The sequence below is a fragment of the Pipistrellus kuhlii genome, unplaced genomic scaffold, assembly GCF_014108245.1.
Source record: "Pipistrellus kuhlii isolate mPipKuh1 unplaced genomic scaffold, mPipKuh1.p scaffold_m20_p_22, whole genome shotgun sequence".
Taxonomy (NCBI): domain Eukaryota; kingdom Metazoa; phylum Chordata; class Mammalia; order Chiroptera; family Vespertilionidae; genus Pipistrellus; species Pipistrellus kuhlii.
Genome location: NW_023425521.1, coordinates 1,277,861 through 1,419,394, shown reverse-complemented (window position 1 = coordinate 1,419,394; position 141,534 = coordinate 1,277,861). Strand labels below are relative to the sequence as shown.

At 49.5% G+C, this 141,534-nt stretch overlaps 3 protein-coding genes and 2 long non-coding RNA genes across 14 annotated transcripts; 3 read left to right on the top strand and 2 right to left on the bottom strand.

The window, feature by feature from the left end:
• Positions 1 to 26,905: 26,905 nt before the first annotated feature.
• Positions 26,906 to 39,915, bottom strand: LOC118726650. The gene is made up of 3 exons (XR_004990348.1): positions 39,904 to 39,915; positions 39,652 to 39,656; positions 26,906 to 27,016 (listed from the first exon to the last, which is right to left on the bottom strand). It is a non-coding gene; the product is annotated as an uncharacterized LOC118726650 (long non-coding RNA).
• A 3,271-nt stretch (positions 39,916 to 43,186) lies between these two features.
• On the top strand, positions 43,187 to 47,910 carry TAC4 (tachykinin precursor 4). Its single transcript, XM_045586087.1, has 3 exons — positions 43,187 to 43,544; positions 45,941 to 46,034; positions 47,731 to 47,910. Exons 1-2 carry the CDS (start codon positions 43,425 to 43,427, stop codon positions 46,025 to 46,027), a joined length of 207 nt encoding a protein of 68 aa, XP_045442043.1. The 5' UTR covers positions 43,187 to 43,424; the 3' UTR covers positions 46,028 to 46,034; positions 47,731 to 47,910.
• A 5,137-nt stretch (positions 47,911 to 53,047) lies between these two features.
• Positions 53,048 to 79,358, bottom strand: KAT7 (lysine acetyltransferase 7). 7 transcript variants are annotated; one of them, XM_045586081.1, is made up of 17 exons: positions 79,048 to 79,358; positions 76,565 to 76,592; positions 76,338 to 76,485; positions 73,894 to 74,070; positions 73,388 to 73,627; positions 72,123 to 72,205; positions 69,051 to 69,140; positions 67,552 to 67,650; positions 66,402 to 66,470; positions 64,370 to 64,480; positions 62,039 to 62,230; positions 58,931 to 59,020; positions 58,566 to 58,706; positions 57,417 to 57,510; positions 56,293 to 56,439; positions 55,791 to 55,897; positions 53,048 to 54,701 (listed from the first exon to the last, which is right to left on the bottom strand). In XM_045586081.1, exons 1-17 carry the CDS (start codon positions 79,341 to 79,343, stop codon positions 54,600 to 54,602), a joined length of 2,214 nt encoding a protein of 737 aa, XP_045442037.1. In that variant the 5' UTR covers positions 79,344 to 79,358; the 3' UTR covers positions 53,048 to 54,599. The 7 variants fall into 7 exon arrangements, with proteins under 7 accessions (XP_045442037.1, XP_045442038.1, XP_045442039.1 ...); XM_045586082.1 differs by lacking the exon at positions 69,051 to 69,140; XM_045586083.1 differs by lacking the exon at positions 76,565 to 76,592 and having other exon boundaries at positions 79,048 to 79,204.
• On the top strand, positions 79,336 to 100,610 carry LOC123652906. The gene is made up of 3 exons (XR_006742466.1): positions 79,336 to 79,463; positions 95,579 to 95,673; positions 99,991 to 100,610. It is a non-coding gene; the product is annotated as an uncharacterized LOC123652906 (long non-coding RNA).
• A 255-nt stretch (positions 100,611 to 100,865) lies between these two features.
• On the top strand, positions 100,866 to 140,641 carry FAM117A (family with sequence similarity 117 member A). 4 transcript variants are annotated; one of them, XM_036451709.1, is made up of 8 exons: positions 100,866 to 101,126; positions 124,700 to 124,869; positions 133,436 to 133,531; positions 134,983 to 135,093; positions 135,558 to 135,692; positions 136,825 to 137,026; positions 138,061 to 138,211; positions 139,389 to 140,641. In XM_036451709.1, the coding sequence occupies exons 1-8, from the start codon at positions 100,931 to 100,933 to the stop codon at positions 139,687 to 139,689; spliced, it is 1,362 nt and encodes a 453-aa protein (XP_036307602.1). In that variant the 5' UTR covers positions 100,866 to 100,930; the 3' UTR covers positions 139,690 to 140,641. The 4 variants fall into 4 exon arrangements, with proteins under 4 accessions (XP_036307602.1, XP_045442041.1, XP_036307604.2 ...); XM_036451711.2 differs by lacking the exon at positions 100,866 to 101,126 and adding an exon at positions 114,444 to 114,567; XM_045586086.1 differs by lacking the exon at positions 100,866 to 101,126 and adding an exon at positions 124,061 to 124,142.
• Positions 140,642 to 141,534: the final 893 nt, after the last annotated feature.

Sequence of the window (141,534 nt, the reverse complement as noted above, 5' to 3'; positions counted from 1 at the left end):
CCCCTGAGCCCTGGGTGCTGAGGGCCACACTGTGGAGGGCCTCGGGGGAGGGGTTGAAGGAGAGAAGGTGTCTGGGGCATCTGTTTCCTTGGAGATGAATGGCACAGGCAGGGACTGGAAAATTGGGGACATCCTTGGAAAGAGCAGGGAGGGGTCTTGGGAGAGGAGAGGGGATCATTAAGGCAGGGTGATGTCATCTCTTGGAGGCGGCAGTGCATCAGGTCGCATTAGGGCCACAGACTCGGAGCATGCTGGTGAGGAGAGCCCTCACCCCCCTCTCTCCAACGGGGGTGAGCCAGACTGACCCCGAATGCTTATTTTAAAAAACCAACAACCACGCCCTGAAAATGGGGCTGTATGTGTGTGGGGGAGGGTGCTGCCAGGGCCTTTGAGGACTTCCTCACCCACCCTCCCTTCACCTGTGTCTTTCTTTCCCCAAGGCAGAGCAAGAGGTGAGAAAAAGATGGGCATCTGCTGTGAGGGTTCCAGGAGGTAGGGTAGGAGTGCTGATGCGGGGAACAGCCAGGACAGGAGCAAAGACGGAGGCCCTGGCCTCTGGGCTGCTCTCATTCCTGTCCTGTGCAGGGAGTACCCACACACCGGTTTGGATGTCCTAGCCCCGCGGTCGGCAAACTGCGGCTCGTGAGCCACATGCGGCTCTTTGATCCCTTGAGAGTGGCTCTTCCACAAAAGACCACAGCCTGGGCGAGTCTATTTTGAAGAAGTGGCGTTAGAAGAAGTTTAAGTTTAAAAAAAAATTTGGCTCTCAAAAGAAATGTCAGTCGTTGTCCTGTTGATATTTGGCTCTGTGGACTCATGAGTTTGCCGACCACTGGCCTAGCGGCTAGGACTAGCCCATCATCCAAGGTCCATTGTTCCCCGGACGCCCACCTCACCCCCCACCCAAACAGCTGCCCTGGGACCCAGAGGTTCCAGTGCCCTCACCTGGGAGGGGGAAGGGAAAGGGGAAGCCTGTGTAGATCCTGGCCCAGGCTCAGGGCTATTTGGGCAGAACGTTCTGGGATTCTGGGGTCTAGAAAGGGGGTTGTGTCAGATCCCCCCCTAGTTTCACGGAGGACTCATTCTTGGGAAGGGGATCCAGCTGGAAGAGAGCCAGAACGGGCCTATTGACCTTGGGGCCCAAGGTTGGCCCTGACTCCCTGCCTGAGGACTGGGGAGCAGATGAAGGACTTCCAGGTGCCCCGCCCAGCCAGCTCCAGGGATGCCTCTCCTCCTCATGCCCCATTCTCTACTCTCATTTAGGGAACTTGACAGCCTGGAAACAAAACAAAAACAAACTCTTCGTAGCTCATACCAGAGCCTCCTGATGCAGAAGCTGGCACTGGTGTGGACTCGAGCTGTGGATCTAGTGTCAGAGTTGGTGTTGGAGTTGACTCTAGCTCAGAATTTGGTGCTGGCTCTGGGTTTGGAGTTAGTTTTAGAGATGATTCTAGGTCTAAAGCTGCTTTCCCCCCACCCCCGAGCTAAGCCATCCCTGCCCCCAGGGATGGCCCTGAAGAACTTTCCCCGCCACCTTTCACCCCGTTCCAAACCTCTCCCGGCCCAATCCTGCCGTAATCAGTGCTACAACCTTGGGGGGAATTCCACACCCGGAAACCGGGGAGGGTAGGGCCAGCCCTGAGGGGCAGACGGGCCTCCAGGTTCTGGGAAGTCACCTGGTGTGATAACCTGTGGGGCCAGTGTGGCCTCCTCCGGGAGGGAGGAGCAGGTGGGAGCTGGAAGCAGGAAACTCAGCAGTTGGACAAAGAAGACAGGCAGCTGAGCCCTGCAGGTGAGGTCAGAGGGCAGCCTGGGAGAGAGGGAAGCGGGGAGACAGACCGAAGTGCTGAGCAGCCCCATCCTACTCCATCAACAGCTCCATTTGGATTCTCGGTGACTCCTGCCCCTCCCTACCTCACGGGCCTCCCTACTGTTTCCTGGCTAATCAGAGCGCCTCCTCCTGGTGGGGTTATAGACCTGGCTTCCCCAGGGCTGAGCAGAAAGAGAGGAAGGAAGGCAAAACCTTGGCTTCTTATAGAAACACCCTCTTCCTTCTCTTTGCTTGCACGGCTCCCAGTTGGTTTGTGGACTTATCGTCCCTAAGAATAAAAGCTCTTCCTTCGACTCAAAGAGTCGCCCTGACTCGAGTGTGAATTCTAGTTCTGCTGCCTGCTTGCCCTGTGACCACAACCCATTGTTACATAATTCTGAGCGTTAGGGACCTCTCGGAGCCTCAGTTTCCTCTTCAGTAACGTGGGAAACCTACCTCAGGGGGCCCTGGGGGGGAGGGGGCTACAGTAGATCACTAAGCCTTTTGCGTGGTGGCACCCAGCACACAGAGCCAGCTGACTCAGTATATCTGTCGAACGAATGAGTGAATGAATGAGTTTGGAGGGTTCTCTAGTGACATCTTTTGCCTGATTCCCTTACAGATTTCTGGGCACCGTCTGGCTTTCCAGCAGAACAGGGGCCTTACCCCTCCAGGTCTGTGTCCTGGTCTATAACATGGAAAGAGCTCCCTGGCGGGGTGATCGTTAGTCCAGATAGAAACCTCAGGGCCGTGTCTGGCACTTGGAAGAGTCCGGGGAATGTCAGACTAAAGCCACTTTGTCCATCCCCCACTAGGCAGAGCAGGCCACTTCCGCCAGCCCACACCGCCCGGTCTCCACAGGACCAGGAAGGAGATAGCCAGGGGCCCTTCCTCTCGCCCTAATCTCACTGCCTCACAGCCCGTCCTCCACCCGGGAGGTCAGAAAGCCCTTTGCTCAGTCATCTCCTTCTCTCAGAAGTTCTCTCTCCGAGACCGGGAATCTCCAGCGAGTTCCTCAGAGCCCGCCCGGCCCGCCCAGGCCCCAGTAGATGCCCTGGCCCTCCCCTCCACCCCATCTCCAGGATTAATTAATTGGTCCTGCCCTGCTGGAAACCAGCGACCTCCCTCTCAGACCTCCTCCCCACGCCGCCGCTCTGGCTGGCACCCGGGCCAGTCTCTCCCAGGCGGCGGGGCTGCGCAGTGAGTCTGCAGCAGGCCTTGGGAGGAGTGCTGGGTGCCGGGACCAGCCTGGGCCGGTGGCTCAGGCCTCCTCTTGCTGAAACCTGCCACCTCCCAGGCCCTGTGGACACACACTCATCCCCTTCCCTTCCGCTGCCACCAAACACCTTTCCCTAGAAACCAGCACTCCCTCCCTCCCTCCCTCCCTCCTGTCCCGGAAGGGCTGCCAGCTTGTCGCTGGGCGTGGGGCCTATGGGCCTGGTCTGGCCTCTCTCCACAGGCCCTATGGCTGCCCTACGGGGCGGGGGTGGTGGTGGGGGGGAGGGGGACACCACTCACAGCAGCTCGCTCATAAATATGTTTATTTCAAGGTCTGGTTCACCCTTCGTGGACATGGGCATATGCACTCCATATTATCTCCAAGTTCACTTTAAAATAAAAAGGCAAATTCTAGTTAAATTATTTTTAAAAATATTTTATTGATTTTTTTTATAAAAATATATTTTTGATTGATTTCAGAAAGGAAGGGAGAGGGAGAGAGAGATAGAAACACCAATGATGAGAGAGAATCATTGATTGGCTGCCTCTTGCATGCCCCCTACTGGGGATCGAGCCTGCAACCCCAGGCATGTGCCCTTGACAAGAATCAAACCTGGGACCCTTTGGTCCTCAGGCCAATGCTCATTCCACTGGGCCAAACCAGCTAGGGTGATTTTTTTTTTTTTTTTTTTTTTTTTTACAGAAAGGAAGGAAGAGGGAGAGAGAGTTAGAAACTCTCTGATTGATAAAAGAGAATCATCAATCAGCTGCCTCTTGCACCCCTCCCATTGGGAATGTGCCTGCAACCAAGGTACATGCCCTTGACCAGAATCGAACCTGGGACCCTTGAGTCTGCAGGCCAACACTCTAGCCATTGAGCCAAACCGGTTAGGGCTAATTAAATTATTTTTAATATATATTTTTTTAATTTTCGTTTTTAAATATATTTTTATTGATTTCAGAGAGGAAGGGAGAGAGAGGGAGAGAGGGATAGAAACATCAATGATGAGAGACAATCATTGATTGGCTGCCTCCTGCACGTCCCCCACTGGGGATCAAGCCCTCAAGCTGGAATCAAGTCCTAACCAGGAATCGAAACGTGGCCTCTTGGTTCATGGGTCAATGCTCAACCACTGAGCCATGTCAGCTGGGCTAAACTATTTTTTCCCCTCCAAAAATCTTTGGGTCAATCAGACATAGAAATGTGTGCAGTGGCTTTGGGGATCCCCAGCAGGTCACATGCACCCCAGGCACATCAGCGTCTGTTGGGGAAGCCCAGGCTGAGAGGACAGGAGGTGGGAGGTCTGGGCGGAGAGCATGAGCAGGTGGTCAGGGGATGTGGGGGAAACTCTGGTCACTGTTCCTGTTTCTTCTCTTCCCCTGCTGCTCCGACCTGGTCTGAGGCCACGTGCTTCAGCCCCAACTCCCAAACATGCCCCGTTTTTCTCAGATTTTCCCCCAGTGGGGCCCCTTGTTCCAGCCGGGCGCCAACACAGAGCCTCGCACAGCCCACATCTGCCCGCTCTGCAGCATTCTTCATCTCCCGCGCCCGGCGCCTCGGTTTCCTCATGGGGATTGAACTTAGATCTCAAAGAATCTCACCCTGCTTATGGGAACCGTAGGTCTTTCTAGAAAATCAGCTTTCTTACTTCCAGCTAATATTCTTCCACTCATTCCACAAGCACGTAACGAGCAGCTATATGCCCTGCGCTGTGCTTGGTGCTGGGGTGGCAGGTGAAGCGTGGGTTCCTGCCACGAGAATCTCAGGTGTGGGGATTAGAATTCCCTGGGAAGCCGCCTTTCTCCTTTTGTTGCTTATGCTCAGCGAAACTCAAAGCAGCAGGGCCTGCAGAGGCCCGGTGGGGTGAGTGGAGGCCGCAGGTGGACGCAGAGGGCGCTGTGATGAAGCATGCAGGCTGAAATGCTGGAGACCAGGTCCACAGCCAGGCTCTGCACTTGTTGTCTAAGCATGCCTCAGTTTACCCATGTAAAATGGGCTGCTCCCCCCACTCCATCTGGCCTATTGCCACGAAGCTCTCCTGAGCTCTCTCTGCGCCCACACCCTGGCCTCTCGCTGTCCAACCTGCCAGAAGCCAAGAGAATGCCCACGTGAGGGCTGTTAACTTTGCTATTCCTTGTGCCTCAATTGCTAGACCCCCAAAATCCAAGTGCCTGTCTCTGCCCAAATATCTCCACCTCCCGGAGGCCCATGCCGCCACCACTCTCTGCCCCTTTTCGCTGCTCCAGGTTTCTTCTGAGCATTTATCTCTACCTGACCTTACATATCCATTTCCCACGTGTCTGCTTCCTCCCTCCCTCGCCAGACTGTAAGCTCCCAACGCGCAGAGACTTTGTCTGGCTTTTTTTTTTTTTTTTTTTTAATATATTTTATTGATTTTTTACAGACAGGAGGAGAGAGGGATAGAGAGCTAGAAATGTCAATGAGAGAGAAACATCAACCAGCTGCCCCTTGCACACCCCCTACCAGGGATGTGCCCGCAACCAATGTACATGCCCTTGACCGGAATCGAACCCAGGACCTTTCAGTCTGCAGACCGACGCTCTACCACTGAGCCAAACTGGTTTCGGCTGTCTGGCTTTTTAAATGATAATTATTGTATCCCGGGTCTGGCGCAGACTAATGCCTGGCACCTAGTAGGCACTCAAAATTTCTTTCCTTGAATTAATCTAGAATAAATCAGTAATGGAAACTAAATGAGCTACAGCCTGGGGAGGGCTTTGCACCATCCCTGGCACATGGATGAGGCAATAAATGGCGACTTGCACTCCTCAGCACACACCAGCAGCCTGACAGACAAAGACTGGAATTCCGTGAGGAGGAAAGCAGCATTTCAGCCAAAATTACACATATACATTGCTTCATGCAGTAAACATTTCTGTCGCCATGTCTGCCATCCCTCTCGATTAGAAGATGCTTACGCCACTGTATGTGCTCCAAAAACCCCAGCCTGCTCGGCAACCGCCGGCTCCTCGTCTTCCTAAGCCCCTTCTCCCCGCCGCTGAGTGAGCTGTTTGGGAGAAACCCGTGACAGGGCACGTCTACGGCCACCTGGGCCTGCGGGAGACCCAACGCTGCTGATCAGTGATGACGGAAGGGCAACACCTGCTTCAGGCGTCCGGTATGACCTGTGAAGCACAAAGGTCTCTCCTTCCCCTCTCCTCCTCTCTCCTCCTTCCCCCTCCCCTCCTCTCCTCTCCCCTCCTCTCCTCTCCCCTCCTCTCCTCTCCCCTCCTCTCCCCTATCCCAACAGAGCTGTGTGGCACAAGCTGGAAGGCGACAGTCCCTGGCCAGGTTGAAGGGCCTGCCCTCGGCGGCTCCATCATTAGATCAGCACTTACTGGGCCAAGCTCCCTAACACCCTAACAGGCAGGTGGGGTTAACAGCCCCATTGACAGCTGGACAAACAGCCTCCGGAGAGGTCAGGCCGCTGGCCCAGGGCCAGAGCACAAACCCGGCCTCCGCCCTCGGAGCCATCACGGTGGGCAGTCACGTGGGCAGTCACGTGGGCAGTCACGTGGGCTGCCAGGAGGAGAGGTGTGGGCCTCGGGGCGGCCTTCCAGCGGGGAGAGACATTCACAGGGTTGGGAAGGAGAGGGGGGCGACCAGGGAGAAGGCAGGAGGCCATGGTTGGGGTGCTCGCCTGGGATTCAGGGCAGGGAAGACAGGAGGAGCCCAGACCAGGAGGGGAGACTGTCACCCCACCACCAGCCCCACGACTTCGGCCCCACCCAGAGCAGGAAGCCAGCGTGTCCCCCAGCCACCCCCAAAACTGCAGGAGGAGGTGGTGAGGACTCAAACTGGTCAGGGCCTTGTGGGGAGGAGCGAGGCCAGTCCAGGAGGCAGCGGCTTGACCTCTCCTGAGGCTGTTTGTCCAGCTGTCAATTGGGCTGTGGATAAGTAGACATCTGCCTGCAGCAGAAATCAGGCGGCGGGGCCAAAACACAGGGGTCCACATGGGCCCAGCGCCCAGGGGGGAGTTGGGGGAGTTGGGGCAGCACAGGCCCTGAGCCCACATGGGGAGGGTGACTAGAGGCCCACAGGGGCCTGGCTGCCTAATGGTTTTCTGAGGAGGCTCCTGGCGGATTAGAAATCTGCTCAGAGTGAAGCTTGTTAGGGTGATAGGAAGCTGGGGGGGTAGAGGAGGGGCCCGAGCCACTGGGCTGTGCTGGGGAGAAAGAGATGGGTTTGGTGCAGCACAGGCCTGGGGTCTGGCCATAAGTTGGGGGGGCTTTTTATGCTCACCAGCCCCCCAGGGCTGCAGACAGATGCAGGGGCTGCTGGCTCTGGGCTGAGGCTTGCTGAGCAGAGTGAGGATCAGAGTGAGTGCTAAGGGAGGGGCTCTCCAGAGGCTTGTGTGAAAGCTGTAAGCGCCCAACACCTTCCATTAGACAGGAGTGCCAACTGCAGAGCAATGCAAGGGGGGCGGGGGGAGGACCAAGACACCCCAACCTGCTTGGGCTGCAGGACTTTCCATGGGTCGTTGGGGGGATGGCGGCTCACACTGGCAGAATCCCCTCTTCTCCATGCTTCCCCTCCACGTTAGGCCTTCTCCCTTCATTAGCCCCTCCCCCTTCCCCTCTTCCCAGTCGGCTCTGCCTTGGCCTCTGCCAATCTCCGCAGAGACCATACAGGGAGGCCAATGCCCCCTCCAGCCAGACCCAGGCCCGCTGTCCCCCTCCCACACGGGAGCTGGCCCGGCGAGGGGAGCCTATTCCTGAGAGGACCCCGATCGCTCAGGGAGGTGACCCAGAAGAGAGGCTGGGCCTCCAGGGAGGCTGGATGACTTCAAAGGGCGGTGGGTGGGGTTGGCGCCTGGTCACAGGTGCCACTCAGGGTGGGCCAACCTGCCCAACCAGGTCAGGGCTTGTGCCGCACACCCCGCCCTCCGCTCAGAACATCCCGGCACCGGCCTGACAGCAGCCCCACCCGCCCGGGACGGGACTCCTCAGCGCCTCAGGAGCCAGACCTGAGACACAGGATCCAGGATCCGAGGCACCGAGAGCCTGGCAGCTCATCCCAGCCATTCTTCCACCTCGGTGCCTCCACACACCCAGCCACCCACACGCACGCCACGGCGCTCCCCGGCCGGGCAGGGGCAGAGCTGGGTTCCGGGGCCTCAGGAGGCTACACCTAGCTTTGTCCACAAGTTTTTCCAGCTGCCTGTCTTCTCCTCCTCCTGGAATCCTTAGGACACTAGCAGAGGGAAGGCCCGTCCCCAGTCTGGCCCCCGCTCAGCGTGGAGTTCCCGGCCCCTCCCAGGCCGCACGTCGGGTGAGCGTCTGCCTGTCCCTGCACGTAGCACCTGGTGCTGGGGACCGAGCTAGAGCCTGGGGCTTAAAAGGAGGAAGTAGCCTCCGTCTGCTCGTCTGTAAAATGGGAATAACGATGGCACCTACTGCATCCGCTTGTTCCGAGGATTAAATGAAATACCGTGGAAAGTTCTTAGCGCAGAGCCTGGCACATAGTAGGTGTTCAATAAACGCCGGGTGTCATCGGCATTCATATTACTACATAGGGAGGAGCACAGGTGGGTAGGACTGGACCCTTGCAAACCTAGTGGGTCCTGGCCTCGAGTGGTTCGGTGTTTGCTCCTGTACCCCGCCTGCTGCTGCCCCTGCAGCTCACCCCAACGTGATCTCCAGACCGACCACACGTCTACCGGAGCGGACTCCAAGCCCCCAGGCGGAGGCCGGAAGGGTCCAGGAGGCCTTTGGCTGGTGGCCATATCCGGGAAGACACACTGAGGGAGAAAAGTGGAAGGCCTGGGGGGTGGGGGGCGGGGGTGGAGTTCCCAGGAGCAGCGGGAAGTGGCTTCCCCTATTCTGGGCCCGAGACAGGGTGGGACAAAGGAGGGGAGGGGGAGGGGAGCGTCCTGGGCTGATGCTGGGGGAACACAGGAGGAGGTGAGGGGGTGGAGAGCCAGAGGACTGGGGAGGCCTCCCCACTGTGGCTCTTTTCAGGCCCTGGGCGGCATGCATTGAGGAGGGTCTGGCTCCTGGGCCGGCCCATGCCTCTAGCAGACGTATCTATCTGCCAGCGTATCTATCTGCCTGCATCCAGGGCAGCAGTCCCACCAGGCAGGTGGGCGGTATTGACTGAGCACTGGCTGTGCCGGCCCTGAGCAGAGGCAGTGATGGAAACAGGCTGGGCCCTTACCCCTGGGGCACCTACGTCTGAAGGGAGCCATGACCCCTCGATCTGAGAAGTCCTCCTGGGGACACACATCAGGCAGGACGGAAAGGGAGGGTGAGGAGAGGGGTCCTGTTGGAGCAGGGAGTGTGTCAGGGCAGAGCGGGCCCACCGAGGACCTCCCGGGCCCTGGGGAAGGAAAGCCGGGTGGCTGGCCACGTGGGGTGGCCTCGGAAAGGCTCCCCAGCCTCTAGAGCCGGGGAGGCGGATGAGGGTAGAAGGGATGCCCTGGCTCTTTGTGGCAGTGAGAGCCGGATCTGCCACATTCCTTGGAGGCCATGATTGCCATCCTACTGGGCTTGGAAAAGCCCCCGGGGAGCAGGCTGGTCTCAGGGCTGGAAAAACTGGTCCTCCTCCCAGTCCCTGTCTCTCCCCCCCTCCCCCATCAGCCTGGAGTTCCAGGGGAGGGTGTGGGAGGAACTGGAGGTTCCCTACATTCCACTGGGGATGGGAATGGGAGGAGAGGGGGAGGAGAGAGGCAGAAGCAGCACAGGGAGGAGGAACCAGTGAGCCGGGAGCATCTCGGGCCAGTGAGGAACGTGGCCTGGCGGGGCGGTGGGGGCATGTTTAATGGACTTCGGAAGAGGACAGGAAGGGGGTCAGATGTTCCCCTGTCCCGGCCTGAGAGGGCGGATGTCCTGCGAATAAGCATAAAGCTTGAAGTTAGACACCAAGAACCTCCCCAACAGATGGGTGACTGTGAGGGAGGAGGGACGTGTTCTCTGAGGAGAGAGGAGAGAGTGGCTCTCAGGCTGAGATGAGCCCAGGAGGTACAACCTCAGGATGTGACTGACTGCCTGGTCACCGTCCCCTCCCCCTCCCCCTCCCCCTATGAGGGTTCAGGCAGGATGGGGGCACTGTCCCTCTGTCCCCTGGGTCCCTCCTGCTCCCCGGGGGCCTAGGCCGTGTTAGACATAGGACAGGGCACAGCCCTTTGCATGTCCCCCATAAGAGGATCCTTGGCAACAAGAGAGATTTCGTGTAGACCCAACGAGGGACCTTCAGCCAGAGGTAAGCTGAAGTCCCCACCTGGGCCCAGGCTACATGGCAAGCCCAGCTCTGGGCTTAGAACACTCTCACCTGCCACCTGGGTCCTTCTCTGGGCTGTGAGTTGCCCTGTCTATCCCTACCACCACCACCCCCATTCCCTTCCCTTACTCCTCCCCCTCCAGGACCCACTGTGTTACTGGTACAGAGTAGGTCTCAGGAAGTGTGGGGTGGGCTCTAATGGACCAAGCTCAAGCCCCCGAGAGTTCTATGGCTCTGGGATCGTCTTCCCTAGAAACAAACGCAGTCCCTCTTGGGGAGACAAAGATTTCCCAGCATTCAGTGAGACAGGCACTGAGCTTTTATTTATCAACATGCAGGCCTGGGATCAGAACCAGGGGACCACGTGTTCAAATGCAGATCCCCAGTCTCCCTGTTGTAACTCCCTGGACCCAGACACCTGCACCTTATACTGCTTTCCCATCCGGGTCCCCATCCCCAGGCCCATCCGTTATGCTGAGATATTATTTCAGGCATCTCTGCAAGGCACCAGCTCAGTGAGCACTTCCTAGGGGGGCCTCAAGCCTCCCGCAGCTCCAGGGAGCACAGTGTGACTGGAGGGGAAAGTTCAGGGTGGCAAGAGGACTGAGTAATCAACACCCTTCCCAAGGCTCTGTTTCCTCCAGTTAATGTTTGTTGCAAGCCCACCAGGTGCCAGGACAGTGCTGGAGGCCGGTTGATTCAGAAGGGGTCCTGCCTGCCTGCCTGAAGGCAAAGGACAGGGGAGGGCTGGTGTGGATGTGGAGGTGGACACGGTGATCTTTTTTTTTATTTAAATCCTCACCCGAGGATATTTTTCCATTAATTTTTAAAGAGAGTGGAAGAGAGAGGGAAAGACAGAGAGAAATATCGATGTGAGATTGGCTGCCTTCTGCACGAGCCCCAACCAGGGTATGGCCAGTTAGGAGCCTGCGGCCGAGGTACATGCCCATGGCCACAATCGAACCCGGGACCCTTGGTCCACAGGTGGGTGCTCCACCTACTGAGCCGAACTGGCTAGGGCCACAATGATAGTTTAAGCCAGTTGTCGGCAAACTGTGGCTTGCGAACCACATGTGGCTCTTTGGCCCCTTGAATGTGGCTCTTCCACAAAATACCACGTACCCTAATTAAGTTAATAACTATGTACCTACCTATATAGTTTAAGTTTAAAAAATTTGGCTTTCAAAAGAAATTTCAATCGTTGTAGTGTTGATATTTGGCTCTGTTGACTAATAAGTTTGCCGACCACTGCCCAGCCTGTCCACCCCCAGGTCTCTGGAGGAGCTTCTGCAGTCGGAGCACTTATCCCACATTGGGGACTTGGTTTCTCTCTGTCTCCTCAAGGCTGTGCTCAGTCCAGTGGGAATGGAATCTCCTGAAGGAGCTGCAGGGGGAGGGGCCTCCAGCCCAGCAGCCCGGTCTCCTGATGAGATGTCCCTGAGTGGGACACGAGGAAGCTGTACTGAAGCAGGCTTTCTCGGTGGCTCCATCATTCATTCATTTGCCCATTCATGTATTCACCGGGTCCCTCCTCTGTTCCAGACTGGGACCTCCAACGTGGACGAGGCATCCTCTATGCCAGGGGTCTTCAAACTTCTCTCATTATGAGAATCACCTGGTGGAGTTGTTAAAACACAGATTCCCGGATCCCAACTATAAGAAGTGCTATCAGGAATCTGTGTTTTAACACCTCCACCAGGTGATTCTCATAATGAGAGAAGTTTGAAGACCCCTGTTTATGCCAGTGTTTCCCAAACTTCTCTCACGATGAGAATCACCTGGTGGAGCTGTTAAACTGCAGATTCCCGAATCCCAACGAAGAAGTGCTAAACTAGAATTTTTGGGAACATATAGGTAAAATTGTATACTTAAATAGTGCTCTAAGCTTAAGCATACAATTTTACCTGTATGTTCCCAAAAATTCTAGTTTAGCACTTCTTCGTTGGGATTCGGGAATCTGCAGTTTAACAGCTCCACCAGGTGATTCTCTTCGTGAGAGAAGTTTGGGAAACACTGTTCTATGCCATCAGGAGAGTCTCACCGCCTCAGGAAAAACCCCACATGACACAGACACCTGCTACGAGGGGCATTCAGCCATTGGCTCTTGCACTCACGCATCCATGCACCAGACATGTACCGAGCACACTCGGCCGGACCCTCTCCCACTGCCCATGCTGCTATCTGTGGCAGAATGGTGCAAGGAGCCAGGGCTTTGCGGTCAGAGGGTCCCAGTCAGAACCCAGCCTTCTGGCTCCCGGTGGGAACCACTGGTCTTTGCTCCTGGCACCTGGGACCTCCCCGGGTTTGCTTCAAGGGCCAGGAGCCAGGTCAATGAGGGCTAATGAGGTGACAGCAGGTGAGCGAGTGTCTCCTGGATTTCTCCTGCTGCTTCTGCAGTCGGAGCACTTATCCCACATTGGGGACTTGGTTTCTCCTCTGTCCCAGGACACACACACACACACACACACACACACACACACACACACACGTTGGGCCCAGGAAACGGTGGGTCTGGGTACCTGGGGGTGCATGACTGGCCAAAGATCGGAGGAATGAGTTGGGGTGCTGTCCTGAAGGCTCTGCCTTTGGCTGGACCTATTGGCTGTTCTTTGGCAGAGAACCCACAGCCCCTTGGGTCAGGTGAACCCATGAAGGGTTAACGCCGATCCTTTGACCCTCTTCACCCCAAGGACCCGGGCATTCTGAGCTGCCAGGTGAGTGTGGAGACACACGCATACAGAGTGACTCCATGTAGCCTTCCAGCTGGACCAGAAAGGCAGGGGCAGAGCGAACGCCAGAGGCAGCGAAGGAAAGGACACCGAGTCTCCGCCCAGTGCAGTCTCCACTCCCACCGTAGAGATGATCCCAGCTTCCAGAGAGAGGACTCCGTCTGCTTCTGGGAAACGCTCTGAAACGTCAGGACTCCCATGAACTAACTTCTCAGGCGTTAGGACCGTGACCCCAGCTCCCAGTGAGCATGTCAGTCTGATTGCCAGGACCTTGCTTGGTCTTGCTCCCCTTTCCTGCAAGAAGCTCCCAACAAGGAGAGGAGAGAAATGCTCCCCGACCCCTCAGCGCACACACCTCACTCCTCAGGGAGGGAGCTGCCTTCCCCAGACCACCGCCCGCTGAGTGCCACCCAAAGAGGGAGACCCTGCCCCCCTGCCCGGGGGTTGGGGAGGGAACAGCTCCATTTCCACCCAAGAAGATTGGGGTCACACTTGAGGAAGGACTTCCTAAATGGCAGGCTCCGCCCCCAGGGATACATGGGGGTTGGGGGGGGGGGGGGGGGGGAGACAGGATGTCCTCCCCTAGAGGGTGACCGAGGTGCGCACACTGGGGCAGCATCTACCAGGAGGCTTACCGAGCATGCCCACTGGCACGGCTGTTCTGTGGCCGAGGAGTTGGTTGTACAGAGCGTGTGCCCACGAACCCAAATGTACAAGCGTCCTGTTCAAATCACCTGCGAGGGCGTGAGATGGAGACTGCCCAGAGGCCCCCGATAAGAGACGTCCCCCCGCTTAGAGTGACACGTGTATACTCTGCTGCTCCGTTCACACAGGGGGGGGCGATGCAGAAGCAGGTGGAGGGACTGTTCATTCTCTTACTGTTTGTCAGTGAAGCTCCGTTTACGCCGAAAACAACGTGTTCAGTGCTTAGAAGAGTCTGGAAGGAGGCCCTCCACGTTCACCACAGTGACCCGACGGGGGGTGGGCTCCTGGGCACTTTTGGTTCTACACTCGGCATTGCTCACAGAAACTCTATGTTGGGAGCCTGTAGCCCTTCAGTCCTTCCTAAAGCAACAATTTTTAAAAATATATATATTTGTGTTGATTTCAGAGAGAGGAAGGGAGAGGGAGAGGGAGATAGAAACATCAGTGATGAGAGAGAATCATTGACCGGCTGCCTCCTGCAAGCTCCCCACTGGGGATGGAGCCGAAACCTAGGCATGTGCCCTACCAGGGAATGGAACCGTGACCTCCTAGTTCATAGGTTTATGCTCAACCGTTCAGCCACACTGGCCGGGCATAAAATGTAACTTTTTTTTTCTTCTGAATATAATTTACAGGGTAGGGGGGAGGAGGTAGGGCAGGCACCCCAAGGAGAGGGCTGCCTGCCTCTTCCTCCCCCCCACCCCTCGCTGTGCTCCCATCAGTTTCAGCCCCATTGATATCCACAGAGCGCCTGCTCCAGCCCAGGCGGGCATTTAAAGAAGAAAGAGTCTGCTCTTTGCCCCCGGGGCACTGTGCAGTGGGAAAGACCATGCCCAGCTGCCCCTGTGCCATGCAACAGGCCCAACTCAGCTGCCACACACAGGGCCTGCGGAGGGGAGACCGAGGCCAGGGTCTTGGGGAGTGTGCGGAGTGGGGAGGAGCTTCGCGGGGAATTGGGAATCTAGTTCAGAAGGCCTGGAACGGGGCCCAGCTGGGGCAGGGCAGCCACACATATGCTGGTGAAAACCTAAGCCTCTCAACTCCGCAAACTCAGGCTGACACCCTCGGACCACGTGGTGCCCCCCTCAGAGCTGCTGTCACCCCCTGCAAGCCCTGCTCAGACAAGCTGGGTAGGGTTTGAGGGGAGGGAGCCAGAGGCCCGATGTGGAGGGAGGGAAAAGGGAGGAGGAAGATGCAACTCATTGTAGACCAGACCGTCTTTCCTCAGACTCCTCTCCCTTCACTTCCTTCCTGGCCAGTGCGGGCCAGGCCTCCTCCTCCTTCCCTCGCCCCCCCCCCCCCCCCCCCGCACAGCTCCCAGGGGGTCTGCGAGGAAGCCCGAGTGACAGGGAGAGCGCAGTGACCCTGACACTGAGCATAGGAGGGGAGGGGGGACCCTCACCCACCACGGCCTGAGCACATTGTGGACCGGGAGTTGTATTGCTGGCTTTACCCAGTGGCCAGGTAGGTTTCTGTTGAGCGAGAACAAAAAACGTTTTACCTAAATGTTAACGGCACGCTTTAACATTAAATACCCATTGCATTTTGAAGTTATTTATTACATGTTCTTACAGGCTAACATCTTTTAAAAGTAGAGGACACTCCGTAAAACACTGTGGAGTCAGAAGCGAGAATTCTCATGATCCGTCCGCAACTGTTCCAGAGCGTCTCCCAGCGCACCTGTGGGTGGGAAGCTCGCTCATATATGAGCCGAGCCTTGCCCAAGGCCCCCCGTGAGACCGCAGCAGAGGCCGGGCGGGACACCCACTCAGGGCTCCGTCCCCCACGGCAGGCCCTCCCCTCTCCCTCGCCCCTTGGTGGCACCCAGCGAGCAGAACAAGCCAGAGTGTCTGCTCCCCACACCCAGCCCCGCGGGCTCACTCTGGTCTCCCAGAGGCTTTGTCAGGATTCCTCCCGCCCTGTGCAGCCTGCGGCAGGCCCCCTGACCTCTCTGGGCCTCCGTTTTCCCGAGCGTAACATGGGATCCAGCAAGACTAAGGACTGGGAAAGCAAGATGATGTTCTTGGAAATATTTAGTATGAGTGGCTGCTCCCCTTTTATAAACGAAGGCGGCTCCTTTGGGGGAGCAGGAGGAGGGTTAGAGTGAAGGAGAGCACCAGCCGGGGAGGACGGGGTGGGGGGCGGGCCCTTCCCCGGAGCGACCGACCACAGCTGTCGGGCAGCACCCAGAGGCCTGTGTGGGAACTGCACGCCTTCCCCCAGCTGGCTCACTCCCAGGGAGAGGAGGCTGGGGGAGTCACCGGAGAGATCAGCGCCCTGCCCCCCCCTCCCCGCCCCCACTGGGGAACTTTCTAGTACCCAGGACTCTGGGGGCTGGACGGGCAGAGGAGAGGCAGAGAGAGGCAGAGACTGGGTCTACCACGGGCAGGGAGCTTCCCCTCTCGAGGGGCACCTGGGCCCAGGAAGGGTCCCCAGGGAAGGAAGCAGATGGGAAGGTGCTGGGAGGCGTTAGGTCCGAGATGGGAGGCAGGTGAGGGGGAGAAGGTGTCCATGGGGGGCAGGGAGGGCTCGGAAAGCTGGAGTGGGCCTGGCTGCCCGAGGCCAGGCTGAGAGCCAGGGGGGGCTGTTTTGGCCGGTTCCCTGAACCGGAGGCCCCTCCCGCACAGGCTGGGCGATGGCTGCCGGTGGTTTTCCTCTTCTGCCAAAACACACCTGAGCCAGAGCTCCGGCTGCCTCCCTTCCCTCCGCCCTAAGTCAGGCTCCCCCAGGCCCAGCCCTTCTCAGGACGTGTGACCTCAGACGTCCGCCTCCCTCCTGCCCGGGCCGGGGGCAGGGAAACCACGGCTTTAGTCACCCCAGATAATCACCTCTGGTCACTCACTGTCTGGCCTCTTCCTCCGAGTACCTCCAAGTATCTCTGAGACATTATCTCACCGTGCAGGCTCGGTGGGAGGGGGTGCGAGAGGGGGTGCGGGGGGGGGCGGGGGGAAGGAAGCAGGGAGCTAGCATTTAAGAAGAGAGAAACTGAGGCCAGAAAGGATCGGCACGCCCGCCCACCTGCCCCGCTTCCCCACGCGGGCCGGGAAGGCGGCACCATCCTGTTGGAGGCAGGATGGAGGGCCGGCAGCAGAGAGAGACCCCAGGGGCAGAGCGGAGAAGGGAGGATGTGAAAGGGGCCTTTGGAGGGGTCGCCGGAGCCCAAGGAGAGCCAGACCCCGTGTTAAGAGCTTTACGGGGATTATCCCAACCCGTGGCCCCGTGAGAGAGGCGCTGTAATTATCACCCTCGTTTTATAGGTGGGGAAACTGAGGCAGGCGTTGGCCCAAGACCACACAGCAAGCGAGCGGAGATGCTAGGGTTCGAGCCTGGGAATCCGGCTCCAGAGGCAGCCTCCCCAGGGAAGCCGGGGAGCGAGCGGGCCGGTGGCAGGAGCGTGCCAGGGCCCCCCGGACGTTCCCGAGAGGCTGTGGTGCGGCCCCCGGCACAGAGGGCCTGTCTCTCCCCAGCATCTTCCTGTGACCTGGGAACTGGGGAGAGGACAGGCCCGAGAGGACCGGCGGCTTTCCCTCTCCTGCCGTATGACCCTCGGGTCGTGTTCAGTGCTGGCTTTTAAAAATATAGTTTAACATTTTATTAATTTTTCACAGAGAGGAAGGGAAAGGGATGGATAGAGAGTTAGAGACATCAATGAGAAACATCGATCAGCTGCCCCTCTGTGCACCCCCTACTGGGGATGTGCCCGCAACCAAGGTACATGCCCTTGGCCGGAATCGAACCCGGGACCCTTCAGTCTGCAGGCCGATGCTCTATCCACTGAGCCAAACCGGTCAGGGCCAGTGCTGACTCTTGAGCCTCTTTTTTTTCTCTCCTGTCCACTGCCCATCCCTTCCTCCCGCCCATACCCAGGGCCACACCAGCAGGGGGGCCTCCAAAGCCTGGAGCAGGGGAGTCACCCCCTACCGTCCCCCACTCCGAGCCCCAGCCGGCACCTTCATGTCACGTGCCCCTATGACTCGGCGTCGGCCCCAAACCCTTCCCCGAACAGCAGGACAAGGCTCTGCGTGAGGGAGAGGCAGCCATGGAGGCGGGAAGGGTGGTCTAAGACCTCTTTGGACACAGGGCTTGGCGGGACCTGGGGTCGCAGGGCCACCCCACACGGTTCAGCCAGGACGGAAGGCAGGTGCCGCGCTCAGGCGCGCCTGGTTCACCTGTCTCTCAGCTGCGTCCCTCATTAAAGTAGCAAATGGGGCGGCAGCACAAGACTGCCTTATCTGATGGGAGCCCCACACGGCCCCCTCCCCCGGAAGAGGCTCATTACCAGGCCCCAGCCCCTGGCTCTGCCAACCTGTTGACTCTGTCATAAGAACAACAGGACTCAGCAAGACTTCAAAGGGAGTCTCCTGGTGGTGCAAGTATGTGCGGGTGCGGGTGTGTGTGTGTGTGTGTGTGTGTGTACACACACGTGCAAGGAAGGGAGAGTGTGGGCAGACAGAACAGAGAGGGTCAAGGAGTGGGAGTGGAGGTGGCTCAGGGCCTCCGGAACCTGCTGTGAGCAGAGTGAGCACCCTCTGTAGGCAGGAACAGAGCACTGGGGCCCTCAGGGGGCCCCCAGTTTATGCAGGAGACACAGCCCTGCCTTAGGAGCCCCTAGTCTGATAGGGTGGTTTCTCCCTCCTCTCTCCAACATGGACACACACACACATATGGACATGGACACCGACTCCCCTGCACGCCTGGGCGGTGTACATGACTGGCTGCAGGCTGAGAAGGCAGCCCAGCTGTCCCCACTCAGGCTCTGCGAGCCTCATCTGACCCCACAAGACGCGGCAGAGTCCCTGCATGGCTGACCCCCTGGACCCGTGGTCGGCAAACTCATCAGTCAACAGCCAAATATCAACAGTAGAGCGATCGAAATTTCTTTTGAGAGCCAAACTTTTTAAACTTAAACTATATAGGCAGGTACATTGTTGAAAACTTAGAGTACCCCCATTAGCCACACTCAAGGGGCCAAAGAGCCACATGTGGCTCACGAGCCACAGTTTGCAGACCACCGCCCTAGACCAACGGTCACCAACCTCTCGGACCTCACGGGCCACCAGTGGCGTGCGGACCACCGGTTGGTCACCGCTGCCCCAGACTCCCAGGAGGTCTCTCCCACACCCTCCAAGCCCTCCATCAGCCCCTCCACCGCCACCCGGGTCTGGGGGAGTCTTCCCTGCCCCTGAAGCTTCCCGATGCAGTTCCAGCTCGCTGTCCTGAGACCTTGGCTGGACAGACTCCCAGGAGGCAGAGGGAACTGGGTTAGGAGGTCTGCCCCGGCCCCGCCCCATGAGAACCGTGGTGCTCTCCCACGGGCCCTGCCCGGGAGGACAAGATGGTGCGCTGGCTGTCACCATCTCCTCCGCCACCCACACCCCACGCAGGGGCCTCCGAGGGGAGCCATCACACCCCTCGCCCCTTCAGGAGTTTCTCGTCCCACCTGCCTCCTTCCTCCCCAGGCTCATTAAGAAAGGCGGTTAACCTCAAACAGCAGGCAAATTAAAGTCCTGCAGACACTGTACAGGAGGAGGCCGGAGGGGGAGTGGAAGGCAACGTGCCGGGCCTCAGAGTTAGCCTGCGCCCAATTCCCGGGCTCCCCTCGCTCCTGGGTTCAGAAAAGGCCGAAGGCTGGGGCAGAGCGTGGCATCTCCGGGACTCTGGAGCAGACACGCCTGGGAAAGATCCCCCACCCCTGCCTCTTGTCTCAATCCCCCCCACCCCACCCCCCGCCGCCCCCATCACCAGCCCCAGCCCCGTTCCTGCCAAGAAGCTGGGTCCTGGCACTGGGTCATAGCAGAAGCCATAGAATTCACACTCTCAGCTCTGCTTATGAATTCAAATGATTACTAAATCCCTAGTACATGTCAGGCACAGTGCTCAGTGCTACCGTGTTTCCCCGAAAATAAGACATCCTCTGAAAATAAGACCTAGCGCAACTTTGGGAGAAAAAGTTAATATAAGACGCTGTCTTATTTTCGGGGAAACGGGGTAGAAAAAGAATAAGAGGCAGGAGAGAGGAGGAGGAGGGGGAGGAGGGGGAAAGGGGTAGGAGGAAAGGACCAGGCAATTTTCCTATGAATTCCCACCAGGAGGTGCCCCCTTTTTCTGCAGCTGAGGAGGTGGGCCTCCCCCACCCCACTCACCCCCCACCAAGAACAGCCACGTGCTCTCAGGCCCTGGGACAGCCCTCCAGCCCGGCTCACCCAGGAGACCAGCCCCTTGATCTGTGACCTCTGTCTGCCTCTTGCCCGCAGCCCCAGCCCTGGCTCCAGTGGGATGGGTGGGGCATGCTCCTGAGAGGCGGAGGGGCAGGCCAGGGAGCCGTGAGCTCGGAGGAGAGTGCCCCAGCCCCCGGAGGAGCCGTCGGGGATTAGGGGACAGGACAGGTGGCGCGGGAGCGTCTCCAGACACTTTCATCTCCCCACCTGGGCTGGGGCGCTGTCTCTGCCTTTCAGCCTGCCAAGCCTCCTCCGCCTGCAGGCCTGCCCTCAGCCTCCCCCCTGGGCAGGTTTCATCCCTTCCCACCCACCCCCTCATTCCATTGCCTCCCCCATACCCGCCCCCCACCCCTTCTCAGCTGCTCCTCCTGCCCTCCTGCTGGAGGCTGGCCCCAGCTCCCCTCACCCACAGCCTGGCCGAGGAGACATCTCCTTCACGGCTCTTCACGCGGAGGGCCACATGCCTGCCTCAGGGAGCCGGTTTCACAGCACTTCGCCGTTTTCTATGTTGCCTTCCTGCCCCCAGGTCAGTGGTCGGCAAACTCCTATTAGTCAACAGAGCCAAATATCAACAGAACAGGGATTGAAATTTCTTTTGAGAGCCAAAATTGTTTAAACTTAAACTTCTTCTAACGCCACTTCATCATAGACTCGCCCAGGCCGTGGTATTTTGTGGGCCAAAGAGCCGCATGTGGCTCAAGAGCCACAGTTTGCCGACCACAGCCCCAGGTGACTCAAATGCATCTTCTGCCCCCCAGGCACCAACCAGACATGACAAAAGATGGGCAGGGGCTTGGGGCAGCTCGCAGGGCACAGGGGGCCTCTGCCACAGCAGGTGACTGGCTCCATTACTCAAGGCAGCATCTTTCATTCCTCAAAGGGGATGGGGGAGGGAGAAGGGAGAGGGGAGGGGTCTAGTCAGGAGCCACCAGCACGAATGCAAGCAGAAAGTGCTCAGTGTGTGTCCTGTGCTTTGCCCAAAGGGCCTTAGGCCCATGAACTCACCTAATCCTAACAGCAATCCATGAGGTAGACACTCTTACCGCTCCCTTTTTACAGACCAGAATACGAGGCACAGAGAGGTTAAGTAACTTGCCCGAGGTCACACAGCTGGGCGATCAGGGCAGAGTTTGGACCTCGGCAGTCTGGCTCTCTGTTCTCGCTATGGAACTTCCTTGTTTAAAAGCTCTTTGCCGCCCGAGGCGGTCTCAGAGGCTTCCCTTTGCCCTTCCCAGCCATGATGCTCCTACCTCGCAGGCCAGGAGGACAGTGTGAAAGACTTGCCCGCCACTGAGAAGGTCCCTTCAAGATATCCATGCGGGGACCATTGACGTGATCAGAGGCTGGGTCTGTGGACCCAGTGACCCAGGGGGATCCACCATCACCAGAATCCTGCCCATCATCTCCCTCCCAGACAAAGCACTTCCGGTCCCGCTAACAAAGTCAGCTCGGAGTCCGAGTCCACTCGTCCTCAAAATGTCTGAGGATTTCCTTCTCCGGCGCTAGCGACCTGAGTAACGCAGGTCCCTCTAGGAGGCAGGGCCATCGCTCCCTGATACCCTGTCCCTGTGCCTCAGACTCCCCCACCTCCCTGGGCCTCTGCCCCTCAGCCCTGACATGGGGGTGATGGTACCCACGCTCAGCAGATGCAATGAGATCATCTGAGTCAAGTACCCACCAGGCGCCTGGCATCAGGAGGAGCTCACACAGGGCAGGGAGCGGGGAGAGGAGTCCTCAGACGGGGGGAGGGGCGGTGTCTGGGTTGTTGGGTGGGCGTGGAGGGGAATGGTCTCTTGCCAGGGGTCAGTGTGGGGGGGAGGTGTCACCCAGAGGAAATGAGCTCTGGAGTGGCCTGGCCAGCCGCCAGCAGGGGGCCACGCTGGCACTCAGATCCCAGGGTAACTGGCACCGGATCCTACCTGCCATTCCGAGCTCCCATCCACCCATGGAGGGCTGCCTGGGACCAGGCCGGGACCCCAGGCCTCGCCCCTGGAGGCCCCAGGCAAAGTGGGGGAACACTTCCCCAGAGGCAGGGTGCCCCCCCACACACACACAAGATGCTGGCTGGGGCTGCGGGGGCCCGGCCCTGGAGGAGAGGGCAGCTCCCCTGCGGGACCTCCCCAGAAGGGAGTCTGTGTGCTGAGGCTGCTGCATCAGGATGGGGAGAGGCCTGAGCTCAGCCTGGGATGACCCCACTCGCTCCTCCCTGACCCTGTCCCCTAGTCTGAACCAGACACTCAGCTCCCCCCTCCCCCACAAGGATCCCGCAGTATCTCTGGCTCTGAGGACCGAACCGAACTGTTTCCCAATTTGATAAACACCAAGACAAAGTGCGGAAGAAGGTGCCTGGGGCCTGGGACCTCGGACCCGGCATCGGGCTTGGACCGCAGGTGCTCCTTCTGCTTCCCACCCCACCCCCACCCCCGACAGAGCAGGGGAACACCCCCCATGCTCCTGCCTGCGCCCCAGCGTTGTCGGGCAGAGATGGAATCAGGTGTGTGCATGGGTCAGCTGTAAGGTGCTCACAAGCTCAAGCAGCCTATTTGAGACGAGCGGTGTCAACCAGCCGCAAAGGCAGCTGTGGGAGCAATCGCCCTGCGTGCTGATCCGGGTCAGGTGGGGCCTCCACACCCAGCGCAGGGCCAGCCTGCTCCGGCCTTCCAGAGCCTCCATCTTCCTTCCACCCGGGAGGGGCTGAGCCCTCCCACCATCAGGATTTATTCCAGATCGGCTGTCCTTGCTCACACCCACCACCTCCCTCTTCCTTGAAGCTGGAACCTGTCAGATGGAGAGACACATAGGAGAGAACCAGCCTCTGGTTTGGGGACCCACTGATCCCCCAGCCTCCCCCTCCCCTCTTTGACTGCAAGATAAGGCCCAGGGCACAGGGAGGCAGAGCAGGTCTGAGATGCTGGAACCGTAAAGAGGCAGTGGCCTGGAGCCTGCTTCCCACCCACCGCTCACCCTGGGGGTTCTCTGAGCCTGGCTTTTTTTAATTTTATTTATTTATTTATTTATTTATTTTTTTACAGAGAGGAAGAGAGAGGGATAGAGAGTCCGAAACATCAATCAGCTGCCTCCTGCACACCTCCTACTGGGGATGTGCCCACAACCAAAGTACATGTCCTTGACCAGAATCGAACCTGGAACCTTTCAGTCCACAGGCCGACGCTCTATCCACTGAGCCAAACCGGTTAGGGCTCCTCCCTCCACTTTTTAATGTGTGCAGACATTCTCTCGCCATCAGAGACCCCAGTCCATTTGCACACGCACAGTCACACAATCAGTCACTCCAACACACTATCACTCATTCACTTCCAGAAACAATCTGGCAGGCTTGCGTGCACTCACATAAACACCTTCTCACACACTTCTACACAGACATGAGCCCTCACCCACACGCACACTGAGTTGCACACACACACACCCTCAGGCACTCATGCTCATGTACACACACACACACACACACTCATCCTTCGACTGCCAGGCCAAGCCCTTTATGCCCCAGGTCTGGCCAGCTCGGGGGTGCCCCTCCAGCTCATCAAGCACCTGATCCCTTGTGCCTCCCCCAGGCCTGGTCTCCAGAAACATCCAATATTGGGGACCCTGCTTTAGCCCTTCGATTCCTGAGCTCCCATCTACCCAGTCAGCACCCACCTTTGTGTAGAATCTAGAACTGGCCAGAACCACCCAGGCCTGTGGGGCAGGAGGCTCCAACCTGGGACCTGGGTCCTGCCTGCCCCCCACTGTCTTGAGCCTGAGCCCCCAGCCCAGCCCGTCCACCCGCCCCCTGCAGGAGGGGCCTGGAGAGAGCACCTGGGGACACCTGTGCTCGGTGTCCTCATCGGCGAAAAGAATGTGGCCATCCCATCCCACGCCCAGAATGGCGGTCAGGAGCTCCCACATGACGAGGGAAAGGCTCTGTCAGCTGGAAAACATCGTGTCCAGCCTGGGGGTTAGTCATGCCTTCCCTCTGGCCACCCCTCCTCACGGCGTCCTCGGGAAGCAGACCCAGGGCGGCCACGTCAGAGCTGCAGCATCACGGGAGACTCCATCCACACACGACCCACCCACTGTCCAGGAGAGCCTGGGTCCGCGGCTCCAGATACCCTGGGTGTGGCAGGAAGGGAACTGGGAGCCTCTTCTCTTTGGGATGAAACGCCTTCACCTGACTGGCAGGTTCTCTGGAGACACGGGGCCCTGGGAGGGGTCGAGTCCAGCTAGAACCCCTCTGCCTTAGGGTCAGGGTTCGAAGGATTCTCGATCCCCTATTTTTCACATCAAGCCACGAAGGGGCTCCTGCGAGGCCCCCTCTCTCCTGGGAGCGAGGACAGACATGGCTCCACCAGCCAGAGGCCACTCAGGCGGCCCGCTGGGTGGGAGGTCCTTCTGGCCCAAAAAACCAGACTCGGGGAGGGCCTGAGGGCAGTCCATGGAGAAGTGGGAGGCACCGAGGCAGTGCCAGAGCCCAGAGCCTGGAGCCCACCAACCAGGGAGGAGGCACTAGCCAGAAGCTGGCTCAGCTGGTTGCCTGCAGACCGCCCCAGGGGCAACCTCAACTGGGAGGCTGGGGATGGGTGGAGGCCCCACATCCAGGTTCAGGGTGGAAAAGGCACAGATGAGGGCAGCCTTCAGTGCAGGAAGGAGGGCAGATCACAGTCAAAGGAAGAGAGGAAGAAAAGGAGAGAGATGCCGAGGCTGGTTTGGCTCAGTGGATAGAGCGTCCATCTGTGAACTGAAGGGTCCCGGGTTCAATTCCGGTCAAGGACATGTACATTGGTTGTGGGCACATCCCCAGTAGGGGGGTGTGCAGGAGGCAGTTGGTCGATGTTTCTCATCGATGTTTCTAGCTCTATCCCTATCCTTTCCTCTATGTAAAAAATCAATAAAATATATTTTTTAAAATATTTTTTAAAAATAAAAAGGAGAGAGACAGACAGGGCTTGGTAGAGAGATGGAGAGAAAATATGGCGATAAGGACAGGAAAGTCAAGTCCACAGTCAGCCAGAGAGCAGACCAAAGGGGAGAAGGGAAAGTAATGGCAGCCTGGAGGGCTAAGGACCCGTCTGGACAGAGCATCAGAGAGGTGCAGAGCCAGGGGACCAGGAACGGAGGGAAGAGAGGGGAGACAGAGAGAAAGGCTGGGCCAGTGGAGCGATAAAGGCCGGACAGAGAGCCAGCGCTGGATCCAGAGCAGGGAAGGGAGTGAGGGTGAGAGGCAGCGTGAGAGGCTCTAATTATGGGCGGGCGGCGGGTGGAAGCAGAGGGCAGCCTGTTTGAAGTCTGTGGTGAGAGGCATCAAAGGGAGAGGAGGGAGGCCAGCAGGGCGAGGGAGACAAAGGAAGGGCCACCCTCCGCTCAGGCCCACCTGGACCTCCCGTTCCCACCGGTCCCGGCCCCCAGCCCTCCTCCACCAGCTGCTCGGGACTGGCCAGCGGTCTGAGCCACCTCATCATGAGCCTGGGACTCAGGGTCCGTGGGACCTGCTGCCCTCCCAGCATCCTCAGGGGCATGACAGGCTGCTGGCCTCAGGGACTGCCTCTCTTGGGGACCAGCGTGGACTTCCCTCATGGTGCCTACAGCTATAAACTTCCCGTCTCCCCGAAAATGTGTCCTGGCGTCTCCCAGCCCCAGCACCACTCTCGATTCGCCTCGGTTCCAGAAAACTCCATCTGGATTCGCAACTCCCACCCAAGCAAGGGATGGCAGGCTCTTGGCTGCAAGGGGTGTCCCAGGGTGACCTCTAACCACCTCCTCCTCAGGCCAGCAAGTCAGCTGTGCCTGGATCACCACAGGGTGGCTTCTGGCTCCTGCAGAGGACTTCTCTTTGCGCCCTCCCTCTTCTGCCTGCTCCAGCCCACACCCCTCCAGGCCAGAAAGTCCTCTGGTGGTCTCGCCCAGATCCTGCCTGCGGCCTCTTCTTTCAGATAAAGGCCAGCGAGCCTCTACACAACAGCCCCAGAAACGCTCACAGGTCCCTACGAGGGCCCTTCTCCCTGTTCTTGAGCTTTCTCCTTCCAGCTGCTGCTCTTTGGGCTCATTCTCCCCAGCTGGACCTGCCAATTCCGGGGGGAGGGGGGGTGAGGGGAGAGGAGGTGTGGCAATGGGGCAGAGAAGCCAGGCTGACTTGAATAGGAATCCTGATTTTATGGCCTCCTAGATGGATAATGCTGGCATATTCTTTACACTTTCTGAGCCTCAGTTTCCCCATCTGTAAAACGGGTGCATGCTCCCTACCTTGAAAGGATATTGTGGAACTTCAATGTGATCATGGAATGTGAGGTGCTTGGCATTCAGCAGTCACTCAATGCAAGAGAGTCCTAGAATGGTCATGGGAAGCAGTCCCACAGGGGAAGGTTTTCCCCAAGAGAAAGGCACAAGAGGTCCTCTGGGAGCAAAGAATAAACCCAGCACCTGGGAAGGGACAGAGAGATGATTCCACAGCCCACCCCATCCCTCCCCGCATTAAGCACACTCTGTCCCTGGCATCTCACCTCCACGTGTCCCGTTACAGCTTCCCCTTGCCCCTCAAGCTTGGAGGACCAGGCCAGCGTCCCCCCTCTGTGGTCAGGGCAGTGGGGCTGCTGTCAGTGTGTTATATTGTCAGCACCACACCACCTGGAGGAGGCAGGCTAGTCTCTGTGACTTTGGGTCCCTCCAGCATTGACTGAGTCTCAGGGAAGCTGAAGGAACAGCCCCACGACCCCAGGGAAGGGGTGAGCCCCCCAGAGAACCACCGCTCTCCGTCTGTGCTCTGTATCCGACGGGGAGGAGACCCCGCGCCGCCCAGCATGGGGGAAGGTGACGGCAGGCTTGGGAGATCAGAGATGGACACCCAGGATGTCCACATACTCTGACCTCAGACCTCACAGGAGTGAGCCAAACCCACCTTCGAATGTGACATAAACCAGGTTGCAACCAGGCAGAGTCTTGTACATGTTTCCATAACATGGTCTCTCCATCAACCCAGAAAACAGAGCGGACCCAAACCGTTCCTTTCCAAAGGCTCCTCCAGTCTCCCAAATCTCTGCCACAAACCCACCAACACACCTATTCACCACTCTCCCATCCATCTCCACCCTTCCACTCATCCTGCCTTCCACCTGGCCATCTTCCCTGCCTCCAGCCAGCCAGCCAGCATCTACAACCACCTTACAGTGTATCCATTCAACCACTCACGCATATATCCGTTTACCTAAATACCCACCCCGTCCATTCACCCACCCATCCAAGCGCTACCCACTCACCCACCCACATGTCCACCAGCTCACTTACCCATCTACTACCAACCCACACACACATGCATCCTCCACCCTCTCACCCGGGCCTTCTCCCTCTGCTCCGTACGTATGCACCCCCTCAAATCCACATGTCCATGTCCATGTCCATGTCCATGCAGTGACTCCACGGCAGCAGCCAGGCCCCTGCCCACACACCCATGGGAGGGACGGGCTGGTGCTTCCCTGCCTCCACCAAAGGCTGAACCGAAGGAGACAGGCCCCACTACACCTACAGGATAGCGTTTTGCTGGGAAAGATTAGAATGGAGGGATCTGCAAGAACAAAGCAGACGCTAACCCATTTGGCAGGAAGAGAAGGGAGTTCCCACACATAACCCCCAAAGCACAGCATGGACTGCAGGAACTGTCTGCGGAATGGGGCCCTGGTTGCTTAAGGACGGGGTGTGACTCAGGGAGGGGCCAGGTCATCTCACCCAGCTCCCACTGGCCTGTCTCCATTCCAGAGTTTCCCAAGACGGCAGACTCCTCAGGGGTGGCAGGGATGGGTACCGAGTGGGTAGGGGCCCAGCCACGGGAATTATGAGGGGTTCACATACACAGTAGTGTCCAAAGAGACCCCTCGGCAGGAGCAGGCCTTGTTTGCTGTGGCCGGTGGCTGGGTGCCCGGCTGCACATTCACATGCCCTGTCACACCCAGAGTCACACACACACACACACACACACACACACACACACACACGAGTTCCATCCTGGACCCATTACTCGCCAGCTGTGTGACTTTGGGGAACCTCTCAGAGATCCGGTCTGAGCACCTCTGGAACAGGAGAAGGAGCTATGCCCGCCCTCCCTGCTGAGAAAACCCACTGAGCGTAAACATGAGAGAACTGAGAGAACCATGTCTAGTTTTGCACAAGACAAAGAAAGCACGAATCTCAAAGCCTCTGAGTCCTGAGGTGGCGACGCTCACCGTCTGAGTCTCACTCCCTGACGGAAGCAAAGCCCCAGGTGGCTCTGCAGAAACACAACCAACAGCCCAGACCCAAGGCCATCTCCAAGTCCCCTCTGACCCCACGCTGAGACCACAGCCTCCCGCTCCCTGCTGGGCTGAGCCCTCCCCAGAGGGGAGCCGCTCCCTCTCGCCTGCTCTCCGTGCTCGTGGGCCTGACTGGTCCTCCCCCAGGAGGGCAAAGGGAAGGAATGGACGGTCAGGGCTGCTGCCATCGGTGTGGGAGGAGGGCAAGGACCAGGAATGAAATATCCAAAGACAGGGGTGCCCACAAAGATGCCAGCCTGCCAAGCACATGCTGGAGGGCCCGGGGGGAGGGGGAGGGGCTGGCCAGCAGTGGAAGGTGTGTGTCTGAAAGGTGTGGGTCCCAGGACCCACTTTTCAACGGGCTGCATCTCTGCCTCCACCACGATGCACGAGGCAACACACACACACACACACACACACACACACACACACGGAGGGGGGCCTGGACAGGCTTTGATGAGGGCACCAACTCTGAGCTGGGCGGTGGTGGTGCCAGCCGGGTGGGCTGGCAAGAGGTGGGGAGAGGGCGGTGTGGGCCGCTAATCCCCCCAGCGTCTCCCAGACGCCCACAGAGACCGGGGTGAGCTCTTTGTCTGAGCGGAGACGACAGAGGGGCGGCAGGCGGGCGGGCGGGCTCCTCCTCTCCCTGCCGCCAGCCCGGGACAGGTAGAAGCCTGCCGCCTGTGGGGATGGTCGGAGGGAGTGGGGCTGAGAGGATTAGGGGAGAGACAGGCGCTTACAACGGGTAGGGCTCCCTCCCTCAGTCTCAGAGGGCCTGTGGCTTTGGGGTGGGGGGTCCCCGGAAGGGCAATGGGGCACGACCCTCAGCGGGAGCAGGCCTTGTCTGCAGAGGCGGGGGGCGGGGAGCCCAGCTGCGGTCACATGCTCCGTCACACCCAGAATCACACACACACACACACACAGCCAGAGCCCCAGCCATGCAACCACGCGTGTTTCCTCACAGCTGCACACATAGGCCACGTCCAGGCGGACAGTCACGCCGCCTTGCGAGCTCATAGCTGTGCTGTCTGAACCAGCTCTGGGCCCTCAGCTAGCCCCACCCTCACAGGCTGCCCCCAAAACAGTATGCTAGGGCCACTCACTGCCCCAGGCCCCCACCACGGAGCAATGCCACGGTCACCGTGGGCCATCTCACACCTGCATTCCATCAGAATCCCGCCACACAGCCATGCCACAGTAGGTCCGGCACCGGCCCCGTCTCACAGCACCCAGTGGGTGCCCCCTGCCCAGCACCGCAAGGCGCAGGTGCACCCCTCGGCACCACACAGCAGCCTCTCTGAGCCTGTTTCTTTTTCTCTTGTGTGATCTGCCCCCCAACCCTCCCACCTTCTCCAACACCGATGCCCACACATGTCAGTCTCCTTACAGAGAAGAGAAAGTTCACCCCTTGCTTCCTTAGAACCCTGCCCCTCTCCTGCCCCTTGGGATTAAGAGCAGGTCCCCAGACTCCCAGGCCAGGGCCAAGCGCCAGGAACAGCCCCCACGCCACGGGCACGCTGGTCGCCCCCAGCCTGCCCCCCTCCCATACCTGCAGGAGCCCTCAAGCCCCCGAGGCTGTCAGCCCTCGGTTGCCCTGGCTGGCATCACCGCTCCCCGCCCCCGCCCCCGGCCATAGAGACGGGCAGGGTCACCTCTGCCCCTTCTCCTCCCTGACCCCGTTCCCTGCCCCGAAGCCCGTGTCCCCTGCAGCCCGGGAGCCCGGTGTTGGCAAGCCGGGTCCCCCGTGGCCAGCGCCTCCGAGGATGAAAGACCTCTGGCTCCTCCAGAAACCAGGGCTAAATATACCCCTCACCAGCTTTCTTGTGTCTAACGAGAACCAGCTGGGCCCGACCCACCCTTCCGCCTGCAGGACAGGCCGCGGGCCGTCAGCCGATGGACAGACCATCCGTCCGTGGGCAGCTGCCCGGGAGCCCTGCCCGCGGAGCGGAGAAGAGAGCGTGTCGCTCAGCACCCCCTCCCCGACTCCCCTGACAGAGGCTCCCCGAAGCAGACCGGTGAGAGCAAGCCTGGCTCGTGAGGAGCCTCAGTTTTTCCATCTGCAAAATAGGGATGGCACAGCACTGACGTCATAGTGCTACTGTGCATTAGCACAGGTTCAGTGCTGACGGCACCTGGCACACAGTGAGCACCCAATGCATGCCGCTCGTTACTATGAAGCTTCGGGGCACTTCCCAGGGGGCCGCGCTGCCCCCATCTTGGACACACAGAGATACAGGCTCGGGGCTAGCCAGCCACCTCAGATCAGCAGGGCCGGGGGTGCGGGGCAGAGGGACGGGCCAGTGTGAGGCAGATCAGTGAGGGGCGCAGGGAGGGGTCAGAGGAGCCCAGGCCTGGCCCCCATCCGCCGGCCTGAGGCCCGGCCACGTCCCGGCTCCCCTCCCCCGCCAGGACTCCGCCCCAGGCTGTGGTCTGCGCTGTGGCTGCAGCTCCCACGCTGGGCCCAGTTTAGCGGCTCCAGCCCGCGGCCCCAGCACAGCCCACTCTCCGGCCCTGTCCAGAGGCCTGAAATAGGAAGGAAGAGGGGCCTAAAAATAGCCCTAATTACAGAGGGGGCCCAGGGGGTGGGGGGCGGCGGCTCCTCTCTGGCTCCTGGGCACTGCCACAGCCGGCTCAGGATCCTGCTCAGGCCCTGGGGAAGGGACCCCACCCTGGGCCTCCCGTCCCAGCCCGCAGCAGGCCTCCCAGGGGGACAGAGAGTGAGGGGGTGGGGTGGGGGTGGGGGGGGGGTCAGAGCTTAGCCCAAGTGGATCCCCTCCTCTGCCTCCAGGGCTGAAACCGCCCACCCTCTCTGCTCCCCATTCCTGAGGGTCACTGGGCAGCTCCTGGCCTGAGAGCATCCAGAGCGGGCATTGCCCTCGCTCAGCCTGCCTAGCTCCTGCCCTGCCCCCCTCCCCCACTCCCCCAGGAAGCCTGCCTTGACCAGCTCCACCTAGCTCTGGCCCAATACCAGCCAGGACTCCTGGCACCTCTATCTCCCCCATTCATTTGGCTCCTGGGGGACCCCCCTCCCCCTGGGGTTGTGTTTACCCATCAGCCTGGGGGCTCCCAGAGGGCAGAGAGGGGCCGCCTTCTCTACGTTTCAGAGGAGACAGAACATGGAGATGCACAGAGAGACCCAAGGAGGGGAGGGAACCCGGTCCCACCTGGGACAAGTGACTGCTCTCTGGGCTTCCGTCTCCTCCTGGGTGGAGTGGGATGCTAACCAGGAGGAAGTGCTGTCCTGTGTCTGAACGCCCAGGTCGGGATGTTCCCCTCAGGAGAGACGAGAGCATCCGCAGGGAGCTGGGCGCTCCTGGCCCCCTCCCTGGCCCTGCCCATATTTTGCTACTTGTTTTCCTCTATGTTTAAACTCACAGGAAGGCGTTGGACAGGGTGTGGGTGTTGTGAGGGTTAAAGGTGATTAATCATCCAGGGCTTTTGGGGCGGGTAACCGGGCATGGAGGGACACGTGAGGCACTGGTGCCACCTGGTGGCTACAAATAGCAATGCTGGCCACCGTGTTGGGAGGGAGGGAAAGCTGGGAGAGGGGTGTAAAAGGGAAGGAGGGAGAAAGAGAAAGGCATAAGGGAGAGAGGAGAGGAGGAGGGGAGGAGGGAGTGCGGTAGGAGAGAGGGGGTCATGGGCCTCCAGCAAGAGGGGGGATGCTGAAGATGGGGTCCTCTCACGTGTTGCCCAGGACCAGGGAGACTGGCTCACGCCCCAAGACACTGGACGACAGCCTTTCAGAGGCTCCCAGAGGCCACAGAGGCCCCTTAGAACACGGCTCTGAGCTGTGAGGCCTGAAGGCCAGGAGGCCGAGATCCAACAGGTCAAACCCGGTGTTACCCCATAGGGACACCCCGGCCCTCAGGCCCAGCCTTTGACTGTTGGCCCCAGCTCCAGGGATGGGGTGAAGGGGTCCCCACGAACCGTGGCCAGCTTGGCCCCCTACCCTGTTTCCCCAAAAATAAGGCAGTGTCTTATATTAATTTTTGCTCCCAAAGATGCGCTAGGTCTTATTTTCAGGGGATGTCTTATTTTTCCATGAAAAAGAATACGGTACACATTTATTGTTAAAGGAAATTTATTACCCGTATACGGTACGGTAGTACGGTAGTTGTCAACACAAACCAGACAAACTGTGAATCCTACAGTATCAAGAATTTACTCATTTATTCAATGACAATCATGTCATCATCTTCTGGAACATCATCATAACAATCCAATTCCTGAATTTCCTGGTGAATTTCTTGTGACTCCATTTCTTTCAGAATCAGTGGACCAAATCTCTCATGTTTAGCCTGGGGGGGCTTATTTTCAGGGGGGGATGCCTTATATTTCACTCAGAAGGAAACCTGTAAGTAGGTCTTACTTTCGGAGGATGTCTTATTTTCGGGGAAACACAGTAGCTCCCTGAGGACCTGCGGGAAGACAAACACACGTCTGCCTCCATCGCCCACAGCACACACCTGGCAAGCCCCCTCCGTGGTGGCCCCCGTGGTAGGCAGCCACGCGACGCAGATGGTTTGGGCCAGGGAGGTGGCGTGCTGGGGCCCCCCACCTCACCCTCTCCCCTGCTTCCTCGCAGGGGCGGGAGGCAGAGGGTGAGCTTGTTTACCACTTCTGCTCCGGGCAGCGGGGATGAGCTCAGACTGGCCCATCGCCCTCCACGGGCAGGGCCGGGCCTGAGTCATAGGGGTCAAATGACTGCGGAGGCTGAATGGCTCCCATCCTGCAGCCCCGGGAGCTGCTGGACACCCCGCCGCCCTTCCCCCCTCCTGCCCCCCGGGGTGGCTGCCCTTCCGAAGCCGTCAGGCAGACGGGGAGAGGGGAGGGTCCCCAGGTCCAGCCCCCGCTGCTGACCCCCGCCCCCGACCAGAGGACAGCAGGGCAAATGCCCACCCCTCCGTCTCTGCCCAGCCAGACCCGCTTTCCTGACCACCCAGCCAGGCGCATTCCCTGCCCCCTGGGGCATCTTCGTTCAGGCCAACACCCTCCCAGCAGGCCAAGCACTTCGCCAGTCACATGCAAGGCCCCACATGCATCTTAGAAATAAATGAAATGTTAAAAATAAAAATAAAAAATGGCCGAAACCGATTTGGCTCAGTGGATAGAACGTCAGCCTGTGAATTGAAAGGTCCTGGGTTTGATTCCGGTCAAGGGCATGTACCTTGGTTGCAGGCACATCCCCAGTAGGGGGTGTGCAAGAGGCAGCTGATCGATGATTCTCTCTCATCAATGTTTCTAACTCTCTATTCCTCTCTTTTCCTCTCTGTAAAAAAAATCAATAAAATACATATTTTTAAAATTAAAAAAAAAATGGTTGCATTGGAAGATCATGCTACATCCCCCAGAACCTCCGTCTGCTCCTCTGTAAAAAGAGGCAGGGATCCGTGTTCTTCTGGGCACTTCCCAATGACCTCTGCCCTCGGCCCACAGTACCTGTGCCTGGGCTGCAGCTGGTGGAGCTAAGGGAACCCCTGGCTCTGTGCCCCAACAGACCTACGGGCCTCGGGATTCTCTGCCAATCAGGAGACCCACACCCTGACCCCCTAGGGCAACTGGGTAGGACACATGGCAATCATTCCACGTTTGTGGTGTGTTTTCATCTTTTAAGTCTCTGCTAGTACAGTGGGACATTGGATTTGAAAGTCAATTCTTAATGAATTCAAATGCCCCCCCACCCCGTTTCCTAGTATTTGAGCTTAGCCAAAGTGGCAACTCCCATGGGACCCCTGCATCCCCCACAGGCCCCAGCTCACAGGGGCCCCCTCCTCTGCTGCCCCCGAGCCCTTCCAGTGGTGCGTGGGGAGATTTAGCCTTCCACCGCTGGCTGGGTCTGGACTGTTAGCCTTGTCTCTCAACGGGACCCCTGGGTCCCTTGCCAAGACTGGATTCACTCACTCTTTAAAAAAAAAATACATAATATGGTTGGGGTTTTTGTTTGTTTGTTTATTTGTTTATTTTTATTTCAGTGAGGAGTGAGAGGGAGAGAGAGAGAAACATCAATGATGAGAGAGAATCATTGACCGGCTGCCTCCTGCATGCCCCACACTGGGGATTGAGCCCGCCATCCAGGTATGTGCCCTAACTTGGAATCGAACTGTGACCTCCTGGTTCATGGGTTGACGCTCAACCACTGAGCCACACCAGCTGGGCTGGCGCCCTTCATTCTTGACACCCTCTCCCCTCCCAGTTCTCAACTCTACACCGCCAGGTGTGGCACAGGCCTGCACACACAGGCAGGTTTGGTCCAGGTCCGTCCTGACTGGCACTGGAAAGGCCAGTCCCCCAAGTGGGCATCTCTGTCCCCATCTGTAGAAAAAAGGGGTTGGAAAAGATGACCCCCCGAGAGCCCTCTGAACCCGAAACCCGGGTTTTACAACTTAACAACAGATGCATCTGCTTTTATTGCAAAACTGAGTGAGACCTGGGGAAAGAGAAAGGGCGAGAGCTCCCTCCCCTGAACACCACCCTCCCGGCCCCAGGCTGGCACTGGCTCGTTCCCATTGCTCCTTTGGCACTGCCCACTTCCTCCCGGCCACCCCCTGGCTTCACTGATCCCTCCCCCTCCCCCCACCTCCTGCCACCCCCCTCCCTGCCCCCCTGCAGCCTCCTGCTTCAAGCCCTGACAGTGCCCAGCCCTCCCCCATCCGCTCCTCTGATCTCCAGCCCTGGCAGCCCCTCTCCCCAGCTTGGCACCTCATCTTTCAGCCCGCTTTCTGTCTGCCAAGCCTGGGCATCGCCCACTCTCCTTGCCCGGGCACTGGGGTTTGGCTTTTGCCTCCTCTAACCTTCAAGCCTCAACACTGTCCTCGCCCACCTGCCCTCTGGGTGCCAGAGACTCACTGACTCCTGTCAGTCAGCAGGGCCCTCTTCCCGCCTCAGGGCCCCTCGGCACTTCCGGCTGTGCTGATGGCGAGGCCACCGGCCCCCCTTTGGGACCTGACTCCACTTACTCCTGGTGAGACCCCTGATGCTCCCTCATGGGTCCAGGGGCCCTGGGGGTACAGATCACAGTGGGAAGTCCCCAGGAGGACCACCGGCTGATAATGGGGTTCAGGGCCCTCTTGTCAGGACTCTGGGCAGGAAAACTGAAAGCAGATCCTCTGCTGTGGGCCCGAAACACGGTGGTGCCTCCTCCTCCAGGGCAACTGGCTTCTGCCCCGGCCCCTCCTGCACCGCGGGACCAGCTGCCTCGTTTCGTACTGTTGACCCTTCTCTTTCTGAAAACCCCTCTGCGTTGGGGGACATCTGTCATACTATCAAATTTATTTTTGTTCTTATTTTTATTTTTAAGGTTTTGCTAAGATCAGTGCCAAACAAAATAAATAGATAAAAATGAATAATGTTTCTCTTGATCATGAAAAACAAAACAAAACCCTCTGTTGCATGGTTTTTGGGGGGTTTTTGTTGTTGTTTAATATATTTTATTGATTTTTTACAGAGAGGGAGGGAGAGTTAGAGACATCGATGAGAGAGAAACATCGATCAGCTGGCTCCTGCACACCTCCTCCTGGGGATGTGCCCGCAACCAAGGTCCATGCCCTTGACAGGAATCAAACCCGGGACCCGGTTAGGCCATGGTTTGTCCTATTTCTCTTCTAGTCTTTTATTTTTTTTTCAAAATGTATTAATTATCTCAGGTATATAGAAATGCATAGGTAATAGTTCAGCAAACCTGAATCCTTACTTCCCAGCTAAGAAACAGGTTTTCACAGAGAAAACTGAAGTGACCTGCGCCCTCCTCCCACAGGTAAGCTCTCTCCTGAATTTATCACTTATTCCTGTGAGTATTTTACCCGTTCACTACATGTATATGCATCCGTCTGTAATATCGATTTTTTAAATGGTGGTTGTTTTTTTTTCATTCTTCATAGATGGAATCACACAATAGGTGTCCTGCTGCCACTTGTCTTTTTTTTGCTCAACATTTTGTGAGTTTTAATCCTTGATGCATGGACTCTCATTCCTTCCTTTTCACAGCTGTGCAGCATTCCACTGTCACAATTGAGTTAGCCAACCTCTTGTTAATGGTAATGGACCTTTAGATGACTTCTTATCTTGTTTTAAATTGTGAGAGCGTACATGCACATATTCTCATTGAAAATATTCAAATAATATAGGACATCGAATGGATCAGTGGTCGGCACACTGAGGCTCGCAAGCCACATGCGGCTCTTTGGCTCCCTGAGAGTGGCTCTTCCACAAAATACCACGGCCTGGGCGAGTCTATTTTGAAGAAGTGGCGTTAGAAGAAGTTTAAGTTTAAAAAATGTGGCTCTCAAGAGAAATTTCAATCGTTGTACTGTTGACATTTGGCTCTGTGGACTGATGAGTTTGCCGTCCACTGGAATAGATGATGGAACCCTGCCTCTACCTACCGACCATCTCAGAAGTAGCCACTGCCGCCCACTCGTGTGTGTTCTGCCTGTGCTGCTCCCAGTCTCCACAATAGATGTGTTTGTCCGTATATGTGTGTATCGTTACAAGCATCTCCCTCAGGGATGTCTGCACTTGGTCCCCTCTCCTGGGCACCCATACTTCTAACTTCTCTTCAGTCGCTCTCACCCCGCCCCCTTATCCATCACCTGCCTCTTCAATATCCAGGCTGCTCAGATCTGCGGCTTCAACCTTTTTATCCTCAACTTCCCTGGGATAGGTGGTCTCCCCTCACATCATCATCCCAGCCCACTGACCTCCTTAAAGCTCTACAACCTTGACCCTGAGCTTCAAGCACTTCCTGGTCCACCCCTTGGATGGTAAGACCTTCAAACTGTCAGACTGTACACCACATGTGTCAAACACAAGGCCCGCGGGCCAAATCCGTCCCGCCAGGCCTTGCAATGTGGCCCGCACCGCGCTGTCATCACTGCACTCCGCTGCGTTTCCATCACAATGACAGTTTATGACTGTTCAGTAAACCATTCGGCCCGCGATTTAGGCTGGATTTTAGATTTTGGCCCCTTCTCTGATTGAGTTCGACACCCCTACTGTACACATTGGCCCCTTACCAGCTCTTCCTTGCCTTCCCAGAGCCTCCCTCTCTCCATCCCTCCAGCTCACAGGCCTGCTGACACCCTCTTCCCACCAGCCCAGGCCTGCCATGTTACCTCCTGACTACCACTATCACCTCCTAAAAGGCTCCCCTGTCTCCAGCGCCTCCCCACCATCACCTTGTTGAGGGGAAGAGGGTTTGGGAACCGTTGAAGGGGGAAATCTTTGTTCTAAAACCTCCAGGGACGCCCCAGTGTCTATTGGATAAAACCCGCACCCCACAACCTGGCATTCAAGGCCTGGCCTCCTCCCTCCCCAGGTCCCAGCAGCCTGCACAGGGCCTCACTGAACCCAGCCTTCCTCTGGGAGCTCCGTCAGCTCCAGGACCCCAGACAGTGGTCAGGGACAGGGGGACAGGAGTTCATCCTGAGCCTCACGCCCAGCCCAGCCGGCTCAGCGGGCCCAGCGACCCAACCCATGGGAGCTGTCTCTGCCTGGCTGGCTCCGGACTCCTCCCGACTCGAGAGACAAACTGTTCTGCAGACGGTGAGGTCTGGAAGCTCCACTCAGTAGACAGAGGACAGTGCATTCCAATTATGCTTCAATTAGCAGCTCACTCTTCTCCCACACGCCGGCCAGAAAAGGCAGGTTTTCGTCCGGAGCGTCTCCCGCACTAATGGACGGGGTCAGACTCCGGGTGCCTTGATGGCACACAGACCCTGCGAGAAGCAAGCACTCCGGAGCGAAACTTCTTCCCCTCCACATTTCGGAAAGGGGCAGGACCAGGGCCCACATCCCCCAGCAATGGGGCTCCACAGGTCTTCCTTGGCCCTCAGGCCTGAAGCTCCTGAACCCTCCCTCTGAGGTCCCCCACGCTGAGCCCTGTCTAAGAGACTTGGCCGCAGGGAGCTAGCTCCTAGTCTGATGGAAAGACCATTTCATCTCCTTGGGAAACACTGGGCCGATGGCAACGTATCAAGGAAGGCCTAAAATGATTTTCCTTCATCGGGGCTTTCCTATAAAATATGGATGAGTGTTACTGTTTAACTAAACAGCAATAACAATTGCTAGCATCTATTAAGAGCCTACAACGTGCTAGGTGCTGCCCTAGGTCCTTTTATGCATTATCTCGACAGTCCGTAAACGTCTCAGCGCCCTTTTGAAGTGAGGCTATTATAACCCCTGTCTTCTGGATGAGGTAAGTGAAGTTTAGAAAGCCTGAGGTCACACAGATGGCACGGGGTGGCTCAGAACTTGAACCCAGGGTCTTACTTGCAGAGAGCGGCTCCAGGTGGCTGCATGGTACCGGCTGGGGGAGGTGCAGCAAGTAAACAAAGCTTGGTCAGGTGCATGTCATTGAGTAGATTCAAAACCCAGGAGAACATTGTAACCAGGCCCTTAACTTTGCACCATGGAAACTGGCTTATATATAAAATAAAGACTCGGCTTGAAGGCCGTGGCTCTGTCTCTCCGTCAGAGTCCCCCCCTAGACCCAGCCTTATTCTCTTGTCTGTCTTTTCTTAATCCTTCACCGCCCCCTCTCAGGCTCACCGAATCTGGCTGTGCTGGCGAGGCATGAGTACTCTTGGCCGCTGTGCTCTGCTTCATTTCTGTTGACTTAAATCCTTCTTGTGGACAAATACCCCCAACTGTGCAAGCTTAGTCTTTCCCTACAGAGCCTAATTGCAAAAAAAAAAAAAAAAAAAAAAAAAAAAGGGCGGTGCGGGTGGGTCCGGGGCCATATGGAGAAAGGTGATGGAGAAGGGAGACAGGGTGAGGAGCGCCCAGGGCCTTTGATGGTGGGGGAGGTGCCTGATGACAAAGGCAAGGTCAGGGACTGTTTTGAATCATTCTCAGGACAGAGTTTCTTTCTGAAACTGGTTGATTCCTTCAGACCCTCCCAGAGATGGTCCAGGCATAACTGAGGGGCTAGGAATCCCAAAAGCAAGGCCCAGTCATCTGCCCACACAATGTCTGGGCACAGCGGACAACCGCTCCGAGCGCTCTCTCCGCACTCTGGGTGCAGAGACCACTTCCCCAATTCAGGGGTTCTGTCCAGGACAAGTGTCGGCAGTCCCCGCCATGCAAACGTGGGTAAAGGTCGGATTCTTTGTTTCTCCCCAAATGCCCTGCGCGCACTCCCCACCCATTGTTAACACCGTTCCGGTGCTTGTCGGTTTCTTTCATCTCTGTTCTCCCATGATGTCAAGTGCTCAGGAAATCCAGAATCCCTGAATAAATGCATGGATATAACCTCAGAGAGGGGGGAGCAGTCTTAGCCATGGCAGCTGGAAGGGGGCAAAGGCTATTGTGCCACTCACTCACCCCAGGCCACTTTTATCCCTCCCTCCCTCTGGGGGGGACCGCGGCGGCCCACCCCCAAAAGCCTACCCACCTACCAACCCCTTCCACCCGGCGTCCTGATGGCCCAGCCCCTCCCGCCCCTCTATATCCAGGGGACTAGCGCTCAAGTCCACCCCGGGGCTCCGGGTCAGCCAACTCCGAGTTTTAGGAGGGGAGCCAGGCTCAGGAGCGCCCGCGTGGGGGCGCTGGAAGGGCGCGGGAGGAGCGAGGCGGGGCCTGCAGCGCCCTCTGGGTGGTGGAGCCCAGACGGCCGGCCAGACAGCTGCTCCCTCCCCTCGAGGGTCTCCACCCCGCAGCCGCGGCCCCGCACCGGCGCCCGCCCTCCTGCGCCCCCTTCCGGCCCCCCTACTTTCTTCCTCCCGCCCCGCCACGCCCCTCTCGCTCCCCTGGGCGTTTCTCCAGGTGAAAGACCACCCGGCGGGAGGCAGATGGGTTCGCATCCCAACCCGGTCACTGCATCCGAGGCGCGGCCCTCCCCACGCGGCCGGGGGAATGGGCCGCGCATCCCACCTCCTCGGGGCAGAGTGGGCGCTCCGGAAACGCCAGCTTCCTGCCCTCCTCTCTGTTCTCCCCGCTTTTTTTTATTTTTTTATTTTTTTTAAGATCCTTTCCTCCTGCGCCCCTTCTCCTCCCGGCTCCGCAGCCGTAGCCAAACCGCAGCCTGGAGCTACCCAGAGGGCCCACCCCGCGCCCGGGGCGTCCGCCACAGCCCAGCCCAGCCCGCCCCGCCCCGCGGGCAGACCAGCGCCTCCAGGGCGCACCCGCCTCGAAGGACCAGCCCCCCGGGGTCTCCTCACCCCCTCCCGCGCCCGCCAGCACCCAGCTCAGGGCCACCCCCCTCCCTGGCCGCGTGGACAGAGAGAGGCGGGGCGCGCCGGCCAGGCCATGCCCGGGTGGCCGAGGGCACCGGGCGGGGCGGCGGGCTCCCATGCCAAGGCCGCGAACGCCAGCCGACCGCAGCCCCGGACAGCGCCGCAAATAGCTGCGGTTTCCATCCCGGGCCTCGCGTCCCTGCCGGCCTTCCGGATCTTTGGGATTTTCTCTCCCCTCTTCCCGCCTCCCTTTTTCCTCTGCCCAAGGCCCCCGCCACCTCCCCGCCAGGCACCCACCACATCCTGTCCCCACGCAGGATGGCTTCTTCGCTGGCGGGGCCAGGAAGCCGGCTCTGAGGCCCAGGGTTCCAGGGGTCAAATAATCACCAACATGAAGTTAGGATTGATGGAGCGCATGCTCTGTGCCCTGTGCTGAGCGATTTACGGGTGAGAATTCATGAAATCGTGACCACTACCCAAGGAAGGGCGGCCCCAATTTGCAAATGGAGCAACAGGCCCCGAGATATTCCTCGGGTGCAAAGGTCACCCGCTTTGGACATGTAGCCTTCTCCCCCAGCAGAGACGAAGGCTGTTACTCGGCCCCGTGCTGCTTGCTCTTGTGGGCAGAGGCCTCCGTGGGCAGTGGGAAGCTTGCCCAGGACTGGGGCCTCTCATCTGCCAGCGATTCTCAGTGTAACCTGGAGCCAGCCCAACCTGCCTCGTTGCCACATCTGTGAAATAAAGGTGGTGAGAAGTAAAACTGTCAAAGTGGGCTGAAACCGATGTGGCTCAGTGATAAAGCTTCAGCCTGCAGGCTGAAGGGTCCCAGGTTCGATTCCGGTCAAGAGCATGTACTTTGGTTGCAGGCACATCCCTAGTGGGAGGTGTACGGAGGCAGCTGACCTGTGTTTCTCCCTCATTGATGTTTCTAACTATGTATCTCCCTTCCTCTCTGTAAAAAATCAATAAAATATATTTTTAAAAAGATAAAACTGTCTGAGTGGAAGGTGAGGTAGTAAGCACACTGCCTCTGGGGAGTTCTCTGGGAGCCTGAGTGACTGCCACCTGGAATGTGGAAACAGACCCACAGACCAGGGCAGGCTGTGTCAGCAGAGGGCCGGACCGGGGAGTCTGCATTTTAGCGAATGAAGCCATCAGGTTTGGGATCCACCACAGAAGTTCCTGGAAGGGAGGAAGGTGGTGTGTGTGGCTGTCCTCCCTCAAAACTCCTGATTCATCGCTGCCTCCTCTGGCCTGAGCTCAGAAAGGCTGCATGTTTCTGAAGGACCTGCTGTGTGCCAGGCACCCATGTATGACAGCCCACTCTCAGAGACCTCCTGGCATGATCACCTCCCCATCTGGCAGACCCACGGGCCCTCTGGGAGAAACAGCAAAGCACCTGCTTTGGGGCCTGCAGCTCCGTGAGCAGAGCAGGGGCTGGATTCGCCTCCATTCTTGCTCTCAGCACCTGCCTCTGCTCAGGACACAGCCTGGGAGTGAAGGAGAGCTGCGAAGTATATACGAATTGGAGATACTTGGGAAAGCCCAGACAAGGAGCCAGCTAGTTCTTGAAGGAGTTAGGAACAGAGGCAGAAAAACTCCATGGAGGAGGTAGCCATTAAGCTGGCCCTTTAAGGCTGGGTGGGAGTCCACCAGGTGGAAAGGGAGATCCAAGCAGAGGCAACAGCCAAGGCCAAAACATGGGGGTGAAAACTCAGCCTGTCCCGGGGCTGGGAATGGCTATGGGGCAAACCGGGAGGGGACACCCCCTCCCCCATTTCCCGGCGTCCCAGCTCAATGCCGGCACTAATGGAACACAGCTTAGCTGCCAGCCAGCGGGTCCCTCTCCTGGCCTGTGAGATGCTTAGGACAGAGAAGGCGGCGTATTCCTCTTCTGCGGCCGAGTGCCTCACCCAGTGTCAGTGATTACAACAGTAATGATAGTTAACAGGTATTAAATATTTACCATCACACACTGTGCTAAGTGCCTCACATGCATTAGCTCATGTCGTCCTCCAACAACTTGGGAAATAAGTGCTATTATTAATCTCGTTTTACAGAGGAGGACTCTAAGGTCTGGAGGGGGTGAGTAATGTGCCTAAGGTCACACAGCTACTTAGCGGTGGAGCTAAGACTGGGATTCAGGTCTCTCTGATGGCAGGTCTCTTGTTCTACATGGATGGATGGATGGGTGGGTGGATGGATGGATGGATGGGTGGATGGATGGATGGGTGGGTGGGTGGATGGATAGATGGATGGGAGGCGGGGCAGAACTAAGTGAAGGAGGGCCTTGAGTGCCATATTAGGGAACTTGAACTTCATGCCGAGGGCAATGGAAAGACATTGGGCATTTGTAAGCAGGAAGAATCAGGTGGGGGTAGGGCTTTAGAAAGATCAGTTTGGCAACAGTGGGAAGGTAGCTCGGAGCCGATGACTCCAGCAGGAAGCCATTTCTCTGGCAAATCCCAGTTCCCACGTGTGAGGAGCCTCCTTATCCCCCTTGGGGCAAGTCCTGTGTTTCTAGGGGGTCTATGGGCAGAGGGGGAACATTAAGGAAGCAGGGCTCAGTGATGGGAAGGAGAGAGGAGTGGTGGATCCCTGGCTAAGTTCCAGGGAGAGGCCTCTCTCAGGGCGGGGCAGGTCACCTGGGAGGGAGGAGCCAGCCAGTTCCCCTCCCATTTCCAAGAGGACAAGGCCCCTGGGCCTCCGGTCAGGAAGCTGGAAGCGCTGGTCGTACACACTGCCCCATTGTGCACCTGCCGCCACAGGGCAAGCAGCCAACGGCGAGGCGGCTGTTGCATCAGAGCGCTAAGCCCTGGGATCCTGCTGGGGGCGGTGGTGCGAGAGGTCTGGTCCCTCCTCTGATATCGCCGGCCTCTCCAGCTGGGAGGGAGGGCGGGGAGTCTCAGGAAATGTCCCTGGGAGGTCTGATAAGAGGAAGGAAGGCAGAAGCGGGGTAGCTGAGCCTCCCTCACCTACAAAGGAGCCAGAGAGAGGACGGGCCTGCTGGAGGCGGCTCTTCAGGCTGAGAGGGTCCCAGCCCAGAGCCTCACTCACCATGCTGCTCTGCCTCCCTCTGCTTCTCCTGACGGGGTTGCTTGCCTGCACTGTGGCAGGTGACAAGGAACTGGCACTCGGTGGCACCAAAGCAGGGTCTTTGGTAGCCGTGACCCTGGAGGTAACTTTGGGGGAAAGCAGGGGGTGGTCCGTGGTGGAGGGGTGGAGATCCCCTCCGTGGCTGCAGGAGAGCAGGCTGTCCAGAAAGGCAGGCGGTCTGATTTCCCCCTGTAGGTGGGTTCAAGGCCATGGCCCTTCGCCTGACTGAGCTCTAAAGGGACACCTGCCTATGGGAGAGGGGGAGTAGAGGTGGGGGGTAGAGAGAGGACCTATTTAACACCTATTTAACATATATGTCCTAGATGCCTCATGAACATTAATTCTCATATCCACTTGATGGGGAAAGTACCACTTTCTAGATTAGGAAAAGTGGGCACAGAAAGGTCAAGTCTTTTGTCCAAGGTTATGCACCTTCAGAAGCACAACTGCACCCCTTGCCCAAGGTCTGACTGTGTATCTGGGTATCAAGACATTTTTCAGAATTTCAAAGGAAGCAACTTGGGCAGGATCCCTGTTTTGTCTCACAAGTAGGACTCTCCTTCCCTGACAAATGCTGGGGAGAAATCAAGAGGTTTGGGACCCAGCACCTGTGCCCCACCCCATGCGGTAGGAGAGTCAAAGATCCTGACCTTGGGGAGCTTCTGGTCACATGGGGGAGAGGGGCCCCCAGGACTGGTGCTCAGGGAAGGCTTCCAGGAGGATGGACAGTGGGACAAGGCCAAGCCTGGCTCCTCCTAGTCCCAGGACGGTGAGGACACGGGGCCACGGGAACAGCCATCGAATGAACAGTCCTTCACGGCGAGCTTCCTTCCTGGTGTGTCTGAGCGTGACAGTGTGTGCAGTTGAGAAGACAAAAGGACGGGGAGGCCTGGGTTCAGGTCTCAGCTTCTCCACGGACTTCGTGTGAGCTCGGGGAGGTCCCTGCTGCTCTCTGGAGATCCGTTTCCTCACCAGAAAGATGGGGGCAAACACCCTGATCCTCACGGTATTTTTCAAGCTTTAAGGCGTCTGTGCCAAACACCAGGGGACCTAAGCCAGGCATAGGGCAGCCGAGCTGTGGCGGGGGCTCCCCAGGCAACCACATGGAGCATCATAAACTTCACCCCCTGCACGCACCTCACTGAGCAGATGGCCCACTGCTTTTTCTCCTTTCTTCTCAGTAACACCCCTCCCTCTGCCTCCCAGGACACAGGGCTGAGGTGACGGGAGGCGTGGAGGCACTGCCAGGGGCCATCCGATCCCCTCCCTAGCTCCCAGGCTCCCTGCCTGCAGTTGCCCTCAGTGCTTTCAAGGGTGACTGGGTTACGTGGCTAAGGAGAGGGCTTAGAGGGGGGCAGGAGTCCTTCCCGAGTGAAAGAGAAGGATGTCTCCTAAGAACCCCCCTCCCCAAACCCAGTGGGTGAAAGGTGAGTCTTATGTAATTTATAAATAGCCGTTCTCCCCAGCTTGTATTTGATGCCGCCTTTTACTGGGGCGCAGTGGTTTTCATGAGCTTTCCAGAAATGGCTCCAAATCTCCAAAGAGACTTTTCCGGTTCCTGGCCAGGCCAGGCGATTCCAGTCTGAGAAGCTGCCCCAGCCACTGATGTCCCGGGGTGGAGACAGATGGGAAGGGGTCCAAATCTTAGAAAAAAATCTACTTCTGGTCCTAGAAGTTGGGACGAAGAGAACTATGAGGGGAATGGGGGTTTTCTGCACAGGTCCCTGCTGGTACCTGGAGCTCAGGGCAGGGGGTGAGGGTGAATTGGGGATGGAAGAGGAAGCCCCCAATCCTCCTACTCCCCCAGCTCCCATCCTCCTGGCAGGTACTTCATCACTTTGCTCTCTCACCCCTGTCTCCAGCCTTCCTGGAAAAGGTGACCCCATCCTCTTCCCGCTGTCAGAGAAAGACCCTTTCAGCGTTCTTTAACCCACACGGGCTGAGCCTCTGCCAGGCGCTGTGCCAGGCACTGGGGGTGCAGAGACGTGAAGAAGGTCTAATGAATGTCACCCACTGTCACTCTCCCCCGGTCAGGACACATGCCCGGGTTGCGGGCTCCATCCCCAGGATGGGGCATGCAGGAGGCAGCTGATCAAGGATTCGCTCTCATCATTGATGTTTCTCTCCCTCTCTCTCTCTCTCTCTCTCTCTCTCTCTATCTCTATCTCTCTTCCTCTCTGAAATCAATAAAAATATTTTTTAAAAAAATAAATAAAATGGTGACCATAATAGTACTTACATCATGGGGTTTTGGTGAGGATCAAGTAGAATTAATGTTAAAGTGCTTAGAACAGAGCCAGGAATACAGTGGGTGAAATGTTGACTATAAATTATTATTTCTGCATAATATTGTGTAATATATGCACAAGAGCCCAGTGCTAGCACAGAGCAAATGTCACTGAAACGGTTATTGCTTAGGCGGCCCTCCCTCTCTCCCCGCCAGCCCTCCTCTCGCTCTAACAAACTCTGCTTTTTCAGGAAGGTGCTGTCCCCAGCATTCAGCTCCAGCTGCAGGAGGTGAAGAGGGACCAAGCCAGCCAGTTCTTTCCGCTGATGGGGAAGTAGGCGCGAGGTGAGTGACAGAGCAGGAGTGAGGTGAGCAGCCCATGCAGGAGTGATTCTGGGAGGGTGTTTTACCAAGCCCGCGCCTAACTTCCAGGCCAGTAGGGGTCGCTCATGTGGTGGGGTGGGGTAGAGTGTCCACATAAATTATCCAAACCAGGACGCAGGAAGAGTGTTAACTCCACCAGGTAAACTTGGGATATGTCTGGCATATGGGGATATAGTCACCCTAAGGGTAGAGGTCAATGTTTTGCACATTTGGTGTCATTGCCTTCGATACTGTGGATGGATTTGGAGCTACAGATCAGTAACTAGATGTGACCCAAGCAAGCCACAATCCAAGCTTTCTAGTTCTATTTGTTTCCAATAGAATTAAATTTTTTAAAAAAATACTAGTATATTTTAATTGATTTCAGAGAGGAAGGGAGAGAGAAAGAGAGGTAGAAACATCAATGATGAGAGAGAACCATTGATCAGCTGCCTCTTGAACACCCCACGCTGGGGATCCCCTGGCATGTGCCATGACTAGGAATTGAACCGTGGCCTCCTGGTTCATAGGTTGATGCTCAACCACTGAGGCACGCCAGCCGAACACCAATAGAATTATTAAAATGAACCCGCGTTCCCTGAGAGAGCCCTCAACGTGGGAATCATGTTGAGGGGGAGGGGGAGGGACAAGGATATAACAGTCTGGACAGAGAGCAGTTTTTTTTCTTATGGTTAACATTATATATATAATTTTTTTAAAGTGGTGTTGGTGAGGGTATGAAAGACCCAGCACTTTTACAACCTGTCTATTTAGAGGAAATGTTCACAATTGTCCTCAAAGTTGGAATCAGGGAATCTATCAAGTAGAAATATATAATCCTGAGGTTGTACCCGAGCATTCATTGACGTGTCTATAATAGCAAGAATTTAGAAATACATAAAAAGCCTTCAGGAGGGGAATATAGTCACCCTAAGGGTAGAGGCAAATGCTTTGGATCCTCTGGAGCCAGATTTCCTGAGCCAGAACCCTAGCTTCCTGGTCAAAATATATTAGGCACATCCATATACAGCCTGTGTGGCCATTGAAAAGGATGCGGCAGATCTGCGGAAAGTTACAGAAAGTTCTCCAAGATACTGGTTAAGCGGAAAAAGCAAGTTATATAACAACATGTATGACAGGAACCTACTTGTTTTTTAAAAAATGATATACTCACAAACATACATACACATGCATAGAGAAAGTTCTAGGAGGAGGATTATCAAATTGTCAACAGTCATTATATCTAGGACAGGAAGTGGAGATGAGGGAGAGTAGAGAGGGTCTTTAATTTTTACTGTACAAGCCTCTACAGTGCATGTTCTTTTTATAGTGGGGAAGTATTCAAAGACTGCTTTTATAATAAAAAATATAAAAATGAGAAAACCAACTTGTTACCAAACACTTTTGGCCTTGGTTTCCTCCTTGACAAGATGAGTTTTAGACCAGGCCACTTCAGAGTTCTCTTCCAAATCCAACAACCCATGGGAAGCAGAGGGTAGGAGTATAAGAGGAACATCTATTGAGCGCCTACTATGCTCACATGTGATTAAATCTCACCACAGTCCCTTCACCAGGGGTGAGGAAACTAAGGTTCAGATGAGTTCAGTGTGTTTGCAAGGATGCCCCAGCAGAGCCTGGTGCCAATGACTTCCCACTCCTCCACACTGCCTCCCCGCAGGAGCAGCCACGACACTCAGCCACACGAGGACAATGGGGAGTACCCGCAATTCCACTGAGGACCCAGCTCAGGCACTGAGCCCCACAGAGCCCTTCCCACCTCACCCAGCCCCCAGGGGAGCCGTGCAGCCCTTATTCCTTCTCCCCTTTTTTCCAGGAATTCCTCCTACCCAGCCAAAGAGAAAAACGGCTGAGTGCTGGCCAGACCTTTCCCTCTGCATGCTCCCTGGGGAGGGTGGAGTCGTCCTGGCCTCTAACAAGCCAGGGAGGATCTCTGGCCAACGGCACACATGCCAGGCTGGCGTTGCCAAGGGTGGGGCCAGCCGTGGTTTGGCCACATGCTCTGCTTCCTGGTTGTTTCCTCAGGCCTGGTGGTCTGTGCACGCCTAGGGAGTAGGTGCAGGGACAAGGAAGCCGGGATGAATTCGGTTCTGCCAAAGGTTCAAAATTACCTTGGAGAATTTTTACCTAAAGCCTAGAATTGGAAAAATGAATCAATCCATTTCCCACCTTGCACCCTCAAGGATCTTAAAAGAGCAAATCTGAGCAGCCTAGAACTCTTTGGTGAAAAGGGAAAACAAAACCAAAAGAAAATCAACCAGCATTTCCCCACCCTCTCCCTTCCTACCCCTCACCCCCAGTGCTCTCAGGATCAAGACCAATGGCCTAAGGACTTACCACATCCTTCGAGGCTGCTCTCACTTAACTTTTAGCTCCATCTCTCCTTACCTGACCACCTGCCCTACCCAGACGGAGCTGGTTTCCCTGGCCTGGGCATGATGGTATCCTTGGCACACCACACTGTCCTCCTGGGTCCCATGGCTGGGGTCCCTAGAGTGGGAACCCTCCCACCGTCAGGTAGCAGGTCTCTCACTTTCCTAACAGAACGCCTGCTCCTTCCAACACAGGCTCTTGGGGATAAAGATGGGGGAATCTTCTACTTTCCTCCAAGATTTTTTCCTAAGTGTGTGAGCCATTCCATTTGAAGGGCCATGGGAGTCACCCCGATACTAAAATGGAAATGAATGTCCCCATGCAGAATGTGGGCAGGAATGCTAAGTCATCAGTGAGCCGGTAACAGAGCCAGAGCTAAAGATGTGTTTCCTGTTTCCTGTCCAAGGCACTTCCCACGCCCCAGGAGGGCCTTTGGGATTTTAATGCTGGCTTTCCATGTCCCTTCCTTTACAGAGGACACCTGAGGGTTGGCTCTGTCCATGCTCCTGAGGCACGTATGACTGAATAATGGAAGATGTGGCAGATAAGTCTGTAATTGGGTCACCATAGATATCTACAGCCGGAAACATGAATTCGGGAAATGAAGGGCCGTGAATGGAATGACTAGGGAAGGCCTCCAAGGGTGGAAGAGCCAGGCAACACTCCCTTAACCACCGTCCATGTACAAAACTCTTCCCAGGCTGAGCATGAGGACCACGGGTCAGAGGGAGAGCCCCATCACATGCTTCCCAGAAATGAAAACCCTTCTCCATCCCTGGATGCTATAGCGACCAGCCGGCCAGGCCAACTCTCTTCTCTGTGTCTGTCCTGTGCTCAGCACTGCCATGTCCCACCAGGCTCACCGTGGTATCCGTCCCAGGACTCTCGGTCTCAAGAAGCGGCCATGCATACACGGGCACTGTTGTCACAGTCTCGTGCTGGTCTGACTTTGTCCTCCCTCAGTACTCTTATATCATTGCATAAGGATGAGTCTGTCCCGCCCCTTCTCTATCTCCTGTGCCCAGACATAGTAGGGGCTCAATAAAGGAATGAACAGTGATGGCTTCTCCAGGACAGGGCAGAGGGCAGAAGTGGCCTGGGCTCTCCACCGTGCCCAGCAGTTTGTCACATCAGCAGGCCAGGCGGCCTTTCCCAGAATTGCAAAGGGCAATACTAACAGCCTGATCCCCACCCTTGAATGGGAAAACGGGTTTGCAGCACAGGAAGGCCAAGAGCCCAGCCTGAATGCAGACATACTCTCCCTACTCAGTCATGGACTCAAGGACCCAAATCCATGTGGCTTCCGAGTTGGAGAATTGGATCCCAGGTCCTTCATCAATTCTCTTGTAGAGGGTAACTGCTTGACGATGGGGCACAGGCAGTCAGTCATTCCCTGGGCATTCAAGAGATCCAGAGGAATGAAGCACTTGCCACCCTCAGGGAGCCCCAGCCTGATGGGAGACCATTGTCCCTGCCCAGTGGTTTATAGGCGGGTGAGACACAGAGGACCCCGGGATGCTTAGGGCTATTCTGCCACATTTAGTCAGAAGTCCAGCCCACACACGAGAAGGGACATACTGGCCATCTCTGGAGGTGATGGACTGTGCCTCTTTTGTGAGATGAGTGCAGGTTTCTAATAACATCAGAACAGAGTAAATATAAAGTGAGCTCTTCCCAGAAACAAATACCCAGTTAAGACGAATTTCTTGGAATGAACGATTTGTCAAGAACAAAGGTGTTTATATCTGACAGATCTGAGGGCAACGGAGCCAAAGTTGTGCAATGGCACAGGTTATTTTCTCCTCTTGGGCACAAATAAGCAAACCCCAAACCCGAAGCAGTGGTGGTGTCCCCTGCGTCTGTAAGTGTTGCACAAGATGCAACTGGCAGTTCAGCACCAGGGACACTTCATCACTGGACAGTCCTTTCTTCCTCAGTAATGTTTACAGGTATTTGCTGAAGAAGCCACAAAGGAAGCAGGCAATGATACTGCCCCAACGCTAGGAAGCAGTCTGAAAGAGGATGCCACACCAATTTGTGTAAAAAAAATGCTGAGGTAAAACCAGTGGAGATCCAACTATCATTGCATGGTTCCAACACATAGCTAAAATAGTTTTTAAAATCCTAGAACTCCTAGCACACATCACATTTAGTTTATTTTCATTAACAAGCAAAATCCCGGTAGTTTTCTACATACGTGCACCTGCAAGGCTGCAGGAAAATAATGTCCAAAGCCAGGCCTCTCCCAAGTTGTCATTTTCCCTCACTGAATGGGTCATCTGAGCCTGCACACACCAAGAACTACCGTGTTTCCTTGAAAATAAGACTTAGCGTGTGGAAAGATAAGACATCCCCTGAAAGTAAGACCTAGCGCAACATTGGGAGAAAAAATTAATATAGACACTGTCTTATTTTAGGGGAAATAGGGTAGCTATGTCTTTCTGTTTGGGAAGGCAGGCAGATCCCTGCTTTCGCTTAACCCCCGTCCAGGAATGGACTTCGAGGGCTCTATTTTTCAGCTATACACAAATGTGTGGTTTCATTACGTGAATTTTAGACTCAATACCTACATTTTCATAAGCAATGATCACTGCTGAGCTGAGCTGCTTGTCTTAGCACCTCTTATAACCAGTCTCTTTAATGTCATTTGGCAGGCGTGTGTAGGACCACCCTGAAAGTCACTTAGATCCCAAAAGCCACTTCTCAGTAGTTTCCTATTCCAGAAGGAATGTGTACTGTAAGCAAGCTGTGGTCCATTTCCCTATACTGGCTTTTCATATGTAGTTCCAATCTTGACCTTGAACTTCACTTGAGGACATTCCTAACCCCAGCTTGGCCTGTCCAGAACTAAAGGGATAAAGTGAAGCTGACAAGTCAAACCATCGTCTTGCTTTATCAAGGGTACACAATGTTAAAAATTAAATGACTCATTCACTGTTGAGAAATGGGCAGCCAGGGACAGAGGCGACCAGATAGCACTGTCAAGTATGGAATTTGGAATCTGAGAACCAGGGCTCATTCCGTTCCTGCATCTCAGCAACAAGACCTGAGCCGCAAATTTTCTCATGTGGAAAAGGGACAGAATACCCACCTTGCAGTGATGTGTGAGGACTGAAGGAAGCCACTTAAGGGCCAATGCTTACTAAACAGTTTATTCCTAAATCAGCAGCAGAGCCAGAATGTGCATAGCTTTTACTACCTGGTTAGTCTCTGGTCCCCACCTGCTGCTTAAAGAATCAACTAAAATCCTTTATCCAAAAGTTTTCACCAGATCCATTATTATTCCTGCAGTGGAAGCCACTAGAAGCAAGGGAGCCTGTGGTTACAGCAAGGAAATCTAACGAGGAGAGGATGATAAGTCAGGAGCTGGATACAGGAATAAGGCCAGACTTGCTCTTCTCATGAAGGAGCCTAAGCAGCTGGGATTCTTTCGTGCAGATAAAAAAGGAGTCAGAGGGTATGGACCGTTTTACTGAAAGTTTAACACTGTTCCTGTGATTTAAACCAGAGAAATCTTCCTTTTACAGCAGGACCTTGAATGACACCATTTCATTCTATGTTATTGGATATTTTGTTGTAAGTTGACGAGATGAGGCAGAAACTTAACTCTGTTTATATCAATTAGCTATGATACAACTGGTTTTGGTAACATAATTTCACTTAAAGGCACAGAACTTATTGATGTTGAGAAGTTACTGTATCCATATGAAAAGAAAGGGGGTGACAATCAGTAGAGGTTGGGAACCCAGACTGTGTATAAAGCTTCAAGTGTTTGACCTTTCACCATCCCAATCCCATGGTCAATGTTACCGACTTCAACTGTGTCAAAATGTGAAAGCATAATTTCCCTTTGATGCAAATATCTAGAACAGTGAGATTTGGGCACACAGCATATACTAAGAAAAATATTAAGCATCATTTTATTTAAGATTCTCTTCCTGCCACCTCCCACCCCCAAGTGACACACAAAGGAGGACCCTTAGCTGCCCGCAGGGATGGGTTCTCACCACTACTGGCCATGGTGAGCAAAACCACCCCAGCAAATACAATCCCCACCCTCCTCCTTTCCATCATAGAGGTAAGTGCCCAACCTCCCTTCCCCTGTACTGGGTAAACGCTGCAGGAAAATAGGAAAATAGAGCTACTTTCAGGAATCTGGCAACCCGAGAGTCAAGGATGAGAGGTGATACAGCTCACTACTGGCTAATGAGCCTGGAGATGAGAAGGAAACACCTATTCCCACCTTCCCACAAGCATCCATTAATTGTAGACCATCTATCCTAACTCTCTACTGATTCATTTGCCCTTGAAAACAGAGGAAAATGAACTTAATGAAAAAAATGAATAATACTGACTAATCCTTGCTACACATACCTAGTAGTTGGAACCAAAGGCAGGCAGAGAATTTATCCCACCACCTGGACAGGTTCAGAGTAAGCACACCCTCTGCAGATAGGCTGCGTCCCAGAGAAAAGACACCCCACAGCCACAAACCACGTCCCTCGAAAGTTTACCGCTAGAGAAAACAGATCCCAAGTGCATTTCCTATCAGTAGCAGGTGAACTGCACCATCTCCGGAATAAGAGCTCCTGGGAGAGACAGACTTAAGCAGAGAACATGCTTTATTGAGTAGATATAGAACAGCACATTCTACCACAGGTGGGGAAGGGTTAGCTTCACTAAAAGGCCTTTACCCTTTAAGAGAGCCCCCAGTGAAGTTGCTTTTGGATAAAATTTTAACAGTGACACTGAAATTGGCAGGGAGCTGCCACTGAACATGCTTAAAATGAGCTCCCCCAACCCACAGTGAATAGTAAGTAGTGTACAGAGATGACAAGAGAAAGGCACAATGACCAGAGTCGGGATGGTGGCGAGGGCTCCGCACGAAGACAGCAGTGTTATAGGCGATCAGGTTGGGAAGGGTGACATGTCAGACATCAAAAGCTGCCCCCAAATAGCAGGTTATAATGGGCCAGAGAGAAATTAGAGGGAGCATTTCTTCCTTCACTTACATACCACCAAAGAGAGGAGGTCAGAGAAGAGGGGGATGGTGGCAAACCCCAAAAAGGAAATGGAGGAGTTCTTGGATGAGCGTAAGCTTAGCCTAGAGGGAGGTGAGGCACTGTGGAACAGAGAAGCACACCTGGGCGGGGTGGCCATTCCGCCTGGTTGAATCATGGGTGGAGATACTTCTCAATTAGTTTCCACTTCTCGGAGGATGTTCAGACAAAAATCAGTGCAACTTATGTGGAAGTGAAGGTGTGCTATAGCAGACTGGTACTGGTGAAAATGGTTTTGCAGTTAATGAACCAGTTAACATACAGCATAAAAGGGAGAACTGGAAATTATTTTGGCACCTGCAAACATAAAAAGGGGCATGGAGTCAAGAGGGAAGAAAACGTTTACCGCTGGGCACTTTCTGGTGAGGCCAAAAGCATTCTTTCCTTTCCACCAAGACGTGGCCCGCTGCCCACAGGTGAACTCAGCACAGAATCACCACCTCTCCCCTCTCCATCTCACTCAGAGATGACATGCGGTTCTCAAGACTAATCCCTGGGTGAAGCTTCAAAAGCATTTGGCTCTGGTCAGCCTGATACTGATAAAAACAAGTCATTCCATAAAAACGGAGGACAATATTTAAAGTGAGATGAAATCCAAAAGGAATGGACCCCTCCCAGCACACATACTCAAAGTGTCACCTCTTCCCTGCCCATCCAAAAACCACATGTGAGGAATAATTGGAAAGGTCCCGGCAGTGGCAACTGTATTTGGAGGTCTGGCGACCAGGCGGCAAGAAGCACTATGACAAGTTTAGGAGACACGACACCAGCTCATGGGGCTAGAGAACATGAGGACAGACCGGTGACTGGACAGGTACAGTACCAAACAGAGCACCTTGGGTCAGTGCTATGAGGGACCTGCACTCAAGTCTAATATAGATCCCATCCGGGCAACCTCACTGAGGCCGAAACAACAGTTCCTCAGAACCAGCGTCTGCAGTGTACATGAAGGTCGGAGCCAGGACAGTCCTGAGGGGATGGCCTTCCCAAAGGATACTGTACTTGCCAATCACAAGAGCAACAGAAATGACAGACAGATCCCTAGGGTACGGATTCCTACTGCTGGGGTTCGCTGGCTCAAGAGTAACAGGTGACTTTAAGTGCCCTTGGGAGGGGTCCATTTTAAACAGCTGGGATCCATGGTTTTATTGGAATTAGATCTCTTGGCCTCTTTGGCTATCCACTCATCAATCAAGTCCTAGAGGAGAAAAATGGGGAAAATTACACACATTAAACTAAAATGGCATTATATATATTGTAATTCCAACATGACTGTCAGCAAAGGAATCACCGAAGGTTTAATAACATACAAGGTGTAAAAAATTATCTTTAATTTACAAAATGCTTCACTACTACCTAATCCATTTCTTCCTACTATAGCCTTAGTAATAGCTGAAAATCATTATTCATCTTCCCTAATTATATACTTATAAATGAGTCAACTAAAAATATTTAAAATGGCCCAGATTATGTGGCTTAGTGGAAAAGCATCAACCTATGGACCAGGAGGTCACAGTTCCGTTTCCAGGGCACATGCCGAGACAAAGGCTGGATCCTCAATGGGGGACAAGCAGGAGGCAGCCAATCAATGATTTTCTCTCATCATTGATGTTTCTATCTTTCTCTCCCTCTTCCTTCCTCTCTGAAATCAATAAAAAAATATTTTTAAAAAGTTAAACATGGATTTGAGATGGCTTTCTGGAAGGAATTTAAAACCACTTTCACAAGCCCTGGATTTTATTTATTCCCCTCTACAGATGAGTCATTTTCTCCAATCTAAGAAAATTATTGAATAACAGAAGTGTTGTACAACATACAGCTGCTTAACTAGTGCCATCCAAACGAGACAGGAGCTTACCAAAAGCTTCTGATAGGATAAGCCAATGGAAGCATCCCTGCACGCTAAAGAAACGAGTCCATATAAAAAGGTTCACATAGTCAAACTCCTTTAGGAAGGGACAGTTACATTCCCTTAGGGCAGTGGTTGGCAAACCGCGGCTCACCAGCTACATGTGGCTCTTTGGCCCCTTGAATGTGGCTCTTCCACAAAATGCTACATGTGGGCGTGCATGTACAGTGCGACTGAAACTTCGTGGACCATGTGCAGAAGTTGGTTTTTGGCCTGGGCAAGACTATTTTGAAGTGGCGACACTCAAGGGGCCAAAGAGATGCATGTAGCTCTCGAGCCTCGGTTTGCAGACCACTGCCTTGGGTTATTAAGGCCCCACTTTGCTCTTTAGACTTCCAGGAACATTCATTAATGAGCAAGCAGGTGATAAAAACTGACCTGTCTCTTTAAAACTAGGTGTTTTCCTTTCCAATACTTGAGCATCTGAAGGGCTTGCAGAGTGCTGACAATGTCCACAGGATTCACAGCTGTCTCCTGGCTAATTTCTGAAATAGAAGACCACTAAGAACCTTGCCAAATGCAGACTCCCTAAACAATCTCCCTCCAAGACCTGTCCCTTACAGGAGGTGCAAAGGGCCTCCAGATGGTTGGAGCATTTGATACTCAACCCAACCTGCTCAGAAAAAGTTTATGAAGCATTATTTGACCGGTCCAAATAACTCCAAAAGATAGACATTACACCAAGAAACCATTCTTGGCCCCTACAGAAATCAAGTTCTAAGACCCATATTCTGTGGGCCTTCTGTAAGGTCCAGATAAAACACAGGATGGGGCGTTATCTTTGCAGGTTACAAAGCATGAATAGGGCCAAGTGGAAAAGTTAAAATATTCAGTGGAGTGAACATCTTGGGTAACAACCATTCTAGAGTAAAAAACCAACCTTTGATAGAAATCTCTTTGCCTTGGAAATTATGCAGGTAACGAAGCAGCACTTCTTTCCAGTAACTGCGATAGCTTATGAGCCCCAGGTCTGAGAGGGGACGTTCTGGGGAGCCAACCTTTTCTTCCACTTTGGAAAGCAAATAACCTGCCAGGGAACAAACACAGGCTTTTTTAAGCAACTCCATATCCCATCTTCACAGAAAAGAACCATGTGCCAATACGGAGGTTGTATGGAAGTCTCTGCAGTATCCATTAGATTCATTCAATGGAATACTATATAGCTATTGTAGAGTATAGTATGCTGCCTTTGTGTAGCAAAAGGGCAAGAATGTGTATTTGCATTGACTATAAGACACTGAAAAATTCTGAAAGGCTAATAGAAACTTTAATAGCAATTGTTATCTGTGGTTGCATAATTTGATGCACTTTATATTTCTCTATAATGTACATCAAATCCTTTCTAGACAGTATTTCAGCACTAGGTTTGGCGCCATTTAAAATCAGCAACAAAAACATGAAAAAGTGACACTAACAGACCATAGAAAGAACACTTGATTATACTGAGAGCTGAAACAAGGCACCTTGACCTCAGGTGGAAATGCTTGGTGACTTTTTTGGTATTACACACATATCCACAAAGGACAGCAAAAGTATTGCTGCCAATATTCTGCCAAGAATATTGATTTGGGGGGTTCAAATAAAGTTCTAGTTCTAGGAATAGTAGGCAAATTCCCAAATACAGAAGCCACAATTGATGAGGCCCAAAGCCTCTATCAGGTTTACAGGCTGCCTCTAGAAAAGCCCTTACAAAACTGAAACCCCCAACGTTCACGAACAGATTTGATGTCTTATGCATATACTGTCTGTTCATAAATCTCAAGTTGGGATCATCCTAACAACCTTGCTTTATTCTCCTCTATATCTCCTACTATCAGCTACCAAGCTCAGGGTCCTGTATTCAATGTGTACCAGACCAACTGATGACATTCAGATTTTGCCAACTTGCTCATTCACTTAATATCAGCATACATAGGCCACACACCAGGAATTGTAGAGACCGCAGGACAAAAAAGACAATATTCACATGTTCCCTGCCATTCGGAGCTTAGCAGTTTCACTTACTGAAATCAATGAGCATCTTGCCGTAGCCCTGCCTCATGTACTGGGGCATAGTAAGGATACAGGATACATTGTAGTTGAGGAATGAATTCTTCTCCTAGAATCAAGAGCAAACAGATGAGCAGGTCATACGGGTTTAAAACTAAAGGTGTCAGCAGTCCCACAGATACAAAATAAGGCTGCTTGCAAAGTATCTGGCTAACCAGTCCTGGGAGTGGCTGTCCGCTCACAGCTGTTACTCTCTAGGATGGCCAAAGCCATTAATCCCAGGGTTTCCCCAGCTCTGTGACCTCCAGGCTCATCTTAAGGGGGCTGACTCTGGCTCTTTATAGCCACAGAGTGGGGCCAAAAGGATTAGACTGACGAGTCAGGCTAAAGCAGCTCCCTTCAAAAGCAATCTTTCAAAAGGGGGCTGGGGCTGACTGCCTACTGGTGAAGGGAGAGATCCCAAACAGTAAGTCCCCATTCTGGAAGGAGGTCAAAAACAATCCAATCATATACAATAGGATTCCACTTATGCAAAATGTCTACAAGAGACAGAAGGGCTGGGAGGGGTGCAGTGGAAATGGAGTGCTGCTATGGGTACAGGCTTCCTTACTGAGGTTATGAAAATTGCACAACTCCGTGACTACACTAAAAATCAATGTACACTTGAAATAAGTGACTTGTATGGTATGGGAGCTATATTTTTAATAAAAAGTCATAAACACATTCTGGCTTTGAGTCTTGAAAGACACTGTGGCATTATCATGGAAAGAAGCCAATGTTTTTGTGTTCTGTTTCCCCCCCAAAAATATAGCAAAAGAAATATACTCCTGGTTTCGAGCTAGTAACATAGAAGGGAGGAAAGCCAGGAGAGTTGGCTTGACTACACGTTGTGGGCTTGTGGGTTGGTAGGCAGGGCTCTGGCTGGTAATTAATAGGCATTTCCAACCCGTAAGTCCAGAAATGAAAAAACCAGAAGCTTTTAATAAAGAATGGCACATTTTCATTAAATAATCTTGGATATGGATTTTCCTTTTTTTAAAAAGGGAAGGGCTGTCATCATTATCCAGAATATGACCTTTTACTGCCAGTGATTTGCGTTCCCATGTGCCAACATCAATCACCCTGCTCCAACCATTAGCTTCTTAATCTCCAGATCCTGCTGACCTTGGAAAAATATCCAATCAGGTGACAGCCAGTGTTGTCCGCTTCTGTCATAACATAGAACAGGAAGGGCTCCACATCATAATATAATGTTTTGTGGTCCAGAAAAAGCTTGGCTAACAGGCAGAGGTTTTGGCAATAGATCTGGAAGCAGAAAAACAGAGTTTATGTGTGGGCCAGTGACTCCTGAACGTATCAGATAAAGGCCTAAAATCAGACCATTACAGTTAATGAAGCAAGAAGTGTGTGTTTTGGCCAACAGAAGAGCTATATCTTCTTTACAAGGTGAGATGGACACAAAACAAATTCCTTCTGAAACCTGCCAATGTACAACCACCCCACTTTCATAGGTCACCACTTTTTTTTACCTTGTTTTTCTTGCCATCCACTTCAAACACGGATATCGAACCTTTGCGATATATCTCATCACCAGGTGGGTGTTTCCACACACACTTGGCCTGCAAGAGATGGAACTGACATCAGGGGAACAAGCCTTCCCAGCAAGATTGCTGCTCAGAAGCAAAAAGAACTACAATTGTAGTCAGCTGAGATGACAGATAGCTGAACACACTGAGAACATGCAGCAAAACAAGATTTGTTCAGTATAACAACCTATGGCTTCTAAGTCACTGTCATATATTTATGATATTTTCTAGCAGTTTGAAATAAGTTTTCCGGATTATATTCTGGCATCGTTTCAATCCATGAGATTAAAACCATCTACTACATGAAAGCCAGATAAATAAAAATAGCCTTGCTTATTAGAAAATGCCTCGCAACAACAGGAAATCCTTAAGCAGCTTATTTCAAGCAGCTTAGAGTTATTAAGATAGAAGTACTTTACTCTCACCTTTACCCATAACTTCTCTGGTTGCCCCCAAGTATCCCCTTTGTTACATAAGGAAATAGGAGCAAATCCTTCTGTTAAAAAAAAAAAAAAAAAAAAAAAAGTGTGGGGGGAAGCAAGGCAGCCTGGTTGAGCAGCAGGAAGCTGGGTCAGACTGGGGTGGAGGGTGGCCCCCAGCAGCGCCGGAAGGGCACTTGGCCACAAGGGGGCACAAGGTACCCCTTTTCCTTACTCTCAATCCTTAATAGATTTAAAGCAGCGTCAGCCATTGCTGTAAATCAGCGATTTTCAACCTTTTCCATCTCAGGCACACATAAACTAATTACTAAAATTCCTCAGCACACCAAAATATATTTTTTACAAACCTGACCCAAAAAAAGGGTATAATTTTTTAAAAAATATTAATTACCTATTCTTTTTGTTCCAAGGTTACTTTTTAAAAAAAAATCAGGCCTACACTTGTTTAAAAGAATTTCTGGTACCAAGAATTAACCAATCAGCTCTGGCTGGTGTGGCCCAGTTGGTTGGGCGCTATCCAATGCACCAAAAAGGTTGCTCATTCAATTCTGGCCAAGTCACATGCCAAGGTTCTCATGCTCAGGAGGGCTCAGTCCCTCCCTGGGGGTGTTCTGGAGGCAGCTGATCAATGTTACACTCCCACATTTCTCTCTCCCCAGAAGCCCCTCCACCCCCTACCCCCGCTAAGAAAGAATTAACTAATCAGATGCAAACTTATTATGCAACCTGACTAATAAGATGCAGCTCTATTATATGACCTATATATTTATGGTTTAAGACAGGGCATTCACAATGCACAGACGGCTATTGCGTTGCCAATCTAAGGGGAAAGATGTCAGTGCCTCTGACTAAATAGTCAATTATTGTATGTTTTAAAAAGTTCTTGCAGCACACCAGTTGAAAAGCACTGCTGTAAATAGGTGAATTCTTGAAAGGTTTGATGTAAATACATTTAGAAAGCATATGTACCTACATATCCAGAACGTTTTCCATTATATTTTATTATGACTTTTGGTCAACTTAAGAAACATGACCCGCCCTAGCTAGTCTGGCTCAGTGGATAGAGCATCAGCCTGTGGATTGAAAGGTCTGGATTTCAATTCCGGTCAAGGGCACATGCTGAGGTTGCAGGCTTGATTCCCAGTGGGGGCTATGCAGGAGGCAGCCAGTAAATGATTCTCTCTCATCATTAATGTTTCCATCTCTCTCTCTCCCTTCCTCCCTGAAATCAATAAAAAAATATATATTTTTTAAAAGAATCAAGACCTAATTTGTCACATGCAAATCCAAATAGTAACTGGAATTGCTTTGAGAAAGTTCCATCTATAGTTTGTCCCTATTACCACCACCCCTTTACTCATGTGGCTTTTCCCAAAAACAAACACAATTATTTGTTTAGAAACAAAAACCAAACTGGACTCACCCAATTCAATGATTATGCCTGAAGCAATAGGAATCAGAAGTATGGCTTAAAGCAGATTTTTATTTCCTAAAATCTGGTTTTTATAATTCATATAATACAGTAGAGATCCTCAAAAAATCAGAATGCTTACATAACCTTCAGATTTATCCAGACCCTGTTTTCTCCACCTATTACTAATTCTTGCCCCCTTTGGCTGTTTTACTGGTTAGTGTCAGTAAATAACCAGAAGCAAAAAGAAAAAAAATGGCGAAAATGGTAAGTAGTTCACACCAATAAAAGTATCAGTCTTATTTTCACATAGCAACACCATATTTTAGTTTGTCTCCAGGGTCTACAATCATGGAGATGAGTCCTTCTGATACCATCATCCCCTGTGCCCTAGTGCCCCCTCCCCACCAGTCTTTGCCCATCACCGCCCCTCCAGCACTCCAGTCTCATCCCTAGTCGAGCATGCCAGAGTCTGAAGGGCTTCCTTCACAGGAGTGGTGTCGGGCCACAATGCTACAGGTTGTGTGCTTCAGAGTTGGAAACACACACAAAGAAAGTATCACCAAACTGGGGAGAAGAATGTAAGAACAGAAACCATGGGAGCCTGGATTATGGAGGTTCAACATATGGAAACCTTGGGAAATAAAGATGGAAGGGGAAGGAGAGACACCCTAGAGCCAAATTATGTTATGACTATAGAAATAAGATTTAAAAAGAAAGGTGGCTTAAAGCTGCAAAATAGCTAATAAGCATATTTGTCAATAATAAAATCAGATTCAAGTCTTTATTTCCAAAAGAAGCATGTTCAGGAAGGAAAAGAAAAAAAAAAGTACTCAACAACTTCAGAAGGTACCAAGGACAACCCATTCTGTTAATGAAGTCTATTTTGAAAACTAAAGGCAGAGGTTATCCATATGCAAAGGAACAATGTAAAAGAGTGAGCAGCAAGAAAAAAGACAGGGAGATGTGTATGATGGGATGTGGATAAAGACCACTGGCTGCTTTAAGTGACAGCCAGCACCAGCCAAGCCACAGGCTGTGTACCACCACCCTAAATGTGGCTCTTGATTTCCTATGCCTTCATCCCATTACTGTGGACCACTGAGAGATGCTCAGATAATTGTCCATTAAGATGTATGTCAAAATGTAGAGATCCTATTGCTTATTGCCAACGTGATCATGAAACCCCAGGCAACATACCATGTGTCGGCGGAGTATCGTTTGGCTCTTCATGTACTTTAAACAGAATTCACACATGTAGAGCCGTCCAAGTCGTGCATATTCTTCAGGATAGGGAGAATGATACCAAGTATCAAGCTCATAGCGACCGAAAGCTATTGTTTTAATCATGTTGCTCCCCTCTGTGATCTGGCCTTGCAGCCTTAACTTCTCCTGTTACAAAGAAGAAATCAGAAGTCAAAGGAGGTTTACAATTGTAGTTCACCTTTGAGCAATATGGAGGGTTAGGGTCACCAACACCGCGCTCCATGCAGTTGAAAATGGCGTTTAACTTTTGACTCCACCAAAATATAAACACTAATAGTATACAGTGTAGACTGTAAGTCTTATCAATAACATACAGTTGATAAACACGTTTTTAGTATGTTATATACTGTAGTCTTACAATAATTTAAGCTACAGAAAAGAAAATGTTAAGAAAACCATAAGGAAAAGAAAATACATTTGTATTAATAGTATTTATTTATTTATTTATTTATTTTTATATATTTTATTGATTTTGTACAGAGAGGAAGGGAGAGAGATAGAGAGTTAGAAACATCAATGAGAGAGAGTCATCGATCAGCTGCCTCTTGCACACCCCCCACTGGGGACATGCCCGCAACCAAGGTACATGCCCCTGACCAGAATCGAACCCAGGACCCTTCAGTCCCCAAGCCGACGCCCTATCCATTGAGCCAAACCGGTTTCGGCACATTTGTAGTATTTATTGAAAAATATTCATGTTTAAGTGAACCTGCAAAGTTCAAACCCATGCCAACTGTAATCACCTTCGTTTTTGTAAACCTATGTGAACGCCATCATGCTAAGCTATGGGAAAAAAAGACCCATTTGGCTTCTAAACTCATAAGAAGCTAACTGAAGAGGAATGGCTACATGGCCACGGATAGTAAGGAAGGCTTATAGATCCCAGTAAAAAAACAAAACAAAACAGCTTTTCTCTGCTACTTTCCCAGAGGTCTCCTCTCTGGAACATCAGAGCAAGTCTCTGGTAAAATTGTGTTCCTACCAGTCTGAGCCAAACTGAACTCTCAAAGGCAATCTACGACTAATATAAACTCCCCACCTTTTATAAAACATTCTAAAATTAAACAGAAAAAATATCTAGAACGTGCTTTTACATATTTCCAGCCCTATGTACATCTATGTGGCATATACCACCCTCTCAACCTAGGTACTTTAAAAAGTATTTCTGAAACATGGACAGTGCTTTCACTCTGAAATCTTAAATCCAGAAAGCAGAAAATATGCTTGGCTATCTACCTCCACTCAGTGGCTACAGAATTTTTTAAAAAATATACATTTTATTGATTTTTTACAGAGAGGAAGAGAGAGGGATAGAGAGTCAGAAACATCGATGAGAGAGAATCATCGACCAGCTGCCTCTTGCACACCCTCCCCCTGGGGATGTGCCCGCAACCAAGGTACATGCCCCTGACTGGAATGGAACCCGGGACCCTTCAGTCTGCAGGACGACGCCCTATCCACTGAGCCAAACCGGTTCCAGCAGGCTACAGAATTTTAAAGCACAATCGGACAGAGCATTAAGAAAGACTAGTCCTGATGCCGGAGTACTCCTAGAGAAAACCCGCAAAGCCGCCTAGCCAAGGCTAGCAAGCCCTGCCGCCTATAAAACTTTCCACAAGCGTATCAGAGGGTTTTTAAATGAAGTAGTCAATACAATTTAAAGAAACAAAAGAGAGGACATTTAACTTTACAGAGATCCCCTCAACCCATTTTATCAATCACAATTTTCATAAAGCAAACTTACTGAAAATTCTACCAATAGTACCAAAACGAAATGTTAACTGTTAATAAAAACCAGAACAGAAAACCAGCTTAGTATGTAAAACTTGGATTTGTCAAAAGATTAACTCTAAAATGTCTGACAACAGCCTTTTCCATTATCCCTCTTCAATATTCTTTTTATTCCTTTATAGCAGCACTATAGGGCTGAGGCACTCCTGAAAAGGGGGGTTTCCGGTTTAAGAGAACCACAGGGGGTATCTCCCAGTCCACAGGTTCTCAGAATTGCAAATTGCTAGAGGCAAGGGGGAACCTATTGTTCTATCCAGCTAACCACCTCCAGCAAACAGGTCCCGTCAGGAAATGAGGTGAAGGGAGGAGGGGTGATGAATTTTAAATATGAATGGGAAGGGAAAGAGTCTCCAAAAGGATAGCTGGGGGAAGGGGAAAGGGATTCAAGCAGCAAGGTACATTCATTCCCATCAAACCATCGGTCCTTTTTCTTGGGCGAACTGCTCTTCACAAATGGTCCTCAGTGATACTCACCAGGTCCTCTGAAGCCCGGGCTTGTGCCCTTCGGAAGAGATCCAAGTCATACTCGCTCGTCAGGTTTTCCAGGAGAGGTTCCCGAGTGTTCCCGTAGGTCTGCCTGTGTTCCTAGGAAAACAACGAGAGCGTGATAGTCTCTGCTTCTAAGAACACATCTATTTCACTTCAATCGATGCCAAGCTATTCTTCCTAATGCCTACGCTATGCCAGGCACTACACCAGGCACCACGGATGCGGCAGGCATACTATGTATCAGGTAGGCTAATGCCAGAAGAGGCCCATCCTCCCCCTGGCGAATCTGGGAAAGGAGCCGCTCGTACTACCTCTCCAAAAGGGAGTTTCCTTCTTCTCTATCTCTAAACAAGCACCTCACGGATAAAATGCTATGCCTCCCCCTTTGTCCCTCTGAAAATGTGCACCACAGTATAAACAAACATAACAAACCCAAAAGCTCCACAGATTCCTGGAATCCTGAGATCTGGAAGAAACCTTGGTAGGAACTCCCTCATTTAGAAACAATACAAAACAAAAAAAACCAATCTTAAAGCCTTAGAGTCCGAGATTTTAGACTGAAAGGTAAATCTGCAGGTAGGAAGGGACAGTTGTATGAAACAGTGTTCTGTAAATTCTTTCCCTAGAACTTCTTCCCCATCATTACCCGTCCGGCCAAGGCACTGAAGTATGTATGAAAAACAAGCTGGCCCTTAGAAAAATATCTTACTAAATACTAATCAAGAACAAGAGGAAACGGTCAGAAAATTAGAAATATTAAAAGAATCCAGTTTTAAACAAGAATCAAATCTTACCATGGCATTCGCTACAAGTATCCTTTCACTGGAAAGAAAGTCTACAAGAGAAACTACCCTTTTAAACCTTTGATTCTAGCCCTTCCCACTCCATCCTAGACTCCACCTCCCACCCAGAGAATAGAAGATAATGGCAGTTAGGAGGAGTGAATGGCTCGTCCCAAGATCAACATTTACAGATTTTACACATATATTAGCACATGAAGAAACCAGTCAACAGTACCTGTATGCCTAGTCAACTTTCTTAAGGTTAACCTGGGCCCACCTGATGTATATCTTTTTTAATTTGAACACATCTAAGTATTATTCTAGTTTTCATAAACTTTTTTTTTTTTTTAACTTAAAAAAATCCTACCCAGCATTTTCACCAGGAAGGTTGGGTCCAAATAACCTCACCTAAACAACTAGGAAGCAGATGTTTGTAAGATAAATTTCAGGAACTTTTACTGCAGACTCTTTCTACCAGTGTGATTCTTGGCGAATGAGCTCTCTGAACCCGTTTCCCATCTATAAAATAGGTGAAACACCATCCATCTTTGCTACAGATTATGGGAGCAACATAGCCACAGTGCCTGGCACAAACACTTTATAAATGGCATTATGTATTACCATACCATTACACCTCTACCCAATTTGTAGATTAAAAGCATTGAACAACACAAAGAGAAGAATACAACCTTGTAGGGTCCTTCCTCACAAATCCCACCCCCCACCCCTCACAACTCATCTAACATTCGTCATCTCCATTTATTCTTAAGGCCATTTTCAAGACAGTGATGACTACCAAAAAAGTAAATACAGTTTGGCATATTTTTGTCTTAGCGAAGCCATGTTGACTGTCTAAGTCAGTGGTCTGCAAGCCGTGGCTCTTTGGCCCCTTGAGTGTGGCTTCTCCACAAAATACCACTTGTGGACACGCACTGTTAAGTGCGATTGAAACTTCATGGCCCATACACAGAAGTCGGTTTTCGGGTCTCAAAAGAAATTTCAATCATTGTACTGATATTTGGCTCTGTTGACTAATGAGTTTGCCGACCACTGGCCTAAGTAATCACAAACCATACTTTTAATAATCTAAGGACTAAATAAGCAAACATTCCACCTCCATGAAATAATTAAAAAAAAAAAAAAAAGAAACCCAGTCCTAACTGGTTTGGCTCAGTGGATAGAGTTGGCCTGTAGACTCAAGGGTCCCAGATTCGATTCCGGTCAAGGGCGTGTACCTTGGTTGCAGGGGTGTGCAGGAGGGTTCTGATGGATGTTTCTAACTCTCTAGCCCTCTCCCTTCCTCTCTGTAAGAAAACCAATAAAATATATTTTAAAAAATATCAAAGAAAGACTGAGCGATCACATGCCAAGATATTAACAGTGATTTATATTTTGGAGGGTAATTTTTATTGTAATTTTTCTCTTTTTTTTTGTATTTTCAATAGTTAAGCATTTGTTAGTAGGTTTATAATAAAGTAAATCTTCACTTAAAAAATAAAGTTACGCAAAATGTTTTTAAGTTTTTTTTTATTGATTGACTGACTTTGGAGAGAGGAAGAGAGAGAGACAGACACATCAACTTGTTGTTCCACTTATTTATGCATTCATTAATTGATTCTTATATGTGCTCTTACAGGAGATCAAACCTGCAACCTTGATATATTCATCTGGACAACAGACTTCTAACTAAGCTACCCAGCCAAAGTATACAAAAGTTTCTTGATGAATTTTTAATAAAAATGAGGAAAGTAGTTCAAGATATTAAAAAAACAGAATTCAAAGCTGTACTTATGGTAATAACCAAATTTTATAAATAAGGCATTATGTAAAAAGCTAGGCTATATTCCAAAATGCTAATAACTCTGGTTATTTTTTAAGTAGTAGGATTAGTATTTATTTCTGTATACTTTTCTTAATTGTTCTATATTTTCTATTACAAATGTACATTACTTTTAAAACTAGAAAAAAAAGTTAAAATACTACAAAAAGAGTTATAGATGCTATCATTAAATTAATACCTTTTATTATGTAGGAATTCTATTTTTCCATTAAAGTAAGTGGACTGACTATAGCTTGATTATTTTCCCTTAAACAGACATCTCTATTATCATGGCATTTGAGAGGGTAAATTTAACCCTTTAAAGCTAAAGTAAAGTTTACAAACAACTAGAGGACTGAACTTTTTTTTTCATCTAAATTCTAACAGTATTTTGTTTTTGAAAGACCTCCGGTTTCCACTCATAACAGCCAGTTTTGGGGGATTATAGTAAACTCTAGCTGCCAGAGAACAGTCCTTTGCTTAGAGAGAACACCAAGCAATAAATCTGAAAGATAGAAGCTTAGAAACCAAAAGAAGTTCATGCTAATTAGTTAACTTTCTCTCACCAAATATTTCTCCTTCTGTTCTTTGCTCAGCCCAGAATTTCTTTTCTTCCTGAGTTCAGCAACCTTTTCCTTGTATCGCAGCTGCCTGTCAGATGGTGCCTAATAGGAAAAAAGGAGAAGAGTGGCAAGCTAGGTAGAAAGCTCATCGTGTAATTAGTTTCAAAATGAAAGTGACAACAAAATGGGGGTGGCGAAGGAATGTCAGATGTGTTTCAACCACCATGTTAAAGTACTGGCAACTTTAAAACTCCAAATCGAGTGCGCTGTCAGTTAATATGAGTTCAGGGATGGACTTATTTTGATATGAACCCAAACAGAATATAAATGAAGGATGGAGGTCTCCACCAAAGCAAAAGGAATAAAATAAAGATCACTTCAATTCAATAAGCATTTAGTGACAGCTTACTGCTTTCCAAGTACTGACATAAAAATGTAAAACTGAGTGAGAATAGAACCAAAGATGGACCACAAATTTATAGATGCTTATCCCCGAGCACTGAGGATAGGTACGTCAGATGTATGATTTAGCTGACTGCCCTGCCAGGCAGGTATTAGTCACCCCTTTTTATTAACAAGAAAATGAAGTTTAGGGAAGTTAGCTGCCCTGTCCAAGACCACACTGCTAGAGTAAAAGAATCACAGTATTCAGATCCAGATGTGTTTGGCTCCTAAGCCAAATTTCTTCTCCCTCATCGCCATGCCTCCTCTGCTATCCACCTATAGCCTAACCTCAAACACAGATTTCACATGATGAGCTATGTATATACAATATGTGACAAGGCCAAATAATATTCTGAGAACATTACAGTGGGAATGCATGAAGAAGTAACGCATTAATGGTAGAAGTTTAGGGAAGAATTTCTACAATAGCTGAGAATTGTACAAGGCCCTGAAGGGTAAATACCATTTCTTCTTGGTATAGGAATACAGAGTTTGGGCAGAAAACCAGCAAGAGTAAAGTAAAGACCAAAGGCATTCAGGGAGAAACAAGGAACTGAGTGTAATCAGTGGGTATGAATGTTCAGAAAAGCAGAAGGATTAGGGTAAAGCAGCATCTTGGGATTCAAGGGAAGAGAGAATTAGAAGAAAAATGGCATCAACAATCAATGTCAAATGCTGAGGAAAAGTCACTGGTGGTCTTGGAAACATTCCAGCAGAGTAGAAGCGCTTGAAGGTAAATTACAATCGGTTAAAAAGTAGATGCAAAATGAGGAAATAGAGCATCAGGTAGAATCTTTCAAATAACCAGGATTATCTGTTGTTGTTATTATTATTATAAATTGCATGCTTCCTTCATTTATGATGTGGAAGTGTTGGTTTCATGAAAATTTACTATTTGAAAAACAAATATGATTCTGAGTTTGACTGAAGACCAGTTATTTAGACACAATGCCATAGGAAACAAGAGGCATGGAATACCTAAAGACAGTCATGGGCAGAGGATATCCAAAACTTGGCTCTCCAACTGGGAATGGCCAGAGCTTTAACAAGGCCCATACCTGATGCCTGGTTGCATGCCTGTTGTTGTCATCTTGCCTGTGGGACAGCATCCTTTCTTCTATCTGCTTATCCCGGCTCTGTGCTCTCACCTGCAACCATCAACAACGTCAATAAATCCACCTGCTTCTACAACTATGTTCACTTGACGCAAACAATACAAGAACAAATCCCCTGAATTTATGTGGTACTTTTACTTTCAAAGGGTCTTCACATTTATTATCACAAAATCTGTAAGACATAGATAAGGCAAGCTTCCATTCCATTATCTCAGCCAATAACTGAAAATCAGAAGTGAAACAATTACAACTAAATCATGATAAACCTAAGAATTTAAAGTTTAATTGGTGACTCTGAGCCTGAACTCTTTCCAGTGTACAATGAAACAGAAACAGTGCAATAACAGAATGAAGAAACACAGAGAAAAAATGTTAGATACTGGGGTCAAGTCTATAAGGAAAATTAACTATGTGGTTATGTTATCTTAGACAAATCACATCATCTTTCCAACAGTTTCAGTTTCATCTTCTGGTAAGTGAGGACTCACGTACAACTGCCTACTCAACTTCAACAGTCAAACTCAGCATGGTCAAAACTGAAGACTGACATTCTCCCACAGATCTGCTCCACCCAAATCTCCCCTATATCAATAAAGGGGGACACTTTCTAAACAAATGAGTAGGTCAAAAACTTTAATGTCATTCTTGATTCTTTTTCTCTCACACCTCACACTGAATCCATCAGCAAGCCTATTAGGCTGCTCCCCTCCAAAATATATCCAGAAACCAACCAATTTTTACTATCTTCACTAATAGAGCAATACCCCACGCCACCACCTACTGCCTGAACTTCCAAGTAGTCTATCCTGAGTCAACTCTTGTCCCCTCCAGTCCACTCTCCACACACTAGCAAGCTGTGATTCTTGAAAAGGGTTTATGGAATTACAACACACCTTGGATAAAGCCTTCCAGGTGCATCCCACAGCCATCAGAATACAAATACACTCCTTGTGCCAAGGCCTACAGGTCCTTTGGATCTGGATCCGGCTTCCTCATTTCCCATCATGCTCCAGTCACAGTGGCCAACTTTTGGTCCCTCAAAACCCAAGTTTGTTTCCACCTCACAACCTTTGTGCTTGCTCATCCCTCTACCTAAGATCTCTCATCCTAAATCTTGACACAACTGCCTCTTTGTCGTCACCCATCATTCAGATCAGATGCCAACACCTCAAAAAGGGTTTCCTAACCACCCAAGCAAAACCAGTGCCACACCCCTTCGTCACCCCCAAAGCTGTCACTTTCCTTGTCTTTAGTCTTTTTGCTTCTCATATTTATCACTTTATTAAATTCTTATTTACTTAGTAACTTATATGTTGATTTGGCCTCCCACCATGAGAATGTAAACTCCTTGAATGCAGTAGCCTTTTATCTCCTTCACAGAATCCTTAGATACCAACAACAGTGTTTGGCACATGCAGTCACAGAAATCTAGGACTGAATAAAAATGGTCATGTCACTGAGAGCAATCATTTACCAGGAAACTTAAGAGTAATCATGTACATGCAAGTATTTGAAAAATGTTAGAGCTTTTAATAAGTGTAAAGAATTAGTCTAATATTTCCATTTGGGATTCTAAATATAATAAAAATATATGTATCTTTCAGAAATTCTCCCAATCTTCCAAGCACATGTTCCAGTGGTAAAGATGGATTATGCTGAGCCTGATTCCCCTTGAAAGAGGAAAAACTCAAGTAATGCTTTTCTTTCTTCAGAATTTTATTCCACAACTGAAATTTTTATTTTTTAAAAATAAACTGCTAAGGTAACATGCTCATATTGCTACAGGCCAACAACCTTAAGTTATAGCTTAGGAAGACTTTTATGTAAAACCATTGACAGAATCAGATCGTTCTGTTTAGAAACAAGAGGTAGGGACAAGTCTCAAAAAACAGAGATCACAGCTGTTTTCAGAGAAAGAAGCACATAATGCCTTGTCAGCTTTGATACAGAAGTTGGTAGAGCTACTTCTGTTCTGTCTGACCTGGTCTCAGACTAACTGGAAGATAATGGGGAGACCTAGCACTTACTCTTACATAGAGCAGAAGAAACTGCCTTGGCTATACAAGAGAACTGGAATGAAAAAAACAAGTATCCTCAACTTTAAAATCCATGTAAGCCTTGGCAGTATACTATGTTGCTGAAAGAATGAGCATATAAAGAAACTTTCCATCCTGTGGTCAACTTGTAAATGAGAGAAAAAATTCCTGCATCAGGGAGAAGTAATGTTAGCTGGGGAATCTAATCTTCTCAGGATGAAACTGCCTCAGACAGGAATAAACCTGTGATCCTGAACTTATTAACAAAATAACAACCACAAATCAATACTCTGGTTTAACCAGCTTGGATAACCTGTTCAAATAGTATCCAAGCCAACCATTTAATTAACAATATTCTCAACTCTTGCTTCCCATAGTTTCCTGGTTCCAACCTTGGAAGCAACCCTCACAGAAACATATAAAATAGGATCTTAGGTTCTACTCCTAATTCATTATGCTAAAATCCCAAAGGTTATTTACAACTACATTTTTCAAGAATTTAAAACAAGAATTAGCCAAGAGTAGATGTGATTGAGAGTAACAAAAAGGAAGACTATTCCACAGAAATAGAAAAAAATTATGAAAACCTTTTTAGAAGCAAAATGTTTTCATAGATGTACAAGATGAGAGCCTAATGCATAAATATTGAGACCATATATTTATGCAAATCAGTACCTAATGAAAAAGGTCCCTAGAAGTCTTTGTAACTTTCAATGAAAATTAATGTATTAGAGGGTGATATTCCAAATATTCCATAGATAATCTTGTCAATTTCTTTCAAAACATTCATTATATACTAAAATTCTTTTATCTGTCTAATTAACTATTGTTTTTAAAAACAGTTGTTTTATATGATATTTCCTCTACTAGAATTTAAAAGGGAGGACCTTGCCCATGTCCACACTGGATCTTCACTAGTTAGCAAGTGAAAAGGTAAGCACTTGATAAGTACACGTTGAGTAAATGAGAACATAATTACCTTGCACTCGTCAGCTGAGAGGTTGTGATAGAGCGGGCATCCTGAGATGGAGAAATGTCTCTCATGTTTTCCTGTCAGATGTCCTGTTAAAAGAGGGGAAAACTTAATTTCAGGATAGAATATTTAAACTTAGAGAATGCTGTTTTTCTCCATAGCAAACCTGTTTTTTTGCTGTATAATTTTTATCAAATATATGTCTGATCAAACAGATTCAATCAGACAGACTGAATTCAAAAAAGGGAAGCGCTCCTAAGAACCATGAGTTGCACCTGCAACTAAATTCTTTCCTTCCACTGGCTGAATGTGGCAATATTTGAAGATACTTGTGTATGTTCAATATAAATTGTAATTCCTTCTGTTCTGATGAGGTATTTCTCAAATTCCAAAGTGTCATAAAGCCATACACTTTTAATAAAGGCACAAAATCACCTGCGGAAATATTCTCTTTTGGCAGAATTTAATTTTCCTATGCTAGACTGACCAAGTCATAAGGTAACAAGTGTACTTCATATTATGCAATTTTATCCTACCTGATGAACTTCTTTCAATAGTCAACAGAAACATAAAAACGAAGAAGGAAATGGCCTTTTCTATCATATAAGTAAATATATTTGATAGTTTTGAACCAAATTAAATATATTTCTTATTTGGGTGGTGGGGCTGGTTTCATTTAAAGATTTAGGCTTCTTCCATAATCAAACTTTTAAACAGGCAGTTTGCACAAGGCCCTCTTAAGAGGAGAAAATGTTAGGAATAACAATACAAAAAGGCTCATTTTACCTAAAGGGGCTTCTCCTCATTTTTCTATTTGGTGAAAACAAACAGGGAATTGAAAATTATTTCCTTTTTAAACTTAAAGGTTTATAAAACTCCTAAGATTGAGAGGGATGGTGAGATAATTCAAGTGGCATAAAAAGATAAATTGGCTAAGTTAAATCACTAGTCTACAGATATCTTTACCTTTCTTTCATAAAAAAAGAAAAAAAAAAGACATTTAATTTTGAGTAAATGAGACACTGAAATTTAAAAAAATTATACTTCATTAGGACTTAGCCCCCTTAATGAGGTAGACCAGAAGGTAAATATAAATTTGCTGGATCAGAGGGAAGTTTATTTTGACTTGGTTTTATTTTACTGGCAGAGTTTGAAATGTATGAACCTGAGCATCCAAAATTATTCTTGATCCTATTCTACTCTTTATCATAGGCAAAGCAATGGCATTAACTTAAAAAATTTTGGTATGAAACTATTACGGGCACACTTACCTAGAGAGTTACAGCCTGGGGTAGGACACTTCATATTGAAGTTATAGCTTTCATGGAAGCGACGGCGCTTGGGGCGATGAGAGAGGTCGCTGCCTGAGTCTTTCAGGGACATGTCCTTGGCAATGCTCTCATCATGAGACACGTTGGGGCTGGAGATATCTATGTCAGACTCAGAAGAAGGTGCGTTTCCAGTTGGAGTTCGAGGTGGAGACTCATCATGATCAGCTGTATTTTTAGCTTCTAAAATAAAAGCAATTGGTAGAACTTGTGGAAAGGTTCATTTAGTTAGAGGTTTACTATTTACTGACCGCAAGAATATTCTAGTACCAAACTGTATCTTATATCTTATATCTCAAGATATAAGAAAGGAATCAGGCAAACAGCATGGACGTAGCTGAAATTTTGCGAGTATTAGGCATCTATCTGCAGTGGCCCCAAGCCTTCCTTATGAAGAAACTGAGCACACCCTCTCTGGAATGGGTCCAAATTACGCCTTACCCACTCACCTCTATCTGAAAAGTCAACCACTTGCTCAGTTTCTGAGCCAGACGAACGAGTCTGCCGAAGTGGGTATTTTTTCGGAGTCACTGGGGTAGGCTGCTGCTGACTACGGGTCACTCTCCTGGTAGAATAAACGGGCTCCTCAGCGCCAAAAGACTGCAAATTTCGAACAGGGCTGGAATCTGAAAAGATAATGTAATACTTAAAGAAAAAACAAGGAAGTCTATTTCCCATCCATATGATTCATTAGCATGTAGGCCCTTCTCTTCATATTTCACAAATCTAACTAATCTTTAAAATATCTATTTTATTAAATAAAACGTAACCAAAAGAGCCTCAGTCAGACATAGAGATGAAATATTGTGTAGAATTAATAGTTTATGTTCTGTAATCACGGCTAAACACGATTGATTCAGTTCCACTCTACCATACCAACTAGCTGTTAATCTCCAAAGCCTGTTTCCTTATCTTTAAAAAGGACAATACTAGCAGCACCTTCTTCATGTTGGTTGTGAGAAATAAGTGAGATACTTATGTAAAGGACTGAAGTGACACTCGGTACATAGATCTAGTGCTTTATAAATAACAGTTGCATCCTCTTTCCTTACTCTGACCCACTGTAACAGATATTCTATTACTAAAGGTATAACAATATACAAATATTTCCTTTCCCTAGGGTCTCTTTTTTCCTTCCTAATTACCCTTTCTGAAACCCTGAAGAGAAATAATAGATTTATAAAGGGTAATGCGATAATACAGCATTTAAAATTGTTTTGAATGGTAAAACCTATTCTGAAGCACCCAACAGTCCTCCTATGTTCCAAACTGATGACACTTAAAAAAAGAATGAAAGAAATTCAAACCTGAAATTAAAGCATATTTTAAACAAGGAGAAAATTGAAGTTCTCAAACTTTTGTGTAAATTAGCACACAACTAGGTTATCAGTTTGCACACCGCCAGGGGGCTGCATTGACAACGCAGTCTACGTTTTGCTTTAGAGAGGGCCGCCTTCCATAGACCACATTGTGAATGGTGTCCCAGAACTCTGTGGTCATGAAGCATAACCACCAGAAAGAGACCCAGAGCTCATGTGCTTCTTAGTTGTTTTGGATACTTAAAACTTTTAGGTATTGGGAGCATGGCCAAGTAATACTTTCTAAGAACATTATGCCCTTCGCTTTAAATATACTATTTCTTCTGCCTATAATAACACTTTCCCATCTTTCAACTTGTAAATTCCAACTAGATCCTTTAAAATTTCCATCTGGGAGTCCTCCCATCATCTGGCTCCATTTCTTGGCTCCCATTGTAATCTACGCAAACCTCTCAGAGTCCTTACCACAATGCATGACAATGATCACTTTACTATATCTAGATCGTGCACTAAACTGAGCAGTCCTTGAGGGCAGAAACTGATTCTTCCATCATGGCCTTTCAGTTCATAGGACAGTACCTGAATTATAGTAGCCATTTATCAATATTCCCATGTGCTAGAAATAAAACTTAAAAACTGAGAAATCAAGAGACAACAGCTATACTTCAGCTGAAATTTTAAATTAAAAAATAAAGTTAGGAATAGTTGAGAGACTATTCCCACTTTCTTGCTTGAAAAACTGATGTTTTTCTCTCATGCTCACACAGCGGTAACCAAATCAGCACTATTTAAGGGCTCAAAGTATATTGCATTTCCCCCCTTGATACAGTATCACTCACTGATCATCAGCTTTCTGTATCAACTGCAACCTTCTTTCCTCCCCAGAGAATCCCAGAGCAGAGCCAAGAGGGGTCAGGGACACCTTCCAAATCTAAGCAGCCCAGGTGGCTAACTGCACTGAAGAAACTTTTAACAGAGATACTCTATTCTCTATGCCAAAAAGCAATTTGGGGGTATTTACAACTGATTATTGACTCAACTATCTATATCTATTGTGTATCCAGCTATATTATGGAATTAAACATGGTTTTAGAAGTACTGAGCCCTGCCAATTGTCAAGAGACTACTGTAAGTTCCTAGGTCTAAACCATTCTAACAGAAAGTGACATGATAATATCCCCATCTTACTGATAGGAAAACTGTAATCTTAAAAAGATTAAACGATTCAAGACATTCATGTGCTACACATCGATTATACCAGACATAATTCTTTGGATCTAAAAGTTAGACAGCACCCCCAACAGAACCAAACTATTTTGGTATTTTTTTTTGTTGAATGTTCTTTTTATTGTTGACATTATTACGGATGTCTCCCATTTCCCCCTTTGCCCACCTCCACCCAGGCCCCCAACGGAACCATTTTTAAAGACCTGATACTTCTGTTGTCGTTTGCTCTGATTTCCCCAGATGCCGTCACCTACAGCAAGCCACAGGACAGGTTCCACATGAACCAATGTGAGGACCAGTGAGCAGGCTGTGAGACGTGGTCAGGGAGAAGGAAGCCTTTCTTTTACCTTGGGAACTCTGGCTCAGCCGGGCTGAGGAGCGGGTGACTCGGGCAGATCTCCGAGATGTGCCATCGCTCTCTGAACTGTCTGTGTGCTCGAGATCTGTAGAGAAATCGGAATCTTCGGTTCCATCTGAACTACTGCCTGCATTCCTCTGTAACACCATAGATCCAGACATTAGCACAGAAGCATTTATTCTGTGGGTTTGTTTTAACACTGGAAATAAAACGAACCGTGATGCTGAAAACACGAAGTTCAAACCTAAGAAAGAATTCAACAGTCAACCGCCCTTTATTTAGAACATTTAAATGAGCAACCTACAAATAATGTATCCTTATTGAATAAACGAAGAGAATTAATTTTTCCTGTATTAGGATTAATTCTAAAACAAGTCCACTTGGTGGTCAGTATCATAAACTGGAACTAAAAGTATCCAACTCAAAATGGTCTGGCTGACATAATGGCCATGCATTTATATATAAAGTCCAAGGAAGTGAGAAAAATGTTAGTGCTTGACTCCATTTCACTTTAGGGAGTTTTTGTTCAAAGTCTCCATGAACAGCTAACACTTTTTTAAAAGCCATACACTAATTCAAAATATCATGGTCAACTCTAATCCTAAGAGAATTTACGGTAAGCAGAAAAAGAGTAAAAGTCTTCTTTCTTATATTATCTACCTTTGAAGCTTATGAATATCAATATCAAATTGATATGAATATCAAAAGGGCTTAAAAAGGGGGACAGTTTGCACAAGAAGACTTATAGGCATTCAGAAACAGAATTTTTATTCTCTTTTCAATTAATAATTATTTGTCAATTATTAGCCTCCAAAGGCATAATTAACCATAAGGATTACTTTCATCAGTTGGGCATTAACACTATACATTTTTTACTAAACCAAAAAGGGAAGAGCTTTTGCTAAAAAAAAAAAACAAAGACAATACAAAGCTTCACACTACAAGTCCCCTATTATTTATTCAAAACCGTTAGGGCCTCTTGTGTTTAGAATTCACAATGTTTTAGATAAACAGATACATTATAACATGTAAATAATCACACTAAAGAAGACTTGCAAAAACTGCAAGGAACCTCAGGACAGTTAGGACAGGTTTTGCCACCAAATAAGTAACAAATAACAAACTTACATGTTTAAGAGCTCTTTGTATTTGGGGAGACTGTGGACCTATTCCAAGGCATCAACACTATTCCTGCATTTGGCGAGCTTTAACATAAACACCTACCAATGTAGGTCATTTTAGGAGACATTTAAAAAATGCAAATATTTTATTTGAAAGTTTCTGTGAAGAGAAAAATTTCTGCAGAAATGAGCAAGGTATCACCCAGCTTTCCAAATAGTTCAAGGGTAACCTGCCCAGAAATGAGCAGATGCCCCAGAATCACAGTAAATCAATAGGATGGGAGGGGAGGGGGGGATCAAAGGCCATCTGGTCCAGTAACCCAGATGCGGGAATCACTAATCATCTTTGACCATCCTTTCCTGGCTTGACTTCTTCTCTCTGGCTTTCTCTGATCTACTCCCATCCTACTCCAGAGCAGAATTACTTGCTCCCACATTTGCCTTCCATCGCTTTGTATATATTCTTCTAGGTAGAGAATTTACTAGATCCCTCTACAGTTATTTATATGCCTGTTTTCCTGCCCCCCCCCATCAGATTTTTAAAGCCAGTGATTATGTTTAATTGTTGAATCCCCAGCAACTAGCACATAGTGAGTAGTCAATAAAAATTTGCCCTGTGGTGTGGCTCAGTGGTTGGCTGGATCCCCAGTAGGGTTTGGGCCTGGGTCCCCAGCAGGAAGCAGCTAATCAATGATTCTCTCATTGGTGTTCCTCTCTCTCTTTCCCTTCCTCTCTGAAGTCAACAAAAATACATTTTTTAAAAACTGTTGAATTAGATTTGTTTTGTAATGCTGGCACAGCCATTGCCTAATTGAGTCGCTTGGGGCAGCTGTAAAAAGAAAGGATGGGGGTGATCTCCTAAGTCCCATGTAATTTTAGAAAGTTTCTAAATTCCTAGAAATGCATTTTCTAGTCGCCGTCCAACTAAGCTAATACGGGAAAAAAGAGGCCTGGATGCACTAGATCAGAGTGGGATCCCTTGGGAGTGGGCGCTGGTTCTCTATCACCCAGTCTCCGCTTTGTTGTGACCCCCGCCGGGAAAGGAAGGATGCTCCAAAACCCTGCCTCTCCACTTACAGCATTTCCAGCCCAGAGGGCGGGGATTCGTGCCACCCAATCGCAGCCCCGCTAAACCGCACCCCCCGCGGGACAGACTGCCAGCCTCAGCCAATCAAGAGAGGAGGGATCGTTCTCTACAGCCAATCGGGGAGCTGCGGGGGCCAGGCTCAGGCAACTCCCCCGCACGCGGGGAGGTAACCGTCGGGCCCAAATGGGCGGTGTCACCAGCCAATCAATATGCTGCTAGACGTTTCAGCCACCAATTAACGAGAAGAACGCCTCCGAGCCAGGCAAGCAGAGGGCGGGAATAGTTGCTAGCACAGGCCGAGGCCAGCGTCGGGCCCACATTTTTCTGTAGGATGTGGACCGGAGAGAGGGTTGGTGAGCTAGATTCGGGGGGGAGGGGGGGTCGGGAAGTTGGAACCCAGAGGCTGTCTGTGGAGCGTGACCCACTGCGTCACGCTGCTCAATCGGCTTGTCCTCAGACACCCGCCATCCCTCCGGCCCCGTTCCTCTCACCTTCCTTCGCGGCATTGCCGTCGGCTGCGGCCCGACGGTTCCGATTCGGGCAGCGGCGGCAGCAGCGAGAGGAACGGTAGCTCCGGCGGGCTCCGTGGCGGCCTCTGTAGCAGTCCCAATGCCTGCGGACGATCCCAAGTGCCTCCTGCTTCACAGCGTCCACAGCCTTCTGCGCAGGCGCCGCGGGCTGAAGCGCTTTTTCCTTCACTTCCGGCTGGGGCCCGCGTCATCTGACGCGATGGGCCCGCTGGGGTCCTGGGAGCTTCGCTGCTTCTGGTGAGGCTGGCGAGCGCCATCTTGGAACTGGGCGCCAAGTCACAAACCGGGGCCGGCCATTTTTATTTAGGGGAATGGCATCCTTTTGTGTGGGCGTGGGTAGCCATTCTTGTTTGGGGCAGAAGCCTTGGCAGTTGAAGGTAATGGCTCTCATATTTACCTTGGGCAAAATTTCCTTTCCCGGTAGCTTTCATTTCTGAAGTCGAGGAAGGGACCCTCCCCCCCCCCCAGAATTCATCAGGTTGTTGATATTTAACCCCTTGTTGGCCTGACTGGCTAAAGGACGTTTCCGTTTATCCTATAAACTCAAAATTTGAGAAGGAATACTTTGCAGAGAAAAAAAAATTTTTTTTTTAAAGAGCCATCCTGTGTCTCAAAGTGGTGGGCATGGAGGCTTTGTAAAAGAAACGGAAGGGCAGCGCCCATAATCGGGAAGTTTCCTGTCTGGTAAAGGAGACATTGTCCTTGCCTTGAGCGAACTGCGAGCCAGTGAAGTCATTCAGGTCGCGGGGAGGAGGCGGCACCATGTCATTCCCCAGGAGCTGTAGCTCCAGAGAATTCCCAGTTTAGCTTTGTGGTGAGCACCCACCTGCTGCCCCCATCCTGTATGTGTTCAGAGGCCTGGGTGAGGTGGGATGGGGTGCCGTATCAGAACCTTGAACCCAAAGTGACCCCTGGAAATCAGAAGCTTGAGCCAGGAGTTGGGGGAAGGAGTAAGAAGAAGGAATCTCTGAAGCTGGAGCTAAAAAAAAAAAAAGATGGATGTTTAAATAATAGGGCCTGCTATGAGAGGGGCAAGGAAGAAGTTGATCAAGGATATAGGGCTGGAAGAAGAGCCATAGAGAAGGCTGGGAAGGGAGAGCAGGCGTCGAGGATTTAAACTCACTGGAGGAAAAGCCTTGAGAGGACCCAAGCTTGGCCGAGAGCGATTGGGCGGAATGTAGGCAATCTCAGTCTTTAGGCAAACTTAGGAACTTGGACCCCAGTTTCCCCTGAGGCCAACTAAAGTGGAGATTCCCCCCCAGGTGCAGAGCTAAAGAACCAAGCAACAAGGGAAACATCTCACTGATGAGCTAAACAGAGGACTCTAAAGTTCCAGACCCTTAGTCAGCCCTCTCCTTGGGGATGTCCTGGGCCAGTATTAAGACGGGCAGCTTTTAATATTTAGCTTTTAGTGTTTAGTATAAATACCTTTTTGAATAACCTACTTAGGTTGAACTGCACATAAAAACTTATATGGAAAGGGGCTCCTTGAAGAATATCCCTAGCACTTAAGCATTTAATTTCATACTATTACTGTTATTTTACACTTACTGGTGTGTGTTTTTAAAAATATATTTTATTTATTTTTTATAGAGAAGAAGGGAGAAGGATAGAGAGTTAGAAACATCGATGAGAGAAACATCGATCAGCTGCCTCCTGCACATTCCTACTGGGTATGTGCCTGCAACCAAGGTACATGCCCTTGACCGGAATTGAACCTGGGACCCTTGATTCCACAGGCCGACACTCTATCCACTGAGCCAAACCAGTTAGAGCTACTGGTATGTTTGGAGGTTACTCTTGGATGTTGGGCTCCCCCACTAGTGGTCAGGACCTCTTATGTTAAGAACACAGCTAAAAAAAAGAGGGAAAAGTTACAATTAATCAGTGATGAATAAAAGAGTTTAACCAACACCCCCCCCCCCAATAAAAAAGAACATAGCTCAATTCTTTCATGCCATCCTTAGTAGTGCCCAGACCATGCTCTACCCACAGTACATGCTTTCTAGTCAAGCGGAATGTGTTGCCTGATTTATAGTCAGAATGTACAGCGCTCAAAGATGAAGTTAATATTTTAGAATAAAATATTGTCCTGACTTAACCATTCATCATACAAATACCAGCATTACAAATGTTTAACATTAATTCATCTCTTACTTTGGATTTTCAAACACTGCAGCTAACACTAAAAGAGTTTACAATTCCATTTAGACACGGTTCTTGTCCTTGGGAAGTGTAAACTCTGGCAGAAAGATGAAAAAAACTAACACCACTAGGATAGATAAATAATCCTAAGGAAAATGTGTACTTAAGATGAAAGTAGAGCCGAGACCGGTTTGGCTCAATGGAAAGAGCGTCAGCTTGGGGACTGAAGGGTCCTGGGTTCGATTCTGGTCAAGGGCATGTACCTTGGTTGCAGGCACATCCCCAGTAGGGGGTGTGCAAGAGGCAGCTGATCGATGATTCTCTCTCATCGATGTTTCTAACTCTATCTCTCTCCCTTCCTCTCTGTAAAAAATTAATAAAATATATATTTTTTTAAAAAGATGAAAGTAGAATAGCGAGGTATATTTAGAATGGGCAAAGAGGGATCCCGAGAGCATTTTACTTTCTTTTTTGAACCAACATGTTTACTTTGAGTGTCGTTTTCATCATAACTCAATCAGCTCTTCAAGCAGGAACTGATGTTGGTTTCCAAGCCCTTGAACAGCTGCCCTCCTGCCCATCCTCATCTGCCAGACTTCACAAAGGTAGCTCTGCTGATTTTCCCGCCTTGACACATCCAGTCTTCTTTAAAATTTACCCTCAGAAAGTCTTTCCTGATTTAGTATTTCTGAGGTAGTAGGGCATAGTGGTATGTTATTTTGCATTTACTGCTATACTCACACTCTTTCTTAGACAATTTGATAGCTGTTCCCCTCTCTCCTTCCCAAACAATGGGAACACATAGCTCCTATTAATCAAGGGATTTGAATTTTAGATCTATCTGTATTGCTCTTGCGTAAGTTTTAAAATTGCTTATCTGTGCCTCGGTTTTCTCATCTGTGTAGTAGAGACACTAATAGCCACCTCACAGGGTTGAAAGGATTAAAGGATAACCTCAATGCATTACAATGGGTGTCGTTACTGACATTCATAATTCTAGTCATCCTAGTCATGGCTGTAACATCTTAGTGTTTGTGAATGTATCTTTACGTGGTCTCAGTAAGTTATTTGTTCTTGTCTATTCACCCTCACTTCTGCTCAAGAGACAGAATGATTACCCAGGCACTATATACCAGGCATGGAGTCACACCAATATGGAGAAGACACTGTGTTTCCCCAGGCCAGTAAGGTCATCGTTCTTAAAATACCAATGGGAAAATAGAAGGATGGGCAAAGTTCAGAAGTGGCACAGAGGAGGAAGTGGAGTGTTTTATCTGGAGAATTTAGGAAGGAATTTATAAAATAGATTAAATAAGAATGGAATTTCATGGGACAAAAAAGTCGGCCAGTGGACAAAGAGAATAAGGCTCTCCATGCGAAAGGAACAGTGTGTGTAAAAGTGTAGAGGTATGGAGCAGCATTATGTACAGGGTGACTTACGGCATGATGGTAAGGGTGGTTGCCTAAACAAGAGCCAAGAATGGTTAGGGAACCAGTTCATGCAGAGCCGTGAACGCTCTGCTAAGGACCTGGGCTGGAAGTAATGGGAGATGTCTGAAGGACTTTAAGCAGGGAAGTCCCGGGATCAAATTTGCACTTTAAAGACCTCTGGAAGTTGTGTGTGTGTGTGTGGGGGGGGGGGGGGGGGGGGGGGGGGACTGAGCAGAGTGGCAGGGAGACCCAAGGCAGAAAGACTGGTTATAACAATGCTGTAATAATCTTACCCAGAATTGAAGAAGAACTGAACAGGGCAGGGTAGTCTTTTGAGTATGTCCTTGTTCATTTTCTTTCTTAGAACTGTATCTTATCAGCTATATTTGTGAATTCTCTAAAAGAATCCTCAATTTTCTTTAAAATGTTTCCCTTGCCAGTAAAATGATAGGTACCAGATTTCAAATACAAAGTGTAGTTGTTCTGTGTTTGCTTCAAAGGCCCAAGAGCTCCTGGAGGTTGGGAGCCTTGCCTGCCTGGCCACACTGTCTCTAGCTTCTCCCTTCCTGCCCGGCATCTAAAAGTGGGGTGGCCGCTGCCAGGTGTTGGCTCAGTTAGGAAACTTAGCCATTCTCTCTCCTCTAAACCTCTTTTTAAACCGGTGATGTGCCTAGGAGGGGTTAGGAACAGCAGTTTCCTCAGGGTGCAGATAACTGTCCTGTAAGGTGGGGAAGTGTGCCGCGACCCTTTAGGTCTACAGTGTTTCCCAAACTTTTGACATATGTGTACCCCTTCTATAATTTTTGTAACGCTGAGTACCCTTCGTACTTATGAGAATGTAGAATTAGGCGCAGCTAGGCACAGTGCAGTGCATATCCCCACCGAACTCCGGTGCAACATGTACCCCCACCAAACTCTTCCCGTACCCCTGGGGGTATGCATACCACACTTTGGGAAACACTGCAGGACAATGTTAGTATAGTCAGGCCAATCTTATAACTTCTGAGGACAAGTATTGGCCTTGTCTTTATCCCTTTGGGAGAATCTCAGAGGTTGCTAATGTGATCATCATTCGTATTAAAATTTTTTCACTTTTGAGCTGCCTTAAAAATAGAGTCAGCACAAACACTAATGGTCCTTCCTTGTTTACTCCTGCTGGAGATGGCCTGGAACTTCTCTTACCTGTTTGGACTTTTGTTCATTTGGTTCTTGTATCACCCTTTCCCACCACCTACTCCCAGCCCCACCCTGGGTGAAGGTATTGGACAGATCCCAGCAGGCTCAGGCACAGCTCCCCACCTCTGCAGCTGGGGTTATAAATAACCACCAAAATGAAACAGTCAAATTACAACATTTTGAAAATTGTTTTAAAAAAATCACTGTTCCTGATTCAATAGCAGTTCTCATGCCCTTCATCTTCCCCTCTTCCTCCCCTTATCTACCTCCCTTCCCTGATCCAAGCTCCCTTGGGAAGTCAGTCTGAACACAAAGCTGTGCTATGATGAAGACATCTTTTTCCATATTTGACAGGGCCAAAGCCCTCCAGGGCTGTAGTTATAGTTACATGATGTTGTTATGGCAGCAGAGGCCTCAGGGCAACATATGTTCCTGGGTGGTAATTGGGTTTGCTTTAGCAGACTGTTTCTCTCTGGGTTCTTCATTCCCAAATTCGCTTACCAAGAAGACCGGGGAATTGCCATTATGGATGGGCCTTCATTTTTTTAATTCCAACAAAACCAAATTTCTCTTTATTCCCCAGGATGGAATGTACCCAGACATCATGGGTTGAGACTTGGTAGACTTCAGGCATTTTCATTTATCCATTCAACAAATATTTATTGAGCATCTGATAAGTGCTAGGCATTGGGCTGAGAGCCGAGTGCATACTGTGAATAAACAGACATGGTCCTTCCCCTCCTAAACTTGACAATTTTAGGACAAAGAATGTATAGGAGGGGGGTGCAGGATTTTCACCTCCCCCAACCCGTCCACCTTTTCAAATATTCGAACCAGGGGTAATAACACTAAATAAAAATTTTTAAAATATTTTTCTATTGATTTCAGAGAGGAAGTGAAAGGGAGAGAAACATCAATGATGAGAGAATATCATTGATTGGCTGCCTCCTGCATGCCCCCGACTGGGGATCAAGCCCACAACTAGGGCAACTGCCCTTGACTAGAATGGAATCCCAGACCCTTCAGTTCACAGGCCAATACTCTACCCACTGAGCCAAATCAGCTAGGGCAACACTAAGTACATTTTTTGAGAAAATTAAAGACATTCTTAATCTCACTGCTGTCACAGCTATTTTTAAAAAATATCTATTTTATTGATTTTTTTACAGAGAGGAAGAGAGAGAGAGAGCTAGAAATGTTGATGAGAGAGAAACATCGACCAACTGCCTCCCACACACCCCTACCGGGGATGTGCCCACAACCAATGTACATGCCCCTGACCGGAATCGAACCTGGGACCTTTCAGTCCGCAGACCGACGCTCTATCACTGAGCCAAACTGGTCTCGGCACAGCGCTATTTTTATCTTTTACATATAGCCTTCCTGTTTTTCTCCACATGCATACATTTTATTATGTGTGCATGTTTTTGTATAGATACATTCATTGTTTACATTAAATTTCATAGTTTTTACACGTTTTCAGCATTTCCATGTTTCTCCAAAAGTCTTCATAATTGTCATTGTAATCACCGTGTAACATTACCTTATGGTACTGTGGCATAATGGACTCTCATTCCCTTAGAGAGGTTATCTGAGGGTCTTGCATACATCTATATTTCTTATATATTGCTTTATTTCTTTCCCCAAAGATTTGCCCTCATTTAAAGTGGCACCACCATTGTGTAAAGGTGCCAAGTTTAAGACATTGTTCCCAGAACTAAATGTTACCACTTAATAAAACCTTGCAATTTTAGTAAAAATGAAAACCGCATCTTAAATGTGCTTTTGATTTTGCTTCTAGTTAGGTTATACTTTAATCTTCCATGTGTTTATTTATTAGTTTTGTTTCCTCTTCTGTGAAATCCTATTCGTACTGGAGTCTAATGACTTTTAAGATTGAATGAGAAAGAGAAAGAATGATGCCTTGTAATTTACAGTTACAGAGTCAGTGTTATTAACAAGGCAGAACATTTGTTTCATAATTATTTCTCTGTTATTTTCTCCTCACTTTCACTCTGGCATTCCAGTGGTAAACTCTTTGTCAAATATGCAATCTGTTGAGAAACAGAATGAGATTTTGAACAAAATGTATAGATGACATGGGTGATATAGTGAGGAGGCATGTTATTGTCTGATCTCAGCAAGAGTTGAGGGGCCACTTTATTTTTTTATTTTTTAAATATATTTTTGTTAATCCTCACACAAGGATATTTTTTCCATTGATTTTTAGAGAAAGTGGAAGGGAGGAAGAGGGAGAGAGAGAGAAAAACATAGATGTGAGAGAGACACATCGATTGGTTGTCTCCTGACACACCCCAACCGGGCCCAGACCAATCTGTATTCCTTCTGTGCTCAGTTGACACCCTAACGACTGAGAAACACTAACAGGGCTATTTTTATTGATTTAAGGGAGAGAAGAAGGAAGAGGGAGAGAGAAACATTGATCTCTGTAAACTGGGTATGTGCCCTGACTGGGAATCAAACTGACAATTGAATCCATGACCCTTTGGTGCACAATAGGGCACTCAGTCAACTGAGCCACACCAGCCAGGGTAAGAGGCTACTTTTAATGCTGTAGTCACTCTTGCACACTATAGAAAACCTGAATATGGTTCTGTAGGCACTTTTTTTCCTGGGAGGAATTAAGTCCCAGAAAAACAACATTTCCCAGACCAGCCAACTTTAGGAGGATGAAAAATGACCCTGTATACTGCCATTTATAAACTGTGGGTCATTTTATTATTAGGGAAATTCTTTCCCAGGAATGGCAGCAGGAACAGGTTCCTCTGAGTCAGTTACAATGCTTACCTAGTCTTCCTTGTAACAACCGTACCCAGATGTGAATCAACTGGCCAAGGTGAGGGATGCAAGCTATAACTAAGAAGAACATTTCTCTATTTAAGGCAAACCAGCACATACATGGTCCATATCCACAAACTTGGACTAATTAGTCTTGCTCTAATCAATGAGGTTACTAACCTCAACCTATCTCAGGGGTTAAGAATAATTTTCCTACTACTCCGGAAATGACTGGAGGATGAGTAGGTATCTGGTCATTTTCTTACCTGCCTAGTCTTGCCAGTAGATGTCACTACACCAAACCACATTCTCCAAAATTAGGACTAAGAAGCAAAGAGAGGTCTTCAGAAAAGCTGAGTCCAACCATCATAACCCTCTTCTTCTATGGTTTCCATTAATATCTCTGGAAAACTATCAAGAATATGTAAATATTAGAGGCCCGGTGTTCGAAAATTTGTGCACTGGCCGGGAGAGGACTCCTCCACCGGGGGATAGGGCCTCAGCTGGCAGTCAGACATCCCTCCAGCAGCCTAGAAGCCCTGAGGGGATGTCCAACTGTGGCTTAGGCCAGTGTTTTTCAACCTTTTTTGGGCAAAGGCACACTTGTTTCATGAAAAAAATCACGAGGCACACCACCATTAGAAAATGTTAAAAAATTTAACTCTGTGCCTATATTGACTATATATAAAGTAATTCTCTTGAATAGGAATCAAATAAACACAAAGAAAGTATTTTATAATTACTTTATTATGAAATATTAAGTAAACAAAATAGTGAAAAATTATAAAATTCTTGTCTTGTCTGCACCTATGGCACACCAGGCAACATCTCGCGGCACGAACAGCGGTTGAAAAACGCTGGCTTAGGCTACAGAGGAGGCAGGAGCTGCCACTGTGCTTGCAGCTGTCACCCCTGCTTATGGCTGAGCTGAGCTCCCCCTGTGGGAGTGCACTGACCACCAGGGGGCAGCTCCTGCTTTGAGAGTCTGCCCCCTGGTGGTCAGTGCATGTCATAGCAACAGGTCATTCCTGGTTCGGCCTTAGGGTCAATTTGTATATTACCCTTTTATAATATAGGGTACATGATTTCAGGCAGTACAGAGACCTGAACTCAGCAGGTCAAGACCCCAAGTTCTGGGTAGAGTTAGAGTTTTTTTTTCTTTCTTTTTTTTAAAGATGATTGCAGCCTTTTTTTGTTTACAGAGTGGAAGAGAGAGGGATAGAGAGTTAGAAACATCGATGAGAGAGAATCATTGATCAGCTGCCTCTTGCACACCCCTTACTGGGGATGTGCCCGCAGCCAAGGTACTTGCCCTTGACCAGAATCAAACCTGGGACCTTTCAGTCCACAGGCCGACGCTCTATCCACTGAGCCAAACTGGTTTCAGCAAAGTCGGAGTTCTTATCCAAGAGCCTTCCCCAGATTGGGTGGGGAGCACAGCTGCTATAGGAAGGGCGGTAGGATGAGCAGACCATTTAAATAGGGGTACACATGATAGAGTTATCTAGGAACAAGAGCCATAGTCTTGGGGCTGTTCCAAATGTCACTGTGGAGCTGATACCTCAGGCAAAGCACTCCACCCACCCTCCACCCCTACCCCTCTGTCCACACTGCAGGGGCCATCCCTCCCCTGAAGGCTGCAAGGCTGAGTTTGACTCATCAACTTTGGGCCTTCCCTGTGCCAGCCAGTCAGAGCCACACCACGCAAGGACACTGGGGAAGTTCCTAGCTCTTCAGACTGTTATTGATCTCCTTCCAGACAAGTATAAGCAGCGTTAGTAATCTGGGAAAGAGCCATTATCTGCTCTTCTGTAAATACTTTTATTCCATGTGCTTCTGGATACAGACTGAAATTCATACTGGGCCTGCAGTGTCCCACGTGATCTGTCCTCAAGGTTAGCTCTCCAGCCCATTCCACACAACCTCATTCTCTGCTGCAGCCTGATTGGACCTTCCACCTCAGGACCTTTGCACACATTCTTTACTCTGCCTGGAATGTTCTTTCCCCATATTCTTTTCCTCCTATCCTACTATGTGCCAGGCATCATGTTAGGTGCTGTGGATATAGAGATGAATAACACATGTTCTCCTCTATATCCACAGCACCTAACATGATGCCTGGCACATAGTAGGAGCTTAAGAAATGCAGTTGAACTATTTTGTTACTGAAGCTTAAAGAAGGTAGATTGGTTTTGGAGATAAGTAGTATGCAATTATTCACTTGGGGAAACTTTAGAGGCGAAAAAAAAAAGTATGAATAGGGTCAAGAAGGTTTCCTTTACATGTACAGACAATAGTTATACAATAGACTGTTTCAGGGGCATTAGGGCTATTCAGGGCCCATCCCTTGACCTTTTGAGATCATCCTTGTGAAAGGCAATTACCATCAACTCCCACAAAATACAACTTTCCACCAGCGGGGCTCAAATTCTAAACTACATAAAACATTGGTCTCACCCTACTTCACATTGTTACCTCCTTCGGTGCCCTCCAGACACTTGGTCCTTTGGGCCTATTCACTCTGTTTTTCACCAGAAAAGGGAAAATCCCAGAAGGTGTTGCCCTTCAATCAGAAGTAAAAATAGCTGCATCTCTCAGGGCAACCAGAGCCTGGGCCTGGTATTCCTGAGTCCACAGCAGGGAGACCATTAGCCCCAGTCCCAAGAATCCCTGCAACCAGCACCCCTGGCATTTAGCCTTCCATCCCTGGCACTTAACCCCCTGGCCCCTGAAGCAGAGACATTTCCAATAGTTTTTCTTGGAACCATGGAGGGTTCAAAAGAATTCTTGTACATTAAAAAAAATAAATCCTCCAAAAACAGCCATTGAGCTGCTTGACCTCACTTATTTCTTCTCTCCCCCAGCAGTGTGGGGCTTAAAGAAAAAGATAAGGATTTGGATGTATATTCACCTCATTCCAGCTAGTTCTGCTGGTCTCATCCTATATGGCATTAGAATCTTGGGCCCCAGGAGAGATGAGGGCTATATCTTGTCCTAAAGCTGGGCCTGAAGGCACAGACATCAAGAAAATACTTTTGACTCTTGTCAATGGTGTGCTGGATGCGTCATGGAAACTAGTCCCAGGGGCTTCCCCTCTCCAGCTTCCCTCCTTCCTTTCCAGCTGCCATAAATCACTGAGTATTAAATACTGTCTGTATGACCCTCCTGCCCCCACCCCTGCTTCAGAGCTCCCTGTCAGCCAGAAGACTGCAAACTAAGCAGGGAGAAAAGAGAGAATGGGCAGCAGGCAGGGGTGCCCATCATTTATCAACCAAACACAGTGGTGGCTCACTCTTTCCAGCAGTGCTCTGGCAGGCTGGGCGGGCAGTGCAGCCAGAGTTTGCTGGCAGTGGAGAGCATGGTCCAGCAAGAGTTCCCCTTACTTGGCTGCCCCATCCTAGAGGTGGGGAGACAAAGTCAAGGGGTGAGTCCCTTTGTTTGTTTGTTTACTTATTTATTTATTTATTTTTGGTAAGAGAACATTTATTTGGTAAATTACAGAGGTAGAAAAAGTGATTCCTACAAGAAATGGGCTTAGGAAACAAATTATGAAGGTAAAGGAAGGGCCCTTGGAACTTGGCAATGTGGAAGCTAATGGTAACATTCCTGGCGGGGGTGGGGGAGAGAAGGAGGCATGGGCGTGCTCCCTGGAGGGAGAGCACCCCCTTTGCTATTTTTATTTTGGAGGTTTCAGAATCAAACACACACTTTCAGTCCTGGATAGATTCTTACCTCCTTCCCCCCTTCTGCCAACTCTTCCCTAGGGCCTCCTTTTCTGACCCCAGGCAGGGCTTTCTCACTTTACCTGGCACACTGCAGAAGTTTCTTAAGACTCACAGCTCCAGAGCTCTGAGAGGCAGGCTTTCTTAAAGGGCAGCACCACCCTTCTGCCTACTTTAATCTTCTCTGGTTTATTCTTAATGGAAATCCCCCAACTTCCCCATCTCTCTCTCTCTCTTTTTCGTCCCTGAGATAGGAAGCTTGGAGAAAGGGAATGGATTTGGTCCTAGGCTAGCTAGTCCACTGAAGGACAGACATGCTTTTGCCAAGGAGAAGTTTAAAAAAAAAAAAAGTTTGACTCACACAACAGGAACAGCTGGAACCTGCCAGACTCACCTCCAAGATTTCTGAGCACTGCTCCCCTGCCATATAAACAAAGTTAGAGTTCTAGAGAGTTTAGAGCTGAGGGAGTGACAGGGAGATGGGGGAGTAAGTTATAGCATGACTAGGCTGGCCTGTATTCCTCTCTCTGACCTTTAATATCTGGGTAAGGAGTGAACCTCTAGATCTGCATCCCCTCACCTAGTCCACTGACCCCCACTCCGCCTCCAGTTGTGGTCATACACAGTAAAGGTGAAGGCAGGTCACCCCTAGCTATATAACCTTTAACAGGTTTCCTAACCGTTCTGAGCCTCAGTTTTCTTGCCTGTGAAATGGGAATAATTATACCCACTAAGTATGGTATAATAACTATGAGGATCAAATGAGATGATGTGTGCAAATTGTGTAGCCTACAGTAACTGCCCGGTAAGTAGAAGTTTTCTTCTATGCTGTGTAGCAGAGGCAGATGGTCTGTAGCATCCTGATTATATTCCTTCCTTCCTAGGGCCCTGAGGTTTCTGTCTCTATAGGTGGTACAGGCTCCTTGGGCATTTTGAAGAATGCAGACACAGCACTGGTTTAGGAATCCCGGATTTCTGGTCTATTTGGGGAAGAATTCAGAACTAGGTATATAGAGCCCAAACGGTTTGGCTCAGTGGATAGAGCGTCGGCCTGCAAACTGAAGGGTCCCAGGTTCGATTTCGGTCAAAGGCATGTACCTTGGTTGTGGGCACATCCCCAGTTGAGGGTGTACAGGAGGTAGCTGATCGATGTTTCTCTCTCTCATTGACGTTTCTAGGTCTCTATCCCTCTCCCTTCCTCTCTGTAAAAAAAAAAAAATCAATAAAATATATATATTTTAAAAATAACTGGGTATATAGAGCCAAGAAATTGATAGGATTGGTATCTAAACCCTGGTTTGATATTCTGGGAAAATATCCAGGCGGTCAGAGAATTGGATGCAGCTGTTGGGTGGGACTTCCAGAAAAGATGCCAACTTGTGTGATTTTATCAGAGTGGCATGGAAGAAGCATGTCCAAGCTGCCTCCTACCCCAGCAGAATACAGGCCACTTTGTAGACTACCAGGCCTTTGCCCAAGTTGAATAGAAGTAGGGGTCACAGAGGCCACTAGTGGAATGTACTGGAACATTCCAGGCCCTTCTGCTACACAACAACATAATTCCTTGAGGCTTTGAGCCATCAGAGGCTTCCAGAATTGGGTACAAGGTCTTTGCCCTCCACCATGCATAGCAGGAGAACCCTCCTTTCAAAGCAATATTTTATGTGCCACCAAGTTATTAAGTGGGAGGAATGTCAATCCAGCCCTTTGAGACTTTTTCATTAGAGAGACTTGGCTACCAAGGCCATTTTGTTAAGCCAGAGCCATTGAATAGATGTGTTGAGTATAAGATTCAGGCGTCTTCAAACTACAGCCCGCGGGCCACATGTGGCCCGCAGAGGAGTCTGATCCGGCCCGCCAGGTTTTTTGGGCAGTGAGCGCAGCCGAGGTGTTACAGTAGGAATTAGTAGTTCATATAGTCTGGCCCTCCAGCTCTCTGAGGGACCGTGATCTGGCCCCCACTTTAAAAAATTTGAGGACCCCTGCGACAGAAACCAGGAATAGACAATTCAATCAGGGTTGAAGAGTTGAAAGGAATGTAACCAGGCTTCATTCTTTCAGTTAGAAACAGATTTACAATGAAGCTAATGAAATTTAAGTGTCAGACCCTCTTACTTGCACAGAACCCTTCCAAGCCCTTGTACCTAACTATAATTTTTAAAAATATATTTTATTGATTTTTTTTTACAGAGAGGAAGAGAGAGGGATAGATAGTTAGAAACATCGATGAGAGAGAAACATCAATCAACTGCCTCCTGCACACCCCCTACTGGGGATGTGCCCACAACCAAGGTACATTCCTTTGACTGGAATTGAACCTGGGACCTTTCAGTCCTCAGGCCGATGCTCTATCCACTGAGCCAAACAGGTTTTGGCTAACTATAATTTTTTTACTCACAAAACCTGGAGCCTTCCCTGCTTTCAGTCTCCAGGACTTTTAGCCTCAACTTTTAGGAGTGGTCAGAAATATTAGTTGTAGAGACAGTCAAATATTTAACCAACATTGATTCAATAGTACCGGATGCAGTGGTTTGCACTAGTTGCTGACAAGAAATACCAGAATAAATGGATCTCTTTGTTCAGAATTGGGAAGAAAAGACCAACAGATATAAAGTGACTTAGCAGAAATGATAAAGTTACCCATAAGCTAGTACTCATATATTGTGCTACAAACTGAACACCTGAGTCCCCAGAGAATCATCAGTACCTCATAAGGTCAATTGAGGAACGTTTGGAGGAAGTGAGATCTAATTGGAAATTGAAGCAGATGGTGGAAGATGGAATTACAGGGAGAGGGAAAGTTCATAAACCAAGGCACAGAAATAAAACGGAGGAAGAACCTGTGGTGATATTTTGCAGTTATCTATTATTACAAAAGCCCTTTAGAGATAATATTTTTGGCTCTGAAAAGAGCTCTGGAGTCTGTATCCTAGATCTAAAGGAAATCAGACTACAGACCAATTTTCAAGCCTCTTGTCCTTTCTGTTATATTTGTAATATTTTTTTTAAAAAAATATGTTTTATTAATTTTTTTCAGAAAGGAAGGGAGAGGAATAGAGAGCTAGAAACATCGATGAGAGAGAGAGAGAGAAACATGAATCAGCTGCCTCCTGCACACCTCCCACTGGGGATGTGCCGCAACCATGGTACATGCCCTTGATAGGAATCGAACCTGGGACCTTTTAGTCCGCATGCCGATGCTCTATCCACTGAGCCAAACTGGTTTCAGCTATTTGTAATATTTTTGAAATTGGAATGATACTTGATGTCTGATTTGGTGTAGAGTGTGAGAGGAAGGGAGAGGGACTGGAATCAGATGGATAATGTTTAGAATATTGTAGCTTAAACTTGCCTTAGGGGTAATTATATTGTGGAGGCCAACGTGAAGAAGGTAAATGGGAATAGTGGTGGAGAAGAGGGAGTCTAAAAGGAGCTGAGACAAATGGGCCTTTTGGTTTATACGCAGTCTCCTGGGAATGTATATAAACCAACTCTCCTCTGTAAAGACTTTGATCTCACAGTGGGCCTGCGAAAGTCGGGAGTGGGGAATGCAAACTGTTCCCACCAAGGCACTGCTCCAGAAACCAGATGGCCCCTGAAGGTACCCATAATCACATGATGCAGCAGAATTTGAGTTTAATGAGTTTTTTGTAAAGCAACATCTGCATGCTGGTCACAGTGAGCTAGGTGTAGTAATTAGAGTGATGACCAAGACACCTGTTCTCCTCAGGAAACAAATATTTTAGAGAGGAGCATAGTTTTAAAAACTGAAAAATGCCAGCCTGGTATTCCATAGGCCTCAAAGCCAAATCTTCCATCTTGTACAGTGACCTTTTAGGGATGCCATGGGTGTAGGGACATTTGTTTCCTGAGACATTCCTTTAAAAGATTAGCAGGTCTGCCATCCACCATGGATCTCTTGTTCATAAGCATATCTAAATCCTTTTCTTTTTTGGAAACACTTTAATGAGGTGTAAGTTACATACCATAAAATTAATTATTAAACATGTTTTTTAGTACATTTGTAGAGTTGTGCAATCATCACCACATTCCAGTTTTAGATCATTTCTATCACCCCCAAAAGTTTCATTGTGCTTCTTTGCAGAAAGTAATCCCTGCCCCCTCCCCCCCCCCCCCCCCCACCTGGATAACAATTGGTCTACTTTCTGTCTCTATAAATTTGACTTTTCTGGACATTTCATATAAATAATCACACAATATGTGGTCTTTTGCATCTGGCCTCTTTCACTTAGCATATTTTTAAGGTCCATCCACATTGTAGCATATATCAGTAGTTTGTCTCATTTTATTATTGAATTTTTTAAAATATATTTTATTGATTTTTTACAGAGAGGAAGAGAGAGGGATAGAGAGTTAGAAACATTGATGAGAGAGAATCATCGATCAGCTGCCTCTTGCACATCCCCTACTGGGGATATGCCCGCAACCAAGGTACATGCCCTTGCACGGAATCGAACCCGGGACCTTTCAGTCCGCAGGCCGACGCTCTATCCACTGAGCCAAACCAGTCCCGGCTATTATTGAATTCTTTTAAAAGTTATTTATGTTTTGAGGCAACACTGAATGGGGTGAAGGAACCCTGGTCCCCTGCCCTGTCTCTGATTGGCTGAGTGACCTCTGGCAAGTCCTTGCCTTGACTGGGCATCAATTTATCTGAAAATGAGGGGACTAGATCATATATAGTCTCTGGTGTCTATTCCAATGCTTATAAAAAATATAACTTTCATATTTTTCACGGAATGTGCCACTAGGTCCAGTATTCCAAAATATTGATATCTAAGATTCCACAGTTACTCTTTACCTGTTTTAAAACTTTTGCCAGTTCCTTTATTGCCAAGGATGAGGGATCTTAATTTTAAAAAGGCTACAGTTTAGCAAGAAAATTCAATTGCCACCAAGAGAGAGGAAAAGAAGAGTTAAGGAGTCAATGCCATCCAGTCAGAATGAAGGAAAATGAACAAGTGAGATAACTCAGCCAGAGGACAGAAAGTGGTGGTAGGCCACAGCAAGGGGAAAATGTGTCAGACAAGGTCCCGAAGGTCAAAATCCAGGCCATCTGGTTACCTTGGGAGTCAGAGGGAAGGGATAGAGAGGGAGGTCACCAGAGTGGGAGACTTGTTTAGGCCTAGGCCCCGCCTCCCTACTGTGTTCCCATAACCTCATTCATTCCCTCAACCCTCCTTCCCAATCCCTCTCAGGCTGCTCTGCTCCTTCAGTTCTGACCCCATTTCCTCAGGATCTCATTCCCTGAGGATCGAGGCCTGACATTTCAGACAGAAGCTGAAGAAAGGAGGTAGGTCGGAAAGAGACACTGTATGTCTGCGTCATCTTATTTTCTGTTTTTTTTATTCTGGAACCCTGGGGGCCAAAGACGTAAGCACTTAGACATTTACCAAGAAGTCCAATCCCCCAGGCATCAAGGAATATCAGAACTTCTTTATTCTCTGCTGAACAATTGCTAATGAGTATCAGATTTGGGGGCATAAAATGATGATTTGGAATTCCCATTTTTGTTGTACCATAAATGCACAGAGTGAGGATCAAGGTGCCCTGAAAGTAGGACTGGTTCCTTCACACCTGGAAAACTTTTCTTGGCTATGACAACCCTAGTATTCTTTAAATTCAGTAGCCAGCAGGATCAGGCTTCCCTGCTGACCCTCTGATCTGCCAGCACTCCCGACAGCCTTTCATCCTTGGTAGTCCCTCATACTCCTACGACTTATAAGACCCTTGGGGCTTAAAAGTACTGCTTGGGGAGTGGCTATACCTCTGATACAGACCTGTAGAGAAAATAACTCCAATTCCTTGAATCCCCATTTATTGTGACATCTGTGGACATCCCAAGAGCAGGCTGGGATCAAGGAACTAAGTAAGTATTTGCTGTTGGAACCATCTGAGGCAAGTTATTCTCTTATAGATGAAAAACAATGTATTGGTATATGCAGTTCTCCACTATATATATATATATATATATATATATATATATATATATATATATATATTATTGATTTTGTACAGAGAGGAAGGGAGAGAGATACAGAGTTAGAAACATCGATGAGAGAGAGTCATCGATCAGCTGCCTCTTGCACACCCCCTACTGGGGATATGCCCGCAACCAAGGTACATACCCTTGACCGGAATCAAACCCGGGACCCTTCAGTCCCCAAGCCAATGCTCCATTGAGCCAAACCGGTTTCGGCTTGAGCCAAACTGGTTTCAGCCAGTTCTCCACTTCTGATGTTTATGGGTGCCTGCCTGTGACCCAAAGTCCCTGAAAACAGGAACCAGGTCATGTCTCAATTAGCATAGCCTATAGCTCAGTACCACTTCTGCAAACAGGCTTCAAGACTTGCTGGGCTGTGAACTCCAGAGTAGAGAGCATGTCTCTGAACATGATTAGCGCTTAGTTCTGTGTCACATATTGGTCATTTCACTAAATTTGTGATGAGTAAATTAATGACAGTTGTGTTGATAAGTATGACGGGATGGTGACAAAGGTTTCTTTTAAGCTAAACGATGCTTTTTAAGGCAAGGCATCTCCCCTTAGCAGTGCACATCCGTCCCAAAGCTATAGCTTCTTTTATGGGAGGAAACAGGCGTTGATCTTCAGAATGAAGTCTTTATCCTCCCATCATGCCCATGCCAGGAGAAGCTATCAGTGATAGAGAAAGCAATAAGAGACAGCTGGTTGGACATGATACCTGGTTAGTGAGAGGACAGGGATCTCCTAGCCTCCCTGCCTTCTCACTCCTTCAGCTAGGTCAACTTGAGTGTCTTTTGCCAGTAACTTATCAGGAAGAACCAGGACTCTCTGGACTCAGAAGATCCAATTCTTCAGCTGTGCCGCCTCCACAGCCTCTTCTTCCACTGTCCAGGTCCTCAATTCCTCATAACTTGGCTTTGAAACAAACTTTAAATCCCATGTCCTTGAGACTACTCACATTACTCTTCTCTCCAAGGGAAGAGTGCAGCTATCCAATACTATGCCATTTTATCTTTACAACAGTGATTCTTGTATAAAGAAAGGGTACCACTTGCCCAAAGTATTTCATGATTCTTAATTCCAGGGCCTTTACTTCTATCATGCATTGTATGGCTCAAACAATAATAATTAAAAAATCAGCCCTGGCCAGTGTGGTTCAGTTGGTGAGTGTTGTCCCATTCACCAAAAGGTGGTGGGTTCGATTCCCAGTCATTGCAGGTACCCATGTTGTGGGTTCAATCTCCAGTCGAGGTGTGTATGGGAGGCAACCGATCGATCAGTGTTTCTCACATTAATGTTTCTCCCTCTCTCTCTCCCCTTTCCTCTCTTGAATAAATTTTTATTTCTAAAAATATATTTTACTGATTTTTAAAATTTATTTTTTACAGAGAGGATGGGAAAGGGATAGAGAGTTAGAAACATTGAGGAGAGAGAAACATCAATCAGCTGCCTCCTGCACAGCCCCCACTGGGGATGTGCCCATAACCAAAGTACATGCCCTTGACCGGAATTGAACCTGGAAACCTTCAGTCTGCAGGCCAGCGTTCTATCCACTGAGCCAAACCAGTGAGGGGTAGAATAAAATTTTAAAAATCACTCAGTATCTCCTAAGACTACCTGAGAATTTACATATTGAGAGCTCCTAAAATGGAATAAGTTGTGAGGCAAGAACATTTCAAGAGACCAGCTAGCCCATCCTCTCAGGCAGGCCAATGGTTTAGAAGTTGAGTATTGGTTGGGAAAGTACTTGAATCTGAGTTGAAAGACCTAGGATATAAGTCCTGAATTTGTCATTTACTAAGTGGGTGATCTTAGGCAAGTTATCTAGCCTCTGTGAATTAGCATTCTGTAAAATAGAGACAATATCTGCATTTTCTATCTTGTATGCCTATTGTGAAAACTTAATGAGATTATATATGTAAGATCTGTAAAAAATACTAGACAACTGTAATTTTAACATATCAGCCACATGTACAGCTTTGGACATTCTTTATGTAAAATATAAATAGTAAGCCTTCTGTATTCATAAGAAAGTTTAACAAGAATAGAGATTAGGAGCTCAGCTCTAAAGTCAGGATGTTGAAGTAACCTTGGGCATGTTATTTCTTTTCTTTATAAAAATAATTGATTTTAGAAGAGAGGGGAAGGGAAGGAAGGGAGTGGAAGAAGAGAGAAAGAGAGATTTGTTGTTCCACTTACTTATGCATTTATTGGTTGATTCTTGTATGTGCCCTGACTGGGGATCAATTGAACCCCCATCCTTGGTATATCACGATGATGCTCTTACCCAGCCAGGCTTGGGCATATTATTTCTTTCTGAAGCCTCAATGAAGAATAAATAATACTCATAGTTGTGGTCATGAGCATTAAATGATATAATGTATGCACAGTGCTTAACATGTACCTGGCATGGAAAAAGGGACTCAATGAATGTTAGATGCTACCATTACTATGATTAATGAAGATGTGAGGCAGTGTGGTCAAATAAGATCTCATAGGGACATGAACTAAGAATAAAAAATACTTAACCTTTTTGGGCCCCAGCTTTCCCACTTGCACCATAATAAGAATCCATGCTTTTCTTTTTCCAGATTGTCATGAGGCTATACTAGTATATAAATGATGAGCTAATTAGAATTGAGGAATGTTATAAATTGGAAGATTTAAAAATATTTTTTACTGATTTTAGAGAGAGGAAGGGAGAGGGATAGAGAGATAGAAACATCTGTGAGAGAGAAACATCGATTGGCTGCCTCCTGCACACTCCCCACCGGGGACTGAGCCCAAAACCCTGGACATGTGTCCTGATCTGGAATTGAACCCTTACCTCCTAGTTCATGGGCTGACACTCAACCATTGACCCATACTGGCTGTGCTAAATTGGAAGATTTTCTAAAAAACTGAGTTAAATTTATAAAGAATGAGTTTTTAACAGTTCATCAGTTTGTGATCTTTCCTATCTGCCTCTGGTAAAGTTGTCCTCTTCATGGAAAAAGAGTACAGCATTTCCCAGTCAATAAAGAAAGATTTCACATGTCAGATCTTGTAGTAAATCCTTCAAACCTGCAAGAGTACACTCTGCAAAGAAAACCTTCCTTCAGGATGTTCCACTGCCTCAGTTTGTTCTGTGTAGGCTGGTTTTAATATCCAACCAACTCTTGAATTTCCACTTTGGGTATTATCTGTTTTAATATTTAATCCCAGAATGACCTCTTCTTGCCTTGCAACATGCTCCCAGATTACCTCCTCTTCCTTGATTAGTTAGTATAGCTTCAGGGAATATCTTTATTTTAACATTAAACTGGGCAAAAACAAAAATAGAAAGATAAATTTGTAGCAAGATCAAAATTAGAGTTCAAAGCTAAATATAAATCAGGAGGGAATTGTCCAATTACTTGGATGGTCCCTTACTGCAGACAGTCCAGGGTTGATTGTCTTTTACTTTTTCTATATATAGAACATGGTTAATAAGTGTCAAGGGTAATAATTTTTTTCTTTTGAAGAGTAATTTTAATAGTGACTCAAATGCTGTTTTCTTTATCAAATGTCTTCATATATATTCCAACATGTGATTTTCACAACTACTTATTCTCTTTGAGGACTAACTATTCTCATTTTGATTTGTAGGTCAGAGAGCATTGGAGACCAGGATTTAGAATGGAGTCACTGTGCAAATTTGGGCAAGTTTTTCAGTCACTTTGTTCCTTCCACTCTACTGAGCTAGACTTGAAATGGATGACTGTAAAGAGAAATTTTTGCTTCTTTATAGTCTCAATTTAATTTGCAGGCTAGCAGTGTGTGTGTGTGTGTGTGTGTGTGTGTGTGTATGTTTAGGTAGGACCAACACCAAGTACGAAGTTGGAAACATGGAGGAAGACAAAGGTGGGTGTTACATGAGGCACGGTAGCCATTAAGTGCACGAATATAACGCAAATCGCATGCAAATGTATGCAGACTTTGCATTAATTTGTATACTTTGGAGTTGAAAGCAGCACTGAAATCCTGAAAGCTCAAAACTGATGTTTTTAGATTAAACGAAAAGTAGTGCTCTTTTAGGGTATCGCTTTCTTGATGCTTGCCAGGACTCACTCAACTGCTGAAAGTTTGACACTTTTCCCTACCCCCCATGATGATTTCAATGTCTGATTCCATCTTACGCCCGGTCCCGCCCCGCTCAGTCTGATATCACGTGACACCATATTTGCATACTACCTGGGACTGGGCGTGATGCTCCCCTTTCCTGCGTCTTCTCATTGGGGGCGCCGGAGACCAGCCCTCTTCTGGGCGGACCAATCCGTGGTCCCTCGGACATGCAAAAGCAGGCGGAGGCGGGGCGGGGGCGGGGCTTGGGGTTGGATCGCTAGGCGTATTAACCAATTACCCCCTGGGAAGGGATGATCAAGCCCGGGATTGGCTGAGAGGAGAGGCCTGGGAATCCGTAGGCCAATGAGCGCTCCGGGTTGAAGGGGCCGGTCTCTGCCTCGGAGGGCAGATAAGCAGCCGCGACGGGGGTTGGGGGCTGTGTGGGGCTCGCTGTGGGGCCAGGCGGGCGGCAGGCGGGCGGGCGATGGCTGGGGCCGCTGCGGGCGGCAGAGGCGGAGGTGCCTGGGGGCCGGGGCGCGGAGGGTCAGGAGGACTCCGGCGGGGCTGCTCTCCCCCTGCCCCCGCCGGCTCCCCCCGGGCTGGGCTGCAGCCGCTCCGGGCCACGGTCCCCTTCCAGCTGCAGCAGCCGCACCAGCGCCGGGACGGGGGCGGCCCCGCAGGTGAGCTGGGCCCGGAGCGGGTGCCGGGGAGGAGCCGTTGGGGGAGGGGGCGCGGGCGGGGGGAGGAGTGTGGGAAGAAGTGTGAGGGACGAGTGGCCAGGGCGAGGGGAGAGGAAAGAGGTCGCGCAGAGTCTGAGGGGGTGGCGGGGGCGAGAGCGAGGAGTCGCGAACTCGGGGTGCACCGCCGGGACGGTGTGCGGGGTGCTGGGGCCGGGAGCCGAGGGGAGGGACCTGGCAGATGGAGGCTGGCTTTGGGGGCGTAACCGAAAAGTGGCTGAAGTGCCGTGTGGGGGTGAGTGGAAGGCGCCGGGTAGCAGCGAGCCGTGAGGAGGGAGTGAGCGGCGCCTGACGGGGGCGCCCTGCGCGGGGTGGGCGCTGGGCGTCCGCACGCGGAGGGGGAAGGGCATGGAGGAGAGTCCGCCGGAGCCATGTGTTACTTGAGTTCGGCCCCATCACCCGCTCTCCAGCGTGGCGTTCCTTTCCTCCCCACTCCTCTGCGCTTCCCCTTGTGCCACCTCCCGCAGCTGATTTCATCCGAGTCGCTGGATGCGTTAGTTTACGGCTTTGACCGCAGTAAAGACGCTCCGCACCTAGTCCCTAAATTCCTCTCGTCCCGAAGTTGTATGTCCTCAGATCATAGACCTGCTTCATATGGCTGCCTCATCCTAACCATCGTGTGTGTGTGTGTGTGTGTGTGTGTGTGTGTGAGAGAGAGAGAGAGAGAGAGAGAGAGAGAGAGAGAGAGAGAGAGAGAGAGAGAGAGAGAGGGAGGGAGAGGAGAGAGACACGGGCAGTCCCTTCCTCCCCCCCCCCCCCCCACCGGTTCCTCCTCTCCCCTCCTAGGCCGTTTTGTCCTGGGCATTGTCAGCCAACGTGGCGGTGGGATGAGGGCTACAATCAAGTGCACTGTGGCAAATACCCCACTTTCTGAGCAGCACTGAGCCGGTGTCTTAATAGCAGCTTGGTGTTGGTGTGGGAAACTAGCGGGGAGTAAGCTTACCTGACTTTCACACTCAAAGCTGTGATGGTCGTTGCTCCCCCCTCCCCGCAAACGCAGGCAGTTAGGAATAGGAAAGGACACCTACTTGCATGAAGAAGCTGGCAATAAGTTGAAAGTGAGGCTTGCATTTGATTCACACCATATGTGAAAAGATCATTGCACACTTCCAAAGCCTCAGAGTCTACCAAATGTACAAAAGTCATGGTCTCTGCCATCTAACAGTTGATGACATTCTCTACCCAGAGTTTCTTGAGCTTAGTTCCTGCAGGTCCCCCTCCTGGAAGCATAGCTGCTACACTGCCTTCTAAATACGCGTGCGATTGAGAGGGTCTCTGAAGTAGAGAGCCAAGTCTATCCGGACCTCATTGTGAATGTTAGCGTTGCATCTTGGAATGCAGAAATTTGGTCGAATCTGGTGGCAAGATGGTGACCAACGAGTAAAAGTATGCCTAGAATCTGGTGGCGAAGAGCAATGCGATGCTCAGACAAACGCATGCCTATCATAAAGTAAACCGCAGGACTGCAAACCTGTTGGTTTTGTTTAGGCTTCCTTGGAATCCAGGGAACTTGGTATAACAGCAAGCACCAGAACCTTAGTCACTTTTAGTAGAAATCAATAGAAAGCCGGCCTGGGTGCTAGCTAGATATCGATTAGCAGTAATATTTTAAGAGCAGTTATTCTGTGTCCGCCATAGCATTTATATTAAGAAGACGAACACTGGCGAGTGCTGTGGAAAGGAGGTGAGTGTAGGTTTGGATGGCTGGGCTCTTTACATGACCTTTTCCTTTGGTAGGGCCAGGGGCACTAAGTCACGGGTAGAAACGTAGGAAACTAGAATTTGGCGTTGTCAGATTAGGACAGGGTGGGTGGTCTTTTGCAGAAGGATTGGGCCGATGGATTATTTCTTCACCTATTGATATCCCAGCGACGGCATTGATAAAGTGCTTACTTAGTGTGTAGTAGGATTATCTGTAGGTTTTCAGTGAGGCAGGAGAGAGAAAAGATAGAAGAGGGGAAGAGTGGCCTGAGTCCTCGGACTCCTTTGTGGCCAGACATGAAGGAAGTGCACCTGGCCTTGGGTTAGGGAGCACATCGGGTCTTTTGCCCGTAAACTTGAACCTCTGTGTGTGTTCAGATCGTTTCCATCCTTTGTCCTTGAGAAGTGGAAGAAGTGGTTTTCTGTAGGCCATATGTGCTAGATGGAAACATCTTGCAGTCATACTAACCCTTAAGAGAATGCCAGAATGCCTGGGTTTTGAATCCAGGTTCCGCTCCTTACCACCTATGTGGTTTAGAGGGGGTTACTTAACTGTTGTGCCTCAATTTTCCTCATCTGCAAAATGTGAATAATACTATCAACATCATGGGAATCATATGAGGTAATAGGGACAAAGTGCTTAAAACAGTGCTTGTCCCGTAGACGGTGCTATGAAAGTGTTTGCTGCTGCTTCTGTTGTTGTTATTCTTTCCACCGAGCCAGGGTGAGAGCAGTGCTGGCCAGAGCCCCATTGCCTTTTCAGGCTTCAAAGAGCAAACCCATATTGGTCTGAAACCAGTACTGCAGGTTTCAGCCTCTCAGGGCCTCCCTCTGCACTTTCGTTCCCTCATCTCTTAAAATGAGCTGTTTAAAACGGGGCTCTGAAACCCAACTGTCTAAAAAGGCAGGTGAGCTGGGCTGGGTTTCAGGGACAATTAGGTGTCGTCACTGTTTCTGTTTCCCATCTCAGTGCGATGTGGTGCTCAGCACCGTGCGGTTATCTCCCCACCACACACCCTGTTGTGTTCTTGACGAGATGTATGAGACCTTGTAAAGAAAGTTATGATGTAAAGAGCAGGATTTACCTTCTGTGCCCACTCATTCATAAGGGATGTCTTCATAAAGTAAGGAATGGCTTCATTTTATGAGCCTGGGCTAGGGATGTGGAAGGCAGAAGAGAGGAGAGGGAAAAATAAAGGTCAGCTCGAAGAAAGCTAAGAGCCACTAGTGGGTAATAGAAAAACCCAGGATAAATGTCTTACTGGAATTCCTCCTTCAATTAAATTATCGTTTGTGTCTTATGTCTCTTGGAAGCTGTTAACGTTCATGCGCTTCCAGGACCAATGATGATGGACAAAATGGTAGTAAGAGGTATAATTGTTTGGGTTCCAGTCTTCTTATCCTGTTAAGTGTCTCTGTCTCCACATCCTTAGAAGGAAGCTAATGTTGACTCCAGCCTTGCACACTCTTCTCCAGGGGACTAGCCCCACTGGAGGCGGGTGAGTGCTGGGGAAGCCAAATGCTGCCTCTGTGCCAGGCCTTCTGAAGCCAGAGGTTGGCAGTTAGGGCCTACAGGCTCAGTCCAGGTCTCTGCCTGTTTCTGTAAGTAATACTTTACAGGACACAGTCATGCTCCTTCATTTAGGTGTTGTCTGTGGCTGCTTTTGAACAACAATGACAGAGTTTAGTAGCTTTGATATAGGCCCTTTGGCTTGCAAGACAAAAATATTTAGTACTACTTGGCACTTAAAAAAAAAAAAGTGAGCCTATCTTTGTCTTAAACAGTGTTCCTGACCATTATTCCTATATAAAGATCAATTTCAGAAAAGAAAAAAAAAAGATCAGTTTCAAATGGATGTAGTACCCACCTCCTCAGAAAATCTTAGGGAGGTAAAGAAAACTAATAAGCCTGTGTTGCCGAGGCCGATTTGGCTCAGTGGATAAGCATCGACCTTGGACTGAAGGGTCCCAGGTTCGATTCCGGTCAAGGGCATGTACCTTGGTTACGGGCACATCCCCGGTGAGGTGTGTGCAGGAGACAGATGATTGATGTTTCTCTCTCATCGATGTTTCTGGCTCTCTATCTCTCTCCCTTCCTCTCTATAAAGAATAAAATATATATATAAGAATAATAAGCCTGTGTCCCCACACACATTTTAGGGGTAAAGCAAAGGGTTATTAGCTTCCAGTCCTCAATCTTTGTGGAAGATTAGCTCATGTGAATCCAGGCTGCCCATCCCCACCATTTTCAGGTGACATATGTTCAATAGACAAACTAATCTGGATTTACATAAAAGCTTAACCGTTAGGCAAATGTGCGCCCCCTTCCCACTGACCCGCCTTGCAAACCTAACAGCTCACAACTGCAGTAAGCACATTTTAAAATCAGATGGAAATTACTTTAAGCTTATCTCCTGTTTTGGATATTTCTTGTTACCTTTTATTTTTCTGAACACATCATTGTGAGCTGGCAGTAGTCACAGCTGCCCTAAAAGACTGGCTTCCCCACAGGGACCTAGGAAGGGTTTTTTTTAAAGGTTTTCCAAGATGGTTGTGTCAATGAATATAAGGCAGCATTGTTATCAGCAGTGCTGTTGGTAATTATTAAACTTTTTTCCTTGCAATGCTTTGAAAACTTAGTTCTTGGGGGATGGGTGCTTAGATAGTGTGGAACCACATAGAGGAGGTTGCTTATGGGAGACCCTGGGAGGAAGCTCTCATCAAACCATGGTCCTTTTGGACCCTGATGCCAGAAACAGCCTGGAGATTAAAATAGAATGCAACTTTTCTATGCCAAAGAGCCATCTTGCTATAATGAAGCTTGGGGGTGCAGTTTCTTTACTTCTTTTAAGAGCTGCCATTATTCTTTAAAACCCTGTAGTGAGGTATCTTCTGTTTGTGAAGTTTTAACCACCAGGCACTTCCCAGCCTGACACTGCTAACTTGCTTTTGTCAGTTTTGCTGGTACCAGGTACCTGGTCAGCAAAATGCACTGCTGAAATATCTGACTTAAATGTTACCAGCAAGGGCATTCTTAAAATGGGGGGCCACAGTGCCTGAGTGCTTTATCCTAAAGGACTGGGTCCATGTATTCAGTATTTTGGATAGCAAATTATGTACATACTAGAGGCCTGGTGCATGAAATTCATGCACAGGTGAGGCCCCTAGGCCTGGCCAACAATTGAAGTGCAAGCTTCTGGCATGGAAGGGCAGGTTCCAGCTGACCTCTGGGCCCTGGGCAGCACTTGGGCCCCTGCTTGCACCTGTCTTGGCCTGGTGCCATCTGCTTACCTGCTGCACAGTCCCACTCTTGTCGGGGCTGGCAGCGCCTCCACTGCCATCCGCTGCCAGCACTGTTGCCAATGTCCACCATATTCTGTGCTGCTTCCTGTGGTCAGCACATGTCATAGTGAGTGGCTTAACTCTGGGTCTCTCGGTCGAACAACTGCCCATGGGGACAATTTGCATATTAGGCTTTTATTATATAGGATGGGAAGTTCTCCACTTAAGTAATGTAGAACTAGGATGTTTCAGCCATTTGAGGTCTGTGGAGGAGGGGTGAAAACAACAGTGGGTGTGGTAAGAAGACAGCATTCTCTCTGGTTCCAGATATAGATAAATCTCCAGAACATTTAAAGTAGGATTGCAAGATGAGTATTGTGAAAGTGGCTGGTGGGCTTTAGTAGCCAGAGAACACTTACCCTGCATTTTCTGCTGGTTTATACTGAATAGTATGATGGGCACCAAGCCCACACTATCCCTTGCTTTTAATGGAAATGTTAGAAATTGAACTTCCTTCTCTGGATTCTTACAGCTCTCAGGGAGATCCTTTGTGCCAAAGGATTCAACTTTAGGGTGTGACATGTTCCAGGGCCAGGTCTGTTTTTGAGTACTTATTGACACTATATATCAAACTAGAGGCCTGGTAAAGGAATTCGTGCACCAGTGGAGTCCCTCAGCCTGGTTGCACTCTCACAATCCAGGACCCCTTGGGGGATGTCGGATAGCCAGTTTCGGCCCAATCTAGACAGGAGGGAACTCAGTCCCCACAGGCTGGATCCAGACAAGAGGAGCCCAATCCTGTGTGTTGAGCATCTGTCCCCTAGTGGTCAGTGTGCATCATAGCAACCGGTCATTAGGTTGCTTAGGCTTTTATATATATAGATGTTATTTGACACTGGCTCACATGCTTTACGAGACTTACCTGGGCTTACTCTTACTCCTCAGGCAGTTTGGAGCCCTTTTAAGGGGCTGTGAGGGAAAATCTTTGTGTTTCCTTCCCGGTTCAGAGCCACGGTGGGTGCCCACCAGCAGGTTAGTTTAGTGAGAGTGGACAGTCTCTTCAGGGGTGAATGAGTTTTACTCCCCTCAGAGATGAATAGAAGAGAGCGCAGGGAAGAGTGGGAGTAGAGGAAAGATGAGTGGGAAAGCCGATAACTTTCTACCTCTGCCTGAATGGAATCTCATAGAGAGCTCCCATTATTTGGTTTGCAGGGTTATGAATTAACCAAACATTAGCCAGATCTGTTCACATTGTTCGGTCAAAAACAAATGCTGACCTCAGAGAGAAAAGAATTTTGGATTATATTTGAGTTTGTAAATGATCTGTGTTCCAGTTCCTCTCCAGTTGTGGGGAAGTTGGTGGGAATAGCTCTTTGGTGGGAAGTTCTGTACAGCTGGCTGTTCATACCCAGGCCTCCAGCTCCTGGTCCCCACCAAACCTCCTGGTTATGAAAACTGGCACTTTGCTTTCTCCTCCACACTGTTGCTCGGGTCCCTACAAAGCTGAATGCCCAGCTTGGAGTCATTTAAATGTTTATCCTCAGGCTCGAATAAGCCTCAATTGACTTTTGCTGTGTGGGAGCACCACAGCCAATCAAGGGTAGCGTTAACAGACTTAAAAGAATGCTATCAAAGTATTTCATAATAGGAAAACTTTTAACTCCAGCCCCTGGGGAAACTGGAGCTGCTGCTGGGGCTGTGCACAGACATTTACCCTGCCCTGCTCACAAGCCACAGACAGCTGACACTGGGGGTGGATAGAGTGCCATGGGCTCAGCTGGCTGCACGTGAGCAGTTTTCCAGCTCCCTCATAAAAGGGGTGGAGGTTGGGGGGAGGGGGGGCCTGGGAAGACTCCTCAGGAGGTTTTGGTTGGTCTGAAGCAGCAGGCCTATGATTGGGGTGAGGGATTCCTCTCGGGGTGACTGAGTATGACTTCTTAGAGTAGGGGTGTCGAACTCAATCAGAGAAGGGGCCAAAATCTAAAATCCAGCCTAAATCGCGGGCCGAATGGTTTACTGAACAGTCATAAACTGTCATTGTGATGGAAACGCAGTGGAGTGCAGTGATGACAGCGCGGTGCGGGCCACATTGCAAGGCCTGGTGGGACGGATTTGGCCCGCGGGCCTTGTGTTTGACACATGTGTCTTAGAGAATGCAGTGTTTGGCAGTGCAGATTTGTACATTTGGGATGCCTCCTCTTTGACCTTGTGCTCCCCATTTTGTGAGTGGTGGGTGGTTTTTGGAGGGGGCACTGTGTTAACAAGTCTAGTCTAGTCTACTACCAGTTCTGCCACCTGAATCACCTATCATCTGATCCTAAATGGAAGCATGCAGTAGAGGCTTGAGGTCTAACCTCCTTGAGAGGCAAAGGTAGCATTAAATATATAATTCTAAAAGCAAATAACTGACACATCCACAAATATAAATTCAAGCTGGAGGTCACATAGGTCAAGGAATGCCGTATTTAGTGTTAGGTGGGCTTAATTAGAGAATTACTAGGGTTTGAGTAGGCTTCTTTAAAATTTGTATTGAACATCATATTCTCTCTAGGGTTAAGTTTTTATTCTCTCCTTTTCCTTTCAGAAGTGGCGTTGATATGGCCTTGTCTGATCAGCTGTATTCCTTAACTTTCTCTAATCACTTTAGTCCTTTTTGACTCATGCTAGAAATTGTGTGCCTGCCTTTTTAAAAGGTAGGCACCTCATGTTTCAAGTTCAAGTGCAATGGAACTCACCCTGCAGCTTGAACAGATTTGAGTGTTTTTGCAGAGGGAGGGTGAGGGCAGATGGGGAGTGCCGTGCTCAATAAATACTTGTTGGATTGAGTTGCTGGAAAGGCCACAGGGGTGGGGAGAGTGAGCCACACTTCCCCCAGGCTCGCTTGAAGTGGTTTTTCCCACTTCTGGTCCCCATACACTGTGCCCCTTTATAACACCTCTCTTCAGCTACTTATAAGCTCCCCAACCCCCAAGTATTAGTTCGTTCTCTCTCTCTCTCTCTAAATCACTCTTCTCCTATTCATCCTGGTCATTGGGCTTGAAGCCCAGCTGGTGGCAAAGACGTGGCATTTCCATGGATGTCATTGCTAGGCCTGTAGACTCTCTTCCCCACACACTTAAAGCCAGAGGGTGACTTGGGTAGTTAGTTACCAGATTGATCCATGGAAACAGCCAATGTTTAGGATTTTGTCAAAAAGCCAGACTACCTGGCTTTAGGCTTAATGTGCATGTGGGTGAGAGGCCAGGGAGCAGAGCTGTCTGCTAGCTCCTAGGGTGGCTGCAGAGGTGTGAGCAGGCTGGAAGCCCCCTCTCCCGGGCCGGGTACCATCCTATGATACAAGGCACTGCTGTTTCTCCTTCTTTTCCCTGGCCATGAGGGGGAATGCTGGAAAGAGATGCTCATTATCATCCCCTACCACTGGGCACAAACACTGTCACCCATGGAGTCCCTGTGCCCTGCCTTTAAAGTTGTCACCCAAGGGCCTGGTGGCGCAGTCAGAATGGTCTACACCTGCTTACCGGGGGTGACTGAAAAGAGTGAAAATGTGATTGGGAAGAAACAAAGGCAGCTTTTCTTCACCTCCTCTTCCCTTTCCTCCTCCCCACACACTGCCTCCCCTTTACGGGTTTTCTGTGCTCAGTGCGTGTTTGATCGCCCACACAGCTTTGGGAGAACCACCGTTGATAACACGTGCGCTCCCTGCCCCACACCTGCAAGCTGGCTGAAAACCTGCCGCATGGCCTCTGTTTGGGTTGTCTTTGTAATTCCTGCCCATCAAATAGGACGTGCACAGTGGGGTGGAGGGTGGAGTAGCATTTGGCATGACAGAGGGGATGCAACCAGAGAGCTCTCACAGAATTACGTAGTCTGGATTCAGAGACTGGGGCGAGGAGGGCGATATGAGTCACATCCATGAGGTATGTGCACGTCTTTGTGCTGAGAGCAGCACCTAGACTGTTCCTTCTTAGAGTCGAAGTCCTGAGTAGCTCTGTGTTCCCAGAAGAAGACTAAAACAGGTGCCTGGTGGAAAGGAAGAGTTTGTGAGTCCCAACTCTGGTAGGCCCCCAAATTCATCTATATTTTCAGGGAACTGGAGAGTATAGATTGTTAGTGTTGACAATGTGTATCATTTGCTTAGCTCTCGGTTGCTCATACTCGATACTCTGGAATGTTCTCATTCATCCTCACGACAGTCCTGCAGGTGCAGGTGGCATTTAGTTGTTTTTGCAGATAAGGAAACTGAGGCCCAGAAAGGAAGTGACTTGCCCACCATGTGACTAAGAAAGCCCTCTTGTTCCTGATCCCAGAGCTCTTGTACATAGTCTGGGCAGCCTGTCATGAATTTCCTCCCCAGCTGGCACGCTCTGCTGTCTGCCCAGCACATGCCTAGTCTTTGTTTCCCCTCTACTTGTGTACCTGTATTCCAGAAGCAAAAAGTCATTGGGAAGGAAAATGGGGCTGCAGAGGAGTTTGTTTGTTCCTTTAACACCCCCTAAGAGACTATCTTGGTATGGCTAATTGGAAGGTGGTGATTATTACATCCTATGTGTGATACGGTGGTGGCTTTTGAGTGTTTCCATCTGGTTGGAGATATGCAATTTCCATGTTGAATCAGAAGCTAACCAGAGACAGGTAGGGCCCAGGAGGCAGGCAGGGTTTTCCTGCCTCTAAGGGTCATGACCATTGTTCCAGAGCTTGAGGTCATATGGAGATGTTCTTAAGATGGAGCTTCTAGAAAAGGTTATCTTTCTTATCTGTGACCATATGGAACCCATAAAAACAACTGGGGATAAATGTGGGTGGTGCATTCCTATGGTTGAGGGTATGTGCAGGTGACATTCCCTCATGATGAGGTAGTCCTCTGTGCAGGAAAACCCCGGTGCAAACCTTCCCCCAACGCCCCTGCCGGCTCTGCCTCAGCAGGTCTCCCTCTTCTAGCTTTAGGCTAACTGGACTGGAGTCACTGTGACACATGACAGTGCCTTTCTGAGACAAGCATGTGCCCAGTAAGGGGAACAGCGGGGATTTGAATTCAGGAGAAAGTCCATCTAGGGGCTTGGTGTCATGGAGAATTGCCTGGCCTGCCTCATAGAGGTTACCTCACCCTCCCAATAGGGTTGTGGGCGGTCTTACCTCTTTACTTCTCTTCTTACAAAACCAGATTCTGTGTAGAATTCTTGAATGTTGTAATAACTATATGCTTATGTGGAACCTTTCTTTCCCAGTTACTTCCCAACTTTATAAAACGAAATCCCATTGTAAACAAATATTATAAATATTATTTTGTATAATAAAGCTATTTCCATGGTTTATATAAATGCTTTGTGGTTGTTTTTTTGTGTTTTTTGTTGTTTAAAGAAAAAGATAAGACTAACCAACTATCTTCTGTAACAAGTCCTTCTTCTGGTCTCAGTCCACTTAATAGTTCATCTCTAAACCAGAACACTTGAGAGCTTGCTGCTTGCATTGGAGGGAGGGAGAAGGAGCAGAGCTGTGGAAGCATCAAGTAAGCAAGGCCCTTTTGCTTTCTCTTCATCTTGAACCTACGACCCTCTGATACTTCCTTGTTGTTTTCAAATAAAACATCACACAGAGGCCCACAAAGGATGGCATGTGTTTATCTGAATGTGTGTCTATCGAGTGTAAATGTGTTTGTGTCAGGTGTGAATGTAGAAGAGTTGGTATGTATGTGAGAAAAAGTACACGCGAAAGAAAGCAAATGATAAAGCGAGTGGGGCAAATATTTAATAGTAGGCGGATCTGGCTAAAGGTTATACGGGTGTTCTGTGTGCTATTCTTGTTCTTGCATCTATAAGTTTGAGATCATTTCCACGTAAAAAGTTTAAAAAATGAATATATGCTAGACTAATTAGTACCCCGGGAGGAGGTTTCTTCTGACATCCTCATACCATCTCCTGTTCTTCCCATTTCACAGACGGAAAACAGTGACTCATCATGTAGCACACTGGGGCAGAGGCCAATTTGGGCCACGTACTGACAGTTATCGTAGGTCACCTCTAGGAGATCTAATCTTTTTCTTAATACTCACGCTGAACAAGGTTGGGTGCCTGCTGCTGTGTGTCTGAGTCCAATCCACTCCCCACATTGACCAAGCAGGGGGATGGGCAGGGTTACAGCATCTGCTCAAACTCCCCGAGCATGTTCAGGGTGCCCAGGACCTTCTTGGAAAATACTGTTTTCTTATTCTCAGAAACGCTCTTATTGTGCTCTTCACTCTCCTTTTTTCATAAAACACATGAAATCAGAAGGCCCTCTTTCATGGAGCCACGGAGTATACCACTTGGCATTTTTTATAGAAGGTTCTGAGGGGGGAAAGAGTTGAATTTGGCTTAGAAAGCAATGCCAGGTTATGGGCCTGAGCCAGGTAACTTTCTCAGCTGTGTACCAGTCGTTTTGTTGTACCAACTGCCTCCTGAATGTACGGGAACCTGAGAGAGGACATCTGTATGGTTTATTACAGAATGCCTTACCAAGTGGCCAGTAATGGCAACTTCAAACACAAAGGGAGGTTTCAGTCTTGGTCAATGAACCCTTCCACATGCTACTGGCCTAAAGAGGGGTGGGTCTGATGGTTCCAGTGAGAGGTTCAGACACTGATCTTTATTTCCCGCCCCTCTACTCTGGCACCAAACCACATCGTATACCTCCATCTGTGCTCCATGAAGGCACTTGAATTATTCCTGACATTTTTACTTACTGATATTTCCCTAGCTTTCCAGAAGTGTGGGTTAAGTAAATGTGTCCTACGTAGAAAAACAGGCTTCATTCTTAACCGGTTTGGCTCAGTGGATAGAGCGTCAGCCTGCGGACTCAAGGGTCCCAGGTTTGATTCCGATCAAGGGCATGTACCTTGGTTGTGGGCACAATACCCAGTAGGAAGTGTGCAGGAGGCAGCTGATCGATGTTTCTCTTTCATCAGTGTTTCTACCTCTATCCCTCTCCCTTCCACTCTGTAAAAAATCAATAAAATATATTTTTTTTAAAAAGAAAGAAAAACAAGTTTTAAAAAGTCTCTAGCTTTAGTGTGTGTCCTTTATCTGAAATGTCTCCCTGCAGCTATATCCTAGAGCCGTGAGACTTTGGTTAAGTTGGCATCAAAGGGTTTTTTTCCATGGGCTCCAGCCAGTTATGTAAAATAGACCCATGAGCATTTACTATATTATTACCCAGCTTATATTGTTGCTCTTAGGCAGTTACTACGTTATATCTGCTCCCCACTATTCTCTGATTCTTCTTGGCTTTGGCTACCCAAAATCAGTGCTGGGTGGATGGGCATCCAGAAAGAGGGCACAATGCAAGAGAACCACCCATTGGCTTGTCTGCAGCTGAGAACTCTGTGTTGGAGCAGCTGCGTGAATGGCCAAGGCTGCCCGCCTAAAAGGGATCGGGACAACCGAGCCTTTTCCTTCCAGCTCTCAGAGACATGGGTAGGACGCTTTGGTAATTATCATAGCATTCCAAACTGTTTCCTTTTGCTTCAGGGGGATAAGACTTCTGAAAGAAAATGGCATTACTGTTAAGCAGCTCATGACTTAAGAATCAGATACTGAGCCTTTTACAGGGAAGATGGTGTCACCTTCAGTGACTGGAAGCACACGTGGTGAGGTGAGCTGTCAAGCATCCTTCTGCTATGAAGTCATCAGTGGTCAGGCATATGCTAATATTAGGTTAGGTTTTCCCAGTGTCAGACCCTTCAGGGCTCTTTCTGGAGAGGCCATCTAATCTTGCTTTTCAGGCTAGGCTTACCCTGCAGGCTCTGTACCTACAGCCTTTGAGCCTCCCTTGGGAGATCTGAACAATTGGCAAAACCAGGGCGTCAGAGCAAGGGCTGACCTGGAAGGTCGCCCAGCACACGTTGGGGGTTTTCTACCTGTAGACACAGTCTGGGAGTTTGCCGCTGAGTTGAGGTCAGGCTGGGTGTGTTCCAGAATGTCCAAGGCGAGGGAGGGAACCACTAGATGGGGTGCAGTGGTCTCGAGTATCTCCTCTCTGACGCTGGGCACACAGAGTAGAACTTGAGTAAGGAGATGGAGATAAGCAGAGAAGACTCTGTACAGGTGGGACTCTGGCCCACATAGCTTGTCAAGGCTGTGAGGGTTGAGCAGAATGACTAATAGGATTTTAGACCCTGAAGGCAAAGCAAACTCTGTGTCTGTACCTTCCTGGCCCTGAGCAACATAACTGAGCCATTGCTCCCGACGGCCCTGCTCCCTGCTGCCCCACCCCAGCAAACCAGGGATAAAAGCAGAGGTCCTGACAGATTCCAAACTAATGAGGTGTAGCCAGCGAGCAAACCTGCCCTCTGAGCGCTCATGTCTACGGGGTGTTTACTCCCAGCTCACCCAGACATGTGACCAGACCAGCTTGTGGCTTGCCATAGGTAAATTGAGTGCTATTTATAATTTTCTGCTTTGGGGGAGGAGGGGGGCAAGATCATCTGGGAGCCCACAGCACAGCTGTCTGATCTGCCTAGGTAGGGCAGGTCTCCCTTTGACTTTGTGCCTTTTTTCTCTCTCTAACTTATTTTGCCCCAGATAGTAACATGAACTCTGAGCTTTCAGTTTAGCTGATTTGGTCACGAAGCCTCTCTTTCATCGTTGGGGGAATTCTGGAACCAGTGGAGCCTCAGACTGTTGTGATGTAACGTACTGCCTTCCGGGGTGAACACCGAGACATCTGGGAGCATATAATTATCTCTTCCTGGACTTGTTCCTCAGTAGATGCTGTAATCTCCCTCATTCAGTTCTGATGAGCAACTTCTTCCTTTTACCTCGCTAGAGTCTCCTAATTAAAGTCTTTTTACTACACTTTATTTTTGCACCCACACAGAAGACTGATAAATTCTAATTAATTTCACCTTCCTCCTGGAATCTATCTTCCCTTTAGTCATACTTGTCCGTCTTCCCTCGGATCTATCTGGTTTCTACATTCCTTTAGAAGAGCAGTAATGGCGAATGGATCCCCAGGAGTAACTTGGCTGGGCCCATGTGAGCTGATATCCAGCTTTAACTGTGTTTCTGGACCCATAAGAACCTCTTAGTTCTGCCCCCAGTCTTGCTCTTCTTCCTGGGATGACGTGACACATCTTCATATGGTTTCAAGTCTCCTTCACGTAGTATTTTTATTCAGTTTTGTACTGATTTACATCTTTCAATTCCCTGCCTCAGATTAAGCCTCAGTCACTGTTTCATTTCTTCTTGCCTATCTTCTCTTTCCCCAAATTAGAAATCCAGAGCAGTGTCCCCCCGTGACCTGCCAAGTTTGAAATGCTAAAGGGTTCAGATCCTTGCAGGAGAGAGAACTGAATTGCCATCTTCCCAAATTAAGCCAGTTTTTAATGATTACCTCTCACAACTTTATTTTGAAAAAATTTCAAACGTTCAGACAAGTTGTAAGCACAATGCATATCAATTTATTCTTCACCTAGACTCACTGATAACTTTTAGTCACAATCATCTCATCTCTCTTCTTTGCTTTTGTGTTTTATGTATATGTGTCCAGATAAACATACATATGTGCACCCCTGTGTGCTTCTTTTGGTGAACCATTTGAAAATAAGTTGCAAATATCATAGTATTATACTTTGCCATTTACTTCAGTGGCTACTCCTGAGAATAAGGGCATTCTTCTACATAATCACAGTATCATTACACTAAATAAATGATAAGTCCTTATCATCTTATATCCAGTCCATTTTCCATTTTCCATTTCCCCTTTGACAGCTTTTTTTGTGTTTTTTTTTTTTTAATCTAGGGTCCAATGTCAGGGTTCTTTGTTTGGTTGTATCTTTTTAAAAAGTATCTTGCCCTAGCCAGTGGTGTTCAGTGGTTAAAACACTGGCCCATGTACTGAAGATTTGTGGTTTGATTCCCAAAGACATGTACCTGGGTTGCAGGTTCGATCCCTGGCCCTGAACTAATTGATATGTTTCTCTGACACTGATGTTTTTCTCTTTCTCTCCCTCTTCCTCCCCCCCCCCCCCATATATATCAATGGAAAAAATGTCCCTGGGTGAGGATTAACAAAAAAATATTCTCTTAATAAATGGCTTATGTGGTGATACTTTGGCATTATGTTAATATTCTGCTCTCCATAACCCTTTCCTGCAGTAGTTCTGGTGTCCATTGAGGACACTTCCTGATTGGGATATTATTGGGAGTTGTATAAAGCCAGTTCTGAATTAACACTAACGGATGTAAGTATTGACATAAGCCATTCAAAAGAAGAATTAAAAAATTGGGGTGGGGGGGGTTGAATCATTAGAGGGAAGGCAACAAAATGGGGCCATCACATTCTGTCCAAGTCTTAAGTATTTTGTGTGACTTGGGTCGATAGGCATTGAGTATCAGTTGCTTACACATACATTGCCATCTAGAAGCTTGCTTGAGGTCAGGTAGAAAGCAGGATGAATAGAGCTAAAAATAAGTCTTGGTTGGTTCACAAAGGAAAAATTACTTTGATTATTTGGAAGTTATCTGTAATTCTATTATTTCATTTTCTTTCACTTGTTTTCCACTTTGCTCACTAGAAAAGGGATCCCTCACATCTTAATTGTCTTCCTTCCCTCGCCCATCATGCCAGTTAGTGAAGCAGTGTCCCTGAGATCCAGGTCTGCGTGATCATCCTGGTTCCTAGCAACTAGGGGAAGGATTAGGACCCTTCCGGTCCATGGAGCGGCTCCTGGACCAAGGCAGGCATATGACAGTTGAGTGTGAAAATGAAAAGCAAATGTAGGAAATGTAGTTTCAAAAATCCTCTATTGGGGAAAAAAAAGCCTGTGTCTCAATTTGCTCTGTGACATTGGAGAAGTCAGTTCACCGCTCTACGTGAGGATGTGTCATGGGCCCCCAACTGTAACACTGGGAGCTCTGCCTCCCTTTCCAGAGGAGAACTCGTGAGAGTATGTGGGGTGCACGCACTCAGAACAGAAATCGGGGTGCAGTTTCAATCACAACTGTCCTCGCCCAGGATGTGCTGTAGATGAACCTCCTCAATCTCCGATTCTTTACCACATTTATCTTAAAAGACTACCCAAGAGCTCACTGGAAGTTGTGATTTCTCGTCCACTTGATAGGAATCAGATCACTGTGAGAAGTGGAGATAGGGAAGGGTTTATGTCTGTCTTCTGATCATCATTCCCACATAACTGCAGGGGTGAGGATTTTTTAATTTTTTTAATTTTAGGGAGACAGGGCTAGTCTATGCACTATTTATGCTATTTTTGCAAAGGCCAAGTAGATTCCAAAGGAAAGCTTGCTCCAATCAGCAATTGCTAGTATTTTGTTTTGTTTTAAGAATGTCGAAATCTTACAGAACTCTTCAGAGAATTGAGATAAAAGGTGAAAAGTTCACCCCACTTCCTTTTCTAACTGCAGCTTCTTGAGAATTGAACAAAATGTCTAACTGCTGTCTACTCTTTCTACACACACACATACACACACACACACACACACGGATCATCCTTTTCCTCTTTGCTGATGGTGAATAGTTAGTATACTCCTTATTTCCCCCACAATGACATCTCCAGATGGGTTTGTCCTGGCCCTTCTCTCCAGCTGCCTATAGCTGTGGTCTCAGACATGTAGCCAGAAACGCTTTCCTTTGAGCTACACACTTAAACATGGAGTCAGTACTAAATCGAGGGTCTGCCTGAGAAGTTTTCCATTCACACACAAACCTCATCGTAAGCCTTTCTTGGTAAGGGAGATGTGATGTTACTGTGTATTTCTTCTTCCTTTTTGACCTTGTTTCTTTGATTTCTTCTCCCTGTTATGGTTGAAACGAGCTATTGCTTGGTGTGGAAAGAAGTATTCAAAGGCCCGAGTTGAATTTTCCCAGCTGAGATGGATGGGGTCTTCTTGGGCTTTCCAAGGAGGGTCCTAGCTCTTGTACAGTCAGACTGGGGATTTCGGTTTGACCACAACTTCCCTCCAAAACGCACCCCCCCCCCCCCCCCCGAGTGAAGCAGTTAGGCGGTGCTGGAGCACCGGGAGCTCAGAAGACTGCCTGCACGGTGTGATCCCAGCACGTGTACTGAGATGGAAAAATAATCCCCGTGAAGCTGAGGGAGGGACTTCCCCTACTTATTGCAGCTCTGTTATCGGGGAGATGTTTAGAAATCTGAATCCCTGTTTTACTTCGCTCATCTCCAGATTAACATCCCCCTTACTCCCTCCCCACCGCCAAAAATAAAAAATAATAAAATCTCTGCATCACAGCTAGGAGATGGGACAGGGTAGTGCTTGCTCCCTCCATGTGCAAACCATGTGCCCCGCCTAAGCCCTGGGCCTGCTTGTCCTTCCCAAATGAAGATCAGTGACTGAAGAAAGCAGATTGTAGAAAAATGTGTATGATGTGATCTCATTCTATAAAAAATATACGCGCACCCATATGTGCATGAAGAGGGGCCGGGAAGGATATGCACAGGAGTGATCTGTGAGGGGGGGCATGCATGGTTCTTATTTTTCATTTTTTTTGTTCATCTGCATGTTCTTATTTCCCTCAACACATGTACAGTTTCTGTTATAAATATGAGTTATTTTCTCTTTAAGAGGGGAGGCGAGACGACCAGGGCTAATAATGCTTCAAAGCCCAACAACATGGGAAAGTGACTCATAACTTGTTTGTTGGACCTGCTAGTTGTTGAGCTCTTGCCACGTGTGAGGTCTCATTGGCTGCCTTTCTCTTCTTCTTTCTTTGCTCGCGTATTTTGGGATCACTAGGTTTCAGGCTAGCGGAGGATGGGTGGAGGGTAGCCTTGTCTTTATTTCCCAGGCTTCTCTCTCCTACGTGAGAGTAAAGTAAGTGAAGCAGCGCCTAGAAGCTCAGCCAGGACCCTTTGGTCAGGGCCTGGTTTCTCCTCATCAGCTGCTGAGCCTCTGCCCCACAGTCCATCGTTGGCCAAGTTGAGAAGGGCAGCCACAAGCACCTCACTTCCTGCGCCATCTACCGCCTTCCTCCTTCCCCTGACCCCTTCTTGCCCTCCTAAGAGCTGTCACCGGTCTCCTTTGGGTACCAAGGGCGGGTGTTTGCTGGTGTGGTCAGGCCTGAGCTGATTTCCAGCCCGGGGTAGAAGAGAGCACTTGGTGATCCTTCTGAAGAGGCGTTGGCTGTCCCACCTTCAGGTGCTTAGGGAGTGTAGCCTGGTGAGCAGCTTCTCCTCCTCCTCCTGTATCACAGTGCTCATCACAGAGCGGGCTGGTGGCGGGCGCGCAGATTCTGCTTACCGAAGCAGCCCGCCGGCCCCCTGTGGGGTGCCAGGCCCCTGCTAGCCACTGCTGGTTCAGTGTCTTATCTGCCCTTTGTGTGCTCTCCTCCCTGTGGACTGTCCCCCAGTGCGCAGACACTCAGAGCCCCCTCTCCCCAAAGCCATAAAAATGCAGCAGTTGGGAACCAGGCCCAAGTGGCTCTGGAAGATAGCACGAAGGCTTCTTATCTCCGGTGTGTGCTGATTTGTTTTGTTTTTTCCATTTGCCGTTGCCCAAGAACCAAAGCATCCGCCGCTGATCAGCTACAGGGTGAAATTGCCTGGCGCCGCGCCAGAACGCTCCGCCAGGTGGTTGGGCCGTGGAGGCTGCTGCATGCGATGGGCCGATAATACCCCACAGCGCTGTAAACAGGACACTCCACCCTCCCGCAGCCACCCAGCCAGTGCCCCGGCAGCCTGCTGCTTTGTCATGGCCTGTCATGATATGGGCGTCTCTTCTCAGATAGGAGAGCCGATTGTCTTATTTTCCTCCCCATTTCCCAAATCTGAGAAGGGAGCACTTTCCAGAAACCAAACCAGTTCATCTTCTGACCACAAGCAACCGTTGTCACTTTTCAGCGCTTTTCCTTTAACCAGCATCACAGAGTTGCAGAGCAAATCCCACTCCCTAGGTCCTTCTGATATGCCCACGAGGGATAAGCCCGTGAGATTTCTTAGGGGATGTTCCTCACGGAGGTGGGTCGCAGTGGGCAGCAAATTCCAGGACACCTTGAGTGCTGTCCCGCAGCTGCTGATGCCCACGTGGACAGCAGCTGTATTTCCGCCCTGCACCGTTTATTCAGGGTGGTGTCCGTGCTGCGTTGGGCTTCCTAGTGGAGGGAAGGGCCTTGGCACTGCAGACTTGAACCTTCCCAGGGAGAGTGGTGGCCAGAACTTCCTCTGCTGTCTCGTCTGGGTAGCCTCCTCTCCCTAGACCCCCTCACCCCCACCTTCCATCCTAACGGACTGTGGAATGGGGAGGGATTAAGAGACCATTGGTTTGACCTAATCTAGCGAATAAAGACTTTCAAGTGCACTTGTATCTCACCTGTTTTTTTACAGCGTCCCTCAGAGGGAACTGAGGCAGGTCGTCCTCCTGCTGGGCAGATGGGAGAACAGGCCCAGGAAGCCGCCTGGTGTTGGCTACAGTCACACCACAGTGAGGGCCGAGCTGCAGTCAGACTAGATCCCTCTGATCTGAGCCCCCACACATTCGGGGTGCGTGTGGGGGGAACACTGCTTCAGCCTGTGGCCTCTTCCAGGATGGACCAAAACGTGACTGATTTTGGCTTTAGTTGGTGTTGCATTTGGGGGGAACGTGAGACCTTGGTTTAGCCCTTAATCAGTTTTGGTGCCCTCATTAGCAGGTGTTCCCCAGACTATTTGGAATGAGGTTTTTGAAACAAAAATAAAAATAAATCTAATTTTTAAATGCCCCCCCTTATATGTTGGATATGAAGGAAGCATGACATTTTATGGACTCTTCCAAGGGGCCAGGACATGCCAAGAATTGGGGGTTTGGGGGTGGGGGAGATCCTTGCTGAGGGCTCTGAGACAGAAGGTAACACAGTCATTTTGTGGCTTCTCAGGAGCGGTGCCAACACATTGCACTAGGATGTGGTCACTACAGAAATAGGGCGAGGCCCAGCTGTCTCATTTCAGGAAAAGAAACTGAGGCAAGTCCTTAGTTTGAGCTGTGGTGAGACTCTTGCAGATCTAACAGAGAAGGTGTCCAAGGCTGCTGGGTCTGGATTAGGTGCTTGATTTCCCCCATTCCCTTCACCATCTCTTACCCCCTTCCTGCCTGCCTCCCTCCCCATTTCCCCCCCTCTTTCTTTTGCATGTATGGGGTATGTTTTGTTTTGTTTGTTTGTCTTGTTCCTGGCATATGGAGGAGTAAGTCAGTACCCATGAAGTCCTCAGAGTTTTTGCAAATAGCTTTGGTCAGAGGTGGCCAGAAAGCATGTAGAATTGACCATAATGAGTGGTGGTTGGAGTCTCATGTCAAATTCCAGGACTCTGAGCCCTCCCTAGCCGAGGGAACACGGGGAGTGAAGGACCACATTTGACTGCTGCCCTTGAGATTGGAGTTCTGCTCTAGCTCATGAATGGTTGGGATATGAAGGGTGATGGAACTGATTTAAGATGGGTGTGGTGTAAATTGTTCCCAGAAGATAGCAGAATGCTTTAACCCACTTTTCAAAGACTTCATAAAACCCCCCCAAAGAAGCCCATAAAATGACAAAGGTCATTGTAGACCTCCAGGTCAGGCCTGTTATCTCCTTCCCTGAAAAGTAGCTTACGAGGCATCCTTCCTCCAGGTATCTGGGCAGGAGTTCCAGCAGCCTCAGAGAATGTCCTCATGCAAGAGGGCCTGGAGCCTCAGTGAACTGAGATAGGAGGGAGGAAGCTTAGATTCAGATCTGGGACTGTCTCTGACTTGCAGGGTGAATGAATTCGATCTGAGACTGGACTTCCCTGTGCATTGGTTTCCTTGCCAATCTTTCCCTAGCACCTTTGAAAGCTGCTGGGAAAGTAGAAGATTGCATACATTAACAGACTTTGCGGGATGGGGCAAAACTTGGGGACTATGTAAACACAGTTGAGCAAAGGCAGCAGCTTCTGCCAAGGGGCTGGGAGAGGCGTCTCCAAGATATCTTTCTCCCCATCGCTTCTTTCCCAGCCCTGGAGTCACAGCCCTCTCCCTTCACACAGGGATGACACAGCCATCAGGATTGTGGCGTTCTGGCCTGTATTCCAGGCTCTTGCTCATCTGCTACCCACCTGTTTCTCTGTTTCTTTGCTTCTCTGTCACATGAACTTGCTTTTCCAGAGTCCCCACCTCACCACTGGGCTCTTAAAGACATGTGGAAGGGCCACAGCATTTTGGTGTCTGACTTGGCTGCTGACATAGGTCAGAAGCTCCCGGAGATACCTAATGGCTGCTTTTTGATCTTAAGTGCAGAATAGGAGGGTGAGTGAGAGGAAGATCGGTGATAGAAAAAGCTAGCGTAGGAGATGAAGTTGAAGCTTGAACCCAGCATGCCTGTCATTGGCTTCCAGGGTGACAAGCCGCAGGATGGGGAAGGGAGAGGTTGGGCCTTTCTGAGCCTCGGAGGAAAAGAGACAAGCAGCTCTGGTGGCTTGACTCCTGGGGGGTGGGTTGAGCATGGATGTGCAGGCAAACTTAGAATCCATGGTATAGAGCAAGTTTACCCTTACAGTAAGAGTTTATTTTATGCAACTATAATACTTAGGCACCTGCTAATCACCAGTCCTATGCTCTAGGCACTGGAAGGGGTACAAAGATAAATTAGGGACAGTCTTCTTTATTGGACAGTCTCGTTTATTCTTGTTGGCTATAGGTTGTTTATTATTTAGGAGTTACACATACCCATGATCCAAAAGAGAAGGTGATAAGTACTAAAGGGTACAAAGTGCTAAAGGAAATCAGAAAATCCTGAGAGATTCCTTCCAGGGATCCAGAAGGTTCTTGGAGGTGGAGGTAGGCCTTGGTGGACCGAGAAGATTTCAACCTTGGAGACATGTGCAAACCTCAAAGGAGGGAAGGCCCGGGACCTGGGTGGGCAACTGTGTAGTGTGGTTTGTGCAGGACAGAGACTTTGAAAAGGAGTGAAATGTAAGGACAGGTAAGTGGAACCAAAACATGAGGCCTTTGATTACCATCTTGAAAAGAGGGTCTCGGAAGAGTTTTAACAGAAACAATAAGATCATTTAACGGAATGTGTTGTAACCTGTTTAAATCAGTGTATATTGATTTGGAACAGTGCTTATGATGTAAGGCAAAAGCACATTGCAAAATATGTACAGTATGATTTCTTTTTTGTTGTTGCTAATCCTCACCCGAGGACATTTTTTCCATTGACTTTTTTAGAGAGAATGGAAGGGAGGGGGAGAGACAGAGAAAGAGAAACATCAATGTGCGAGAGATACATTGATTGGTTGCTTCCTGCACACACCCCGGCCAGGTCTGGAGAACCTGCAACCAAAGTATTTGCCCTTGACCAGAATCAAACCCAGGACCCTTCAGTCCGCAGGCCAATGCTCTATCCACTGAGCCAAACCGGCTAGGGCTGTTAGTGTCTTTTTTTTAATGTAAAGCTCTTCAAGTTTATTGGTACCTACAATCCCCAGTTCCTTTTGCGTGGTGCTTAATGCACAGATGAATTATGAAGGGATTAATACAGATGGGAAAGCATTTTGCTCTGTTTAAAGGAAAGAACCTTACAGATCTTAATTAGTAGCGTTTTGAATGTGGCCATGGAAAACATGGTCCACCCAGATGATTGAGACTTACAGATGTTTCTGGAACCCTTACATTTATCAACAGTCTCAACCTTACTTTCTCCCAGAAAGTTGTAACCCAGGTAAAGTTAAAGTGAATGAACTTATGGTGCTTTATTCTCGTCCCATTTAGCCAGAAACCTGAGGCAGAGGAGGGAACCGAAAGATGTGGATATTTCCCTAAGCTGACTCCTCAGGCTCTATAGTTGAAAGTCAATATTATATCATTTTCTTTGTCTCAGGCATCTAGGTTCCCTGGGGCTGACCAATCCTGAAGGAAGAATAAAGAGACCTTCAACCGGCCAGTGTAGCTGGCTCAGTGGTTGAGTGTCAACCCATGAACCAGGAGGTCACGGTTCTATTCCTGATCAGGGCACATTCCGGGATTGCAGGCTCAATCCCCAGTAGATGATTCTCATTACTGATGTTTCTATCTCTCTCCCCCTCTTCCTTCCTCTCTCTGAAATGAATAAAAACTTATATTTTAAAAAACGAGAGAGGGAGTCCTTCAGTTGGATTTGTGTAGTGCTTAGGAGCTTTCCAGTGAGTGCTGAATGAAAAGAGAAGAGCAGGAGATAAAAGATGGAAGAAAAATTGGTTTTTGTCTACTTAGAGTTCCCTCTCTAATGATGGGAAGCAGTCCTGCTCTCAGGAAACTCAGTATGGAGGCCCCAGCCTTCACAGTTCACAGCCCATTAGGAACAGGAAAAAGATGGGGGACATGTATATACCGTTATCCCAGTCCAGAGTAAAATGTGCAGATTGTTTCCAGTGAGAGCAGCCAGCTGGTTCATGGGGGAGCTCTCTGTGTGTGCTTTTATGGGCAGCTTCACATTCCCGTAGGTGGGGGTGGACACAGGTGAGGAGGTGGCAGTCGGGTAAGGCTGGAGAAGAGAGAAGGCTGGTTTCCGTGCCTCTTTCCGCCATGCTGACGCCCAGGGGCATCTGTGCTCTCTTCCAGCCAGCGTCCCGTGTGCAGTGGCCCCAGAAAAGCCCGTGTGTAGGCCTCAGCCACCTCAGGTCCGACGCACATTCTCCCTGGACACCATCCTCAGCTCGTACCTCCTGGGCCAGTGGCCACGAGATGCCGATGGGGCCTTCACCTGCTGTTCCAATGACAAGGCCACCCAGGTAACGCTCTCTCCTAACCGGAAAAGGAAGAAGGATGGGGCAGGGGCTGGCTGAGGAGGCCTTTGGTCTACCTACCAACTCTCAGTCCTTGAAATTATTTGTCTTGGGTTTCGGCTGTATAATACATATTCACCATGCAGCTTTTCGTCATCTCATGTTTACCAGCTGGGTTTTCTTTGTAAACTGTGAAAATGAGCTTGTATTCCACCTGACTGATGGGAGAGAAGTCAATCTGGGTGTTTCAGTTTGGCTTTAGTTTTGATGCGTGGACAAGCAAGAGCTGGTTTTGGAATTTATTCTAGGTTTTAAAAAAAGAGACTTACCTTGCTAAAATTAAACTGGGGCCAACATTCAATTGAGTTTGCACTCCCCAGACAACTGGGAGGGGTGGCCAAAAAGGGTGTTGAGCCAGGATTGATCTCATTGGAGCAACAGGAGTAGAAGGCTCTCAGATAATGGAGAGCTGATCCCTAGCCAGCGGCTCAGTCTGGGATTTCAATGGACTCATTGGAGTTCTGGGGAGCCCAGGTCCCTTTCCTTCGCGACAGTCTTTTCACTAAGAATCGTAAACTTAGAAGGAATCACCGCAGCTCATCCACCCCATGTGTCAGGTTTTGAATAAGATAGTGTTAGCCTGAGCAAGAAGTCATCCCTGAACTTATACAAAGATATTCCTTCATCTGATTCTAGACTTCAGCAATCTTAGCAGTTCTCAGGGGGGAAGGGGTCTCTGTATGGGGGGTACTGGAAGAGACTGGACAAAAACCATACACCTACAGATGAGGATAGTGGGGGGAGGTAAGGGCAGAGGGTTGGGTGGACAAAAAGGAGAAACAATTATAATAATCTGAACAATAATGATTTATTATCTTTTTAAAAAAATCTTAGCAGTCATGTTGTTAAGAGTGAGATATTTTCCCTTTTGATGTAGCTTAAATCTATTCCTGTTCAACTTCAGAACAAATGAGTTGTCCTCAGGAAGGAAGATACAGGCTCAGAGGCAAAGCAGCATCCTGGGGATACTGGGCAAGTCAGCTCTTCCTTTGCAGCTTGCGGTGGTGGGGAGAGGGGGGAGGGCAGAGGGTGGAGGTGCCCATTCTGCCTGCCTGGAGGTGGGGTGGGTGATGGCCAAATGTGAAAGTGTTTCATGTGCTCACTTTACCCTCCCTCCTTTCTGAGCACATCACGTCAGTCCCTTTTATTTATTTATTTTTTTAACGAGGTCCATTTTCCAGTGTTATTGGTGAGAGTCTGAATGCCCAGCACTGTTCTTGGCATGTTGAAGTGAAGAAGAAGGAAATGAGAACAAGATTTGGCCTCTGCGAGTCTGGGTGCCAGGCCCATGAAGGCCAGGGAATAAACAGCCAAGGGATGCGGGGGGCCAAGTGTCTGGCACATGTCAGAGGAGGGGAATTCTCGTGGGAATACCCTACCGCGACCCTACAAGCATTTACTGCCATTGAAGTCGACGGCGCTCTTTAGATCTGTGAACAGAAAGTGAAGGGAGAACACGCTCCAGGTGGCAGACAGAGCAGACAGAGCAGGTCTACCTCCTGGGAGCCTTGGGAACTACCCTGGACCCTCAGAAAAGGGCAAGTAGGATGGGCTGTGCTTCCACGTCACCGACCTGGAGCAACACCCCTTTCTCTTCGGAGAGCAGTGTGTAACCCAAATGATGTAAGTAGTCAAGGAGAGCTTCTTGGAGGGGCGGACTTGAGGTTACTCCACGTGTTTAAGCTCACGATTGCATCCCTCGTTGTCCGACGGCAGGCTGCCACGTAGCCTGTCTCTATCGTTTCCTGCTGCCGCCTTCTAGGAGCCCTCCATCCCACTCCTCACACAGCGTTCTCTCTGTCAGCTCCAGGCAGGCTGGACTCCGATGTTCCCCCGCCGGATTTAGAGGCATGGACCGTGCTGCTGCTCAGGCTCCAACTGCAGGCCAGCTCTTTTATATAACAAGTCTGGGCTTCCTGCCACAGCAAGACAGAGGTCAGCGATGCGCCTCCGTGGGTCTGGCAAGGCCGAGCTGTGCAGCTTTCCTCTTTCCCTGGGATGGGCTCCAGCCCTCGAGGAACTCTTAGCAACCTGTCAATATTGTGGCTGCAGTCAGGAGGTGGGAGAGTTCTGATCAACACAGGCATCCAAACCAAGTATGCGCTCTGCCCATCTGTCATTGCTGGCCTTCTGGGAATTTTCTGCTTCTAGGTTTTGGGCATCATTCAAATCCCTGCTTGAGTCCCTGGCCTGGCACAAGCCACCTCCCACACTGGTCGTACACCATGATGACCTGAGGCTCTCCTGGCATCTCCCTACTGAGCACGGGTGTATCACCCAGAGGGACTGGAGATGAGTTTTATTGGGGAGATACTAGGGAGTAAGGGGAAAGGTAGTGAGGTGGGATCTATCAAAGTCTTTGAAAGCTTTCAAACTGTTAAAAAATAGGAATTAAAAAAAAATTAGTTCCCTATCTTACCCTTTTCTAAGCTTGAGGGGGCCTATTCCCACCCCTACCCCACATTCTGCCCTTTCTCTTCCAGCCACACCAATATAGTATCCACTCTATCTGACTGGCCTTCACTTCTTATTCCCACCACCATCTGCCCCTCTCACCTCCCTATCCCCCACTCCTCCCCACACCCAGACCCAGCAGCCAGAGTGTGTGTTTGGAGACCACATCAGCCCTGGCATTCCTGGGGTGAAGGCAGGGAACCATTGTGCAACACCCTTTTCTGAACCCCATAGAGCAAGCCGGAGCCCTGCCCGTTCCAGGCAAGTTTCAGGCTGGGCAGCAAGCACGGAACACTTGCCGGGCTATTCAGATAGCCAGTCATGCTGCATGCTCAAGGCTTCCTCCCAGGCAGAGAAGGAATGAAAAGTTCTCCGTTGTCGAATATAGCAGGTTGGCAACAGCCCGTCCCCCTGCCCGTCTCCCCCCCCAGGCTGAGCTGTGTTTGCAGCTCTTAGGCAGGCACAGGTAAGTCTCCGGACAATGTATAGGCTGACATGGAGAGCTGAGTTACCCAGCTGCTTGGGGCAGAGGAGGGAGAAGTGGACAGATCCCCTTTGGGAAGTTGGTGGTTCTGAGAGGGAGAGGAGGCCTGAATGTGGTGATCGGGGAAGGAGTGCTCTGGAGATGCTGCACGTTCTGAGGCAGAAGGAGCAGTGGGAGAGGGATGAACAAGTTTCCCAGAGACCAGCTTGGTGAGATCAAGGAAGTGCTCAGGTGCAGCGGGAGTTGGACGCAGAGTGGCCAGCCAGCGGGGAGAAGGGTTTCTGTGCAGTCACCCTCACCTGGAGGACTTGTCAGGATTCTCCAAATCAATCTGAATATGTGCTCCCCTCTCCGGACCACGCTCCCCCCAACTCAGCTGGTAAGCTAGAGCTGGCTGCCAAGTGGCCTCTCCTAGCGGCTGGACCTGGGCCAGGGCGGGGGTGGCACCACATGCCGGTTGCGGTCACCCCTCTCTCTTCTTGCTGTGCAAAGCACTGGAGTCTTCTCGCACCCTTCTGGAGGGAGGAAGTGGTCTCACCACAGCTGGCATGGCTGTTTGAGCAAAATTCCCCTGCTGGTGTTCTCATCCTGGATACCTGCTCTGCCTCCCTCCACCCACCACCCCCTCTTCTGTTCTTCCCCAGCCTCACTTGTCCCAGGTCAGGTGGGGAAGCCTCCATGACAGACTTGTTTCTTAGGCCTGACTTACCCTTTAGGAATACGATGGCTTAAGTCCTTGACAAACTTCATGCAGTGTCTTGAAGGCAGGAGGCAGGGGTGGCATCTTTGTTTGGGAAGACTTCCCTTTCTGTGACTTGCCCTACCTGTGTCATGCCTTCCTCCTTTTCCCAAGCCAGTGCCTTAGCATTTAGTGATGACACGCAATTCAGTTTGCCCGTCACGGGCCTGCCTTGGTGGGTGTGGACGCCTGGGCACAGCACCTATTTCCCAAAATGGTGAGCAGGACCAGTTGTTCAGCATATGGTGTGCAACAGCACAGAACGTCGGAAGATGGGTTCATGATGGAAAATGTGAGCGTTGCATAGTCACTGTAGGGCCAGAGATGCTGGCCTTGGCCACTTGCAGCCAGAGTCCTCAGATCTGGCTGGCAGACCCCCCTCGGAGTCTTTCCTGTCTCTGTCTGGCCAGAGTCCCAGGGGGCCAATTCCCTGCTGGATTTCATTTCAACACGTAATTACTGACCATCTGTACCAAGCCAGGCACCATGCTGCCCTGGGCCTCCACACAGGTATGCTGGGTTATGTTCCTAGGACCCAGCTGGGCTCTGCCAGCATCACTGGAGACAACACAGCTAGACTCTTCCTGCCTCAGAGACCAGGTAGAAACTTAGTGCGGCTGGGGACAGAGGAACAGACTGTAGTTGGGAGGGTTTTCCGCTCCATTGGGCCCCTGCCTCGTTCTGTCAGGCTGCTCCTTGGAAATCTCTCCCCTGTCCCCATGCCCAGTCATCCTTCCACATGGTGCTCTGGGATCCCAGAACCCCAGGCCAGGCTTCCTTGCTCTAAGCCACATTCCGTTTTGCATAATCCGAGCATCATCTGCACAGTTGGCTGATGCCACTCACGGCTGGTAAAGAGCCCTGCTTTTCTTTCAGCTGCTCCCCTGGGCCGGGGTGTTCAAACAGATCTGTTCCAGTGCGCGAGTCCCTTTGCCCAACCTGACTTTGGTCTGCTGAGCTCAAGCTCCACCCTGCTTCCAAAGGGTCATCTGGAACGACTGCTTGCAGTGTTGTTACGCAGCACAGCTCGGCTCCTGTTGTGCCATAGAGGGCTGCTCTTTGAAGGGTAGCCTTCAATAGCCGTGACTTCTCTGCTCCAAGGAGACCTCTGTGGTGAGACCCAGGGGCAGAGGGGCTTGTCCACCCAGGGGCACTGAGAATAAGGGGCGGGCCATGGCCCCACTCCTGATGCTCCCAGTTCAGTCAGAGGCACCAAAGACCACACTTGTGCACATACCTGCCAAGAGAACTCTCAAGGCCAGCATGTAAACAGCTTCAAACACAGCATAACCCATGTATAGCTGCTGTAACAAATTACTTCAAATTTAGTGACTTAAAACAACAAGAACTTATTCTCTCACGATTCTGGAGGCCAGAAGTCCAAAGTCCATCTCACTGGGCCAAGATCAAGGTGCTGGCAGGGCTACGCCTTCTCTAGAGGCACTCTGGGAGATCCGTTCCTTGCATCCTCCAGCTTCTGGTGGCTGCCAGCATGTTTTGGCTCGTGGCCACATCATTCCAATTTCTGTCTCCATGTCACATCGTCTTTTCTTCTGTGTGTGCCTAATCTCCCACTGTCTCTCATAAGGACACTTGTAATGGCATTTAAGGCCCACCTGGATAACCCAAGATAACCCAAGTTAAGGTGGAAACCTTAACTTAATCATATCTGCAAAAACTTGACTACCTAAAGTAACATTGACAGGTTCTAGGGATTGGGACCTGATACTTTGGGGGACCATTTTTCAATCTGTCACATCTATTTTTTTTCTTTTATTTATTTTTATTTTTTTAAAATATATTTTATTGATTTTTTACAGAGAGGATGGGAGAGGGATAGAGAGATAGAAACATCAGTGATGAGAGAGAATAATTGATTGGTTGCCTCCTGCATGCCCCCTACTGGAGACCGAGCTGGCAACCTGGGCATTTACCCTTGACCGGTATTAAACCTGGGACCCTTCACTCTGCAGGCCGATGCTCTATCCATTAAGCCAAACCAGCTAGGGCCTGTCACATATATTGACCTCCTCCTGCTGTGCCCCTGGCTCACTCTGCTCCAGCCTCACTGACTTCCTCTTCATCCTCAACACATCAGGTTTGCTCCTGCTTCAGGGCCTTTGCACTTGCTATTCCCTCTGCCTAGATCACTCTTACTGGATCACTCCCTTATCTCCTTCATGTTTTTCTCCAGATATTACCTTTTCATTGAAGACTTCTGGACATTTATGTAATATCATGTCAATCACCCCACCCACATCCCAGTATTCCCTGCCCCCTTTTTTGGTGCACTTTTCTCTTTAGTACGTGTCATTGTTGAGACTGTGCCCCCAACCAGAACATAAACTTGAGGGGGCGGAGGATTTTTGTGCATCGTAGTGTCCCCAGCGCCCGGAACGCTGCCTGGCACAGTTTGCAGTGAGTAGCCATTTGTCGAATGCGTGAATAAGAAAACGGAGCTGGGCTTGGTCTTCCTGAGCAGAACAGAACCAAATATGGAGAGGAGAGCCCATAGGATGGAGGGTCAGACGATTATAGCCACTGCCGGGGTGGGGTGTTGAGGCCAAGCGATGGCCTTGGTAGCACAGTTTACACAGAGCAGGCAGCAGCTGCTGGAAGACATTGCAGAGCGGAGTGCAGGAAAGTAAAGCAGATTGAGAGAGGAGATGATCCTAGCTATCATGAATTTTCACATCCTTTCTCAACTCCAGCGCGAGCCCACATCTCTCCTTCCACCCCCTCACATGTTGCAGAAGAAAGAAGGCAGTTGAAGAGTTTGTCAGAGATGCTAGTGGAACCGGTGGCAGCCTGGATGTGGCTGTTTCCACCTCTCACCACCCACTGAATGCAGTGTCTTCCTGGAGGAGGGGAAGGGGGCTCCTCGCCTTCGCCTCTCATCCCCCCTCCATAGCTTCCGCCACCTTCCCAGGGACAACAGGCTGGTGCGAGACTCAGCACTTGGATGAGCAGAGCCAGGCACCTATGGGGTTGTCTGTGGAGCCCCGGATGGAGGAGAGTTCGCGCACCCGCTGAGCCCAGGGGCTGAGGGAGAAGCAGACTTCCTCCTCACGTTTCAATCTATGCAGCAGCCATTTCTGAGGTTCCGTCTGCCAGCTCTGGTTTAGAGAGATGTAGGCATTTGGGAGTAGACAGCTGCTTGCTTTCCATCGACTGTCAGCCAGTTTCACCTCTAGGGCTTTGGGGTCTGGGCCAGAAGGATGTGCTGCCTGCCTTTTTCCTGAAGGAGGGGACTGGGGGGATGGATCTGAGAGCCTCCCCACGGTGCCAGCCTCCAATGGTCTCACCCTGGCTGTTGTTTCAGCCCAGCCAGGGTTCTGATGGGTGGGCAGCTGGGAGAAGGTAGAACCCAGGAGCCCCTGCCCGGACCCCTCCCCAGCAGCTGTCACAGGGCAGGCTGCTCCCACAGCCCTGCGCCGACTGTCCCTGCTGAGCTCTTCTTAGCAGCTGTTGGGTGTTGAGTTGTTGGGTTTCTCTCTTTTCCTCCCCCTTCTGTTTGCTGCAACCTCTCCGGGGAGGTCAGCAGATCTGTTGTAGGAGACGGTTCCCAGGCCCTCATGGTTTTGGCAGCTCATGCAAAGAACTTAGAGAGGAACTGGTTCCACTGGCGCATTCCCCCTTGGGCTCCTCCCTTGGAATGGAAATAGGGATGTTGGTGGTGGGGAGGGATCTTATCCTCCTGCCGAGTGCTAAGAGCCAACAGCTTCCTCCCTCGGCTTGGGGCTCAGGAAGTGGGTCTACACACTCCCCCTGCCTCCAACTTGGGCCAACTCTGTCTTCTTTGCAGCAGAGGAGGGAGCCAGCAGACTGACAGCCCTGTTCTCACGAGGAGCACACAGGGCCCAGGAGAAGGAGCTGTGACAAAGCCAAGAGCGGTTAGGAGTCAGGGCTGAATTCAGAATTCTGGCTCCCTCCTTCCGTCCCTGGGTATTCAGGAGGGCTCCTAGTACTTGCTGTGTGCAGGGAACACTCACGGTACAAGCCCGAGGCACCGCGCCACACAGACATCTCCTGCTTCTGTCAGGGAGGGGGGTCTCTGTTGACCTTTTTTTTTTTTTTTTTTTTTTAATATATTTTTATTGATTTTGTACAGAGAGGAAGGGAGAGAGATACAGAGTTAGAAATATCGATGAGAGAGAGTCATCGATCAGTTGCCTCTTGCACACCCCCTACTGGGGATATGCCCGCAACCACGGTACATGCCCTTGACCGGAATCGAACCCGGGTCCCTTCAGTCCCCAAGCTGACGCTCTATCCATTGAGCTAAACCGGTCCCGGCTCTGTTGACCTTTTTTCTGCTTTTCCAATTAATGCTTCCTGTCTAATAACTTGCTTTCATTAGGCTCCCAGGAACCGGGGCCTGTGCTGGGCACACGGAGGGTACGAGAAGAGAGGATGCCAGTGGGTCTCTGAGCCCCTGCTCTTTGGGGCTGGTGCGGATGGCGGGGCAATGCTTGAGCTCACTGTTGGAGCACCGAGAGTTGGGCCTGTCAGCCATGGGTAAAAGTTGTAGAGAAGGGACAGCAGGCCGGTCTTGCTGGCTCTTCAGGAAGAAGGTGATGGGGAAAGAGGGAGTCTCTCGTCGAAACCGGTTTGGCTCAGTGGACAGAGTGTCGGTCTGCGGACTGAAAGGTCCCAGGTTCGATTCTGGTCAAGGGCATGTACAGGGAGTCTCAGGGAGAAGCCTGGAAGAATAACAGGCTGACTGCGCTGAGGTGGTGGAGCAGATGAGAGAGCTGAGGCCACTGCCTCTGTCCAGGAGACTGTGTCTGCTTCCCCTGAGCCCACCTGAGAAGCTGCTCCATTTCTCCCTGCAGACGCCCCTGTCCTGGCAAGAGCCCGAAGGAGAGCAGAGCAGCTCCTGCACGCACAAGCGCTCAGCGTCCTGGGGCAGCACAGACCACCGCAAAGAGGTAACTGTCCCCTCTGACTTCCTGGCCAGAGTAGCTGCCGCTTGTCTGCCCCCAGCACCGTGGATGCACCTGCTCCAAGGCGGACTCTCACTTCCTATCTCACTTGCCTTTACCTGGCCTTTTCCTCATGAGATGACACCTTTGCAGCTGCCTCCCAGCCGCCTGGTGGCCAGGCCTCTGGAGCCAGGACCCTCCTGCCAGCAGGGGCTTGGCCAGTGGCTGCTGTGCCCTTCGGCAGCCGGGTACAGGGTGGGAGCCACCATTGTTCTCCCTGTGCTTTGAGGTTGGATCCAGATAAGTGGTTCAGAGGCTGGAGGAAGATAGGGAGTGCCTTCCTGAAAAGCCCCAACACCATGCAGTACTTACTATTCATCCAGCCTTAGTTTAAAAAAAGAAAAAAGTAGTTATTGTTTCCAAGCACTTTTCCTGGCCTCCCTTTCTCTCAGGAGGATTCCAGTCATCGAGGCTGACTAGAGAAAGCCATAGACTGCAATCCCGGGGCTCCCAACCCAGTTGTGTCCGCCACGCCGCGGGGCCGCCCCTAAACGGCCCAGCTTGCCAGGGTCACCCTTGACTCTTTGGTGGCGGAGTCACTTCTGCCTTCTTGATTGCAAAAACAGAAAAAAAATATGAAGTGTTTAAGGCTAGTGGAAAATGCAAAGTATTTAACGTTTGTAATTATCAGAGTAAGCAAGTTATTTACACTAAGCATGGAGCCATGGTTGAATGATCCCCAATAGCAAATCTGAAAGCACTTTCTTTTTGGCAGCAGTCATCCTGCGTGGCTGTGGGCAGCACATCTACCCTCTGAATTCCATTTAATCTAGGCCCGTATTTAAATAGCTTGGTTTCTGAGCACTTGCCAGCTGAGGCCAGTAGGTATAGAATCCCAAATGTGACGGGGTAATAGTCAGAATTGTTGATGATGATCCATAATTGTTACAGGAAATGGAAGGCGGGACAAAATCTGATATTCCCTCTGGAGAGCTTGCGCCTCACTCTGCAGTCTGCTCCAAAGTGGGGGGAAATCCTTCCATCCTTCCTGGTCCCGGGGCCTTTGAGATAGCTGTGAATGTACTTTGGGGAGTGAATTAAAAAACATCATTTCCCATTTCTATTAATAGAGCAGTATTCCATGCCTTCGGAATCTGTGAAAGACAAAAAACGGTTTGAGTGTTGTGTACTTTTAAATTTTTTGGAAACTGATCCATCTATGCAATACATAGTAATTAAAAATATCAAATAATCCAGTTGACAAGGTTCCCAGCTTGCCAATCACCCATCATCAGAGTTTTGAACACCATGGAGGTGGTTCGAGATGGAAGATGAACTGCCATCTCCCTTTTAGGCATTTCCATGGGCCTCTGGCGGGAGCCACCGCTGGGGATGGGACCCAGTGCACTTCTGCTTTGCCTCACCTGCCTTCCCTCCCCCTCTCTCCGGGCCCCCAGATTACCAAGTTGAAGCAACAGCTGCAGAGGACAAAGCTGAGCCGCAGTGGGAAAGAGAAGGAACGGGGCTCCCCACTCCAAGGAGACCATGCTGTGCGGGGAACACTGAGGGTTTGTCACCCCCCACACATACACACACTCTTTCCTCTTTATCGTCCTCCATGCATACTCCCCCCACCATGTGGGCAGAATCTCTCGGGTTGAGCAGCCCCTGAGCCCTACCACGCCACATGTCCTGTGGTCCCCGTGGGGGCCCAGGTAAAGCTTTAGCGCAAACTTGGACTTGGTGAATGACATTGGAAGAGCTTCCTACTGGTCTGAATTTCTCTCCCCTCCACCCTCATCCCCGTACAACTGAGGCCATGATGCTCCGTTAAAAGCATACCCCAGACCTCTCAGAGCGCTAACTTCTGGAGAAAACTCCACTGATGGACCTACCCCAACAAGTAACTGTGCCCAGATCCTCCTTTGCTCACTGGGTTTTGCTGTGTAGACATGACCATTACCCACCGCCAGAGCTGATAACTATTGGGCTTGCTGGGTTTCAGTGAGTGCTCCCTGTGCTTCCTCCTCAGGCGTCCCCTCCCAGCTTCCCCTCAGGGTCCCCCGTCCTTCGACTCAGTCCCTGCCTGCACAGGAGCCTGGAGGGGCTCAACCAGGAGCTGGAGGAGGTGTTTGTGAAGGAGCAGGGGGAAGAGGAGCTGCTGCGGGTGAGTGAGGCTGCATCCCGGATGCACTGACAGGTGGCGGCTTGCTGAGTCCAGACTCCGGGGCTGGGACTCTTGCTCTTCGGGGCTCACAGGCTGTGGTCGCACAGCAGAGTAACATGCGGACACCAGCCTGCAGAAGGAACACAAATTGAGTTGATCAGACTCAAATGGACTTAACCACAGGCCAGCAGAGCTGCGTGGGTGTAACTGGGGAAGGCTTTGTGGTGGCAGGCCGACAGAGGGAGAGCAGGAGCTGGCAGAGAGGAAGGTCCCAGCGGGAGGAGTGAGCGAGACGTTGTTCTCCAGCCAAGCACCAGCTCACTTCCCGCATACTTGGCACCGCTGCCGTCACCCCTGTGCTCAGTGAGAGCCACCCATTGCCTGCGTTACCACTTCCCTCCCCCCCGTCTCTACCTGATGACAGATGCTCATCCTTCCTGCCCAGTGCCCCCGTGTGGCCTTCTTCCCACCCCACTCCCAGGCAGAATTATTTGCTACCTTTCCTGAAGTCTCAGGCACATTTTTAGACTGACACAGTACAATTGGGGAATGCCAGTTGGGCAGTATTAATATAATTGTAGTGGGCACACTCCTCAGTTTACCATTTACTTGTTGCTTGATTTTAAGTTACTCGCTTGTTGATTTTAAGTTGGCATCTTTGTAGAATTTTATACCCACCATATGCACACAATTTGGTAAGCTGTGGGTACAAAGTGCCACTGAATGTGAAAGGGGACAGGGATGTTTAGCGCGAGATGACGTTTTGCATATTTGTCCTGTAGTGGCCCATGGCGGGTATGGTGTTCTGGTGGCTGGCACACAGAAGGTCCCTGCCCTCAGGAGGCTTACAGCCCGATAGGGGTGACACATTGAGAAAACATTCAGATCAATAGACACCTATAACTGGGCTGCAAGTGCCACCAGGGAAAAGAACGAAATGCTGGGGGAGAATTAGCAGGGGTTTTCCCTTAGATGGGGCTGGGGGAGTCGGGAAATCGGTGACTTGAGGAAATGGCGTCCTGCTGTTGCTGTGTGTTACGAATAGAGGATGGAAACAAGGGCAAAGGGAGGACCCCAAGGGTCCCCCAGCTCTGCAGTCCTGAAGAGTCATCACCCACCCTTTCCCTGGCAGATCCTCGATGTTCCTGATGGGCACCGCGCCCCAGCTCCCCCGCAGAGTAGCAGCTGTGACCTCCCCCTCTTGCTCCTGGAGCCTGGGATCCTCTCCAGCTCCCCTTCCATGCCCCTGGCGTCCCCCCAGCCTTCTGGCCAGACCGGCCGTGAGGAACATCGGGGTGCTGTCGAGGAGCTGGCATCCATCCCCAATGACAAAGGTAAGCAGCATATCTTTGTAAGTCATCTTTATTCCATACACTATACTAGTCACAACAATGGTTCTTGATATTGATTCTGATTTGTAATTTACATAAAGTCCCTGCACCTATACTTTTACTTAATCCTCACTGGAATCCAAAGAAGCACTCCTTCCATTCCCATATTTGGCTTGAAAGCCCTCGAGTCTGTTCAGGTGCCCACTGTACTCATTACCAGCAGCAAGTCTCAAGGAGGTTGTAAATGCCCTGGTTTGACTCAGATGGAATCCCAAACTCTTCTGACTCCAAATCTCTACTTTCTGCTGTGCCCTGACCGCATCACGAACAGGACAAGATACCAGTTCTTCCTCCTGATAGCAATGATCCTTACTTTATAAAGCACCATTGCCTGCATCGCCTCATTTGATTCCCACAGCAACCCCATGAGGTAGGCTGGCCAAGGGCAGGACCTAACAACACACAGAGGTAAACAGAGTACAGAGTAATAAGGAATAAATGTGAGATAAATACAGATAAAGTCAATATTTGCAAACTAGGCAAAGTACATTCACTGTGTGAAAAGCAGGAGGAATTTTATCCCACGAGTGGGGTTGAGTAAAGATTGCTTCTCTGAGTCAGTACAAGAGCTCTTCCTGGAAGAAGGGATAGGTTTTTAAGGCCGTGGAGAGGAAGAAGCCATGGTCTGTTGGCAGGCAGGGCAGTGCAGTCTTGGAAGAAGGCAGAGAGACAGAAATTAGGATTTCTTTAAGTCTGAGGCTTGCGTCCCAGTCACGGTTCATCTCCTGGAATATACAGTTGGTATTAGACCTGACTTTTCTGTCAATTCAACTGCATTGTTTTTATCCTGTGTAACAAGATACGTATTTCTGTAAGCTGCCGCAAAGATCTTTTAAGGTAGAGTATAGAAAAACAGCCTGGATTACCATGACCTTTGCCCCCACCTCACTGTGTCTTCAGCCCCTTCCCTTCACACCAGGGCCTGGGCAGAGGGCGTTGGAGATCTTTCCTTCAGCTCTACCTTGCTCTGTTTGCAGCCTCCCCTCCAGGCCACCCAGCCTTCCTTGAAGACGGCAGCCCATCTCCAGTCCTCGCGTTTGCCTCCTCCCCTCGGCCCAATCACAGCTACGTCTTCAAACGGGAGCCTCCGGAAGGCTGTGAGAGAGTGCGTGTGTTTGAAGAGGCCACGTGAGTACATTAGCGGGAGGGGCAGGGATGGGGACCTAGCCCTGTGCTGTCCCACCGGATAGGACAGCCCTGCTTCCATCTTGGACTCTTTCTCCTCCTAGAGGTGCTGTCAACTTTAGATTATTGTACTGCAGATTTTCCATGATCAAACTTGTTGACATTACCTACTCTGAGCACCAAATTTTTGCTTATCATTATCTCCATAGAAACCTCCTCTCTGCCCACATGCCAGCCACAAGCACAGCGGGAGCTGGAAAGGAAAGAGCTCTGAAACTAAACCCTTTGTTTCTGCTATTTTTCCCCATCCCTGGGGAAGGTGTGAGAATTTGCTAGACCATAATCAGAGAGAGAGGGGATGTATTAGTAGTTCTCTTCAGGCAGAGATGAGAAGTGTCTCGTCCCTACTGAAGCATTCTAGGTGCTTCTGAGTCAAGTCTTCACCCTGCAGGTTCAAGTGTCAAGAATGTTCAGACAGAAATTTCCCGTCTTTGCAAGTAAGGACTGTGGAATATTCCCAAACCTGATTGGACAGTCAGAAGCCATTCTCCCATTAGCGGAGATAATTGAGAGCTGACCCTTCCACATGCCCACACAGCCAACCCCCTGTGATAGGCACCCTAAGAACTCATTTCACAACCCCCACTCCCTCACCAGTTTTAATATTCATCAAGGCAGATTCACCATGGCCGTTGTGGTGTCCATGGCAGTCAGGAAGTTTGGTCACGGTGTATGAGTGGACATTTAGCTGGGACAGGGTTTGTGGCCTTGAGGACTCCATTTGCATCTCGGGTAAGGGAGAGGCCGGCCCAGGGTAGTCGCAGGGGGTACATATATAACCCAGAGCAGGAGTTAAGGAGAAAACCATAGCCAACTGGGGTGTTTCTCCCATCACTGTTGCCTGGTTTCTCTCCAGAACCCTGAGTCCTCTGGGCGAATTTAAGGGAAGAGGCCAGATTGTGTAGCAGACTCTGGACTCAGAAGACTGGTTGTTGCTCAATACCCTTTCTATTTTTTGGTCAAGTTACCATCCAGTTTTAACAGAGACCCAGCTTCTCTATTCCCTGGATGCTGGTGGTTTCTTTTTTGCTCTGAATGTGCATGTGTGTGTGCATGTGTGTGTGTGTGTGTGTGTGTGTACACATGTGTATATCTGTGTGTTTCTTTCTCCATCCTCCAGGTCTCCAGGTCCTGATGTGGCCTTCCTGACTTCCTGTCCCGACAAGAACAAAGTCCATTTCAACCCGACCGGCTCGGCCTTCTGCCCTGTCAGCCTGATGAAGCCCCTCTTCCCCAGCATGGGCTTCATTTTCCGAAACTGCCCCTCAAGCCCAGGGTCCCCTCTCCCTCCTGCCAGCCCCAGGCCCCCGCCTCGGAAGGATCCAGAGGCCTCCAAGGCCTCCTCGCTGCCATTCGAGCCATGGCAGCACACCCCGCCATCAGAGGAGCCCGTGCTTTTCCACAGCTCCCTGGTGGTCTGAGGGCCCCCTCACCCGCACCCCCCTGTACCATGGAGACCAGTGCCTTGGTGGCAGGCCCCTCCCTAGCTCCCCTGAGGTGGGGGATAAAGGAGCCCTTCCCTCTCGGCCTTCGAGCACTTTCATTTATTGTGTCAAAGCCCCGGGTCCTCTTTCTGGTGGACGCTGTCCCTCCTAGGGGGAGGGGACCTGCCTTCTCCACTAGCAGCCGGGCAGCTCGCAGATCATGCCTGTGTTCTTGCCACCTCTCTTACTCGGTGGAAAACTCACCCCGAGGGTCTGGGCCCCCTGCCCTTGGGTGTGAGTCCAAAGGACTGTATTTGGGACCCTTGTCCTTGTCATGGAGCAAGTTGGCCATGAGCAGGGTAGAGGGGACACCACAGATTTCCTCTCCTCTCCTCCATAGACATAGAAGAGGAGACGGGAAGAGATAGATACCCACTTCTCAGCCTCCATCCCATGCCTCCCTCTCATTGGAAGAGCTGACCAAAGCAGCCCTCACGGGCCATAACACTTGACCAATCCAGCTGCTGGCAGAGAGGGGACCTTAGTGTTTTCCCAAGTGGCATTTTCATCTCACTCTCATCCTGACTAAGATTGTCTTAAGCAGCAGCTCAACCTGCCCAGCCCCAGGTGGGTAGGGGGAGGAAGGAAGAGCGGGCATGCCTCCAGGTAGCAGGTAGGACCTCTGTATTCCTCTACCTGCCCCAGGACTGGGTTGGATTAGAAAAATGCCTATTTTTCTTGTATCAATGTAGAAACTCTATTTTCTCCCAAAGACACTATTTTTGCAGCTGTTTGAAGTTTGTATATTTTCCGTACTGCAGAGCTTCACAAAATTGAAGAAGAATGTTAATGTTCAAGTTTTCTTATCCTGTGTTTAGAAGTTGTTTTTGTTTTTTTGTTTTTTGCAGATCTTGGTGTTAATAGACCAAATAAATAACTATTCCCAGCAGTTTGAGGTTCTGTTCATTATGGAGGGGCTGAGGGAAAGGAGAGATGGAAATTGAGGGTATTATGTTGATTGCTTCATCCTTGTCTTTTTTAAAAAATATATATTTTATTGATTTTTTACAGAGAGGAAGAGAGAGGGATAGAGAGTTAGAAACATCGATGAGAGAGAATCATCGATCAGCTGCCTCTTGCACACCCCCTACTGGGGATGTGCCCGCAACCAAGGTACATGCCCTTGACCGGAATCGAATCTGGGACCCTTCAGTCCGCAGGCCGATGCTCTATCCACTGAGCCAAACCGGTTTCGGCTCATCCTTGTCTTTAAGAGGAGCCTTAACACGTAATGATGTCAATAGAGTCCCTGTCCTCAAGCCACCAGGCTTGGTTCTTTACATGGATGAATAGACAGTGGACCCATGGAAAGGTGTTCCAGAATGAAGAGTGTGGTGGAGGTTTGGTGAAGGAGTCATCCTTTTCTTGAATGAGTCTGGAAAGCTACCTTGGGAGGGTGGGTTTCAGAGAGGAAATCAGGGTGACCAATGGAAGACAATCTGACGTTGTGGGTGCTCCTTGACTAGAAGAAGAAATTTCTTATCCTTTTGCTGCCTCTCAGCTATTAATAGTGCCACACCTGTAAGAGCTCTTAGGCTTTTTGGAAAAATGGAAGCAACCATCCCAACATTCTGATGGTGCTTTGCAATTTACAAAACATTTTCACAAATGACAGTAATCCCCAATGTATGGGTGAAAAGTTGACTACTCCAAGGGCAGTTATAATAGCTACAATTATATCTATCTGTAACCTTATGACAAACTCCTATCCCAACTTGGTAAACATCAGATAATGCTTGCATAAAATATCATTTAAATATTAAAACAACTCAATGAGAGAAA

Coding starts and splice junctions, on each gene's coding strand:
- KAT7 (XM_045586081.1), bottom strand. CDS start 79,343: ATGGCGCTCGCCAGCCTCACCAGAAGCAGCGAAGCTCCCAGGACCCCA. Junction 58,707..58,930: donor TGGATGGCAAGAAAAACAAG/GTAAAAAAAAGT, acceptor TTCTGCTTCCAG/ATCTATTGCCAAAACCTCTG. Junction 56,440..57,416: donor CAAGATGCTCATTGATTTCA/GTAAGTGAAACT, acceptor GTTCCCTGGCAG/GTTATTTGCTTTCCAAAGTG.
- TAC4 (XM_045586087.1), top strand. CDS start 43,425: ATGCTGCTCTGCCTCCCTCTGCTTCTCCTGACGGGGTTGCTTGCCTGC. Junction 43,545..45,940: donor TGGTAGCCGTGACCCTGGAG/GTAACTTTGGGG, acceptor CTGCTTTTTCAG/GAAGGTGCTGTCCCCAGCAT.
- FAM117A (XM_036451709.1), top strand. CDS start 100,931: ATGGCTGGGGCCGCTGCGGGCGGCAGAGGCGGAGGTGCCTGGGGGCCG. Junction 101,127..124,699: donor GGACGGGGGCGGCCCCGCAG/GTGAGCTGGGCC, acceptor GCTCTCTTCCAG/CCAGCGTCCCGTGTGCAGTG. Junction 133,532..134,982: donor GCACAGACCACCGCAAAGAG/GTAACTGTCCCC, acceptor CCGGGCCCCCAG/ATTACCAAGTTGAAGCAACA.